This window comes from Mastigoproctus giganteus, chromosome 4 (genome assembly GCF_048544385.1).
Source record: "Mastigoproctus giganteus isolate SK-2022 chromosome 4, ASM4854438v1, whole genome shotgun sequence".
NCBI lineage: Eukaryota > Metazoa > Arthropoda > Arachnida > Uropygi > Thelyphonidae > Mastigoproctus > Mastigoproctus giganteus.
In genome coordinates, this window is record NC_143578.1 from 227416469 (window position 1) to 227538364 (window position 121896).

General features: G+C 37.0%; 2 protein-coding genes across 2 annotated transcripts in view; one reads left to right on the forward strand and one right to left on the reverse strand.

Moving 5' to 3' along the window:
* The window catches only part of LOC150087456 (solute carrier family 2, facilitated glucose transporter member 10-like), a 54598-nt gene extending 30956 nt beyond the window's left edge, over positions 1 to 23642 (forward strand). Inside the window, exons 7-13 of the mRNA XM_090372494.1 lie at positions 5406 to 5514; positions 9054 to 9140; positions 12522 to 12608; positions 15844 to 15954; positions 16092 to 16584; positions 19467 to 19589; positions 23506 to 23642. Of these exons, the coding sequence (XP_090228620.1) occupies positions 5406 to 5514; positions 9054 to 9140; positions 12522 to 12608; positions 15844 to 15954; positions 16092 to 16584; positions 19467 to 19589; positions 23506 to 23642 (1147 nt within the window). The remainder of the gene's footprint in view (positions 1 to 5405; positions 5515 to 9053; positions 9141 to 12521; positions 12609 to 15843; positions 15955 to 16091; positions 16585 to 19466; positions 19590 to 23505) is intronic.
* Positions 23643 to 42251: 18609 nt separating this feature from the next.
* LOC150087457 (SRA stem-loop-interacting RNA-binding protein, mitochondrial-like) lies at positions 42252 to 117230 on the reverse strand. Its single transcript, XM_090372080.1, has 4 exons — positions 117102 to 117230; positions 100041 to 100099; positions 76996 to 77103; positions 42252 to 42380 (listed from the first exon to the last, which is right to left on the reverse strand). Exons 1-4 carry the CDS (start codon positions 117160 to 117162, stop codon positions 42321 to 42323), a joined length of 288 nt encoding a protein of 95 aa, XP_090228206.1. The 5' UTR covers positions 117163 to 117230; the 3' UTR covers positions 42252 to 42320.
* Between the last annotated feature and the right edge of the window lie 4666 nt (positions 117231 to 121896).

Below are 121896 nucleotides of genomic sequence, written 5' to 3' on the forward strand. Positions count from 1 at the left end.
TTATATATATATATATATATATATATCTGATAATTCAAAATAAAACAAAATAAAATACAACATAAGCCAGTAGTATGGCAAAAACTGTAGACCGAATTAACATAAAAATAACGTAAAATAAAATAAACCAACAGAGAGGGGGAAGTAAAGGTAATACAACATAGACAAAGGCACAAGGAATAAATAACTACTCAGTACTGACTCACTGACTGAATGCAATATTTATTTATTTATTTATTTATTTATTTTCTTATTTTATGTTAAACTTTTAAGCCATTATTTAAATATATATATATATACAGGGTGATTCACTACCAGTGCGACAAACTTGCAGGAGGTGTAGGGGGCTCAAAGACGAATCAGAATCACATAGCATTGCAGGGTCCGAAATGCCTTAGTCATGCAGTAGAGGACGTTGAACAGGAGGTCGCGTAAACAGCGATCCCGCTGGAAGTCAGCATTCGCAAACTGGTTCCCGAGGCAGTAGGATGAACGAGTATTCAAACGTTGAACTGACTGACGTGCACCTCGCATATGGAGCTGCGGATTGTAATGGGCGCGCCACTCTGCACTTGTACCAGGAACGTTTCCCGCACAGGCGTGCTCCTCATCATACAATTTTTGCACGTGTGCACAGAAGGTTATGTGAGACTGGTTGTTTCACGAGAGGTACAATGAATCGAGAGCGAATGATGAGGACGTCAGACAATGAGAATGTTGTACATCTTGCAGAAGGCAATCCGAGTAAGAGTACTCAAGCGATAGGCCAACGATTGGGTATTTCCCAATCCACTGTATGGAGGATACTGTCAACAAACCAAATGAGTTCATACCATCTGCAACGCGTCCAATCATTGGAGCCTGTGGATTATCCACTCCGGAGGACTTTTGCTACTTGGTTTCTTCAACAGAAACGGTTCGCAAATGCTGACTTCCAGCGGGATTGCTGTTCACGCGACCACACGTTCAACGTCCTCTGCCGCATGATGAAGGCATTTCGGACCCTGCAATGCTATTTGATTCCGATTCATCTTTGTGCCCCCCTACACCTCCTGCAAGTTTGTTGCACTGGTAGTGAATCACCCTGTGTGTGTGTGTGTGTGTGTGTGTGTGTGTGTGTGTGTGTGTGTGTGTGTGTGTGTGTGTGTGTGTGTGTGTATGTGCATATATATATATATATATATATATATATATATATATATATATATAGGCCAACTGGGCTAGCCGAGTGGGTAAAGTACCTGACCGGCAACCCAAAGGTCGCGGGTTCGATTCCCGCCTCGGGCTTGGATCAAAGTACTGCAAAAATCTTGGGAGGTGCAAATATGGCCACAGACACCGATGCGCCAACAACTACCAAATCAATATATTTTTGAGACACCGTGTATATATATATATATATATATATATATATATATATTTGAGACACCGTGTATATATATATATATATATATATATATTTGAGACACCGTGTATATATATATATATATATATATACACACACACACAGGGTGTCTCAAAAATATTGGTACAAACGTTTATGGGAGGTAGGTAACATCTAAAGGAATGTGAATTGCATAGGAACCCATAACCAGAAACGTCACAGGAAAGTAGTAGCAGAGGCACAAGAAGCAGAAATGACACAAGACAGTAATTAGTGGCAAACATTTATTTGACTAATATTAACAATGGAGTACGAGATGGATGCATTTCATGATGTTACAACAGATGCTCGAAGGTTCCACCATGAGACACAATGCATGCGTGACACCGACGCAGCATGGATTGGCGGACACGGTCGAACACGCCTGTAGTTTCTTTGACAGTAGCAGCAGCGCAGACGAGTCTCGCCACGAGACCCATTTCCGTCTCCACAGGCAATTCATACATGATAGATTTGAGGGCCCCCCACAGAAAGAAATCAAGGCTTGATAAATCAGGTGAGCGTGGGGGCCAGGCAACGGGTCCACCACGGCCAATCCATCGATGCCCAAAACGCCTGTTCAAATGGTCACGAACACACTTTCCATAATGGGCAGACGCCCCATTGTGTTGAAACCAAATGTTGCGTCTCCCATTTGCTGGAACATCATCAAGTAACCCTGGTAGCACTTGTTCAAGAAAGATCTGATATTTAGCGGAGTTAATTTTTTTTTATGTGGGATGGTAACAGTTATGCGTCGACTAAGCAGTCACCGACCATACCTGCTCACACATTTATTGCAAAGCGATGTTGTGCTGCATGGGGGGGGCGCACACCGTGTGGGCTTTCTGCTAATCCATACACTAGGTGCATGTCTGCCAGCTCACAGTTCGTATATTGATGCATGCTCTTCGTGCAGCAACTACTGCTTGAATGAGTAAACCAGAAATTTTTTCTCGCACGAACTGATGAACATCTAAAGGAATTCACATTCCTTTAGATGTTACCTACCTCCCCTAAACGTTTGTACCAATATTTTTGAGACACCGTGTATATATTATATATATATATATATATATAAACATATTAAATGTATGTATATGTGTGTATATATGTATATATATATATATATATATAAGCAAAGACCTGATCATGAAGGCCAGAACTTTAATATTTTCTTTCATTGATACATTCATAAAGAGTAATTGAAAGTATATTTGGACAGAATAATGCAAGAAATAATGAAGAAATAAAATCAAAAATATAAATAGTTAAACTCTTAAAATATAAGGAACTATTAAAATTTATTATTAATTTGAAAGAGATTAATAAAACATTATTTAGTTTGCTTTTAATATGTGAGTGCAGTACCATTTTAAAAGAAAATAAAGACATTTAGAAGTAAAGAAGGGAACAATTTTTTTTAAGATAAAGTGAATAAAAAAAAAAACTCATAAAAAAAAGTGCAGGGAATGAAAGAAGAGGTTCAAGTTTGTTACATAAATAAATAAAATTAAGGTATGCAGACCGTATCATGAGAGATACTGCAGGATCTGAAGTTCTGTCAAGCCTATTCAGTCCAATCGATGAAACAAAATTCTGTGAAATGAGTTGGTTATTAAAGCAGAGGAAAAAAATATAAGAGAAAGATTCAGAATAGAAATCTATGGTAGTGCCTTCATATTGGAGAAGGCTGATTTATTATTAGAGAATAAATTTGAATTGGAAATTTAATCTTTATTTTAATGCTATCACTCAGTTCATACTGTGATGAGATTTTTTTCTGATTTTGACACATTATAAAACTGAATGTTTGCTAATTAAGCTTAGTGGCTATCTTATTAGGACATTTATGCTTATTGCAGTCTCTTTGCAACACTTCACAAGGTTTCTGGAAATGCCCACAAAACATGCTGTTGTTGTTGTTATTTGGTTTTTTAGGAGCATTAGCAACGAAGGCCATATTGCTCCGGGGATATGCGGTGGTCATTCCCTGACCTTTCCGCATCCGCCGTATTTGGTGGTCATTGGCTCGAACCCCAGTCTAATCAAGAAGTGTGCGCTATGCACTGCTACTCCTGCCCACCTGGCTACGGAGGTGCCCACAAAACACACACACACACACACACACACACACACACACACACACACACACACACACACACACACACACACACTTGTATAGACATAATACACTGGTGCAGTATGGGGATAATGTGCTATCCCATAAAACTATGCAACATAAAACTAATAGCAACAATGAAACCACTATACTCTCATTGAGGATATCACAGGGTCTCCTCCATGACAGTATAGTTGTTTCATTGCTTGTTACTCATTTCAAGCTGTCTAGGTTCAAGTCCCATCATAGACTGAAGGAATTTTTAAAGGCATTTTCAGCTGAGTAGTAGTTAGGTAATCTCAGGCAGAAGAAGTAGGATTTTTTTTTTTTCATAAGTTAATCTGACTTTTTCAGGCCCCATATGCAAATCTGCCTATGAGCACACACTGTACATGATGCATATTAGTGCAATGTGGCCAATGTGCCTGAAAACCAATGACACAACAATGCATTTAGTGACTGTTTCCCATAAAGATCCCCCAATTTTTTTAACTGGCCAGTTAACTGCTATCCCTCATAGCAGTTAACTGGCCAGATCAATATATATAAAGTTATCCAGGAATTACTTATAATTAATATTTGGAAACTAATCTCATGGTATTCATCTTTGAACTACCTGGATCTTAAAAGCAGGTTGATTCAATTTTGTAGTGCTATTGGATTAATGTCTGGTCCAGTAATCATATACTTTTATGCCTTTTAACCCACTTTTGGTTTATTTTCTGTTTACATCCTTCTGTTTGAGCAGTGAATTTTTTTTTTTTTCCATGATAGGAAAGCAATACAGACTTTAGATCTCTGGTATATAACAGTCAATTAACTTTTTATTGTACTTTTTCATTCACTTTCATCATAATTCGACTTAATATAAGAGTGACTGAGTTTAAAAAAAAAACAAAAAAAACAGTACTTTTCATATACAGTGGATTCTGGTTATTTGGGGCAGCCGTTTATTTGGGGCAAATCTTAAAAACAATAAAAACAATTAGCAGTTACCTGTTTATTGGGCTTTTCAGTCAGTGCAATCTATCATAAACGAATAGTAAACTCAATCTTACTGAATTTTCGATAATACGGACAGCTGGAATTCTGTGGGTTATTGTGCTGAAATGTGTTTACACTTTCATGGAATCTTCAATCATATAAAAAAATTAATTTTCAGAATCTTCTCTTCATTCCTATTTTTAAAGCTTCGTAACTCGTTACTCACTCCGTTCTCACTTGCACGTATCGTGTAACTTGCAATTTGTGTGTGCCGTGTTCTTTGTTATTGATTGCTTATCTTTTTACTGTTTTAAATTTTAACCCCTTTCCACAAATGTCAGTGAACAGAAATATCAACTAGTTAGTATGTACATATTACAGTACGTATTAATTATTCCGATTATCACGTATATTCTTCCGATTTTCATGTATCATTTAATTTTTTAATTGGTAAGGTAATAAAAGGTAAATTTGTGCTTAATATATCTTTACTTTTATAGCCTGTGGATAAATTTCCTATTTTTGCTGATTAGAATTGCCATTTTAAGAGAATTAAAATTCAATTCACAAACGTGATCACAATTATGGCGCTTACTACACATCGTATAGTGAACGGTACTTTACTATGGTGAGTCCATCGTAACATGATTTGATTGTACAGTGAATCAAATGTAAAGCGGGGATCCATTGTATTTTTAACTATTTACGTGAAACTTCAGATAATTGGGGCAGCCGCTTAATCGGGCCAAAATGCACTAGTCCCAAATAACTGGAATCGACTGTATTTCTTATAGTTTTATTTATAGCATGCGTATATAAATGGTTAGTTTTTGAAATTATTTTATCATTCCTGAAAAACTGTTTGTCTATTTTCAGGCGGTACATGTTTGGAATAGCAGTAATACCTGCATTTTTACAATTGCTGGCATCACCTTTCCTTCCACCCAGTCCACATCATTTGATCCTCAAAAAGAAGACAGCAAGAGTAAGATGGCAAATGATAATCCAGCTTTTATTTGGGATTGAATATAATAATTATTTTCTGCTTAATTTAATATTAAACCCAGCCTGAATTAATTTACTTTCTATCCATAACTTGTTATTGAGGCAATTTAAATTTAAAAATTGCACGATGAAGTATTAATAGCTTTTTAGTTTTTTCTATAAAAAAATCAAGCTAAAAGATAACTGAAACTGTTTATATTCAAAATATTCTTTCTGAAGTCTAGTTATGTCTTTGTTAGCACTTGTTATGTCTCTTCTCACTTTTTTTGTTTTATAAAGTTTCCATCTCTTACTGACTATAATGATATCATTACCAGTTTTCAGTTTGGCTTCTTTCAAATATTTTCTTTAATTTTTCCATCATTGTGTAAGCCTTGTGAGTCAGTGCATTTCTCTGAAAGAATATATCTTTTCTGCATTTTCCTCTTATTTCTTCTTTCAATTTTTTTTTTTTTTTTCTTTTTTTCAAACAATCCACTAAAGGGCAGCAATAATCCACAGTAATAGATTTATCTTTAACCAAGTATTCTATCATGATTTTCCTTGTGTTATTCCAGAAAAAACAATGTGGAGAACTTTTCAGATGATATTCCTAATGTTGCTACTCCTGTGCGCTCTGTTGTTCATTTCGGAGTTGCAATAAAGGAACCAAGTTTCATCCATAATTACAATTTTTTTTAATTCAAGAATTTACACTGCATCTCCATCAAAATTAGCTAGAATATATCTTTGGGAGCTTCAATCCTGGAATGCTTTTGATAGGTGTTTAAATATATAAATAGAGACCCATTTTGCAGAGAATTTTCTAGTGTCTAAATTACTATAAATGGTAATGAGAGCACATTCATGTGAAATATAGAGAATCTTACCTGTCTTTTTCAGTTCTGATTTGACAATTGAAAAGTATTGTCTTGCGCATGTTATCAATATTTTCTCGAATAATAATGGAAATGTGACTTCCTAGCATTTCATTGTTTATAAAATCAAAAACTCTCCATTTTGAAATGGGCATATTTTTTTTTTTTTTTTTTTAAACAATAGATCTCAAACAACACAACTAGTTGTTTTGGATCTGTATCTGTTGTTATAAAATTATATAGTCTTTCTGTTGCCGACTGGGCTAGCCGGGTGGGTAAAGTGCCTGCCTGGCAACCCAAAGGTCGCGGGTTCGAATCCCACCTCGGGCTTGGATCAGAGTAGAAAATGCAAAAACGTTGGGAGGTGCATTATGGCCACAGAAGCCGATGCGCCAACAACTAACAAAAAAAAAAGTCTTTCTGTTTGGTGCAACCTTAGCATCCCAGAGGCTCATATCTGGTGAGTATGGGCTTGGCACACCCAGGGACCTGAGCTGGATATTATTATTTTTCTCTTTCTTGGTGATTCCCTTCTACTTCTCTCTCTCTTAGGGTAATTCATAATTTTTTTTTTTTGGCTGGTTCAGCATATGCCTCAGACTTCTTTGCACCACATGGCTAATACAATACAATACAATACAATACAATTTTATTTATCAAGAGAATAATAATAATAATAAGTATGGATGTAACCTCAAAGAAGGAAGAAAGAACCTGTACACCCTCACCCACCTGATGTACATGGATGACATCAAGCTCTACATGGCAACCGAGAAGCAACTCCAGCAACTACTCTGGATCACCAAAGAATTCAGCAAGGACATCAGGATGGAATTTGGTCTAGAAAAATGCAAGACCCACACACTACACCAAGGAAAATTAGTTGGCTGAAACTACCAGCTGCTGACTGGTAAAGAGATCGAAGCTAGGACAGAAGGAGTGACCTACAAATACCTAGAGATGATGCAGGCTGAGCAGTTAGAACACAAGAAAATCAAGAAGTGCCTAACCGAAAAATATCATCAGAGACTAAGAAGCCTACTGAAAGCAAAATTGAACGGAGGGAATACAGTTAAAGCCATAAACACCTACGCAGCTCCAGTACTAACATACACCTTCGGGGTCATAGATTGGACTAACACTGAGCTAGAATATATCATGCAAAAGACAAGGACAATGATGACCAAGAGTCGCCAACACCACCCGAAGTCAGCAGTGGAGAGAATAACAATACCTTGGAAAGAGGGAGGAAGGGGTCTGATAGAACAACAGAAAACAGCGATAGTTAACCTGATGGATTACTTCGAGAACAACACAGCTCCGCTCCACCAGGCCATAAGGAAGATAGATAAGTGGTATGCCCCACTCAACCTAAGCGAGGAAACCCTTCCTGCCCAGACGGTACAAGAAACAAAGTTATTAAGATGGGCAAAGAAGACACTCCATGGCAGACACTACAATGACTTCCATCAAGATCACATCGATAACATTGGCTCACAAGCAGGACGCTCTTCCTGGAGACTGAAGGATTCACGCTGGCCATCCAAGACCAGGTAATCAACACCAGAAACTATAGAAAATACATCTCAAAGGAGCCCAGAATGTCAGATGACACATGTCGATGATGCCACCTGGCCTCAGAAACAATCCAACACATCACTGCGGGGTGCAAGGTGATCACCCAGACTGAGTAGTCTCATAGACACGACCAGGTAGCCAGGATAATGCATCAGAAACTAGTGAGGAATTACCAAATGACCAAAGAAAGTGTACCATACTTAAAGTACGAACCCCATGCACTACTAGAGACCCGAACCCACAAGCTGTACTGGGACCACGCCATACTAACGGATAACACCATCTCGCACAACAGACCGGACATAATCCTTGTTGACAAGGTGAATGGAAAAGGCTACCTACCTGATTGACATAGCTGTGCCGAACACTAGCAATGTCCAGAAAACCCATGAGAAAAAAATTAGGAAGTACACGAACCTGAGACATGAGATCAAGGAGATGTGGCATATGCAAGAAGTATCAACCATCCCAATCATCGTATCAACCATCGGTATGGTACCAAAGTACATAGCAGCCTAGCAGCAATAGGTCTCCCAGAGACCACCTACAAGGAACTCCAGAAAATCACAATCCTGAACACCTGTAGGATAGTCAGAGATTTCCTCGACTGACAGTAACACCAGACATTACAATCACCCTGTGTACTTGGTAGCAGTACCCATCATGGAGTGGAATTCCCCAATCAAAGAGAAATAATAGAAGAGCAACAACAATAATAATAACTGCCTTTCACTTACATAGTGTTCCAGATAGGAATCTTAAGAATGTTGAGAGGCCCCAAAATTTGCCATGTCCTATCCTTTGGCATCCCAATATATATACATGCCCACTAGCAAAGAAAGGCAAAACTCTCTCTTTTGGGAAATAACTTATTACCATAGTGCAATGGTTCATTTAAATTTCTAGATTATAGAACAAGAATATGAAGTAAATATTCTTTTAGGACATATGTTTTCATCATGATCCATTTATATTTCTTTTAAAAAGAATAAGATATATCATAAATTAAAAGGCTTGACTTTTAAAATAATTATTGAAAATATATTTGACTTTGAAAATAAGAATCTGCTTTATTCATTTTTAGGCAAAAAAAGTAATGATTCTTCTCAGGAATAACACAGACGTTGATGAAGAAATATCAGCAATAACTGTGGATTTGGAAAATGAGAAGGTAGTAATATTTTTATCTATCAATAGAAATTTTTTCCTTTTTTTTTGAAATCACAAAAAGAAATCACAAAAAAAAAAGAAATCACATTTAATAAATAATACAGGGATTTACCTTTATCTCTTTATAGGAAGACTTCTTATCCAATTCTCCTAGTCTATCATGTAAAACAATTAAAATACAGTGATAAAATTTATAAACTACATTTTAATGTGTTCCACAACGACAGCACGATATCAATTTAATAGCCCAGAATCACTGTTGAGGCCCCAACCCAACTCAAATTATTAACTGCAATGCTACTATCGGTATGGGAAAACATTTTGTCAAAAAAAACAAATAGTTTAAGAACGAAAATAAAATACATGAAGACAGATTTCTTCCTCCTTAAGTTAGATGAAAACTTTTCGATACTACATGTTCACAGAATGTAATGAAACTAAAAAATGCGCTGGTGCGTCTGTATTTAAAAGAAATTTAGTCCTCATCATGCATGTATTCATAGGACCAGTCATCATCTGATATTAAAAAAGGTCTGTGAACATTGATTGAATTTTTACATAATTTCATTTCAAGAGTTTCTGCAATAAGTAGCTTACTATAATTATGCTGAATATTGATTATTTTAGCTTTATTAAAAAGAAACAAATGAACCTCATTTACAGCATGAAATGCTAACTCCAAAGCATTTGATCTCGTCATGCGTACTGAAGCCTCGTGTTGTTTAACATGAAAATCCAACACCCCCCCCAGTAGATCCAATGCAAGCTATCACAGTCTTTGCAAGAAATGCTATAAACAAGATCATGTGTTTTGAAAGGAAGATTTTGTTGAACATTTTCTTAATAATGTATGTAATTTATTAGTGGGTTTAGCTATTATGTTCATATCCGTGCCCTTACACAAATCATTCAGTTTGTTACACCAGTATTCTACATATGGAACTGTAATAAAATGCTTTTTATCAGTATTTGTTTTCTGATTGTTATTAGTTATCTTTTCTTGGGCAATCAATTTAACTTTATTAATAGAGGTGATTGGATAACTTTTATTGAGGAATCTCCTTATTAGTTCATTCATTTCTGCCTGTAACCCTCTCTGTGTGGTAGAATATTTAAAAGCATTTAAAAACTGGTTGAGCATGAAAGATTTCTTATATGTATATGGATGATAGCTATTGTAGTGTAATAACATAACCACATTAGTGGGTTTCTTATAAATACTAAAATTTAGTTTTTCCCCCACACTCTGTAATGTGAAATTAAGAAAGTCGATAGATTTAGTGTCTTCCTTCTCAATTTCTTATATCAGATTCGGAGCTGGGAATGGATTATTCCAATTTTAGTTAATTCGTATGGAAAAAATCGATTCTATATTCGTCCGATTCAGTACTCGTCCGTTCCTCAGGAACGGATTAATGATGAATATAGAGGTTCCACTGTAATACCAGGCTCCCCAAAGATAAGATCTTTTAACTTACCAAGTTATTAGTTTCTGCCAACTATATTTTATTCCAAAACAAAATATACAGACAAACAGAACTTTGGCTTACCAATGGACCTTAGCATTAGTGGACTCATTGCTGAATTATATTTAGATAAAATTGAGAATATATATTTGAATCCATTTATATCAGAAATCTCATGTTATGGCAGATATCTAGACAACGTTCTCATTATAACCAATCAGACTACCATAAATTCTGTTTTACAAGTATTAAATAATATCCATACTAGACTGAAGTTCACATTAGAAATTGAGAGGAAGACACTAAATCTATCAACTTTCTTAATTTCACATTACAGAGGGTGGGGGAAAAACTAAATTTTAGTATTTATAGGAAACCCACTATGCTCAACCAGTTTTTAAATGCTTTTAAATATTCTACCACACAGAGTGGGTTACAGGCAGGAATTAATGAACTAATAAGGAGATTCCTCAATAGAAGTTATCCAATCACCTCTATTAATAAAGTTAAATTGATTGCCCAAGAAAAGATAACTAATAACAATCAGAAATCAAATATTGATAAAAAGCATTTTATTACAGTTCCATCTGTAGGATACTGGTATAACAAAATGAATGATTTGTGTAAGGGCATGGATATGAACGTAATAGCTAAACCCACTAATAAATTACATACATTATTAAGAAAATGTTCGACAAATTCTTCCTTTCAACAAACACATGATCTTGTTTATAGTGTTTCTTGCAAAGACCGTGACTCGGCTTACATCGGATCTACCGAGGAGTGTTGGATTTTCGTGTTAAACAACACGAGGCGGCTTCAGTATGCGAGAGAAAATACTTTGGAGTTAGCATTTCATTCTGTAAATGAGGTTCATTCGTTTCTTTTTAAGGAAACTAAAATAATCAATATTCAGCATAATTTTAGTAAGCTACTTATTGCAGAAACTCAACATTTGCAGACCTTTTTTAATATCAGATGATTGGTCCTATGAATGCATGCATGATGAGGACTAAATTTCTTTTAAATACAGATGCACTGGCACATTTTTTAGTTTCATTCCATCCTGTGAACACATAGTATCAAAGTTTTCGTCTAACTTAAGGAGAAGAAATCTGTCGTCACATATTTTATTTTTGTTCTTAAACTATTTGCTTTTTGACAAAATGGTTTCCTATACCGATAGTTGCGTTATGGTTAATAATTTTGGAATCAGGTTGGGGCCTCAACGGTGATTCCTGGCTATTAAATCACTATCGTGCTGTCATTGTGGAACACATTAAAATGTAGATTATAAATTTTATCATTGTATTTTAATTTTTTATGTGATGGACTAGGAGAGTTGGATAAGAAGCCTTCCTATAAAGAGATCAAGGTAAATCCCTGTATTATTATTTATTAAATATTACAAAATATAGAAAATATTGAGCATATAAAGCTCTTATTGCACTAAAAGAACAATAGAATAGAATAGAATTTGAAAAAAATTCTTATACCTTCCAGATTACAAAACTTTTTTTTCTTTTGATTTTTTAAAAAACTGAACTAACTTTACCAAAGAGGACTTTACATATATGGCATTGCATTTATAAAGAATTGGTTTGCCAGTTTTTTAAAACAAAAACTTATTGAACAAGATTATTTATTTTGATCAAAAAAATCATTGTGAAATGGGAAAGTTACATACATAAAAGTAAAGTATAAAAAAATAAATTAAATTGATAATAATCATACTATATATAAGATAGCTGCTTTTAATGATGCGACCATGTTTCTTGTATTTTTTCTCTATCTTGTGAACTCCTCCGACCATGTGGTCATCCTAGAGCATAAACAGAAAATTTATTTATGTCTTTCATTACTTTATATTAAAAATGAAGCTTGCACATTTAAAGTATTGGTTTTCTTTTATACAGAACCGAAGTTATTGTGATTTGTTTGGAACAGCAAATAATATGAGAGGACGAATGGCTGTTGGAATGGCACTTGTGTTTTTACAGCAGGTAACTAGATTCTTGGTATATAATACATAGTTGTTTATCATTTTTACACGTAAGTTTCTGAACAGAATTATGTCACCATTTATTTTATTATTTTTAAAAATTTTTTTGAGGAATTTGGAAGTAAAAATTGGAAAACTATGTAGAGAAAAGCTTTAAATGTTTTTAAATGTTAATTTTTATCCTGTTTTGACTTTAGCTGAACAGAGAGCAGTATTATTGTTAAAATAAAAATCAAATTCAAAATTTTGTAAAAAAAAAAAAATGTAAAAAATCATTATTAAACCTTTTTTAAAAAGTCATAAAAAAAATAAAACTCTGCCATTACTTGTTTCAGTAGAGTCAAATTCTCTATGTTTATATATGTATTATTTGATTCATTTTCATCAGCTTCTGGCTCTGAGTTCCAGAGAATTTCTTCACTTTTAGCATATGTAAGCCTACAAATTAAATGTCAATTTTTGAAGCTATTGTAAATACAAAAATGGCTGCTATTACTTCTAAACGCAATTAATAGATAACAGCATATCCCTTAGAGTTTAAAGACAATCTGTACACAGATACAGACATAATTTGTTGGTACTGCATTTTAAATAACCTTCACATGTATATTCATATATACCCCTTTGTCTCATTGTATGAAACACCTGTATATATACATGCAATTGTATGAAATATATGCATACTTATGAAAGGATTATTGGTCCAAAATTATTGCCAAATATCATTATTTGTAATTGGCCTGGTTAAAAAAAAAAAAAAAAAAAATCTGAACACAGTTCAGATCACTTCCTGATGAAACTTTGGAAATGCCAAACCTAGACAGTAGGGCCATTGTTATGAACAAAACTTCAACCTCAACGTTTCTGCAAAGGGAAGTTGTAAAAAGATTTCTTCAAGAAGAGATTCTTCTTGAAGAAGTTATAATCAGAATTCCACAGAAGAATTCTACATAAGCTAATGTTTGAAAATATTTGTTTACTGTACTAGTAAACAGTCCTACTGCTGTATTTTAATATAAAATTCCTATGTTGTCAATGATTTCTAGTGCAGTGTAGACTTTTAGAAATTTCCCCCGATTTTGAAAAAAAAAATCTATTTCCTCGCTTGCTTACAATTAGCTGTCTCCAGCTTTTCAAAACTCCACAGATTTTATTGTGATGTTAAAAATATTGAAGTTAAATAATTAGAATTTATGAAAAATCGAACAAGCTTTAAAACCACCTCAAAATTTTTCATTTACAATACTATTAGGAATTAAAGAAAAACTCTGCAGTCAGAATTTCCTATCCTTGATATTCTTATATTTAGTGGTAAATCAAAATAAATAAATTATACAATACTTTAAAAATTGCTCAGCCAAGCATCTTTATTTATTGTAATAAGTAGTTATGTTTAGTTTTAGCATTAGCATTGAAAAAACCTCCCATTTTCGCCTATTCATTCTCTACAATAGTTTGTACAGTTCTTCCTTGAATTTATAAAAACCATAAACTTCCACAATGACAGATGGAAGTTTTGTTTCCAGGAATCAACTACCAGCTGGAAAAAGGCAAAAATGACACATCTATTCTGCAACCATCATTTCTCAATTTAAAAATTTGTTCCCATCCATTACTGTGGTCTGAGCACATCTATTCTGCAACTGTCATTTCTCAATTTGAATATGTTCCTGTCCATTAGTGTAGTAGTAGTAGTAGTAGTAGTGGCATGTGATGCAAGAAAGCAAATGTATGAGCTTATGCAGCATCAGCCAAAAAAAAAAAAAAAATCACACCATTCCCTCCAAATGCCTGTCCAGTTCCTCCTTAAATTTATTCAACCTATCAACTTCCACAACGACAGATGGAAGTTTGTTCCAGCAATTAACCACCCGCTGGCTAAAGGCAAATTCCCGCACATCTATTCTACATCTGTCTTTTCTTAATTTGAATTTATGCCCCCTTAGGTTCGTAATCTGAACAAGTGGAAGGATCCCATCAGAATTCAGCGTGCTCAACCCATTCAAGGCCTTATATACCTCAATCAGATCACCGCGCAGGTGCCTAGTCTCCAGCCACTGCAATTTGCAGAAATTAAGCCTCTCTTGGTAAGAGGATCCCTTCATTCCCCTCACCAATCAATCAATTGAGCAAGAGAAAGAATTCCATCAGCATTGAGCTTGTTCAATCCATTCAACCATTCAAAGCCTTACACACTTCATTCAGATTGCCTCACATGTGTGTAGTCTGCAGACACTGTAATTTGTGGAACCGAATCCTTTTTTGGTAAGAGTAACCCTTTGTTCCACTTACCAGTCTCATTTCCCTACTCTGTACTTGTTCCAGCCGCTCCACATTTTTCCTAAAATTAGGCCTCCAGCCCTGTATTCAGTACTCAAGATGTGGCGTGACCATTACTTTATACAATGGGGACAATCACCTCCTTATTCCTGCTATAAAAATTCTTGTATATCATTGACAAATCCCATGAGCTCATCTGGCAGCCTGTCTGAATTGCTCAAAAAACTTTATATCTGACTGCACAATTACCCCCAGGTCTTTTTCATTCTCCATTACCCTGCATGTAGTACCACACAGTTGGTAAGTTACTCGGGGGTTACTGCTACCCATATGCAGTACTTTATACACTGAGTGATCACTGAATTGTGACCACCGCATACGCCGGAGCAATATGGCCTTAGTTGCTAATGCTCCTAAAAAAAAAAAAAAAAAAATAACAAATAACCACCTCTATGAAAACCGAATGTGACCCATTGACCACGTGAGGTACGAGAGTGCGCAGTTAGTCGACCTACGTAGCATAGGTAAGGTGTCAGTGGTTCAATAGGTAGTAAAATTCTGAGTGTGATAGGTAAAAGGAAGGATTTATCAGACTTTGATGAAGGACAGATTGTGGATGCTTGATGAGCTGGTGCCTCAATTTCCCAAACAGCTGAACTGGTGGGGTGTTCGAGAGCCGCCGTAGTTAAAGTGTACCAGGACCGGCATCAAAATGGTCAAAAAACAACCTGACGGCAAAATTGCAAAGGTCAGCAAAAGGTTTTTTCCAGTCATTGCTTGTTAAAGAGAATTAATTAAAATAAAGTGCTACTTTCAGTGGAATAGGGCTTTAGATGTTTTTTGACAATTTATATATTTCAAAATTTATTTAATTTAAGTGCCATTGTAAACATCAGTAATACTTAAAATTACTTGTCCAGTTTATCCTTAACTGATAAAGATCTTTTCTGTTTCAGTTCACAGGCCAGTCAAATGTTCTGTTTTATGCCCCAACTATTTTTCAGTATTTTGGCTTCTGCTCTGATACTTCAGCAACCCTGGCTTCTGTAGGCCTTGGGATAATAAAGGTAAACTCTTATCTCAGTTGCAAAAGTTTGTTAATGAGCAGCTTATTCTGTAATGTCTCTTATGATTTTTGATAGTGAGCAGTAGATTAATATTTAATATGGAATTTTCTTTAACTAAATGATTATATTAATTTCAGGTTATTGCTGCCTTTGGAGCCCTTCTTACTGTGGATAAAATTGGAAGACGTTTCTTACTTCTCATTGGAGCTTTGTTAATGGCTGTTTGCATTCTTACTCTTGGTATTACAACTATGTTATCTCCAGTTAGTGTTATTGTTCACCCATGTTATGGTCCAGAAGACTTACCACTTCTTGAATATAGCAGTGCTAACAAGACCAGTTTAGTAACAAAAGAGATCATTGTAATACATGGTATCCACGTAAATGAGTCACTCTCAAATCTGGTTAGCTATGATATCAGTAATGAGGTAGCAAATATTTCACGGGTATGTTACACTTGTTCTGAAGAAAAACTAAAAAATTTAACCAATCAAAATCACCTCAACTATACTAATACAACTCAGTTTGACAAATGCCCAAACTTCAGTGATGTGCCTCTGTTCTTGAAAGTTGTTTCATTGGCATCATTAATGATGTTCATATTTGCATATAATATCAGTTTTGGACCAGGTATGTATATGTGGCAATGTAATGTTATGTTATTAGTTTAATTTAAATTCAAGAAACTAAAAAGAATAAAAATGTATATTCTTTCCAGAGCTCTTTATTAGATAATACAATTAAATTATCTGGTATGCTGCAAATGAAGTAGCAGAAATCTTCAATTTTTTTTTTTTTTATACATTTTAAATATTAAATGGTATGTATATGTACGTGTTGCACTTGGCAAAGTGTTTTATGGAAAGGCATTCCTTATTTATGCAATCTTAAAGGTAAATTACTTTTCTGTTTCTTTGATATTCTCACAGATATTCTCTATGGCAGACTTTTCATGTTGAAAAACTTTTCATGTCTTGTGGTATTCCTTTCTTTCTGTTCCTGCAAACATATTTTTAGTTTATTCTTTCATCATTCAACTTTGGACCTCAACAGGGAAGTGAAATTGCTCTTCAGGATCATCAGAGGCAATTCCGTTAGATGTATAATGTAATGTTATTAACTTTACTGTTGTCCATAATATCATAAAGAATAATCTTAAAAATATAAGAAAGTATCTTAGCTTTTGTTTATATCAAGGTACTGCTCATATTTTGAAACTAAACAATTAATTTAAAACACAATATCATGAATTTTAGAGTTCTTAGAATCAAATACTACAAGACATGACCTAAATGAAAAACAATTGGGAACTTTTTCACTCCACATACTAAACATGAAAGGCATCAATAGTAGAAAGCATTTTGTTATTGAGCCACCAAAAGACAAATCTGATGTAATAAAAAAACCAATGCTTGGCCCAAGCTAGATATGCACTTTTCAGCTAAGGTGAAAAGTGCATATCTAGGTGATTTTCAACTTTTGCCTAAATATGCTAACGTGCTGGAACAAGTGGAAATATTTAAACAGTTTGTGTAGTAGTGGGTGAGGGATTATCCTTTTCCATGTGCTCAAACACCTGCTGCCCTTATATTTATAGAATAGCAGTGTAATCTCATCTGTAATGTTTCCAAATGGATCATAACTATTATAATGTAACAATAATCCTGTTTGTGGTTTTGCAATAAATTTTGAAGGCTGTGGAACTTTCTGCTCAATTGAATTAAGGATTCCCTGTATTTCCTCCTCTAATGTAAATATCACACAGGTATGTATATTATTAAACATCTATAGTTTTTTTTTTTATAAACCTAATTCCAATATACGTGTATCAGGAAGTTTAGTTCTAGAACTGTGATGTGAAGTCCTTACATAATAAAGACCAGAGGACATCAATGGTAAAACGTACCTTTTTTTTTTTTCTAAATACCTGAACGTTAGCATACAAAGAGGTAGTGCCTAATGAAAATAATCAATTACTGTAAGATTTATATTTTAATACTGTTACTTCCCACAATTAAATAAATGTTCTATGTTTTTTATGATATAGTGACTCTGTCACAGTATGGTTTTATTATTTTATAAATATGCAAAGCTAATGAAGAAAGTGCTGTGTTTCTGTAAGAAATGACCAGTCTCATTAGATGGCTACTTTATGTAATTTTACTTTTCCAAATAGCAATAAGATATTTTAAGTTCTAGTTAATTTCCTTCAGAAGGGCTATGGTTATGTAATCAGTCTTATAGAGAACAAAATATCAGAAATGTGCTACAGGGGATGCTGGTCCTATTGGCTCATTTACTTCCCACAGCTATTGCAAATTGGAATTGCCGGGTGGAATTCATTAATGTTTTTGGAACCAGTTACGTTAATGAATCTGGACACAATTCTGGCCTTGTGACATGGTGCATTATCATATTGGAAGCACAAGCCATAGGCTTCCTTGCACCATGTGGCCATCGTTAATACTAAGAACCTATTTGATGGAGCCATAAAGGAAAGGGAAAAATGGAGTATTACAGGGCAATACCCTAGCATGCTTTTGACACCTCGTTATGTATGGCTAGTAGAAAAAATTTCCAGATAACCCATGGCATGAGATTTGGCTCCACTGATGCCAGTGGGCTTAGTGTGCACCATGAACCTACTCCTCGTACTATTACACCATTGTCACCAGCCTCATTGACACCTGGGATGTCAATGCAGACTGGTGGTGATCCATGGACTTATGCTATTTTTACTATATTCTGGTTTTTCCATCAGCGTAAAACAACAGGAAATGGATTTTTCAGACCAAGCAGCATTTTTTTTCCAATTATTTACTGTTCAGTTTTGGTGCTCCTGAGCCATACTATGCCTTCTTGTTTTTTGCTGACAGGGCTAGAACCTGGTTTGGTCATTGGCTGTAATACCCCCATCCATTACCAAGATGATGCCTGGGAGTTGTGCATTCTGAAATTCCATTTTGGTTACCACTGTTGTACTGGGTGTAACTTTTCTCTTACGTTGGACAGTTCATGTTAGCCATCATTCACCTCTTGCATCAAAAAGCTGTTTTTGATGCGAGAGGCAAATGACCCATAGAATCACTGTTGTCTATATGTTATTTGATTATTAGACTAATTTTGATACACAGATACATGGAAAAATCAGTTTTTGAGATTCTCATACTGGCTATATGTTATTATACTTAATTATTTTTATAGAGTTAGCTAGTTTTCTCTGTCAAATTTTCATCCTAGTAAATGTGAAAATTAACAATGTACTGCTTAAAATATAAAGAATGCTTATTCAGAATTGATATCTTGATTTAAAAATCATGTATAAAGTTATATTGATTTAAAAAGCATATAGAATGCTGGTATATTATGATGTGTATTAAACTGAATTCTTAAAAATCCATGATAAAATATAATTTATATATTGAATATATGGCTAGGTCAGAATGATATAAAAATTACATGAATAAATTCCAAATATTTCTGAATCTACTAGTACTTTCTTTCTTCTGTAGTAACCTGGCTAGTATTAGGCGAAATTTTTCCAACTTCCCTTCGAGGACGAGCCATTTCTATAGCCACTTGTGTGAACTGGGGTTCAAACATCGTAGTATCCATGTGCTTCCTTGATCTGATAAGTATGTAATTTGTCCATTACATCTTCAAACATTTTCATTCGTTATTAGCATATAAAATGAATAATAGAAGATTATTCGAAAGAAGAATAGGGATTTTTTTGAGGTTATATTTTCCAAAATGTTAATGAAAAGCATTTTTATTTTTTGCTTCAGAATAATGAATGAGGATCAGAATTTATGAGTTACAGGTGGATAATCCAACAGCCTTCACTGATTGTTTGGTTTAATTCGTAATTAGATGTACCATCACTGAAGTCCAGTATGTATAGTCACAATTTCATTTTAATGCTGCTGCTGAAAATGTCACCTGTGGATATGTTTTAAAGTTAGTAATAAACTATATTCAAGTAGACTGTACTTGAGAAGAACATAAGGAAAAATATTGGGTGTGCACTAGTGTTTCAGAAATATGCCCAGGTTATCCATAAAGTATATCTCTTACAAGAAATCTGGCCAACCAGATGTGAACCTTTTCTCAAAATGCATTTTAAAGAGATTCAACAAAATAGAAGTTCTACCTAACATCTCTTGGTTGATTTCTATGTTGATGTCTCATAACATTAGCATGCGTACATTTTCTTGCATTCTTCAAGAGCATGGCCTACCTGAATGCAATTTACCACCCACCCTTCTATCTTTCAGTAATCACATCAGGTAGGCCATACTCTGTTATTACTATTCCAGGAGCAACAGGTTCAGAAGGAACATCATTTAACAGCTCATAATGATATGCTTTTTTTGGTTTTGGGCTGCAATAAAGGAAATTGTTTTTGAAGTAAAACTGAAAAATGGTGTTGGATTACCAATTTGATTATACTTAACTGTTTATCATGGAAATTCTAATTCCTACATGTTCATTCTGAGGAATAAATAAAATCTTTACTTTAGCACCTTGGAAAATGACCTCATAAAGTTTGATGGACTTTATATTATTGTTATACTATTATATTATAGTTAGACAGATGCAATATTTAAAGGGCTGCCCATTTGCAACTAACTTGCAAATTGGCAGCCTTTAACTATCTTCAGCTTTTAATCTTCATATTCCAGATTCAGCCCTGCTAAACTTGTGAAAAAAATAAAATAAAAAAAGAGAAATAATATAAACAAACAAATGGTAGAACACAATTAAATAAAACACTAACAGTACATACCCATTGCGAAAATTTTGCAATTGGTAGCAGAGTTTTTCTCTAGCTGTCCTAAAGAAACGTAATCCGTGTTTGGTTGTGAGCAGATAAGCCAGTACCATCGAATCCTTTCTTATTTCTGTAAAATAAAACTATTCTTTCCTTTAAGGTAGGCAGCACTAGTAGAGAAAATTAGCCCATTCTGTAAAATAAAACTATTCGGAATTTTTATATTTTTCCACATTTCTGCACACCTAGGAAGAAATATCTTCAGTTTGAGACCAAATCAGTTAGGCCTATCATAAGCAATGGCTACAGCTGGCTATACCCATTGCAAAAATTTTGCAATTGATAGCAGAGTTTTTCTGTAGCTGTCTTAAAGAAATGTAGTATCAATATATACGTATAAATGTATTCAGGATCGGTCTTTCAAAATGATCGTGAATACATTTGCAGAAACTGTATGAAAGGCGTGTTTCTCTTTTGCTGCAAGGAACATTCAACATGACCAGTCAGAGTAGCATTTTGACTATGACATACTTCTAAATCCTTAAATTACTTACCTTAAATAAAACCTCTAAACAAAAAAACAAATAAACTCTTAAGTTGATAACAATAAAATGATGAGTTCTGAATGTATTAAACATAACGAATGGCAATGAGTGTATGAGCTCGCGTGCATAACGTGGAGACGTGTAGTGAGCTGTGATGGAATCCTAACAATTAGTTCTTTCTTTTAAGGTACAGTGCTAGTAGAGAATTTCACAATTGGTAGCAGAGTATTATTATTTTTTTATTTATTTATTTTTAATTTTTTTTTTTTTTCGGAACAAAGGACATGATTGTGAAAACATGCAAATTATTGAATAGTTAAATTGCAAATTGTTGATCAGAAAAAGATGTCTTATCAACTTAGACAACTGTTGGTTTAATGGTTAACATATTCCTGTGGCTCCACCTATGAAGTGAATGTTGAACTATTCTTGTTTGTAATACAAAACTATTCAGAATTTTTAAATTTTAACAACTTTTTGCACACCTGGGAAGAAATATCTTCAATTTGAGACCACTTCCAGCCCGAACAGTTAAGCCTATTGTTCACACTGACGGAGTAAAGAAACCAGCTTCTGTATTAAATATCTAGATAATGGAATAAAAGATTTTGTCTGCCAGGACCCCATTGCATAGCATTTCAGTAACATTGTAGGCACTGGGATTTAAAATTTGCAAAACATAGAGGTGGGCATAATGGAGAGGTCATAATTGATTATTTCATTTGAATGATATCAGTGAATGATTAGTAGTTAGTACCTATTAATTATTATTTTGATTGTATGTCTCATCATAGCAAAAAAGTGGAGTTAAAAGAAAACATTAGAACTACGTAAGTGTGGTTCTTAATGAAAAATTAATTGGAAATGGAACTGGAAGACCAGATAATCTATGGGAAAATGTAAAATGAATACAGTATATAATAATGACAATTGAATTAAATATTCAAGTCTGTAATAAGACTGTAACTTGATTATAATTGCTAGATTAGTAGCATCTGGGTGGTGGGTAGGAACATATGCATGTACACTAGATAAATCAATAAAATGAAATAGTCTTGAGAAGAAAGAAACCTGGGTATTCCAAAAATAACTAGCACAAAGGAAGACACTAATAAAAATCAAGCTTTATGGACAAGGGAAAAAAAATTGAACCAAGCAAAGGAAGAGTAGTTACCACTGGCAGACATACTAAATTGGTTCTACTAAAAACAAAGTAAAAATTTTTACTATAGATATTTTCTGAAATGAAATAATTTCTGACTTGATGTAACGTTTGGTAAATCTTTTAGTGGTCCAGATTTTGTAGTTACCTATAGGAAGAAACAAAAAAAAAAATAATAATAAATAAAACTAGACCTAATCTAAGAAAGGACTGTTCTTAGCTTGCTGCTACATCTCTACTCAGTTATGCCTTCAGTTTCTTCCAAGAGGTTTCTAATTTGCATATCTATGCATACCTTTTACTTTGTTGCATTACCAATTAAATTTTTATGCCTTTTCTTATATCCAGCCATCAGTGCTTTTTCTACTTGGAGCAGAAACTGCTTAGCTTCTCCTTATAAATATTCCAATTCTGTATTTCACACTTAAATCAGAACTCACTTAGTAGAGAGTGTTAGCTGACTCACTAAAAATTTGAGAAAAAGATCACAGACCAGTTTGTGTGTTGTGCTAACTCGTGAAAAACTCATATGGGTTTTTACCCAGCAAAAAAATTCATACTCTGTATAACATATCCAAACATAAACCATGTTCCGTAATGACCATTTTTTTTTTAGGATGGTATATTAAAACCAGCAGCACTAAATGCAGATGCCAATCGGTAGGCACATGCTCTTGCTTGTGAATAACGAAAATTATTCACAAGCTTTCACTATACTTGCTTGTGAATAACGAAAATACACAACTGTAAGTTGTGTATTTTCATTATTCACAAGCAAGAGCAGTTGTATTTTCATTATTTTATTTTCTGTTTCCTGGTTAAAAACATATATGCTGCTATGTAATATAAGCTGCTATTTGGAATTTCTCTTTTCTTTTATCCCAAAAACCAAACAAACCAGCCCCCAAAATACAAACAGTGCTTCAGAGCCTGATTAATACAAACCAAGCCAACACTGTAGTTATTATAAAACGCATTCAATAGTCAAATATCAAATATAAAAATTTTATTTATTTTTTCCCTGTAGTTTCATGTAGAATATATACTGATAATAAGAGATATTTTTACAGGTGCTATGGGTATAGGAGAGACATTTATTATGTATGCTTTCATATGCTTTGGAGCATTTCTGTTTGTGTTCTTCTTTGTGCCAGAAACCAAAAATAAGACTTTAGAAGCAATCTCAACTGAAATGAAAAACAGGTGAGTTATCTTTTTGGGAAGTCAGTTCTTATAGTAAAGCTGCAATTGTACAAGGTGTGATACATGCTATTGACAAATGTTTTAGCTCGGTGTTCTTATAAGCATCTTTAAATATAAATATTTGTTTAAAATTGCATCATTCTCTTATTATGAACTAGAAACTCTAGAGACAGGAAAAAAGTATATAAATTAAAATGTGCTTTATAAAAGAAGTTACTTTATTAGATTCAAAATATATCACAGTAAACTCTAAAATCTAGGTTTTTAAAATTATCTGGATTTTTCTGAGTATGCCTAGTTTTGGAAAAACACATTTCCATGAATATTAACATGTTCACTGCCAAGACTTATTTGGGTAAACAGGTCTCCAAAGCCAATTTGAGTTAGGCACGTTAAATTATCCAAAACCCAAATTATAATTTATATTCATCACCAAAACTCATAAAAAAAAGCTTCGTGAATTATCTTGTAGTTGGCATATGTAATAGAAAATTCTTCGCAGCAGCCAACTAAGAGTTAGTTTCATTAACTCAGATGTATTGTAACTTGCAGAATTTGCTATATATGAGTTGGCGCTGTGTGTAAATATACGCAGTAGTGACACAGACTTTGTCATGTACATTGTATTTAGTACTTTGTTATGTGTTTTTTTTTTTTTTTAAAACAGAACCTAAAACATGGATAAGAAGAGACCACTGACCAAAGAAGAGCTTGAGCTCTATGCTAATATGAGTGACTCAGAATTTGAAGAGCTTTTTGATGAGCTGTACAGTTCTGGTTTTGACAGTGACAATTATGAACCTTCTGACAATTCAAGTGAGGGTAGTGAAGATGAAGCCAGCTTCCAGCCTGAAGATAATCCTAATTCTCCACAGGCAAGTACGTCAAATAATTTGTGGAATGAAATAGCACAAGATCCTCCACAATTTATTTTTGAAGAGAACATTGGTTTGAAAATGGATACAGCAGAATTTAGGTAGACCTGAATTTGTATTTGTATATAGGTCTACCAATTACCTAAATTGGTAGACCTATATTTTTCGGAAGAGTTTCTTATATTATTAGTTGAACAAACTAATTTATTTGCTTTGCAAGAAACTGAAAAATGTGGACAATCGCAAAAATCTGGCAGGCCATCAAGATGTAAGGACACTGACATCTCAGAAATGAAAGTGTTTCTTGGCCTTTTGTTACAAATGGGTCCTTGTTCTTTTCCTTCAATAGAGCATTACTGGAATACAAGTGCATTCTATGTGTTGGCAATCATTTATGAGTCAAAATAGATTCCAGTTGATATTACAATATTTTCACTTTGCAGATAATTCATTACAATCTGCTGACAGGCTATACAAAGTAAGATCAATTTTAAATCATTTCAATAATGTTATGCACAACAATTACGTACCGAATAAAAACATCTGTATCGATGAGTCAATGATGTTGTGCCGTGGAAGACTGAATTTCCGCCAGTACACAAAAAATAAAAAAGCACAAATACAGAATCAAACTTTACGAACTGTGCGAGTCCGACGGCCTTGTTATGAAAATAAAAATTTACTCCGGTAAATCAGAAGAAACCGAACAAAACATAGGCTATGCTTGCTTGATAACTACTTAGACGAGGGATATGTATTGTATATATGGACAATTTTTATAATTCTGTTGCTCTGACGAGCAACAGAATTATAATCTTTGTTGCCTGCTTGAAAAACTTATGTACGTGGAACATTACGCACCAACAGAAAAGAAAATCCAAAAGATTTGGTGATCCGAAAATTGAAGAAAGGGGAAGTTGCATGGCAATAAAATGGCCCTGTTGTAGTATATAAGTGGAGAGATAAAAAAGTTCTCACTATTTCTAACATACATGTTGTTGAAATGGTCAAGGTACTCAACAGGAATGGAAAAATTTCGATAAAACCAAACATAATTTAAGATTACAATAGCAGAATGTCTGGCATAGATTGACCGGATCAAATGCTCTCATATTATTTGGCACTAAGAAAAACCATCAGATGGCTGAAAAAAAATTGCATTACATATTATAGAAATATATATATATATACACACACACACATCCTTTTCCGTCAAGTTACGAGTTCCACCATAAAATGTTTTAAATTCAGAGAAACATTCATTGAATCTTTGATTGGAGAAAAAATTCTAAATGTTCCAAATATTAGGTCTGAATGTGAAATTCATTATTTAGAGGCTATATCACCAACTGAAAAAAAAAACCACACCCGACTAAGCCATGTCGAGTATGTACAAGAAATGAAAAACACTGTGAAACACCATCTCTTTGTGTAGAAGAATGTTTCAAGAAATATCACAAATAAACAATATTATTTTCATGAGTTTTAGTAATACACTTTTCTTTATGTATTTGGGAAATTAAAATATTTTTTTTGTGAATAAATTTTCTGTTTTCTGATGCCGTGGTTGATTTTTAATTCTTATCCCAGAAGCCCACTATCCATCAGTTGCACATATTTGCTACGAATATACTTGTAGTTGCGCCTGAAAGGCAAGTCGTACCAGTCCGAGTTAACTCATATGCGGCATCCTGGGCCAGATCAGCAAATACGAGTTAACTCGTATTTAGCAGTCAATGTGTTAAGCACATTGACTTATATATTTATACGACTACAAGATGTTAAAATTTACATTAACAATCCACTTTGTTAAATATGAACAAATGAATGTAAACATAGTCACATCAAATGCTGTCAGAATATTAACTAGAACTTCTGTGATAGCCACTTTGACCATTTGCTTCTTTAAATTGTTGCAGTTTTGCAGCCCATGTGAGCATTTCTTAACTTTCCATTAACTTACAGCATGCACAATTGCAAATAAGTTTGCACACATTTTTCTTTTAAATTTTAGCTCTGTACTTAAAACAACCAAAGCTGTCGATTTGACTGTTTGTAAAATTTTGATAAAATTAGCTAATTTTTATACAGTTAACAAAGTTTTTGTATTTATTTACTTGTGACAAACATTTGTGATTTGAATCACCTTATGTTTTGTGCAATTACATACCCAGGTACATATGTCTGCATGTTTGTGCATGCCACTTCAGGTCTGAGCGTACATAGCAAAATAATGCTTCTGTTACATAAAGTGATACTATACATGGCATTATAATTGTAAAAGCTATATGTGTCTATCAGTTGGTAGCAAACATACTTCAAAATCTGGGCACATATGGGAAGTTATAAAATCTGGTGGTGCTTCAGCTGGATGTGCACTTTAAAGGAACATAATTCATGATAACCCGGGGCCAACTCCTTATGCAAGATGAAATGTTTGTATGGATTCTGTGGCAAGTGATTTTGTTTATTTGTAGACACTTCATAAACACATGCAGACCTCCACTCAAATCAAAGTATGAAGACAGTCAGGATAATAATTGGTCTGCATCCATTCAAGGACTTGATGCTTTTATCGCTTTACTTTCAGCTTGCGAATCATATGGTGCTAGAAATTTAGAACTGGATAGTTGTATAATATATCAGATCTTTCGATAATCAACGCTTGGATTATTATAAAGAAGTGACAGTGAAAGTTATGAAGAGAAGAGATTTTATACTGAATCCAGTTGAAGGACTCGGAAAAGAATATATAGATTCACAGAAAGCAGCAGCCAAAACCAATAACTAGCAGCCATATCCAACCTCTCAAAAGGCATCAATGCCAAATTAGGCAATGCAAGGCAAACAAAACTACAGAAATGTGTGTGGAAAATTACAGGAAATGTTGAAAACTTGTCATTTGTTTAAATTATGCAGATTAATTTTTAAACTTCAGTTACTTCCTAGACAAAACAAATTCTGTGTTAAAATTTTTGCTATCAGAAATATTACTTTTATGTACATTACCATAAGCACAACACTACATACCGTTGCCAATTATTTATATCATTGCTTATAATAAAATGTTTAAAATACAACTAAGTCAATTTTATGCATAGCAGTCAAAATGACTGTCAAATGGTGATTTCAGGTATTTTTCTAGCTAGCAGCTAGAAATTTCAGGTATTTTTCTAGCTAGCTCTAGTATTAATGGATATGCTTCAGAGAAAAAAATACTTTGACAATAGAGAATAAGAAAAAATAATTATTCGTCTTGAGGAATACTTATTATAATGAGGCAATCTTTATCATTTTACATGACAAGTTTCTTTCAGTAATGTACTATGGAGATATTTAATTTTCTCACATTTAATAACAAAGATTGCTAAGTTGTTTTTGCTGCCAATACAATTATGGCAGAGAGAAAAGCAAGAGGTAGCCAAGTGAGTGTCCTTGAGCAATTTTTAATCCTCTGTTAGTCATGCACTGAGAGGCTATGATTAATTACTAATGAGAGAGAAAAAAAAAAAAGGAAAAAAGTTTTTAGCTGTCCTCAAGTGATGTTAGCCACCAGCTTATGCAAGCACCTGTATGACCAGCCACAAATAATTTGCAATAGCAGTTTACAATAATTTGCAAAGTTTACTGAATAAGAGATAGCACTAAACTCAAATTCAAAGCTATAATATAGATAGTTATGTGGCCTCCGAGAAATTATAACATTCTTGCAACACTATCTTGTCCCTTCATCTGCTTTTACGGCCTACAACCATCTTGTAAAGAGAAAATTTTCATCCCTTCTCTGCATGGATTCTTAAAGACAAATGCGATCATTGATACAAGTGCCAGATTGCTTTCTTAATATTTCCAGATTTAAAATTTTTCTTTTCTTTTTTTTGCAAAATGTGATAGTTTAAAAAATTGTTTCTCGAAGTGAATTATTTAAGCCTTAGAAGAAAATTTTGACTACAGTAACCAGTCAAGAGTTTATTCCATTTTTTCATAGGTCTTAGAATACTAAACAAGCACAGTTAACAGAGAATTACATCTGGAGGCTCTAAACCTTAGATGTACATTAGTAATTACTGTGCAACAATTGCAAAATTCTAAGCAGCTGTCACTTAATCAAGAAAACACAAGAATATGTACAATATGTTATATACATCTGACATGGTGACTACTTGTTAAGATTTTGGTTCAGTCTGTTCGGTGTGTGGTTAGCTTTGGTTTGACGTGAAGATTGTAGCAGCTCAAGATCTTCAATCTTGGAGACAATATTAATAGATGCTCTTAATCTGTGATGATGCTCACACTCTCTTGTTCGTGTTAATCAATAGTGGGATCAGGGAACCAAGGGGGTATGCCAAGAAAATATGGCTATATTGTTATTCCTCCACCAGTAGTCTCTGCTGACAGCAGGCAGAGGCAATTACTTCATGGTGTTTCTCCCATACATGAATTCTTTCATCATGAATAGTGTAAAGTAGGGCCATCACAAGTGAGTAGGTGAGGTTGGCATTAACTACAGGTAAAGAAGTTCAGGAGGGTGGTAATATTTTTTTTTTTTGACATTTCTTTCTGATTGGTTGATGTTTATCACTATTCAACATTTAGGTTGGCAGATTTCACTTCACCTACTAGTGGCACGTACGGTCTCAGAACTACTGATGTAAAGTGCAATTCATCAGACCACACAACCTTCATCCTCTATGATTTATTTATCACCTACCCATCAAAAGTGGGTAGGCATCATCTATAGGTAAAGAAGTTCAGGAGAATGGCAATTTTTTTTTTTTTTTTTTTTTTATATTACTTTCTGATTTGTTGACGTTTATCACTATTCAGAATTTATGTTGGTAGATTTTACTTCACCTACTAGCAGCGCATACGGTTGCAGAACTACTGGTGTAAAGTGTGATTTGTCGGACTACACAATCTTCATCCTATATGATTTATTACATACAGCTCATTGCCAACACTACCGGAACCCTCTCGCTTTACTTCTGAGCTTAACAGTGCACAGTGGTTACCAACATCCACAGTCCATTCCTAGAGAGCATAACTAAAAATTTGGCATGAATCTAAAATTTTACTTCAAGTGAAACCCAGACCTCTGAAAGATGTTTTCATTTATATATAGAAATGTAAATGAACAGTTTGAGTTTGGGAGCATTGGGTGTACAGGGTGTCTCAAAAATATTGGTACAAACGTTTAGGGGAGGTAGGTAACACCTAAAGGAATGTGAATCGCATAGGAACACATAACCGGAAACGTCACAGGAAAGTAGTAGCAGAAATGACACAAGACAGTAATTAATGGTAAACATTTATTTCACATAATATTAACAATGGAGTACGAGATGAATGGATTTCATGATGTTACAACAGCTGCTCGAAGGTTCCACCATGAGACGCGATGCATGCGTGACACCGACGCAGCATGGATTGGCGGACACGGTCGAACACACCTGGAGTTTCTTTGACAGTAGCAGCAGCGGAAACGAGTCTCGCCACGAGATCCATTTATGTCTCCACAGGTGATTCATACACGATAGATTTGAGGGACCCCCCCACAGAAAGAAATCAAGGCTCAATAAATCAGGTGAGCGTGGGGGCCAGGCAATGGGTCCACCACGGCCAATCCATCGACGCCCAAAATGCCTGTTCAAATGATCACGAATACACCTTTCATAATGGGCAGGTGCCCCGTCATGTTAAAACCAAATGTTGCATCTCATTTGCTGGAACATCAAGTAACCCTGATAGAACTTGTTCAAGAAAGATCCGATATTTAACGGAGTTCATGCGGGATGGTAACAGGTATGGGATGACTAAGCAGTCACTGACCATACCTGCTCACACATTTATTGCGAAGCGATGTTGTGCCGCATGGGGGCGAACACCGTGTGGGTTGTCGTGAGCCCACACATCAGCATTGTGCTGATTGAATAAGCCTTCCAGAGTGAAATAAGCCTCATCCGTGAACAAAACATAGGCTGGAAAATTCAAGTCTTGAACACTTTCTTGGAGAAACTACTGCGCAAAAGCCACACGAGCAGGATGATCTTGGGGGAGCAGTAACTGAACCCTTTGGAGATGAAAGGGGTGTAAGGAATCGTCGTGCCAGACATGCTGTACACTGCAATGAGACACTCCTAAGGCAGAGGCAACAGCATGTGTGCTGGTAGTAGGATTATTCTAGATGGCATTCAACACATTTTCTTCCAGGCACCTCCGTAGCCAGGTGGGAAGGAGCAGCAGTGCATAGCACACGCTTCTTGATTAGATCAGGGTTCGAGCCAGTCACCACCAAATACGGAGGATGCGGAAAGGTCAGGGAATGACCACTGCATATCCCGGAGCAATATGGCCTTAGTTGCTAATGCTCCTAAAAACCAAAACATTTTCTTCCATGGCGGGAGTTCGCGTCAAACGTGGTCTGCCTGCACTACTCCTGTTACCTCTAATTACCCATAATCGCACAAATTTTGATGCACATGCGCAAACAATCGGTGGTCCGGTACATGCCTGTCTGGGAAGCGTTCTCCATAAATTTGTTGAGCGGCTCGTCCATTGCCCTCTGCTAATCCATACACTAGGTGCATGTCTGCCAGCTCACAGTTCGTATGTCGATGCATGCTCTTCGTGCGGCGACTACTGCTTGAATAAGTAAATCAGAAATTTTCCCTCTCGCGAACTGATGAACAGCGCCGTGTACCGACTTACGGTGACGTTTCTGGTTATGGGTTCCTATGCGATTCACATTCCTTTAGATGTTACCTACGTCCCCTAAATGTTTGTACCAATATTTTTGAGACACCCTGTATACAGTAAACCTTTGATTTAACGGACTAATAGGGGAGAAGGGGTGTCCGTTAATGCTGAAAGTCCATTAAATCAAATGTAACCTGCATGGGGGGGGTATTTTTTATTGTTCTTAATGTAAAAAAAAAAAAAAAGCTTTAATACAATATACAGTATTGCACAATATAAAATTATAATAAAGAATAGGTAATATTTTGTTGTAAATATAAAATGTTGCAATTTGGCCTTTGATTTACAGATATCAGAAACTGTTTGTTTTTTTACGCCATAAATTTCACAAACACGTGCCACTGAGATGCCTTGTTCTAATTTCTCAATTAGCCCTAATTTCTGTGCCACATTTAAGTTCACAAGCTTTCTTTTAACTCCTCTATCGCTTGATGCCATTTTAAATTGTAAGGATTGCAAAATTATTTAATAAATAAAGTCACAATTAAGAAATTGCAGAAACACTCTGTATTAGCATTAGTAGAGATATACGATGCAAGAAAGCAAGCTTCATGCAGCATCAGCCAAAAAAAACCCCTCCCATTTCACCCATCCGTTCGTTCCAAATGCCTGTCCAGCTCACCCTGAAATTTATTTAGGCTATTAGTTTTCACAACAAAAGATGGAAGCTTGTTCCACCAATCAACTACTCGCTGGCTAAAGGCAAATTTCTGCACATGTATTCTACAACTATCTTTCCTCAATTTGAAACATGCCCCCTCAGGTCTGCGCAAGAGGAAGAATCCCATCAGCATTCAGCTTGCTCAACCCATTCAAGGCCTTATACACCTCAATGAGATCACCTCACAGGTGCCTACTCTCCAGGTGCTGCAATTTGCAGAACTTAAGCCTTTCGTGGTAAGAGGATCCCTTCATTCCCCTCACCAATCTTGTTTCCCTTCTTTGTACTCGTTCTAGCAACTCTACATCCTTCCTAAAATGAGGCCTCCTGACCTGTACACAGTACTCTAGGTGTGACCTGACCATTGCCTTGTATAATGGGATAATCACCTCCCTGTCCCTGCTAGCAAAATTCCTATATATATAATTGACATAACTCCATGACCTGCCCTGGCAGCCCGTCTGCACTGCTCAGCAAATTTCATATTTGATTGCACAATTATCCCCAGGTCTTTTTCACTTTCCACTTCCCTGAGTGTAGTACCACACACTTGATACGTTTCTCTTCGGTTACTGCTACCCATATGCAGTACATTGCATTTATCAATGTTAAACTTCAGTTGTCACTTCGCAGCCCATTTTCCCAACTTATCTAGATCCAGTTGGAGTAGCATACTGTCTTTACTGTCGTTAACAACCCTGCCAACCTTTGTATCATCTGCAAACTTGGACATTAACCCTGATTTCATCAATATCATTGATAAATATACAAAACAACAATGGGCCCAACACCAAACTCTGGGGAACTCCACTAATAACATTTGTCCACGAAGAGAAGTGTCCATTGATTACCACTCTCTGTCGTCTCCCACTGAACCATCCCTTTATCCATTGTAGCAACTTACCCTTAATGCCATGCCTCTCCAATTTGTACAGCAGTCTTTCATGTGCAACAGTATCAAAAGCTTTCCTTATACAAGCTGACTGCACAATAACTTGAGGTAGACTGAGACCGAAACAAAGCGAGTTGATAGACCTGCAGTTTAGTGTCCCAAGTCATGTTCAGCGCGCAAGTCACCACCTCCTGTTATCTGGGAAAACAGCTATTTGAACATGTTTTCAGAAAGAATAAAAAACAATTTCCTGAATTTGATTATAAAAATAAAAGTATGTAATTATCAAAACAATAATGGAAATGGATAATTATTATTAATTTTTAATTAATAACAACACTGAAGTTTTGTATAACCTAAAAAAAATAATGTGACAGAGATTAATATGTACATTACTGTATTATTATTTGTCCGGTTCATGAAATCTGTTATATTTGGGTCTGTTAAATCGAGGGTTTAATGTACCTTTTTATATCTAGTGAAAAATTTGCCACTGACAGTTCATTCTGATATTTATGCTGAAATGGGTTGTCCATTCAGAACCTCAAAAAATTTTTAAAATTAAATAACTGCTGCAATTATGAATATATTTTATTTCTGCCATCTATAGTATTGTTGATGAGTAAAAATTTAAATCTGAATAAAGGGCTCCACTATAAATATTTAAAAAAATGGGACCCTGTAAGAATGTCAACCAATTTGACCACTGCCCAACAGACCAGAGATCACCAGCGGGGGAGGGGATCTTTATTTTGTAAATAAGACAAAGAATATATGAAATTTAAAGAAGTGAATTTTCAAAATAAGCTTTATCCATTATATTTAAATATAATAATTGTGTATACACATTCACACATAGCTATTAACATATTTTTTTTTATATCTAAGTACAGTTTCCCATTAAAGAATTAACATGTCAAAAAAATATAATTCAGCACATTTAACTATATCTGTTTATATTTTCAGGTTACAACAGAAAAACAGAATAACATCTGCCTTATAGGGTATCGTACAGACTTTCAGAAGCTCAGTATTTCATTTTTGGGGCAATAACACTTATTTACATAAAATAATTATTGTAAAACATTTATGTTATTGTAAAATATTTGTATATTTTTCTATGTATATATATATTTTTTATATGCAAATTCTTTTATGCTCAATTTGCTTATGGTGTTGGTTTAGATAGTTTAATGTTTTAATTAATTATGAAAATCTTAAAAAAAAAAAAAAAAAAAAACCTAACCATAACTGAATTCAAGGTGAAAGACTCAAATAGGTTTTATCAACATAAATGGCACCAATGTCTTCTATTTTAATTCAGAGATACCTTTATAGTAATATAGTTTTAGTTTTTATACCATGATTTACCAACTCTGAAAAGCTATATTTTTATGGGTTTTTTTCAATATAATTGAATTTAATACTATTCAATTCTGAAATTTGCACTGAATGTTCCAATTTATTTTAAAATTTGCTATTGCTATGTTAATATAGTAATAACAAATTTAAGTCCATTTCTTTGAGGAAAATTAGAATGACAGTAAAGCATGTCATAGAATGACATATGATCCAAGGCATAACTTAGGTCTAAGAATTGTTGGCAAGATTAAAGAAACGTGAATCTTTATTATAGGTCATAAATTTTATATAAATAACAAAAAGTGATGAGGTAAAATGATTTGCATAGAGATGTCATTTGAAATTGTCCTCTATTATGATGAATAGTAAAAGGTGCAATCTCAAAAAAAGATAATGACCTTGTTATACTTGCATTCCTCTTTCTAATATTCTTTTTCTTTTCTAAATATGCATGCAAATTTTTAACTTTTGTCTTCATTTATCCTAGTTGACTAACAAATAATTACTAAATTTATATATAAGCTAGAGTAGGAGTTGGGGATAACAGAAATCTGGATTTTAAGATTGCACGAGCATAAGATTCCCAATTTTGAGGCTATTTTTTTCCCACCCCTTTAAAAAAACATTTTTATATAAATATATGTTTTTCAATAAATACAAAAAAAAACTACACACACATACATACATATATATATATATATATATACAGTCGAACTTCCCTATAACGAATTCAATAAATCCAGCAAAAAAATTCGTTGTAGAGAATATCTTTTTTATTAGAAATTATTTAATTAGAAAAAGAAAATGAATCTACATTTATTTTTAATGTATTTTATTTCAAAAACACTTATTTAAATTACATTTACACAATTTTCGCCAGTAAGTATCACAAATTAAAAAAAATGTGTAATTTTCGTTTGCACAGTACAATTAAAAAATGTCCGATTCTCAAAGAAAACCTCACATTTGTTCAGAGCATTAAAAAACATTATCAGGAACATTTTCACAAAACCCATATGAACCGTTTTAAAAGCGTGAATAATTTTTTCGCGAGTCGGCTTTTCTACGGGTTGTTCTGATGCGTCTTCAGCTTCATCGTTAATTTCTTCGTGATCATGGTCGCGTCTAACACTGTTCAGCAGTATTTCATCTTCATTTGGATGTTCTGTTGTAGTCAGATCTTGATCTACATAAACATAACTATCCAGTGTTATTTCATTTTCGATGTTTCCGGACGATTCTAATAATATCCAAAAGTTTTTCAGTTGTGAAAGGGGCAATTCATCTTGTTTGTCCAGTTGTTGTTCAATTTCTGTATTCAATGCAAATCCTACTTTCGAAAAACAATTTTGAATAGTGTATTCATTGACATTGTTTGTCCAAACTTTTGCCAGTTCAGAGATGCAATCTCTAAGGTTAATTGTAACCTCCAAGTTTCTATTTTCTGATAACGCATTGACAATCTTCATTATTATTCTCTTTCGATAATGAAATTAAAAATTTTTAATAATGCCTTGGTCCATTGGCTGGAGTTTTGATGTCACGTTTGGTGGTAAAAACAACTTCATTGGCAGAAATACTGGCAGGATGTGCCGGACAGTTATCAGTTACCAACATGATTTTCATTTTTTCTTTTGTTATACGCTTGTCCAGTTTTAATCTCCAGTCTTGAAAGATATCACTTGTCATCCATGCGTTTTTATTTAAAGGTATAGTCAACTTTCAAAGATTTTGTACCTCTAAAACATCTTGGGTTTTTTGATTTTCCGATGACTAAAAGTCTTAATTTTTCACTTCCTGTCATATTTGCTCCAACTAGCACAGTGATTCTTTCGTTGCTTTGTTTTCCGCCAAAACATTTATCATCCTTAAAAGCAAGTGTTCTATTCGGTAAACATTTAATTTAAAGAATAAACCCATTTCGTCAGCATTAAAAACATCCTTAGGTTCATATTCTTCCAAAATATTCTTTAAGGTATTATTCCTCCAAATGTTGCAATTTTCTTCGCTTACATTAACACTTTCTCCACAAATAACCTTTTCCACAATTCTGTGGCGCTTCTTAAATTTATCTAGCCACCCAGTGCTCGCATTAAATTCTGTATGTCCAAGGGACTGTGCAAATGTCAGTGTTGTTGTTTAATTATTGGACCCTATATTGGTATATTCTTTTCACGTATCATTTGCACCCATTTTAGAACAGCTTTATCAACATCTTCGTATATACACAACTTAATTTGCTTCTTGTCTGCTCCTCCTTCAATTGCATTTAAAATTGATTCTCGATTTTTTAAAATCATAGATAAGCTGCTTGCAGGTATATCATATTTCTCCACAACATCTTTTTTCTTAAAACCCTGGTCAATATCATGAAGAATCTTTACTTTATCATTAATACTTAAATACTTTCTCTTCGACATTGTTTCCACAACTGTAAAAATTACTCGAATGCAGCTCTTGCCGATACACACACCGTAAACTTCGCTGGCCATATAATGAATTGTTAGTACCACCTACTCAATGACGTTCACTTGCCAATTCAACAGTATCACGTGACCTTTCCTATCAATCACTTTGAAATATACGACTTTGTGAATTTCTTTTATTCTGCTTTTATTCATATATACACAAAAGAAAATTTATGATTAATGTATGCTGTATGTTACTTTTCAGAAAAAAAATAATAAATAAATACAAGAGGATATAGCCTATGTGATTGATGACAAATTGTTCTAAAGGAACAAAATTAAGAAAAAAAAAAAAAAATCATGAAACCCATCTACCGGAAGTCCAGTTAGATGAGAACGGACATATATAATGATTGACAGGAAGGTCGCATGGTATGGTTGAGGTGAGAAGCGAATGTTACTAAAATCTGACTACCATAGTCAGATTTTAGTAACGCCTACTCAGTAGGCGTTACTAAAGTCTGACTATGGTAGCATTCTATGTATTGCCACTGCAGCATGCTTTTTCGTTTTCCCCTGAGCCAACATCAATTTACAAATCTACCCTATTTATTGTAGTTTATGACCCCCGTTTGGTTTTATAACTGTAACAAAAACGAAACAAAGACTATCCTACGGGTGTCAATGGCCATAAGTATTCACTAAAAGGATGATTAATTCCAGATGCTAATGCGCAATTCGGAGGGAAGGGGGCCGTATATTTGAGCAGCTGTTTAGCAGTAAATGCTTGAAAATCTTCAAAAATGCTTTTAATTTTTTTAAAAATTCATTATAGAGAGAGACTAACACTTTGCTAATTGGGTTAATTTTACATGTAATTTCGTTTCAAGGTGCAATGTTTTGCAAAAAAAATTCGTAATATAGAGAAATTAGTTACATAGAAGTTGCACTGTATATATATATATATAAAGACCATGATCAGTCATATGTAATTTAATACACCTAGAAGGCAGCTCATGATAATCCTGTGACATATGATAAGAAAAATTAGTGCCTTATTCAAAATAAACTACTATTCAAATGCACTCAGTTTAACAAGTCCATTATAACAAATGAATAAAGGAAATAAGACTAATCTCTCTCCTGTTTTGTGCTATCTAGTTGCGCATATATTTGCTTTTTTTTTTGCATATTTAGTATCTTAAAACTTTTCTATGGCTGACAAAAGAGTTGGCTCTTTGAAACTCTGGGAACAAAAATATAGAAAGAACAAAGACTAACACAAATGTTTTTTTACCAGATGTATTTTGGAGTTGTTTTATAATACTTATAAATTACTGTGGTCTTCCATATCAAATGAAGGTGCAACCTAAGAGGATTGTCAAAATTTTGTGTGAATATATATATATATATATATATATATATATATCTCTTGTTGCATCATGTTATTCTTATATTTTTTGATACTGTTATCAACCTTATTGTTTTTATGTTGTATAAATGTAAAGGTTTTTTTTTTTATTATATACTTGATTGGCATATTTGTCTCTTCTCTATTTTCTGTGGACCCTTGGTCTTGTCAACTGCAGTTTTGGCAAACAGGGCACTTATTAGGAAAATTTCCCCTCATTTGGTAAGGGATTGTGCTTTAACAAATATTATGCGTAATAAATTTGAGTCATAAAAACCATTTTGTCATTGTTGTCTTTAGCCAACAATATAACAATTCAATAATTAAGTGTAATACAGTAAACTCCCGCTATTCGCGGGGGTTACTTTCCTGAGAAATGCTGCGAATACTGAGTTATGGCTCCCATAGTAATAAAGGGGTTCTGTTCCAAAGTATGAAATATATAAGAAAAACTAGTCTAAAATTTTGTCTATGTATGTATTATATGTACCTTCATGATATGACTATGTACATAGACAGTACATAGTGAAATGAAAATAAGAAACAATTTAATATTAAATGTAATATTTATTAGAAATTTCAAACAAATCTTTCAAACCAGCGCCTTTGCTAGCTAAAAAACTTATCCTGCCAGTGCTATCACCAGTTTCGCTAAAGTGTTGATAAAGGAGTTTTGCCTTTTCACGAATGATGAGTGAACTTAACTGAATTTTATTTTGAGTTCAGTCTTCTATCCACAGATTTAAAGCCTTTTCCATTTTTTCTAATTTAAAATCACGAGTTACAGAGCAAATTTTTGAAGCAATTAGCACGTTTTCATGGACACTACGGCGGATTTTTCTTACGATTTCTTGATTGATCGTACCGTTGACTTATTGATTTTATAATGTTTTGCCACTGACGAGACACTTTCACCATTAGAAATTTTGTCTAATAACTCAATTTTATTCGCTAATGTCATCACCTTCTTTGATATTTTCACATTTCCCTTGTTATTCGTAGCCATATTTTTGTACAGGTTAGAAAGAACTTGTTCACAATAAAGTCACTTTCTTCCGTTAACACACTCGAAAAAGTCTGTTTTACACTGCAAAACGGTAGATTTATCACTTTTGTAAGCATATCAATTTACAAAATGATAAATTTATTCAATTTATAAGCATATAAATTAAAAGCAAACGACGAAACCTTCCATGACAAGCACATAACACATACTGAACAAGGATTAGCGAGAAACATCCACGCTCGCGATTTTGTCACCCCTCTCCCCCCACCCACTGAGCACTGTTTTGACCGGGAAAGATAATTTTAGCCACGCCCATGTTTTTTTTATGGCGGAAAATGTTTACAGCGCTTTAAAATTCACATTTTTTTAGGTTTCATTTTATACTAAATCAGCGACCACGAATAGCGGGGGTTTACTGTATTTCAGTTTTGTAATATCTTTGGTTGGAATTTCCATCGGAATATTTATTAAAATAATTTGTATATATATTCATCAAAATGTAATTAGTAAGTCACTATTGTTGGAATAACTGTACAGATAACCTTGCTGAGCAAGTTTTTCCTTTTACTACTCTGTTTTGTTTATCAATAGTGAGTTGATATTCATAAAATTCTGATAAGTTGGGGAGGGGAGGGGTATTTAAAACAATTCAAATACCCATATATTTTTTATTACCTTTAATATACTAAACATGCAAGGTACTGCATATGGGTAGCAGTAACCCCAGAGTAACTTATCAACAGTGTAGTACTACACTCAGGGTAGTGGAGAATTGAAGACCTTGGGGGTAATGGTGCAGTCAGGTCAGACATGAAATTCTCTGAGCAGTATGTTCATACAGTAAAACATCAGTTATCTGGAATAATTTGAAAGACTGATTTTTCTTTTTTTTTTATTATTGGTAGTATTTGAGACAAATGTTTATTATGTTACGAGAATATTTCTATCTGTTTTTTTTTGCTTCTGGTCAAATGTTGGATTACGAAACCACGAGTGATAGTTGTCATTCGCTTCCGTGAACCAAATTTTCCATGGCACATTTTAATTTCTTCATTTCATGTATGCTTAGTTTAGCTCTAGATTTGGTAAGAATGATATCAGCCCAAAACTGCAATTTATTATTTTTCAGTTTTTTACAGTAAAATGTCAAAAGGGAAAGGAACAGCACTAAAATGGACAGAAAAACAGGAAGGATGTGATATAATCAGAGTGATATTGTCAGGGAACTTGAGATTTAGTAGGAAAAAAAAAACGATCAAAGATTATTTCAAAATATTACTTTAAATTTTTTCTACATAAAATTTGCAGTAAAATACCTATCCAAATATACATACATATGTAAATAGGCAAATTTATTTTTATTTACAAGTTATTATTTTTAATTAAATAAATTTGGTTTCTTATCATATTTTTTCTTTTACCTTAATACATTATAACAGAATTTATTTAATCTTACCTTACATTCAATTATCTGGAACATTTGGCTATCCAAAAGAGGTCTGACATTAATTATTCCAGATAACTGACACTCTACTGTACTACCAAGACAAATTGTAAGGGTCAATGATATACAGAAACTTTGTTAGCAAGGATAAGGAGGTGACTAATTATCCCTTTATACAAGACCATGGTTAGGCTGCATCTTGAGTACTGTACAGAGGTCTGGAGGCCTCACTTAGGATGTAGATCTGCTGGAATGGGTGCAGAGAAGGGCAACCAGACTAGTGAACGAAACAAAAGGGTGTTCTTACCTAGAAAGGTTTCAGTTCTGCAAATTGAAGGATGGTTGTAGGATAGATGTGCAGAAGCTTGCCCTCAGGCAGCAGGTGGTTGATTGTCGGAAAAGGCTTTCATCTGTTATTGTGGAAGTGGATGGGTTGAATAAACTCAAAGAACTAGACAAATTCTCAGAGGGTGAATTATGTAGAGGTGTTTTTGTTTTTTTTTTTTTTTTTGACAGATGCTATATAAGCTTGCTTTTTTTGTATCATCTGCTATTACTACTACTTGCTATTAAAAAAATCCACTGCCACGCTCCAAGTATCCCTCCAGTTCCATGATTAATGCCTTTCTGTAAATTGTTGTGCAAAGCAAAAAAAATATAGCTCAGGGTTTTTTTTACATTCTGGATCAGACTGACTGTTATGTAAATCATTTATTATATGCTCTGTATATATTAATAACCTTGAATTGCCTATATGTGCACTGCACATTTCAATCTTTTGGATCAGATATTCACTAAGCTATAGAGCATTATGATTTGCCACTAAAATTTTGTTTTTTTCCTATAATAATTTGGCCACTGTACATAATGGCTCTACTTTCATCAATTCAATATCAAAATGCTTTTTTTTTTTTTTTTTTTTTTGTGAATGGGCAGGTGAAGATTTCTTTAAATAGCATCAATGTGTTTGCTTTTGTCATTCTGTAATTGCCAAATAAACATGTTTAAACTTCTCTTCATCAGAGTAATTAAAAGGGTCATCAATCAGGTTACAGTTAATTTAGCAAAGACCCTAAATATATTCATTAAAATTTAAAAGAAATAAACATGAAAAAAATTTTGGTGAAATCTGGTTCCTAAATATTTCATAAGCAATTAAAGGCTAAACATTTTGAAAAACTCCAGAAGAATCTTCCTGCATGATAAAACTCCCAATCACAAGGATAACATTTGATTGCATCATTAACTAATGAGGCCATCAAAGATTTACGTTACAAACTGTTGTGTATATACTTATTACACTGTTTTTAAAAATTTATATTTATGTCATGATTTTACCTTCCAATAACAGCTACCCTTAAAAGTTTAAGTTTAAACAAAGCTCAATTTTCCAAAAGATGTATGGTGACACAATTTATGTGGCTACTATGTATTTCTGTTTAAAAATTATCTATTTGTATTTTCCAGTTTGTTGGAACAAACCCCCTTTTCCCATTAACTAGTTACATTTGGTAATTTTACTGATTGCAGGAATTACCAGCACTCATCCCCCCCCCCACCACAATTGACAAGGTGCATCTGTATATAAATTTATGTATATTAATTTTGTATATGATTGGAACCGTGTATTTCTAAAAGTATTAAAGATATCCTGATATGGAATTGCTCAGTTTCTTGTTCATTTCTTAACTAGATGAAAGAATCGATTCTCTGTCTTCTTAAACACATATAATATTGGGTACATCTATAAAAAGAAATGCTTTCATATGAAAGACTAGTTATCCATCATCCAGGCAAAAAATTTTTAACAGATATTTATTAATACTACAGCTGCATTTTTAATATTCCTATACACACATGCCATTCTCTAATTTTCCTCCACTGATTCTTGTGAAGCCCTTGATCCATCTTGAGGGACAACTGATATCTGGAAAAAAAATATGGCAATGAAATTTTAAAATTTAAATTTTATCTGTATTTCATAATTTTAGTAATTAATGATACTAGAAGTGAAAACAAAGTTTTACATTACTGAATAGTGCATATGATTGGGGAAAGGGGATTTTTGAGACATGACCAAACCTGGCTTGACACTTGAAATGAAGCTCCCGGGAAAATATGGATTGAAAAAATTCATGTCTCAATACCCTGATTAACAGGAACTTACACAGGGTGAATCCAAAACTTTTTGTAATAGATGCTAAATAAAATAAATAGTACCATTAAAATAAACATTCTTTATTTATCCTCAATACCAAGTTTCATCAAAATCCTTCAAACATCCTTGCCACTGGAGGGTGTACTTTTGCTGACAAGGTGCCCCCCCCCCCCCCACTTTTTACAGATTGCATAAGCCAAAATGGAGATAAATCGTCAAAGGTTGCACACCACATTTAAATCTGGCTGCTAAAGAATTCCATGGAAGACTAGTAAATGCTTTAAGTTATCAAGCACCATCACAGTTTTTAATGGGTTCAATGAATTCAAATTTGGAAACACCAATTTTGAAGATGAACCTCGCTCAGGAGCCACCACCAACTGCCTGAAAACATTGAGCTGTAAGATTTTTACTGAGACAAGACCAAAGAATTACATATCGGCAGTTAGAGAAAGATGTGGGCATTGGATCAGAGATTGGTACCTCACAGCCTTAATGATGATCAAAAAGTTGTTACTTGTGTCAAATGGTGCCGTTTCATGCTTAAAAAGTTTGAAGGCAAATCCAAGGTTGTTGTTGATATTGTTAGAGGTGATGATACTTGTGTATACTTGGTGATGATAGCATTCAGGAAATATAGTCACATACTGAAGAGCAATATCCCAGTTTGTCTGAAACGTAAAATAATGAACCAATGTATACTCCCCACCATGACTTATGGAAGTGAAACTTGGGCACTCACCAAAAGAATGGAAGAGAAGCTGAGAACTACACAGCGAAGAATGGAACAAATTATATTGGGAATCAGACTGTTAGATAAGAAGAGAAACACATGGATTAGGTAGCAAACTCAAGGAAAGGACATTCTTATCAAAACTAAAGAACTAAAATGGTCTTGGGCAGGACACATAGCTCGAAGACATGATGACAGATGGACTAAGAAAATAACAGAATGGTATCCAAGAGCTAGAAAAAACCCGGAAGACAAAGGCAGAGATGGATAGATGAAATTCATGAGTTTGTGAGTAGTAAATGGATGGCCAGTGCTCTAAACAGAAGGAACTGGAAAGTTGCTGGAGAGGCCTTCATCCTGCAGTGGATTGAAAATGGCTGATGATGATGATGATACTTGGACATACAATTTTGATCCAGAAACAAAGGAACAATCAACTGTTTGGTGTCCTCCACCCAAGAAAGTTTGCAGAGCCAGAAGTGCTGGAAAACAAGTGGTCCCTTGTTTCTTCAGAAAAGTGTATTTTTAGAAATAGTAAAGCTAGATCAGAAGACTGTCAACAGACAGCCATGTTTTATGAAAATACTAAAAATTCCCAGAAAAAAAAAACTGTTATTCATGCACTATTCACTATTGGGAAAGACAGTTTTTCTTCCAAAACATATGTTAACCTACTTTTTAAATAGTATACTACTAAATATCTTCCTAAAGTCTTTGGAACATAAACCCATTCAAAACAGACCCAAAAAACAACTTAAAGGGATCTTGCTTCACCATGAAATGCAAAGGCTCACACTTCAGCTATGACATTGGATGATTGTTTTCTGCAGCAGCTGCATGTTCGAGAGGCAACCAGAGAGGGTAATACCCTTGATCTGGTTATCAGCAGTGATCATTCGTGTATTAAGAATTTGCAGATAAAGAAACCACTAGGTGGCAGTAATCACAGTGTACTGACGTGGGATTTACTTAAAGATATAATTACCATCAGGGGTAAAGGAAAGGGTTTTTGCTTCCATAAAGGTGAGCACAGTGGTCTCAGACAGTTTTTAAATTCTATACAGTGGGATCAACTGTTGATGTTACCAACAACAAATTCTAAGTGGGAAGCTGCTGTTGTTGTTATTTGATTTTTAGGAGCATTAGCAACTAAGGCCATATTGCCCCGGGGATATGCGGTGATCATTCCCTGACCTTTCCGCATCCTCTGTATTTGGTGGTCACAGACTCGAACCCCGGTTTAATCAAGAAGCGTGTGCTACACACTGCTGCTCCTGCCCACCTGGCTACAGAGACATCAAAGTGGGAATTATTCAAGGAATTAATTGTGGAAGCTAATAAAAGTTTCATACTTATCAAGAAATATTGTTCAAGGTTTAGGCCTAAATGGTTATCAAATGAGACTCGTGACAGAGAATAAAAATGCATGGGATGCATATAAATTGTCAGGTGACACAGAAGCCTATGGCAGATATAAGCTAGTCTGTAATCAAGTCACAAAGGAGGTTAGGCAAGCAAAGGCAGATTACGAGAAATCTTTGGCAAAGGTTGCTAAGAAAAACAGCAAGGATTTCTTTACTTATATAAACTCTAAAAGGAAGAGGATGAATCTGATTGGTCCACTTGATATCGATGGTTCGACTTTTGATAATCCTGCTCAGATAGCAAACAAACTGAATGAGTATTTTGCATCTACATTCACACAAGAGGAGTTATTAAGGTTTTAAAATGCCAGAAGGTTATCAAATTGTAGCAGGGTGCCTAATGATTTTGAAATAACTGAGAGCAAAGTGGAGGAGAAATTGTTGAAGTTAAACATAAGAAAGGCACCTGGCTTCGATGGGATCTATCCAGTTATGTTAAAGGAGGCAGCAAAGGAAGTAAGCAAACCCTTAGCCATAATTATGAGAGCATCCTTGGACTCAGGGAGGTCCCCACAGACTAGAGATGTGCAAATGTATCCCCAATTCACAAAGGGGGATAGAAGGGTGACACAAGTAATTACAGACCAGTTAGTTTAACTTCTGTTCTGAGTAAAATAATGGAGTCACTGGTTCAAGATGCATCGCAGGATCATCTAGACAAGACTGCAGCAATAATTCAGACACAGCATGGGTTTGTTAAGGGAAAGTCTTGTCTAACAAATTTGATTGATTATTATGATGTGGTTACAAAGGAACTGGATGAAAAAATAATTTTGATATCATATGCTTGGATTTCAGGAAATCTTTTGACACTGTTGCGCATGGAAGAGTACTGTACAAATTGGAGCAGAATGGTATTAAGGGTAAGTTGCTACAATGGATAAAAGGGTGGTTGAGTGGGAGAAGACAAGAGGGTAGTAATCAATGGGTGCTGCTCTTCGTGAACTAATGTTATTAGTGGAGTCCCACAGGGTTCGGTGTTAGGTCCACTGTTGTTTTGTATATTTATCAATGATATTGATGAAGATATACCAGGCTTAGCATTGAAGTTTGCAGATGATAAAGGTTGGCAGGGTTGTTAATGACAGTAATGGCAGTGCGCTACTGCAACAGGATCTAGAAAATTTGGGCAGATGGGCTGAAGTTTAACCTTGACAAATGCAAAGTACTGCATATGGGTAAAAGTAATTGCAGAGAAATGTACCAAATGTGTGGTACTACACTTAAGGTGGTAGAAAATGAAAAAGACCTGGGAGTAATTGTGCAGTCAGATATGAAGTTTTCTTAGCAATGCAGACAGGCTGCCAGGGCAGGTCATGGGGTTTTGTCAATGATATATAGGAATTTTGCTAGCAGGGAAAAGGAGGTGATTGTCCCTCTGTATAAGGCAATGGTCAGGCCACAACGTGAGTACTGCATACAGGTATGGAGGCCTCATTTTAGGAAGGATGTAGATTTGTTTGAGTGTGTACAGAGAAGGGCAACAAGATTGGTGAGGGGAATGAAGGGATCGTCTTACCAAGAGAGGCTTAAGTTTTGTAAATTACAGCAGCTGGAGACTAGGCACCTGCGAGGTGATATGATTGAGGTGTATAAGGCCTTGAATGGGTTGAGCATACTGAATTCTGATGGGATTCTTCCGCTTGTTAAGATTACGAACCTAAATTCAAATAAATTCAAATTGAGAATAGATGTGTGGAAATTTGCCTTTAATCAGCGGGTGATTAATTGCTGGAACAAACTTCCATCTGTCATTGTGGAAGTTGATAGGTTAAATAAATTTAAGGAAGAACTGGACAAACATTGAGGGATGTTTACTTATTTTTTTTGGCTGATGCTGCATAAGCTCATACACTTGCTTTCTTGCATCACATGCCACTACTACTACATCACTTTTTAGCCCCTTCAATCACTGACATCACTTTTTTAGTCTTGCAATCAGATTGTCTCTTCCAGCAGTCTATTTCTTCTTTTGGCTTTTTGGTAGTCCCTTCAGGCCATTCTTGTGGTATTTCTCAGTTGAGTTAGTTGCCGGGTCCACCAAGAGACATGGTTCTTTCTTCTTTTTGAAGGTGTCTTTGCATACGGAAGCGATAAGATTTTGGACCACTTCGGCTTGGATATTTGCAGGACATGAGGCATCCATGTTTTCCAGTGTGACCCTTTCTTTGAGGTTCACATGAAATCTTTCCCAGTTGCCATTATTCATCTTAAACCTGGGGAAGTCATGTGACAGTCTGGCGGGAGCTGTAGTTTGTGAGGGCTGGTATTCAAAAGTGATCAGGTTGTGATCACTCCCAGTCCATGAAGTTCTGATCTGCCAGTATTTGATGCTGTCTCTTGCTGATTGGTTTGTTAAGGTCAGGTCTATGAATGATTGCCCTGTTGCTGAGACAAAGTTAGGTGGGTGTCCAGGTGTATTACATACTGTTGATCTGTTTTCCTGTATAAGTTCTTCTAGACATTCACCTTTCAAGTCTGTTTCGGGTTATTCCAAAGGGTGGAGGAGGCACTGGCATCTGTCATGATAATTACCTTCCTCCCCACCATTCTGTGCAGGACCTCCTCCAGGTAGTTTCGGTATGGTTCAATGGGCTGTTTTTGTTGACTGCGTTGCATATAAACGGATATGGCATACAGTTGGCCAAAGGGACCTTCCAGGGCTGCACAGACAAGCATGCATTGTGCATAAGCTATTTATTTTTGTGACTGTTATGTTGGGGTCTGCTATGACCAAGGCGGCACATATTCTGGCTTCTGCACTGCCGCCAGTGGCTTTTGGTGTTAAATTTCACTATTTTTGTTCCCAAGGGAAGGCCCTTAACAAGCCCTTTGTAGGAATAGGGCTTCTGCAGCCCCAGGACCTGAATTCCATTCTCTGCTATAATTTTGGCAACATCATTAATCACAGAGATTGAACGTTGACAGTTGAGTTGCATAAATTTTAATTTTCATCTGTTATTGTTGTCTTGTGCAAGAACTGATTATATCCATAATCAGTTCTTGCTTTTATTAGCTCTTGTGCTCTAACATACTCAGGGCAGGGTGGATCTCTGTAAGAACGGTTGTGGTTTCTTTTCTTACTTCTGCAGTTTGGACAACTCAGCGGTTCATCTCTCTTTGGACATTCTTTATATTGATGGCCCTGGGAGCCACAGTGGCCGCATGTTGTTTCCTTCTGGATACAGTTTTTTGTGGATTGTTGTTTCTTATTTGGTTTTTAGGAGCATTAGCAACTAAGGCCATATTGCTCGGGGGATATGCGGGGATCATTCCCTGACCTTTCCGCATCCTCCGTATTTGGTGGTCATGGGCCTGAACCCCGATCTAATCAAGAAGTGTGTGCTATGCACTGCTGCTCCTGCCCTTGTTACTGGCTACAGAGGCGCCAAGTTTTTTGTGGAATGTCTGTAGTTTAGGCATTTGTAGCATCTAGATGTGACCACAAAGTCTCTAGCCCCCATGCACTGACCTGCCAATATAGACTTTGTTACTGGCCCTCCGGGTGATACTGAGGAATTCTATAACCTATTGCATAGCATACTTGGACTTAGATTTTATTTTTAGCTGTATTTTTACTGAGCTCTTAAATTCTTCCTCTTGTATATCTGCCTCTCTCAGGTTTTCTCAAAGAGGTATCGGGAACTCCTCCTCAGTGGTGTCCTTATTTATGTCTTACACAATTAGTGTTGGGTTCAGTTTCTTTGGTCTTTCCAATACCAGTTTTAGTTCCCGTAGCCTATTATTGTTCTTTAATTTTTCTATGTCCCTGTTGGTCACTGTCTCAATCAAGATGCCTTTGTTCCTAATCCTTCCCCATTGCCTTGATTTTAATACTTTTTAAGTCGGATTTCAGATCTTGTGGTACATGCTGTTTTACTTTGCTCGTCTTTAGGTTGGAGTCTTCTGTTGCTTGTACGATTAGGATGTGTTTGGACTTGTCTGAGTCGGGGGAGGTGGTTACTGACTCGGTAGGATTTTGGTTGCTGTTTGCAGTGATCTGGGCGTGGCTTGCCACAGATGTTGGGAATGTTATGTTAATCTGGATCTCTCTTCCAGTTTGGATTTTAACTTCTCCTTTTCCAATGTGGTTTCCACAAGCAACCGCTCCAACTGGTTCCATGATTTCAAGAACCATACGTGGTGTCACTTTAGCCACTTGCTTCAAGCTATGAAGTAGGTTGGCTTTTAGGGCAAATACGCAGCCTAATGTGCTTGTTCCCATCTGGTCTTGGTTTATCATTTCATTTGCTTCTTGCAGGCTTTGGGTATCATCCTCTGCTTCCTGTTGGGGGAATTCCTTGCCAGCAAAATCAACTATCTAATGAATGGCTCCTGAAGGTTAGCTAAGTCTGCACTATCTTGTCTTGCCATTTGGGAAGATTGTCTCTCCCTGGCTGAGGTGTTTATCCCTTTAGACATGATGTTCTTTAGACGTTCTTGTGGGAATTCATAAACTTATTGTCCATACATAGTTATTGCAGTGAACTAATGTAAGGGAGTGGATATACTATCCACAAAACAATTTAGGTAATTTCAGTTTAACAATATATAGTTATTAAGAATTATTAATATGTATAATTAAACACTCTTTTACCACGTGGAGTTTTTAATATATATTTTATTAAGCATAGCCTAAACTAATATATACAATAGCTACAATAGTGCAATATATAGTTATGCCAAGCAGATAGGAAAAGGGGTTAAGTAATTTTTGCTGTCCATAACCTTAAAACAAATTAATAAAATTTTAAATTTTTTGGAGAATTGGAGAAGAGGAAGGTCCCCTCTGTTTTGCAGTGCAGTTATTTTTGCTGCCAAATTAGAAATTTGGTTGGGGGAGGGGGGCGAAAGCTGTCCTCCGATTTGTCCTGCCAGGACAAATCGGACCAAGTGATGGTGGAATTCAGAAACATTTCTAATAAAATAAGTATCTAAAATTGCATTAAAGTGTCCTGGATAAGCGGGGAAGGATCCCTCTATGTGGCAATATGGTTTTTAATCATGAACTCTGCGTGAATATAGAAAATTATCACGTCGAAAAACACACAAAGTGCTATATGCATGACAGGAACATTCATATACACTTGTCACGTGACACGATGAAAAATTAATGACCGCACGAGAAATGCATGGTTTAAGAACAAAATCTGCTATGTGATAATAGATAAATATCAATAGAAGGGGGTGGTAATCCCCTTCTATTGACATTTATCTATGTCAAAGAAACCTGCCCCTGGTTAACAAAATTACAGTCGATAATCCTAAACCAATATTGGTTCCAAGATGGCGGCTTCCTTGTTGCCGATTGTGAAAACTGACCTTGCGATAGGAAAAACAGAGATACAACATATTTATACAGTAATAATTAGAAATAAGTGCAAAAATGCCAATTTATACATCAGGATGCAAGGCACAACCAATTATAGACATATATAATGCATAAATTAGGAGCAAATCAGGATGAACGGCAACTATATTATCACCATGGTGGTGATAGAAAAAATTACATAAAAAAAATTTTAAAACACTAATATATTTAAGAATGATGTTCCAAAATTCACAAAAGGTCACTTGGTGATACTTCTCCATTAGTTCTTCAAAATGAAACCACCAGCGACGATCAATTCCACATTAATCCAATATAAAACATTAAACTGAGGAGGATAATAAAGCACAGCCACAAAGCATCCATATTAAAAGTATAGTCCAGTAGAATGTATACTGAAAGGACAAACAATATAGGAGGAGTTATGCTCTTAGTTAAGAAGCACATAAAATCTAAGACAATTCATCCAGTTGAAATGGGTGGCCAGTGCAATTTTGAGTCAGTTTGGTGTGACAAGCACTGAGAGCAAAAATGAGAATAGAAGTTTGTTATAGGTCTAATGACTGATGAGTATACTAAACAGCTATACAGAGAAATAGAGTAGAAGAATAAGAGAAATTTATTTCAATATATGTAGAACACTTCCGCATGATACACTCCTGAAATTAAAATGAATAAAAGATTAATGCAAAATGATTACAGTAAAAAATCAACTGAAAATAATTCAAAAGTTAATTAAAATTTAAAAAAACAATTTAAAAAATTAAAGTTAAACATAATTACAGGAAGTATTTAGATGATGTTCTGATTATTACTGATAGTAGCACTATTCAAAATGTTTTACGTTCGTTTAATATTCATCCTAGATTCAATTTTACATTGGAAAGGGAAAATACGGATATTAACCATTAAATTTTCTAAATACACGAATAAAATCTGATTTAACATCTATCATAAGCCAACAAACACCAGTATGCTTCTACATTATAACAGCTATCACCCATTCACCTACAAAATGGCTATTATCTTTAATCGGTTTCTCAATGTCTATAAATATTCAACGACAGAATCTGCTTTAGACTGAGAAATACAGAGGGGTTACCTCCTTGCTACAATAAACTGAATTAGGGTACAAACTAAGGATAGGATACAAAAAACTACACCAACCAATATGGAAATTACAATCTATTTACAAGCTATATTGAATTTACAAGCTATAAATTACAAGCTATATTGAACAATCGCTCAGTCCTTTCCTCTTTCATGACACAAAAAAATTACTTGGTGTACATTTCTTGCAGTGATTTCAACTCATCTTACCAAGAATCTACACAATTCCCACTGACTGTGCACACATCATCAAGTTTGTGCTTCTCGTTCGGCAGCATCAGAATTAGCCTTTCGTGCCGTTAACGAAAAACATGCATTTTTATTTAATGAGGCCAAAATACTTAAGTGTCCAACGTAATTATACGACACTAACTGCAGAAACCATTGAAATTAAATTACACGAGAATTCTATTAATGTTCGCTGTCCATATCTAATCTCCAATTCATGGTCTTTTGCACACATGCACGAAGACAAATAACTGCAGCCTTTCATGCACATGGACAAATAATCTCTATTTAAGATTCAAGCTCACACACTCCATAATTTCCATTTCTGTGATCACGACACTTTGTTGAAAAGCAGTCTGCTTCAGGAGGAAAATTCGTTTTTCAAATTTACTTTTAACTTAATTTTTTTAAATTGTTTTCAATCGATATTTTACTGTAATAATTTTGCGTTAATCTTTTATTTGTTTTAATTTCTGGAGAGTATCATATGAAAGTGTTCTATGTATCATACTGAGGTAAATTTCTCTTATTCTTCTACAAATATTGATTTCAACGTAGAACATATTGAACACCACAGCTCTGTTATATACTATCAAATAGAGAAAGAGTGGAGTGGACCAGTAAATAAGAATGTCTTATTATGGCGGATTTTAACTTTCCAGATATTGACTGGAACTTATGGGTTGGTCACTCACACTGTGAATTTATTGGATGATTGTTTTCTTCAGCAGCATGTTACGAGGCAACAAGAGGGAATAATACTCTTGGTCTAATCAATAGCAGTGATCACAGTGCCTCATTTTAGAAAGGAAGGAAATAGAGCTGATGGAATGATTACAGAAGGACAATGAGATTTGTGAGAGGAATAAATAGGTGTTCTTACCAAGAAAGGTTTCAGTTCTGCAAATTGCAGTTTCTGGAGACTAGGCACCTGCAAGGTAATCTGGCTGAGATGTTTAATGCTTTCTTCCTTATGCTGATGGCATTTTTCCTCTTGCTCAGACTACACATATGAGGGGGCATAAAATCAAATTGAGAAAGGACAGTTTCAGAACAGATGTGCTGAAGCTTGCCTTTAAGCCAGCAGGTGGTTGATTGCTGGAACAAACTTCCATCTGTTTTGTTGTGGAAGTTTAAAACATAAATTCAAGGAAGAACTAGACAAACTATTGGAGGGAATGGATAGTTGAAATGGGAGATGTCTTCCCTCTTTTTTTATTTTTTGGCTGATGCTGTATATAAGTTTGCTTTCTTGCATCATTTGCTACTACTAATGCTAATTAATGAATTTATTAAATGTAGTTAAAACAAACCTATTAACCAATGTTGAAAGGGCTCAATATAAAGAGTAAATTTTTAATCCTATATTAATTTTATTTATTAAAAATCACCTACACACTTTGAAGACTAACATTTCTGAAATGTTCGAAAGTTATCTTGTGTGGCTCTTGAGCCTTTAAGCATTAGCAAAGGCACATGATTATGCAAGAAAGCAAGCTTACATAGCATCAGCCAAAAGCAAGAAAAAAAAAAAAAAAAACCTCATTTCACCCATCTACTCGCTCCAAATGTTTGTCTAGTTCTGCCTTGAAACTGTTTAAGCCATCAACTTCTACAACTACAGATGGAAGTTTGTTCCAGCACTCAACCACCCGCTGACTAATGGCAAACTTCCGCACATCTATTATTATTTGTTTGAGAAGGAATTATTCATCATTTTTATTTCAACTTTGAATAAATTAGCATTAGCATTAGTAGAGGTATATGTGCATCTATCAAAAAAAAAAAAAAAAAAAAAACGCTCCAATTTCACCCCTCTGTTCGTTCCAAATACCTGTCCAGCTCAGCCTTACCTTTGTTTAGGCTATCAACTTCCACAACAAAAGATGGAAGTCTGTTCCACCAATCAACGACCTGCTGACTAAAGGCAAACTTCCGCACATATATCCTACAACTGTCTTTCCTCAATCTGAATTTATGCCCTCTCAGGTGACTATTCTGAGCAAGAGGAAGGATCCCATCAGCATTGAGGATATAGGCTTTATACATCTCAATCAGATCATCTCGCAGGTGCCTAGTCTCCAAACACCGTAATCTGCAAAACTTAAAGCCTTTCTTCGTAAGAGCAACCCTTTGTTCCATTCACTAATCTTGTTGCCCTTCTTTGTACTCGTTCCAGCAGCTCTACATCATTCTTAAAACGAGGCCTCCAGACCTGTATACAGTACTCAAGGTGTGGCCTGACCACTCCTTATATAAGGGAATAATCACCTCCTTATCCCTACTAGAAAAATTCCTGTATATCATTGACAAGACACCATGAGCTACTCTTGCATACCATCTGCACTACTCAGAAAACTTCATATCTGCTTGCACAATTACCCCCAGGTAATTTTCATTCTCTACAAATCTCAGTGTAGTACCACACAGTTGATACGTTATTTTGGGGTTACTGCTTCCCATATGCAGTACTTTACATTTGTCAATATTAAACTTCAGTTGCCACCTCTCAGCCCATCTGCTCAACTTTTCTAGATCCTGTTGCAGAAGCGTACTGTTGTTAGTGTCCTTAACAACCCTGCCTACCTTCGTATCGTCTGCAAACATGGATATTAAGCCTGATATACCATCATCAATATCATTAATAAATACAGAAAACAACAATGGACCCAACACTGAACCCTGGGGGACTCCACTAATAACATTAGCATTAGTCCACGAAGAGCAGTGTCCATTGATTACCACTCTATCTTCTCCCACTCAACCATCCCTTTATCCATAGCAGCAATTTGCCTTCAATGCCACACTGCTCCAATTTGTTCAGCAGTCTTCCATGTGCAACGGTATCAAAAGCCTTTCTAAGAGCGCCTCCGTAGCCAGGTGGGAAGGAGCAGCAGTGCGTAGCACATGCTTCTTGATTAGACCGGGGTTCGAGCCCGTCACCACCAAATACGGAGTATGCGGAAAGGTCGAGGAATGACCACCGCATATCCCGGAGCAATATGGCCTTAGTTGCTAATGCTCCTTAAAACCAAAAAACAAACAAACAAACAAACCTTTCTAAGATCCAAATATATGATATCAAAATTATTCTTTGCATCCAGTTCCTTTGTGACCACATCACAGTATCCAAATTGGTTAGACAAGACTTCCCCTTAACAAACCCATGCTATGTCTGAGCTATAATTGAAGTCTTTTCTAGATGATCCTGCAGTGTTTTTTTAACCAGTGCCTCCATTAATTTCCCTGTAACAGAAGTTAAACTAACAGGTCTGTAATTACTTGTGTCGCCCTTTGATCCTCCTTTGTGAATTGGGGTCACATTTCTTTGCACATATCCAGTCCATGGGTACCTCCCCAGAGTCCAAGGAAGCTCTCATAATTTTGGCTAATGGTTTGCTCACTTCCTTTGCTGCCTCCTTTAATATAACTGTATAGATTCCATCCACCCAAGGTGTCTTTCTTATGTTTATCTTCAAACAATTTCTCCTCCACTTTGCTCTCAGTTATTACAAAATCATCTAGCTCACTGCTAGAGTTGAATACACCTCTGGCATTCCTCTCGTTGAATAACTCCTCATGTGTGAATGCGATGCAAAATACTCGTTTAGTTTGTTAGCTACCTGAGCAGGATCATTAACAGTTGAACCAATCTGATTCATCCCCTTCCTTCTTAGAGTTTACATTAAGTAAAGAACTCTTTGCTGTTTGCATCATTTGCCTTTGCCTGCCTAACCTCCTTTGTAACTTGGTTATAGACCAGTTTATATCTATCATAGGCTTCCATGTCACCTGTTAATTTATATGATAGCATGCATTTTTCTTCTCTGCCACGTCTTATTAGTTCATCTGACATCCATTTAGACCTAAACAATATTTCTTAGTTGGTATGAAAAGCCTAGTAGCTTCCAAGATTAATTCTTTGAATTTTTCCCATTTTGAATTTGCTGTTGGTAACATCATCAGTTGGTCCCATTGTATAGGATTTAAAAACTGTCTGAGACCCCTGTAGTCACCTTTACAAAAGCAAAAGCCCTTCCCTTTGGCCTTGATGGCAGTTACATCTTTAAGTAATTCACACATCAGTGATCACTGTCACCTAGTGGTTCCTTTATCTGCAGATTCTTAATGCATGAAAAATCACTACTGATAATCAGATCAAAGGTATTACTCGCTCTAGTTGCTTCACTAACATGCTGCTCTAGAAAACAATCATCCAATAAAACCACAAAAGCCTTTCTAGTGTGCGAGTGACCAACCCACGAATTCCAGTCAATATCTGAAAAATTAAAATCCCCATTATAAGACACTCTGATATACTGGCCCACTCTATTTCTCTGTACAGTTGTTTATTATACTCATCAGAGTCATTCGGCCCATAACACACTCCTACTCTCAATTTTGCTTTCCCAGTACTTTCACACCAAACTGACTTGACTGCACTGTTCACCCATGCTGTCTGGCTGTACTTCCTTGGATTTTGTTTTTTCTTATCTGATAGCATAACTCCTCCTCCCTTCCTGTGCTGTCTATCCTTCCTGTACACATTGTACCCCCCAAATTCCATTTCTGCATTCCTTATATATGTATGAGACCATGTCTCTGATATCCCAACAATACCTGCCTTTGATGTTTTGACCTCAAATTCATCAAATTTATTTACCAAACTCTTAGCATTATACATGCACATGTTCCTAAACACGCAAGTATACATGCACTGTTCCTATTCTTAGCTACCCCAACACAGCCCATGTGTTTACTTGTACCGCAATGACTCCCAGCAGTATCTGAAAACTCACTGCATCTTGTTTTCCAGGCTGCTGCTCATTCCAATAGAAGTGGTGCAAGAATCACTTTCACCTCTGCCAGCAGTTAGTCTGTGTACCCCCCCCCCCCGTAAGCAGTTTTCCGACCCATCTAACACTGCCTCAATAGCATCAGCAAATATTCTTGCATCCTTTCTATTTAAGTGTATCACATCCCTGTAGAAGCAGTCTCTCCTGTTAATAAGCACAGACCATGCTGAGAAAAATTCTACCCCTTGAACCTTGTACAATCTCTCAAGAGCCAAACTGATTGACAAGGCTCTCATCATATACTCCCTCCTATCGTGTCTGGGCAGAATTGCAGACACTTTCAAATTCAACCCCCAACTCTCGGCTTTTTTTCAACATTGACCTGTACTTGTTAAGTAATTCCGCCGGTCTCCTACTCTTAATATTAGTGCTAACGTGTACAAGATATCACCTTTTGTGCCCTTAAAAGATGATATGTCAACATCATCAATCTTTGCCCCTGGCAGACATACCCTGGTTCTTTTCACCTAACCCTTTTGCACAATATGTTCCCCGTTTCCCTGACAACAGTCACCAACAACTAGTTCCTGTGGTATCAGCACATTCTGCCTTGGGGGTTGCCACTGTGTTGAGTGATGTTTAAGCACAAGCTCTGGCTTTGATGTAGGCAGCTGAGAGCTTAATGGGCCTCTCAATTTAAATCCTTTTAGGGCATCAAACCCTCTACTTCAAGTTCTCATATAGGTCCATAACAATGCTGAGTTAGTGCCTGATTTCCTAATGCTCCTTACATCGTGCACACACACACACACAAAACATTCCCCTTGGCAATATCATGTCCCATTCCTGATTTATCCACAAACATCAAACAAGCAGTACATTTCAAAAGGCTGTGATCCAGAGGACAACTGCCCCTCCTCAGTTCTCCCCTGAGCCACAGCACTCCTTTGAAGACTATCTAGTACAGCTCCCACGGGGTAAGCTTTTGTGAGCATGATATATTTAGGCAAACTTAGACACTCCAAGATATATAAAAAAAAGTCTCAGTGTTGACTATAAGATCTGTCTCTGCTAACTTTATAGTCAGCAGAGACATATCACAGGAAACATTTATTTTAATTACCCCATTTCATAAAGGGATGCAACATAAATGGTCCCATGGGAGGAAGATAAAAAATGTATACTGTATTTACCAGATTTAAAATGAGGCTTTTTTTTTATCCTAATTCTAATAAATGAAAATCGAATGGTTGTCTTATACTTAATATGAAGTAGACAATGCATCACAATTTGATTCTCTGACCTCGTTTAATATTATTATGAATATTCTCGAATTTTGATTATTTCAATAATCAAGCCTACAGACACTGTCCAGCAAAAACAGAATCTTAAAAACAGAAAACTAAGTAGGCACAATGCACCAAAAGTTAAGTTACAACCATGGTTTTTTTTTTCTTTCTTTTTAAACTTAATTGGGTAAATATGGATAAGACTGCAGTTATAGTTCAGACACAGCATGGGTTTCTTAAGGGGAAGTCTTGTCTGACCAATTTGATTGAATACTATGATGTGGTCGCAAAGGAATTGGATGCAGAAAACAATTTTGATATCATACTTGGATTTTAGGAAAGCCTTTGATACTGTTGCACATGGAAAACTATTGTACAAATTGGAGCAGCAGTATGGCATTAAGGGCAAATTGCTGCTATTGATAAAAGGATGGTTAGGTAGGAGAAGACAGAGTGGTAATCAATGGACACTGCTCTTCGTGGACTAATATCATTAGTGGAGTCCCCAGGGTTCAGTGTTGGGCCCATTGTTGTTTTCTGCATTTATTAATGATACTGATAATGGTATATCAGGCATAATGTTTAAGTTTGTAGATGATACAAAGGTTGGCAGGGTTGTTAATGACAGTACACTACTGCAAACAGCATTTGGAAAAGTTGAGTAGATGGGTTGAGAGGTGGTAGCTGAAGTTTAACATTGACAAATGTAAAGTACTATGGGTGTATCCCCAGTACAGCATCATCTTGTTTGGGGGCTTGCTTGTTTGCTTGTCTTCACGGTGCCATCTTGTTTCCACTCCCTCCTTCGGGGGCGACGGCCTTTTTCGTCTATGTTGCTCTAACTTTCAATCTCTTAGTACAAAATCCATGCCCTCGGCACTCAGGGGCTGTAATAACACCTGGAGCTGCAGCATTGGATTCACGCTGTGATTAAGATTGGACAATCACAGTGTCAACCCAATCCCCGCTCTAACCTCTACTGGTTTGTACTTGTTTCTACTGGTGTATTAGAATATGGGCAGAGAGAATGAGACATGATGTAACATGTAACAACATTTATTATAACAAAGGAAACAATTACACAACACTTGAATTCTGTGTGGGTAATTTGTATAAATGTGACATACATGCGTCAATTCCATATATCAGGTTACAACAATATCAAAGGTGTGATTCAAGTGGTAAAATTAGTAGGTACATTTAACCCTTTATAAAATTCTGTATTCCATCTTATGAACAAACTCTTCATTTCTTACCTTTTTTCGTTCACTAGATTGTTCTAGGCCAAATATCTATAATGCTCATAAACACCGTTTGTATTTTACATTTTTCAGATAAAAAAAAAACATGGGAGGAAGGTGGCTAAATTTTATGCTCTTTTGTCTCTCAATACTTTTCCCATCATCATTAGAAAACCAGCACTTGACCATACTTCATTATACCACTCTATTATGGGTATTCGACTTTCTAGGAAAATTTTCGGGTACTTGTGAAAGCATTATAGTCATTTCACCTATAACTGTGTTAATAAATAGTTCATGAGAATCAGGAAAGAAGCATTGAAATGTTATCTGTTGATGTTGTTTTTCGAGGTTTACATTCACACGAATAAAATAATGGCTTACCAGTTAAATCACTTGCTCCTGAAATTCAGTTAAGAGGCTTCCTTCTCTCCAGCGAAATCTGGGTGTGGTCCTCTGTCATTTCAGATCTTTTCCTTCTGGTAGTCGTTTTTCTTCTCCTTCTCTTTCAGTCAGCAACATTTTCTGCGAACTCTTTGGAGTGCGATTAGAAAGAACCTTTTCTGCTGGATAGCTCTAACTCTTAGCTCTCTTGAGGTCTCTATCTCTCTGCTCCTCTCTGATCTTGCCTGTCTCTAACTGCCTCACTGACTAACTCTCTAATTGCTGACTGCTCAACTCGCATCTGCCCCCTTTTTGGGCCCCCAATACTCTTATATACCTCGCACCTTTGCTCTACTTTTCCCCAAAAGATTCTCCTTTCATTGGCTATACTAAAATAAAAAAAACGATTATTCACTTCCTGCCGGTGGTAATAAAGAAAGTCGTAAATATGGAAGGAAACTTTGTTCTTTTGGCTATCTGAACTTACTTCATAGTGACAAAGTGACCCAAGAAGGAACATATTCCCTCTGATGTGACATTTTTGGTAACTGTCCCACGGCGGTCATGTGGGCTTCGCTATGACCTTAAGTCTTTTATTTGCTGTTGTTGACATGGGAACCAAGGACCTTATTTTCCTTCCACCCACGTTATTAATCCTTATTAAAAGCGAATGCAAGTTTCTGGTAGTTATTGCAATCCTTGCTTTCTCATTGGCTCTTTCATGTTTTCTCCTAAGTAATTCTGATTTTGCCTTCTCCCGTCGGATGCATGGCAGCATGTGTCCGCAACTGAGAGGTAGGAATTTCCGCTGAAGCTGGAGCATTTGTACTCAACCATAGGTTTCTCTTTTCTCTTGCTTAATTATCGTGGGTTCCAATCAAATACAGTTTTTGACAATTTAGCCTAAATATTCCAAGATATGGCTTTATTGATAGAATAGCTAACTAGATCGTCGAGAGCTGAGAATTTCTCAGTCTCACAGTACTGCACATGAGTATTCCTTAAAAAATAGCTGAAGCTGCACAGTATATCCCAAAAGAAGATATAAAAGAAACAATTTAGTGTGAACAAAACTAAGTACAATACGGGTATCAGGCAATATAAACAGAGATATAGCCACACTGGAAAGGGAGACAAAGTAGTTGATTGTGAAGAAGTCAATATTACAAATTAGATTAGATCATTTCTGATAGATATCTATCAAAGTTAAACAAAGCTCCATCAATAATATTAATTAACATTCTCAGAGGTTAAAAAAAAAAAAAAAAAAACCCACAAGGCAATATTAGAAAAACATTAGTCTCAAACAAATCACAGTACATAATACAAGTTACCAGGATTTTTGGTGCAGCCAATTTGTATGGGGGGGGGGAGGACATCTCCTCTGATCCATAGTCTATTTCAAAAATTCTTGCCAAATTTCCTTGAACAAACATGTACTTCACATCAAAAGTCAATTATTGCAAGAGCTTTAACTATAAAATCAAAAGTCTAATCACTTCATTTTGCTGATATCATTGGAAATATTCAGCTAAATGGGATTATAAAATGTTTTCTTTTCAGGATAAATCATTATATAGGGTGTTACAAAATTCTGCTCCCATGGGAAAACTTAATAATAAATCCCATTTGTAAAAATTCTATTGCCATGAGAATTCTATACTTGCTCTTTTTGGGATTGCCATTAATAAAGTATTTTTAATTCCATAGGTCCATCAAGTGCCAAAAGACTGAGAATCACTGCACATTAAATAGCCATCGGCAACTCAGTATTTATTCCAGGACCAGAATAATGGTGAAAATGACAATGGAATTTGTTGATTTTCTTACAGCAATAATTGTAATTTTCAAAGATACTTGTCAACAGAAATATGATATACCAATGGGAAGTACCACAGTATAGATCTGCTAGAAGAAATATATTTACACCTGACAAAATAAGGATTTTAGCATTAGCATTAGTAGAGGCATATGATGCAAGAAAGCAAACTTATTCAGCATCAGCCAAGAAAACCCCTCCCATTTCACTCCTCCATTTGTTCCAAATGCCTGTCCAGCTCAGCCTTATATTTATTTAGGCTATCAACTTCCACAACAAAAGATCGAAGTCTGTTCCACCAATCAACCACCCACTGGCTAAAGGCAAATTTCTGCACATCTATTCTACAACTGTCTTTCCAGTGTAGATGCACACAGTTTGTACATTTCTCTTGGGTTACTGCTATACACTTTATCTGGCCCAGGTGCCAAATGATTTGTTGCTTAGTTGGTCAAAACTTTATCATTGCGACTTGTTTGGTCTTCTGATAGTGCGGCTGGTTGTTTAGATCCCTGAACAACAAATTGTTTGAAGAGGCTCTTCCTCCTAGTGGTCTGGGCTGGGCAGCTGGGGTGATTGTTCCCTCAGCTGGCAGATAGAGCTTGTTTTGGATTGGTTCTTTTTGTAATTTCGTGTAATCAAAATTTTGATTTTGTGAGTGTTCTAGAAAGTCCTAGAGCATCATGCCAAGAACTAGGAAAAAGATTCTGGCTCCTCCAGTGGAAGAATCAGAAGAATCTTCGGAGGAAAGTTCGGAGTCGTCAATTGAAGTTACAGGAGAGGTCTCGAGTAGACCACCTGCAAGGAAAAGAATTCCAGATGGGAAGAGTTCAAGACAGAAGACACCTTTGGATTCACAGGAGAGTTCCTCGGAATTTGTACGGTGTATGTTAGAACCTACCACCTTGGAGAATTTAGATCATTATAGAAGTAAATTAAGGTCTTTTGTATCAACTTTAAGAGAGCCAAGTATACACGATCTAGATATTGTAATGGGATACTGGGACAAGATGGCTGAGCTGGTGCAGTCCTTAACTGTTCGAAATGTGTTCCTTGAGACTAAGTTGAACACCTTGACGGAGCAGAAAGAACAAGATGCGGCTGTTCAAAGATCATATGCAGAAGCTGTCAGTTCTAGTGAGGTAAAGTCCAAGAATAAAATGATTATAGTGAAGGCAAAGGCGGACAACTATAGTACTAGTGACCAAGTTAAGAGTGAGTTGATGGGACGAGTTGCCCCTGTCTTAACTGACGTCAAGATAGTATCAGTTCGACCTATAAGAAATAAAAGGGTAATGATCGAAACTGCTTCTGAAGTCGATGCCAAGAAAATTGAAGAGTGTACGGAGGTACAAAAGCTTGGGATGGAGGTTGAAAGGCCCCTTCGTCGATTACCAAGATTAGTAATTTTCGATGTTGATTCAGATGTAGATCGAGAGTCCCTAATAAAGGAATTGTGGGAAAGAAATTTGGTTGACGGATTTGTTAATAAAGACCAAGTTCTCTCCGAAATAAAAATACTTGCTAAAAATAAGGCAAGGAATTCTCCTGGGTATAATGTTGTGGTGGAGGTTTCCCCACGTGTAAGGAGATACCTTTTAAAATATTCAAGAGTGTTTTTGAATTGGAGCTCACACCGTGTTCGGGAGTTGTGGACACCGACACAATGTTACAAATGTATGGCGTATGGCCATGTGGCCCGGTACTGTGATGCGGGCGAGTTCTGCAGTCACTGTGCCGGGAGTGGTCATACCTTTAAGTCTTGTACGCAAAGAGCGGATGCTCCAAAATGTGTAAATTGCTGGAGGAGGAAGGTGCCTTCTGCACATGGTGCTAATGATCGAACTTGTCCAGAATATTTAAAGGCGGTAGATACTTTAAAGAGAAGAACTGAACAAGATTAGTTGGTATCATGTCGGGGTACCCCTTTTCCAGTAATTGAAGGAAGACTTCTCCCGGTTGGTGGCTGGGGGTCGTCGGTCACAGTAATGTCAGTGTTGGTGTTCATGGGGACTGGACCGGTGTGAGTAATGTATGATCAATTGTTAAAATGAAATTGAAAGATCAATTGTTATTATTATTTAGTCTGACAGATACCAGACTGTGTTTCACTAGATAGGGCAACCTACCTCCTCGTGGTGGGGACGGAAACTCGTGGTGGGGGCGGAGATGCCGACTCCACCGCGAGGCTAAAGGTTGTGCTATTTTTGATTTTTGTCATTAGTCAAGTTAGACTTTTGTAATTGTTTGATGTTTTTGTTAAATTGATTGACCAAGGTTGTTAACAAATAAAACAGTTATGATTGTAAGTGGCAGATGAGCTACGGCTCAGGTGGCCAATTGATTAGCTTGATTAATGATTATACACTTTATCTATCCATATGCAGTACTTTGCATTTATCAATGTTAAACTTCAGTTGCCACTTCTCAGCCCATTTGCCCAACTTGTCTAGATCCAGTTGGAGTAGCATACTGTCTTTACTGTCATTAACAACCCTGCCAACTTTTGTATCATCTGCAAACTTAGACATTAATCCTGATATACCTTCATCAGTATCCTTGATGAATACACAAAACAACAATGGGTCCAGCATCGAACCCTGGGGAACTCCACTAATAATATTTGTCCATGATTTGTCAACTATCCCTTTATCCAATCTAGCAACTTACCCTTAATACCATACCTCTCCAATTTATGCAGCAGTTTTCAATGTGCAACAATATCAAAAGATTTCCTGATATTCAAGTATATGATATCAAAATTATTTTTGAGATTCAGTTCCTTTGTGACCACATAATAGTATCCGATCAAATTGGTCAGACAAGACCTCCCTTTAACAAACCTATACTGTGTCTTAACTGTTACTGCAGTCTTGTCTACATGATCCTGTAATGCTTCTTTAACCAGTGACTCCATTATTTTCCATGGAACACAAGTTAAACTAACAGGTCTATAGTTACTTGTGTCACTTTTTGAACTCCTTTGTGAATTGGAGATACATTTGCACACCTCCAGTCCATGGGGACCTCCTCTGAGCCCAAGGAAGCTGTTATAATTATGGATAAGGTTTGCTTACTTCCTTTGCTGCCTCATTTAATAAAACTGGATAGATCCCATCCATTCCAGGTGCCTTCCTTATGTTTAACTTCAACAATTTCTCCTCTACTTGTGCTCTCAGTTATTGCAAAATCACTTAGCTCTCTGTTAGAGTTTGATAACCTTCTGGCATTTTAAAACCTTAATAACTCCTCATGTGTGAATATAGATGCAAAATACTCATTCAGTTTGTTTGCTATCTGAGCAGGATCATCAAAAGTCGAACCATCAATATCAAGTGGACCAATCAGATTCATCCTCTTCCTTTTAGAGTTTATATAAGTAAAGAAATCCTTGCTGTTTTTTTTAGCATCCTTTGCCAAAGATTTCTCGTAATCTGCCTTTGCTTGCCTAACCTCCTTTGTGACTTGATTACAGACTAGCTTATATCTGCCATAGGCTTCTGTGTCACCTGACAATTTATATGCATCCCATGCATTTTTCTTCTCTGTCATGAGTCTCATTTGATAACCATTTAGGCTTAAACCTTGAACAATATTTCTTGATAGGTATGAAACTTTTATTAGCTTCCACAATTAATTCCTTGAATACTTCCCACTTTGATGTCTCTGTAGCCAGGTGGGCAGGAGCAGCAGTGCGTAGCACACGCTTCTTGATTAAACTGGGGTTTGAGTCCGTGACCACCAAATACCGAGGATGCGGAAAGGTCAGGGAATGATCACTGCATATCCCCGGAGAAATATGGCCTTAGTTGCTAATGCTCCTAAAGTTGCTAATGCATATAAATTATCAGGTGACACAGAAGCTAGACTTCTGTGTCACCTGATAATTTATATGCATCCCATACATTTTTCTTCTCTGCCATGAGCCTCATTAATTCATCTGGCCTGAACCTTGAACAGTATTTCTTAGTTGGACTGAAAAAGCCTAGTAGCCTCCGAGATTAAAGTTCCTGAAGGCTTCCCATTTAGAATTCAACATTGGTAACATCATCGGTTGATCCCACTGTACAGAATTTAAAAACAAAACTGTCTGAGAGCCCTGTAGTCACCTTTATGAAAGCAAAAGCCCTTCCCTTTAGCCTGGATTGTAGTTACATCTTTAAGTAATTCCCATATCAGTACATTGTGACCACTGTCACCCAGTGGTTCCCCTATCTGCAAATTCTTAATGCATGAATAATCACTGCTGATAATCAAATCAAGAGTATTACTTCCTCTGGTTGCCTCTCGAACATGCTGCTGTAGAAAACAGCCATCCAATAAATCCAAAAAAGTCTTGCTAGTGTGTGAATGACCAACCCACAAGTTCCAGTCAATATCTGGAAAGTTAAAATCTCCCATTATAAGACATTCTGATTTACTGCCCCACTCTGTTTCTCTGCACAATTGCTCATTATACTTATCAGATTAATTTGACCTATAACACATACCCACTCTCATTTTTCCTTTCCCAGTGCTTATGTCACACCAAACACTCAACATTAAATTGTCCACCAACATCAATTGGATGTACTTCCTTAAATTTTATGTTTCTTAATTAACAGCATAACCCCTCCTCCCTTCCTGTCCTGTCTATCCTTTCTGTACACATTGTATTCCCCAAATTCCAATTTCGCACTGCTTACATCTGTGTGACACATCTCTGATATCCCAACAATATCTGCCTTTGATGTCTTGAATAGCACTTCAAGCTCATCAAATTTATTAACTATACTACTAGCATTGATGTACATGCAAGTATACATACACCTGTTTCTATTCTTAGCTATCCTAACACAGCCCATGTATTTAATTCTTCCACTATGACTCCCAACAGTCCTGGAAATCTCCATTGCCTTGCTTTCCATGCTGCTGCCCATTCCAATAGAAGCAGTGCAAGGATCACTTTTGCCTCTGCCTGCGGCCACTGTTAACCTTTTAGTCTGTGTATCCACCCCAAGCTAGCAATAAAACCCAACCAACCAAGCTAGCATTTTTCTGATCCACCTAACACTACCTCGATAGCATCAGCAAATATTCTTGCACCCTTTCTATTAAAGTGTACCCCATCCCTGTAGAAGCAGTCTCTCCTGTCAACAAGATGACAGGAATACATTGTAAGATCATTGTCTAGATGATCTTATGATGCTTCTTTAACGAGTGACTCCATTATTTTCTCTGGAACAGAATTTAAACTAACAGGTATGTAATTATTCATGTCACCCTTCGTGTCCCCCTTTGTGAAGTGGGGATACATTTGCACATCTCCAGTTCGTCGGGACTTCCCCTGAGTCCAAGGATGCTCTCATACTTATGGCTAAGGGTTTGCTTACTTCCTTTGCTGCCTCCTTTAACATAACTGGATAGATCCCATCCACGCCAGGTGCCTTTCTTATGTTTAACTTCAACAGTTTCTTCTCCACTTTGCTCTCAGTTACTACAAAATCATTTAGCTCCCTGTCAGAGTTTAATAAACTTCTGCCCTCCCTTTCCTTACAGATTTCCTCATGTGTGAATGTAGATGCAAAATACTCATTCATTTTGTCAAATACCTGAGCAGGATCATGAACAGTTAAACCATCAATATCAAGTGGAGCAATCTGATTCATCCCCTTCCTACTAGAGTTTATATAAGTAAAGAAGTTGTCTGTTTTTATTTGCATCGTTTGCCAAAGATGTCTCATAATCTGCTTTCATTTGCCTAACCTCCTTTGTGACTTGATTGCAGACTAGCTTATATCTACCATAGGTTTCTGTGTAGCTTGATAATTTATATGTATTCCATGCATTTTTTTCTCTTCCACATGTCTCATTAGTTCATCTGACATCCATTTAAGCCTAAACCTTGAACAATATTTCTTAGCTGGTAAGAAAAGCCCAGTATCTTCCAAGATTAATTCCTTGAATGCTTCCCATTTAGAATTTGCTGTTGGTAACATCATCAGTTGGTCCCACTGTATAGAATTTAAAAAATCTCTCAAACCACTGTAGTCACCTCTATGAAAGCAAAAACACTTCTCTTTACTACTAATGGTAGTTAGATCTTTAAGTAAATCCTACATCAGTACACTCTGATCACTGCCACCTAGTGGTTCTTTTATCTGTAAAATCTTAATGCATGAATAATCACTGCTGATAATCAGATTAAGAGTATTACTCCATCTGGTTGCCTGTCGAACATATTGGTGTAGAAAATTCTAAATCCACAAAAGTCTTGCTAGTTGCAAGTGACCAAACCACAAGTTCCAGTCAATATCTGGGAAGTTAAACCCCCCATTATAAGACATTCAGATTTACTGGCCCACTCTAATTCTCTGTATAGTTGTTCATTGTACTCAGCAGAGTCATTCATCCTGCAGCACACTGCTACACTCATTTTTGCTTTCCCAGTGCTTATTTCAAAAAACTGACTCAATATTGCACTGTCCACCCATGTCAACTGGATGCACTGCCTTAGGTTTTATGCATTTCTTAACTAACAGCATAACCCCTCCTCCCTTCCTATACTGTCTACTGTTAGACCGAGAGTTTCGGGATCGCCCAATGATCGGGCTGACTCTATTAACTGATAAATAGCTAATACTGCATCTTGGGATATTTTAAATGTATTAAAACGATGCTTCTTTAAAACTCTTCGGTCTATTCAAAATCAACTATTTTATTGTTAATATTATATCTCGGGGAATCTGTAGGATAAAATTATAAAACTATATTCATTCGGAACCAATGTTTTAATACAATAACAGAAGAGAAACTTATTTTCAAAGGAGAGAGAGTGTATGGCCAGTTCTTGCGTGATCCTGCGCCCTAGTCCATGGGCCTCTCACCAACAAAGCGTATCATCCCAGTTCTCACACCCACAATGATACTAAAAACGGCTTTTATTGCTACAGCATGGGCAGGACGCTCAGACGTCTCCCCGAGATGCCTACCAAAAATGTGGTAGCGTCCCTGCAAAATGAACATTCTTGGATGATGCCATCACTGTGACGTAGAGCGAGCTAACGTTTGTATATAAGGGGTTCTGGGAAGCACACAAAGGGGCAGACAGAGCACACAGAGAAAGCAGAGGGCATAGAGCAGAGAGAAGGAGTGGAAGGAGAGACCTTTGAGTTTTTCCAACAGTTTTTCCAGAGACTGGTGGCAGGAGAAGGGAACGTCTCATTTTCGAATGTCGAGAGTCCTAACGATGTGAAGGAAAGGTTCTGCAGTCGTTTATCGCCCCATCCTTAAGAACAGCCGAGGAGAAACCGAGACAAAAGGAAACATGGCTCAGAAGACTATACCCTAGTTTCTACCGGAGGGAAGGAGGTCCCACCATCTGTCCTGAAGCAAGAGATTTAACTGGTAAGTCCTAATCTCATTTGTGCAAATGTAAGCCTAGAATATGACACAAACAGATACCATTTCTAATGCTTCCTTTCTAAATATTTAGTCTTTGTTAATTTAATAATAAGAACCGGGAGAGAGTGAGCCTGTTCACATCAGAAGATGTAAGATGGTCTAAAGTGATGAGCACTTCAGAAGCACTTTGCCTAAGGTTCTTCTGTCCACAACCATTCTATTCTATGTTAAAGTGTTTTTGTGAATTAAATTGTTGTGTGAATGTCGTAGCTTGTAAATCTAGAATCAAACAATAAGTCTAGTGAAGGAATAAGCCCAGTGATACCAGAATCCAGTATGTTGTAAAGATATATTTTTGCCAATACAATAGCCTTGTTGTGAACAGAAACCTAGAAGAAAAATACACATAATGTTACTTCTACACAAACCCACTAGATGGAATGTAAACCTGTATGCATGTTTTTCTTTGTTGTGTAAATGTTATATGTTACATAATGTCTGACTCTCTCTGCCGGTAATCAAATACACCAGCGCAAACCAGTTCGAACCCAGGAGGGGGTCATTGCGGGGGATCGAGTTGACATCCTGTGCTCACTCGATCTTTTAAACACAATGCGAATCCAGTTGCTGCAGTCCCAGAGGTTATACCGCCCCTGAGGACCGAGGGCAGGGATTTTGTCCTAAGAGAGAGTAAGTTAGAGCGATCAGGTAAAAAAGGGCATTGTCCCACAAGAATGAGTGGAAACAAGATGGCACCACGAAGTGCGCAAGCCTAAACAAGAAGGTGCCACAGTGACTAGAATACCACTGCCCCCACTACCCTTTCTATACACATTGTATTCCCCAAATTCTAATTCTGCATTCTTTTATATCTGTGTGAGACCACGTCTCTGATATCCCAACAATATCCACCTTTGATGTCTTTATCAGCACTTCGAATTCAGCAAATTTATTTACTATACTCCTAGCATTGGTGTACATGTACTGTTCTTACTCTTAGTTACCCTAACGCAGCCCATGTATTTACTTGTTTCACGATAACTCCCAGCAGTTCCCGAAATCCCCAGCAACTTGCTTTCCAGACTACTGCACATTCCAATAGAAGCAGTGCAAGGCTCACTTCACCTCTGCCTGTGGCTACTGTTAACCTATTAGTCTGCAAATTCCCCCAAGCTAGCAGTTTTTTAACCCATCTAACATTGCCTTGATAGCATCAGCAAATATTCTTGAACCCTTTCCATTTAAGTCTTTCCCATCCCTGTAGAAGCAATCTCTCCTGTTAACAAGCATAGATCACGCTGAGAAAAATTCTACCCCACGAGCCTTGCACAATCTCTCCAGGGTCGAACTGAGTGACAAGGCTCTCATCATATACTCCCTCCTATCGTGTCTGAGCAGAATTGTAGACACTTCCACATTCAACCCTAACTCGAGACTTTTTTTCAACATTGACCTGTACTTGTTAAGTCCGCAAATCTCCAACATTTAATGTTATTAGTGCCAATGTGTACAATAATATCACCTTTTGTGCTTTTAAAAGATGATACCTGGTCTACAACATCATCGACTTTTGCCCCATGGTCCTATTCCACCTATCCTTTTGATACAATATATTTCCCCGTTTTTCTGACAGTTGAGTCACCAACAATAAAAAGCTCCTGTGGGACCAGCGCATTCTGCCCTGAAGATTACTGCTGTATTGCCTGATGCACAAGAATGAGCTCTTTGGTGTTGAGTTTGGAAAGCTTGATGGGCTCCCCATTTTAATTCCTTCGTGGACATCTATCCCACACCTCAAACTCTCATAGATGCCTGTGCACATGCTCATATATTTCTGCTAACTGTTTGCATAACTAACTTCAGAACACTGAGTTGCTGCCTAATTTCTTGACACACTCTGCACCTAGTACACATAAAGACATCCTCCTTGGCTAGATCATGTTCTGTTCCAGAAAGGTCTGCAAACATTTCACAATTTGCACATTTTTTAGACTGTGATGCATTGGAGAATCACCCCACTCAGTTCTCCCCCAAGCCACAGCACTCCCGCTACTCTGTGCATGTTGATTTGCTGCTCTAGTCTGGGGCAAGGTTTCCGCTTAAATAAAATTTAATTAACAGTGAAAATTAATAAGATTTATAAATTTATTTAATTGATAATAATATACTAAGCTAACAGATTCCTAATACAGTGCTACATATTAAGCTGTCTAGTTTTACATTATACCTTAAGCTCCAACCTATGGCACCCATGAATAATTTTTTTATGGTCTACGCAAAAAGTGAACTAAAACAGCATTTTAAATTTTGTTAATTATTTAAAGAACTGCGTACATTCGACGCTAAAATAAGTGGAAATAAACAAATTTAAAACACTGTGGCACTCGTTGCAGCAAATATGTGAGAGTGTTGAAGTTACGAATCCACGTGTTGGTGTCATAAATACTGTTTCTTTTATCTATGTTTTGTATCAAATATGCGCATGCTTGACCGGAAGCTGTACATATACAAGGTGCTATCAAAATGTTATGGGATTCCAATTATAGTGTGCCTTCTGCTTGACCTTGGTGGCTGCACAAAACTGTATGCACAGTACACTTCATTGTAAATGTAACACACTAATTTTTCTCGAATCACCCAGCATGCCTGCGAAACAAATCTAACTTTGAACATGGTCCCTGTATGGGAAAAGGTTGGACACCACTGCCTCACACTATCAAGTTCGAGATATATGTTACGCTATTTTATATCGATCTAATATACTACAACAATGGCGACAAGTTTGGAAAGGTACAAGGTTCTATGGATACTAATTGCCCGCACATGGTTTCACTACATAAAAGCTAAGCTCTCATACACAACGCTTTTTTAGCTGCATTCATGCATATATATATAATAATGATAAAGATGAGATGTAATGAAATTACTGAACGTCTTAGCAAACAAGAAAGGTATTAAAAATGAAAAATTAAAAATATTAAACTGGATTATGGATCCAGGATACTACAGAAATGGTAGAAAAACACCAACAACCGTAATGATATATAGACAAAAATGTTATTATCGGTGTATTAGGTAGGCGAGCTGAACTGTCAGGTGTAATTACCATGGAATAATTGAGAGCACCTGTATACCAAAAAACAAATTACCTGAAATAAAATGCAATTAACATAAGCATAAATAATGAAAGTACCTAAAGTACCTAAACTGTAGGAACCACTGCAATAAGCCGGGTCTCTGTTTGTTATGATGTACACATAACAGAAACAGATATCCTGTGTACATCATAACAGAAACAGAAACCTGGCTTATTGCAGTGGTTCCTACAATTTTTGCTGCCAACCTTTGGAAGTAGTAGTTAAAGTCCTAGGACCCACGACTTTAGGTACTTTCATTATTTATGCTTATATTAATTGCATTTTATTTCAGGTAATTTGTTTTTTGGTATACAGGTGCTCTCAATTATTCCATGGTAATTACACCTGACAGTTCAGCTCCCCTACCTAATACACTGATAATAACATTTTTGTCTATATAAATATATATATATATTGTGCTTTTTTTTTTTTTTTTTTTGTAAAAAAATAGGTGGCAGTACCCATTCTTTGCTATCAGGAAAAATTGAAAATTAAAAAGATATGAAAAGTACTCTAAAAATTTTTTTTCTCCTGATATTTTTACTTTAGTAGTAACGTTTTTGGAATAAGAACAACAAATTTAGTATATTAACAGTTTATTAAGCATAAATTTATTCAAGTATATAAAAAAAATAAGTAAAATGTGAGTAAAATAAGTAAATAAATCGATCAACTACTAAGTGCCGGGCACTCGGGATGAAGGGTCCGTAATCACAAATGGTCGTTAGTGTAGTATCTCAAATAGAGGGCTTTATGGTTAACTGAAAAAAAATTTCTAGTACCCCGGCTTGGCCCAAAACTGAGAAACTAAAAAAAACGTCTATTTGAGTCTTTCCAGTGGTTGTGATTGACAAGGGTGGGAGAAGCGACTCCAACCTCTTCCCGGGGAGCAATTAAAGTCTTGGAGGAGAAGCAACTGGCAGGTGAGGGCCATGCAAGACTCCGCACAAGTACCCCCCCACCTTAACACTGGCTCTCTGAGTACCTCCTTGCCGGGAAAACTCCAGCTTTGAATTTATAAATGACCTTTATATAATTATTAACTAACTATTTAGCAACCTTTTTGTCACCAAAAGGAGAGTTACTTAGTACAAAAGAAGCGGTCTATCGAAGTGCAATAAAAAATTGTTGTTTTTTTAATTTTAACACAAAAAGTAAATGATAGATTTCAATCGGAATAGTTTTCCCTTGATAAGCATCGAATAACATATAGCTAATGTGATTTTTAAATTTTTAGTTCCATTAGCAATGGAAATAGAGGGGGGACATGAAAATTATTCACATTTTCCTGTCTGGCACCACCATTTTTAATTTTAAAAATATTTTAAAATTATATTTTAAACCTACTCGTTGAGCTCTTTCCAGTGGTGTATAATAAGCTATAGATTGTTGACAGAATATTTGTCCCCCCCTCCCACATTTTACTCTCTCCATTTCTGAGACAAATTTTTGTCAACAACAATCAATATGGCATTATGTTGGCCTACACGATGTACAAACCTGTGCAAAATTTCTAATGAATAGGTTGAGTGGTTCCAGAGATACAATGCTGTGACAGACAGACGGAATTAAGATAAATGAATTAACATAAAAGGATGGACAGACAAACAACCGAGTGACATTATAAGGGTCCTTTGTTAGATTACTGACCCTAAAAATAATAAGTAAAAATAAATAACATAAGTAAAAATAACTTCATAATAAAGTTTTTGTAGAATATTCCAAATTTTTATTAAGTTCTCATTCAAGCACCCTATGCCGATTTCTTTTCTTCCTCTTTGTGTGTCCCTTGCTAAATGGCGTTTCCGAAGCAGCCACAAATCGACATATTTTGCTGGATTGCAGTGGGTCAGCAGTGGGCCTGCAATTTTAAGAAACAGTAGTGAAGAAACTGTTTTTGTCATCAACGAAGCTCTGGTTGGACTGGCAATCAAATTCATTTGTGAAAATTCTTGTTCACATTCACTCAATGAAACATTTCAACATAATAATGCAAAAACCAACACAATTCCAGCTATCGGTATAATCGCAAATGCAATTAGATCGAGTTTACTACCAGTTGATAACAGATTACACTAGTAGAAACGCAACTGGAAATTGTTTTTATTGTTTTATGGTAGTAACCCCTAGAAATGTGCATTTAGTAAAATGTGAGGTGTTAATAGTGTATCTCTGCCTTTACGGTATTGTTTATTTAGTTGCTACACATGCGCAGCTTTGTTTATGTGTATCAAGCGTGCCTCCTCGTTTTGTAATTTTGCTTTATTCCCTAAAAATGAGTAAAATACTTAAAAAGTGTGAAAAGGAAGCATCCTGGTGAAGACACTGCAGGTTCAGAGAGAAAAAGAAAAGCAATATCGATAAACAGAGGCGGACTGGGTCAAAAATTCTTACCCGGGAAAATTTAGTGGCCTCATACTATGATATATAGCCAAAATCACACCGGCCCCTGGCCCACAGGGGTTTTCCCAGTAATGCTTTGAGCGAAATGAAAGACCATGTGCTATAGACCTAAATGAGGCAACACCGAGAATTACAAAGAATGCAGAGAAAATAAAAACAACTTTTATAGCAGGAACAACTCAAAGTGTAATTAAAATCCATTAGATTAAGACACAAAGAATTGGAAGAGATGGAACGGCTGTCATCTGTTTGGATAGAAAATCAAACAAAAAACAAGTTTGCTTATGATAGAAGCAAAAGCATTAGCAATATTTTATTACGTAATAAAATACTCATGTATTTTATTATTTATTGTTTGGTAATGTTTTGATTACAAATGTGTGTTCAATCTTGGGTGGTCGGCACATAACCCTATTTTTCCCATAGGGCCTGTTGTTTATATTGCACGATTTTGCATTGCACGAGGGTTTCTAGGAACACAACTATCGTGCTATACGAGGACTGACTGTACTGTGACCATGTAAACGGAGATAGGGAAAATTTGCAGAAAAATGTGGATAACGCAGTTCACAAAACAACAGATAATTATTTGTCAGGGTAAAAGAAAATTACTCTCTCCTAATTCTCGAACTTACAATTGATTCACACAATTGATTACAATTAGGCACTTACAATTGATTCACAGTGGTGTCCAACCTACGGCCCACCTGGAAAGTGAACTAAAACAGCATTTTAAATTTTGTTAATTATCAAAAAAATTTTCTCATTAAATGTTTTGTTCAGTAAATGTAATTGTGTATTGTACTTCATAAAATTTTCAAATATTTTCAATTTTACTTTTACATGCAACAAAATATGGAAAAGGTAACACACTAAAGAAATCTAACTTTGAATTTTTTTTTTTTTAATATGGCCCCTGTACGGGAAAAGTATGGACACCACTACAGTAGAAGGTGGACCAGAACCCGTTGGGAATATTCCTTGATCTGCTCACTGTTGACCAGCACAACTTCTCCATATGTGGGACAAGTGGTCGGATAGGTTTTATCAGGTACCACTAAGTTGTAGAATGGCAATCCCTTTAGCTCTCTTAATTCGTGCAGCAGCACTAATTGCCTAAATTGCCTGAAGGCCAGAAATGCAAACAGTGCGTACCGAGTTAATTCTCTCCGAATCCGTTTGCTATATGAAAAATTTCTTGGCTCAATGGAAAGTGTATTTTAAACATTACTTCCAAGTGGAATTCAAAATGATTCGCTATAAAAGGACTTCGTTAAACAGAAGTCCGACTGAGTAATTTAGAATTATAAAAATGGTTATGGTTTTATATAGAAATTATCTTAACAGACAGTTAAAAATGCAAATTTAGTTAAATAATTTTAAGCTTATTTGAACAGTAGGTAAACATGTGAAAAAAATTTACGGAATATTACAAATTTCAAAGTGCACTCCATCCAAATGTCACATGTCACTGTTAATAAAGGTGCCGGTACGGCATACCGTTGCGTACCATCCCAAAAAAAGCACTGTGTGTGTGTGTGTGTGTGTGTGTGTGTGTGTGTGTGTGTGTGTGTGTGTGTGTGTGTGTGTGTGTGTGTGTGTGTGTGTGTATATGTTGAATAGAATAATAAGAAAGTGGAAACAAGGAAGCAGAAAAATGGGGAAGTAGTCTAGTGCAGCAAATGCATTTATTGTCCATGCACTGCATGGACAATAAAGCAGATTAAAAAAATATGAGGGAGACAGAGTGATGGAAGGGGGATAGAAAGTAACAAATAAAATATTTATAATAAGAGATAAATAATTACAAAATTGACAAAATTTCCACACAACTTACTAAATGCCTCTCGTCGGGTGTCAATGGCCAGGATTGCAAGCAAAATATGATGTAAATCACAAACCAGAGGGTAAAAAGCATGGAATAAAATTGAGAATAAAAATTTTGTTACCAAAATAAATAGAAATTAAATTAAAATTTTTTTATACAGGTTAAAAGGGGTTGAAAATGGCGTGTGAACTTTACAGCTGAAAATATATTTATATGCATATATATATGCAAGTGCACCTAGTGTCTTCACCACACCCATCTGTTTGTCTGTCCATCCATCAGTCCGCAAGTAACAACTAACTCCCAGCAGATGGATCTCCATGAAATTTTACATTTGGGCCTTTAAAAATATTTGTTAAGCCATTCCAAATTTCATTAAAATTGGGCAAGTAAAACTTTTGCAAATATTATTTCTTTTTTCCATACAATTTCTATGTTAAAAAGACATTCACAGATTAGATATAGTTTTAATGCAGTGTTGTTAGCTTTAGTTCATCCTTGCACGCTCTGTGTATTGTTACATAAGACTCGCAAAAATGGTATTGCTTGTGAAGAGAGAGAGAGAAGAGACTTAAAAAAAAAAGCATAAAGTAAAGTGCAGCCATTATCAACCCACTGCAGGATGGAAGCCTCCTCAACAATTCATGCTGAGGGAAATGGACCATAATCTGCCACGCTGGTCCAGTGCGGGTTGGTAGATCGACCGTATTCAGCAGTCAGGGGTTTGAACCCAGGTCTATTCAAAGAGCGTGTGTTACTGTACTTCCATTCCTGACCACTCGGCTACGGAGGCATATAGGGGGAATAATAAATATTATACAGCTGTAATTAAACTGAACTACTAAGTTTAGAGAAGGCAAAACTATACAGTTTTATTAAATGCAAAGTTATAATATCAATAATTAATTGATAAAGGTATATTTATTTTTCACTTCTATTAATCACAGAAAAAATAAAAACCAAACACACCTGAAATGTAACGCACTGATCAGATAAACTAACATACATATATATCTGGATATATACTACATCCATTTATTTAACCTTAACATAGAGAATATATTTGCTATAGCAAGCATTCCTTATGTTATTTATGGCACAGGACGGGTATATTTCTGTTAATGCTGTGATTTGTAACCTTGACTCTTAATTTATCTTTACCTACGAACCTGCCTATTAAAAAAATTAAATTACAAAATGGATGTAGTGTATCATTTACTGTACATCTGTGATATACAGTAAATACACTTAAAATTAAATATAAGCACAAACTAACTTACATAATTCCCTTCAAGAAAATGACTACTTTCTCTGGTAGCATTGACATAACCATCCTTTGTTCCAAAGCTAATAAAACCATAGCCTTTTGACATCCCAGTTTCCATATCCTAAAAATAAACAACAATAATATCATTTATAACATCATTCTAATCCATGATTCCCATTTAACAAAACTACAAGCATTCGCTGTTTAGTGCTTTTAAGTGGGACCATAAAAAAAGAGTGCTAAGTGAATCCATGTTAAGTGGGAGAGATCCATAGGAAATAATGTAAATAATGTTTAATTAGTTGATAACCAGTGCTTCTAACTGATTTGAATGCACCATTTTTCTCTCTCTGTATAATAATATTAAATGCAGCAGAAACAATTAAACCTTTAAATATAAATACAGTATGTATTTGTATATATTAGACTCTGGGGAAATAGGATGTCTTAATTAGCATAAGCTGATCACCAATGCTCATTTTATTTATATGCAGCATGTGCATAAATTAAAAAAATAATAATAAGAAAAAAGGCAGAATCAGTAACCTATGGTAAATTACCACATCAAAAAATGATGTGGTAATTTTGAGTGTCACCCGAATTTCAGTTCCATTGCTGATGGAACTGATATTCGGGTGACAATCATATCAAGTGGACCCAATTTCGACGAAGTCCGGAAGGGCTGTGACAGCCAAATCCTCTGCTTGCACCTTCACGATGGTGGGCCTGTTAGTAATCCTGGGTATAACCTCCATGCACAAGTATATGGTGGGTGACCACCCAGATGTGAACCAACGTAAGCAGGGGTCAAGGTGTGGTGCCCACACCACATAGAGGAATGAAGTCCCTCTATGTTACCAAGCAATACTAGGTGGTAGATTATGCTCATCAACCGGTGCAATACCACCACTTTGCTTATTGGATGCTTGAAGTGGTGGAACCCATGTTTAGTCTCTAGAGCTAAGTTCCGGTCAACCCTTCCCTATTTCTTCCATCATGCAGTATGATTAATGACTTTTGAGGTTATGATGAAAATCGTGGCGAGATCCAGTATTCCTTACATTTCGAGGGTACAGCTCTAAAACGGTGTTTGCAAGCCGGCCGCTAGTTAGTACACTGGACCGAACCTATTGGTAACTCTCTAGGAGGCTTCTGGATCAGCTAGTGTATGATCTTGCTACCTCTACTCTGCTAGATAGTGACTGGAGGGAGTCCCAGTAGTGTGTATGCGGGGAGCATTGTCGAGGCCACGTTATGTCAAGTATCTGGGTATATTCTTACCATGTGCACCCCGTATCCAAAAATTTCATTACTTCATACAGCATGTCCCACTTTTTCTTACTATTGAATATGCCATGAATTGTCAAACTAATAGAGCAAGCTTATCTGCAAAAGGATCTAAACCTCCCAAGCACTTACTAATTCATTTCACAAATATACCAAAGGAATCAAACAGCGAATAATTTGGGCATCTCAACGATGTCCATTTCCACTTGCAATCTGCCAAACCCCATATACTTTTTCTGAGAGAATTTCAGTTATCAGTTGATTCAACTACTGCTCATCTCAGATGCCCAAATTATTCGCTGTTTGATTCCTTTCACCACAAAGGTGGTATTTGTGCATACGTCCATTCTGGTATTCCTGTCAGAGATTTGGCAATTTGGAATCTCCTCTCTTTGAGCTTCTCTGGCTTAAAATCTCTCTACCTCATTGTGTCAAATTCATCTGTTGTCTCTAACCTTCACCCAACTCCACTAATCACTTGGAGCTCTTTGACTTCCTCTCTTTGCAACTTGATCTTCTCCAGTCCAACTTTCCAAACAGTGAGGTAATTTTCCTTGATGATTTTAATGTTCACAACTCCAGCTGGGTCGGTGTGACTAGAAAATTCCATTTTCTAGTCACACCGACCCAGCTTGTCAAGATGCTGAGGCTTTTGCAATTACTAATGACCTTGCACAGATTGTTCATTTACCTACAAGAATATCGGACAATCCTAATCATACAGCTTTGATCTTTTTCTTGATCTTCTGGGTGATGATCAATTTCTTGATCATCACCCAGAAGATCTGACACACCTCGATCTTTTTCTCACAAACAACCCTTCTAAGTACACGGTCGAAGTGAGAGCTCCTTTAGGCACTTCAGATCACAACTTGGTGATTGTCTCTTCTCCAATGGAGCCTTTATCTTATGGCTATTCCCAACCTAGTGTTGTTTGGCACTACAAGAATGCAAAATGGGATGACCTGCGAGATTTCTTTTCTTATTTTCCTTGGTCAGATTACTGTTTCAAAACTTCTGATGTCAACGTTTGCTCAGATCGTGTCAGTGAAATTATTCTTGAAGGAATGGAATCCTTTATTCCACACTCCACTTTAAAATCTCGTCCTTTATCTAAACCTTAGACAGCCTTTATCTAAACCTTAGACAGCCTTTATCTAAAGGCTGTTCAAGAGAAGAATGTTGCATATCGTAATTGGCTTGTTTCTAATTCTTCAGTTTCATTTTCTGACTACACCAAAGCTCAAAACAATTGTAAAGCAATTATTAATCAGTCCAAACTAGAGTTTGAACAGGCTAAGAGTAGAAAACTTGCTTCTTGCTCTAATGGTAGCCGAGCATTCTGGTCTCTTGCCAAAGCTATTGGCCGCAACTTTTGCCCATCTCTGCTCCCACCTCTGTCCAAACCAGATGGTTCTGTTGTCACTTCAGCCAAGGATAAACTGACCTGCTAGCATCCCATTTTTCTTCCAACTCATGTATTAATGAACTTGGTAAAACACCTCCCACCATTCCCAACATGCCCACATTCAATGTGGTCTTCCGTCAAAAGGATGTCAGAAGGATTTTGACGAATCTTGATGCTAAGAAAGCTCCAGGTCCCGATGGTATTTCTCTACTTGTTCTCAAAACCTGTGCTCCCGAACTTACTCCTATTCTTTGCCACCTTTTTTCACTTTCTTATTCCAAAGGTGTTTTTCCTTTTGCTTGGAAATTTGCTCATATCCAGCCAGTTCCTAAAAAGGGTGACAAATCCCTCCCATCCAATTATCATCCCATTGCAATTACTTCTACTCTTTCTAAAGTAATGGAGAAATCAATTAACTGCCAACTCTTAAGCTACCTAGAAACCTTCCATCTGATCAACGATCGCCAGTATGGGTTCCGCCAGTGTCGATCCACTGGTGATATTCTGTCTTATGTTACCCATTTATGGACTAATTCAATGGAAAGGTTCGGTGAAACACAAGTAGTTGCTCTTGATATCTCAAAGGCTTTCGATCGTGTTTGGCATAAAGGTCTTCTAAAAAGCTTCCATCTTATGGTTTACCAACTGTTTTTCGTAATTAGTTACCCAGTTTTCTCTCTGATTGCTCACTGAGGTGTCCCCCCAAGGTTTAGTTCTTTCCCCCACTCTTTTCCTCTTGTATATTAATGACCTTCTTCCATTGACTGGAAATCCTATCCATAGTTTTGCCGATGATAGGTATCTATGTATGTTAAAATGGAGAAAAATTGGCCAAAATTAAAGTCCCATTTTACATATACCTAAAATCACATTGGACTGGAGGAAATCTCAAGAGCTCTTCGATCAGGCTATAGCTATCCGATCTCAGGAAGGGAGTAGAGGGTTTACCCCATGAATTTTTTGAGATTTTCAGCTCACACAATACACAACTTAAAAGTTTTGTTAATCACGAGAGAGCCATTTACTTTGCAGGTTATTTCCACTGAGTTACCTAAAAATTATTTGGCTATTACATTGCAATTATTACTTTTCTTAACAACATTGTGTTCTGGAACTTCAGCCATTTCTTTGATTACATGAATAACTAATCTCAATGACACTGGATATTTAGGAAAGAGAGGGTATATGATGTAACAGGGGAGCAGTTGATCCTTATTTGTCAGTTGTTCTCTTACTTACATCTGGGTACGAGAGTAGCCTGTGCGGACGAAGCTCTTTGACGCTCTTGGAACAGAGAAGTTTTTCCTGATTTATTTTCTGATTTATTAGCTTAAATTGTCAGATTAACTTATTTCTAGAGTAGCTTTATATTCCTAGTTACGATACTTAGTTTAAAGTTTAACTTAGACAGAGATTTTGTAGGTATTACTTAGTATCGGTAACGGTATCAAATCCACATGTTACAAATTGAACGAGAGGTCTTTTTTTTAAACCAAATTTAGTCGATTTATTAACCAATTGTTATATTAAATTATCTTCTATAAGTAGATTATAGACCTAGTCAGGATCCTTAGTTTATTCTAAATTGAGATAGCGAGATTTGGAAGCTAATCAATACTTACGAGTCCGTAGAAGTACCGTTCGTGAATTCCCGCCATTTTTACACGATAGCATAAGCTTAGTGTAGTATAGTGCATAATATAATATTGTCAATTAATCAGTAAATCTATTAATCTTGATAAACTTTATTGTCAATTAAATTGTACTTTTAACTCCATATATATATATATATATATAAAACGACTTAATCGTAACAAATAATTAATACATAAGTATAGTGGTACACGTGATACGGAAGTTATATAAAGGTAACTCGTAGAAAACACTAGATACCGAAAAAATAAATATAGCGTTATAACTGTTTTGGGATATATCTTAAGGATTTAATTTTGTTTTGAAATTTTATTGAATTAAATCGGAATCATGACACAGACCAGAGCAGCAAAGCAAAAGGCTCAAGCTAATGGGAGTGCTGTGGTTCAGGGGAGAACTAAGGGGGGCAGTTGCCCTCTGAATCACAGTCTTTTAAAATGCACTGTTTGCTTGATGTTTGCGGAGCAGTCGGGTACGGAACATGATAATGCCAAGGGGGATGTCTTTGTGTGTGCACGACAACTCAGCGTTGTTATGGGCCTTTATGAGAGCTTGAAGGACAGGGTGGATGCCCTCGAAGGAAATAAATTGAGGGGCCCATCAAGCTCTCAGCCGCCCACATCAACGCCAGAGCTTGCACTTGGTCATCAGGCAAAACAGAGGCAGCCCCCTAGGCAGAATGTGCTGGACCCACAGGAACTAATAGTTGTTGGTGACTCTATTGTCAGGGAAGCGGGGAACATGCTTTGTAAAAAGGATAGGTGGAACAGGACCAGGGTAGGTATGTCTGCCAGGGGCAAAGGTTGATGACGTTGTAGAGCGGATATCATCTTTTAAGGGCACAAAAGGTGATATAGTTGTACACGTTGGCACTAATGATATTAAGGGTAGGAGACCGGCGGAATTACTTAGCAAGTACAGGTCACTGTTGAAAAAAAGCAGTGAATTAGGGTTGAATTTGAAAGTGTCTGCAATTCTGCCCAGACACGATAGGAGGGAGTATATGATGAGAGCCTTGTCGATCAATTCGACCCTGGAGGGATTGTGCAAGGCTCAAGGGGTAGAATTTTTTTCAGCCTGGACTGTACTTGTTAACAAGAGAGATTGCTTCTACAGGGATGGGATACACTTAAATAGAAAGGGTGCAAGAATTTTTGCTGATGCTGTTGAGGCAGAGTTAGGTGGGTCGGAAAACTGCTAGTTGGGGGGGGATACAAGGACTAATAGATTAACAGTAGCCACTGGCAGAGGTGGAAGTGATTCTTGCACTGCTTCTATTGAAATGAGCAGAAGCCTGAAAAACAAGATGCAGGATATTTCAGAGACTGCTGGGAGTCATTGCGGTACAAGTAAACACATGGGTTGTGTGGGTAGCCAAGAATAGAAACAGGTGCATGTATACCTGCGTGTACACCAATGCTAGGAGTACCTCAATACCTCAAATTCATCAAATAAATTTGATGAATTTGAGGTATTGCTCAAAACATCAAAGGCAGATATTGTTGGGATATCAGAGACGTGGTGTCACACAGATATAAGGAATGCGGAACTGGAATTTGGGGAATACAATGTGTATAGAAAGGATAGACAGGACAGGAGGGGAGGAGGGGTTATGCTATTAGTTAAGAAACACATAAAGTCCAAGGAAGTGAAGCCAGTCGACATCGATCGACAGGGCAGTGTCGAGTCAGTTTGGTGTGACATAAGCATAGGGAAATCAAAATTGAGAGTTGGAGTGTGCTATAGGCCTAATGACTCTGATGAGTATAATAAGATATTGTACAGGGAAATAGAGTGGGCCAGTAAATCAGAGAGTCTTATAATGGGGGATTTTAATTTTCCAGATATTGACTAGAATTTGTAGATTGGTCACTCGCACACTAGCAAGGCTTTTGTGGATTTATTGGATGATTGTTTTCTACATCAGCATGTTCGTGAGGCAACAAGAGGGAGCAATACTCTTGATCTGATTATCAGTAGTGATTCTTCATGCATTAAGAATCTGCAGATAAATGAACCAGTAGGTGGCAGTGATCACAGTGTGCTGAAGTGGGATTTACTCAAAGAGGTAACTACCATTAGGGGTAAAGGGAAGGGTTATTGCTTCCGTAAAGGCGACTACGATGGACTGAGACAGTATTTAAATTCTATACAGTGGGACCAACTGATGATGTTACCAACAGCAAATTCAAAATGGGAAGCATTCAAAGAACTTATCTTGGAAGCTACTAGGCTTTACATACCAACTAAGAAATATTGTTCAAGGTTTAGGCCAAAATGGTTGTCAGATGAACTAATGAGACATGTGGCAGAGAAGAAAAATGCATGGGATACATACAAATTAATGGGTGACATGGAAGCCTATGATAGATATAAGTTGGTCTGTAACCAAGTCACAAAGGAGATTAGGCAGGCAAAGGCAGACTACGAAAAATCCTTGGCAAAGGATGCAAAGAAAAACAGAAAAGAGTTCTTTACCTATTTACACTCAAGAAGGAAAGGGATGAATCAGATTGGTCCACTGGATATTGATGGTTCAACAGTTGAGGATCCTGCTCAGGTGGCTAACAATCTAAACGAGTATTTTGCATCTACATTCACGCATGAGGAGTTATTCAGGAAGGAGAATGATGTAGGTAAAGTAAACATTGGCAGTGAGCTGGATGATTTTGTAATAACTGAGAGGAAAGTGGAGGAGAGATTGTTGAGGATAAACATAAAAAAGGCACCTGGGGTGGATGGGATCTATCCAGTTATATTAAAGGAGGCAGCAAAGGAAGCAAGCAAACCCCTAGCCATAATTATGAGAGCTTCTTTGGACTCAGGGGAGGTACCCATAGACTGGAGATGTGCAAATGTAACCCCAATTCACAAAGGAGGATCAAAGGCTGACACAAGTAATTATAGACCTGTTAGTTTAACTTCTGTTCCAGGTAAATTAATGGAGGCACTGGTTAAAGAAGCACTGCAGGATCATCTAGACAAGAATTCAGTTATAGCTCAGACGCAGCATGGTTTTGTTAAGGGCAGGTCTTCCCTGACCAATTTGATTGGATACTATGATGTAGTCACAAAAGAACTGGATGCAGGGAATAACTTTGATGTTATATATTTGGATCTTAGAAAGGCTTTTGATACTGTTGCACATGGAAGACTGCTGCACAAATTGGAGCAGTGTGGCATTGGAGGCAAATTGCTGCTATGGATAAGGGGATGGTTGAGTGGCAGAAGACAGAGAGTGGTAATCAATGGACACTGCTCAACATGGACTAATGTTATTAGTGGAGTTCCTCAGGGTTCAGTGTTGGGTCCGTTGTTGTTTTCGGTGTTTATGAATGATATTGATGATGGGATATCAAGTTTAATGTCCAGGTTTGCAGATGATACAAAGGTTGGCAGGGTTGTTAAGGACACCACTGACGCTATGCTGCTGCAACAGGATCTGTAAAGGTTGAACAGATGGGCTGAGAGGTGGCAAATGAAGTTTAACATTGACAAATGTAAAGTACTACATATGGGAAACAGTAACCCAAGAGCAACGTATCAACTCTGCGGTACTACACTGACAGTGGTGGAGAATGAAAAGGACCTGGGGGTAATTGTGCAGGCAGATATGAAGTTCTCTGAGCAGTGCAGACGAGCTGCAAGAGTAGCTCATGGTGTCTTGTCAATGATATACAGGAATTTTTCTAGCAGGGATAAGGAGGTGATTATTCCCTTGCATAAGGCAATGGTTAGGCCACATCTTGAGTACTGTATACATGTCTGGAGGCCTCATTTCAAGAAGGATGTAGAGCTGCTGGAACGGGTACAGAGAAGGGCAACAAGATTAGTGAATTGAACAAAGGCTTAAGTTTTGCAAATTACAGTCTTGAGACTAGGCACCGGCGAGGTGATCTGATAGAGGTGTATAAGGCTTTGAATGGTTTGAGCATGCTCAATGCCAATGGGATTCTTCATCTTGATCAGAATAATCAGCTCAGAGGGCATAAATTCAAATTGAGGAAGGACGGATGTTGGATAGATGTGCGGAAATTTGCCTTTGGCCAGCAGGTGGTTGGTTGGTGGAACCGACTTCCATCACTTTTTGTTGAAGTTGATAGCCTAAACAAATTTAAGGCTCAACTGGACAGGCATTTTGAGCGAACGGAGAGGTGAAATGGGAGTGGTGTGTGTTTTTTTTTTTTTTTGGCTGATGCTGAATAAGCTTGCTTTCTTGCATCATATGTCTCTACTAATGCTAATACTAATGCTAATGCTACTTTCTTAAATATCTTGATCGTTGACATCAGCTGTACATATCACCAAGGAACTGACACAAGTTCCAGAATGTGCTAACAAATGTAACAATTGAAGTCTGATAGCACTGCAGTTATTACCTACAGTTATCACTCTTAATGAAAGTTTTTTATGAACTCAAGCTTGTACAGATTAAAAATACCATAGGAACTAGCATACCATATGAGCTGGCACACTACGGCTGAAGTAGTACCAAAAACCCTCCAAAACAATAACAATATGGTTGTTGTTGTTATTAATTGGTTTTTAGGAGCATTAGCAACTAAGGCCATATTGCTCCAGGGATATGCGGTGGTCATTCCCTGACCTTTCCGCATCCTCCATATTTGGTGGTCACAGGCTCGAACCTCGATCTAATCAAGAAGTGTGTGCTACGGACTGCTGCTCCTGCCCACCTGGCTATGGAGTAGGAGACCGGCAGAATTACTTAGCAAGTACAGGTCACTGTTGAAAAAAAGCCGTGAATTAGGGTTGAACTTGAAAGTGTCTGCAATTCTGCCCAGACACGATAGGAGGGAGTATATGATGAGAGCCTTGTCGATCAATTCGGCCCTGGAGGGATTGTGCAAGGCTCAAGGGGTAGAATTTTTTTCAGCCTGGACTGTACTTGTTAACAGGAGAGATTGCTTCTACAGGGATGGGATACACTTAAATAGAAAGGGTGCAAGAATTTTTGCTGATGCTGTCAAGGCAGTGTTAGGTGGGTCGGAAAACTGCTAGTTGGGGGGGATACAAGGACTAATAGATTAACAGTAGCCACTGGCAGAGGTGGATGTGATTCTTGCACTGCTTCTATTCAAATGAGCAGAAGTCTGAAAAACAAGATGCAGGATATTTCAGAGACTGCTGGTAGTCATTGCGTTACAAGTAAACACATGGGTTGTGTTAGGGTAGCTAAGAATAGAAACAGGTGCATGTATACCTGCGTGTACACCAATGCTAGGAGTTTGGTAAATAAATTTGATGAATTTGAGGTATTGCTCAAAACATCAAAGGCAGATATTGTTGGGATATCAGAGACGTGGTGTCACACAGATATAAGTAATGCGGAACTGGAATTTGGGGAATACAATGTATATAGAAAGGATAGACAGGACAGGAGGGGAGGAGGGGTTATGCTATTAATTAAGAAACACATAAAGTCAAAGGAAGTGAAGCCAGTTGACATCGATGGACAGGGCAGTGTCGAGTCAGTTTGGTGTGACATAAGCATAGGGAAATCAAAATTGAGAGTAGGAGTGTGCTATAGGCCTAATGACTCTGATGAGTATAATAATATATTGTACAGGGAAATAGAGTGGGCCAGTAAATCAGAGAGTCTTATAATGGGGGATTTTAATTTCCCAGATATTGACTGGAATTTGTGGGTTGGTCACTCGCACACTAGCAAGGCTTTTGTGGATTTATTGGATGATTGTTTTCTACATCAGCATGTTCGTGAGGCAACAAGAGGGAGCAATACTCTTGATCTGATTATCAGTAGTGATTCTTCATGCATTAAGAACCTGCAGATAAATGAACCACTAGGTGGCAGTGATCACAGTGTGTTGAAGTGGGATTTACTCAAGGAGGTAACTACCATCAGAGGTAAAGGGAAGGGTTTTTGTTTTCGTCAAGGCGACTATGATGGTCTGAGACAGTATTTAAATTCTATACAGTGGGACCAACTGATGATGTTACCAACAGCAAACTCAAAATGGGAAGTATTCAAGGAACTAATCTTGGTGGCTACCAGGCTTTACATACCAACTAAGAAATATTGTTCAAGGTTTAGGCCTAAATGGTTGTCAGATGGACTAATGAGACATGTGGCAGAGAAGAAAAATGCATGGGATACATACAAATTAATGGGTGACATGGAAGCCTATGATAGATATAAGTTGGTCTGTAACCAAGTCACAAAGGAGATTAGGCAGGCAAAGGCAGACTACGAAAAATCCTTGGCAAAGGATGCAAAGAAAAACAGAAAGGAGTTCTTTACCTACTTGAACTCGAGAAGGAAAGGGATGAATCAGATTGGTCCACTGGATATTGATGGTTCAACAGTTGAGGATCCTGCTCAGGTGGCTAACAATCTAAACGAGTATTTTGCATCTACATTCACGCATGAGGAGTTATTCAGGAAGGAGAATGATGTAGGTAAAGTAAACATTGGCAGTGAGCTGGATGATTTTGTAATAACTGAGAGGAAAGTGGAGGAGAGATTGTTGAGGATAAACATAAAAAAGGCACCTGGGGTGGATGGGATCTATCCAGTTATATTAAAGGAGGCAGCAAAGGAAGTATGCAAACCCCTAGCCATAATTATGAGAGCTTCTTTGGACTCAGGGGAGGTACCCATAGACTGGAGATGTGCAAATGTAACCCCAATTCACAAAGGAGGATCAAAGGCTGACACAAGTAATTATAGACCTGTTAGTTTAACTTCTGTTCCAGGTAAATTAATGGAGGCACTGGTTAAAGATGCACTGCAGGATCATCTAGACAAGAATTCAGTTATAGCTCAGACGCAGCATGGTTTTGTTAAGGGCAGGTCTTGCCTGACCAATTTGATTGGATACTATGATGTAGTTACAAAAGAACTGGATGCAGGGAATAACTTTGATATTATATATTTGGATCTTAGAAAGGCTTTTGATACTGTTGCACATGGAAGACTGCTGCACAAATTGGAGCAGTGTGGCATTGGAGGCAAATTGCTGCTATGGATAAGGGGATGGTTGAGTGGCAGAAGACAGAGAGTGGTAATCAATGGACACTGCTCAACGTGGACTAATGTTATTAGTGGAGTTCCTCAAGGTTCGGTGTTGGGTCCATTGTTGTTTTCGGTGTTTATGAATGATATTGATGATGGGATATCAAGTTTAATGTCTAAGTTTGCAGATGATACAAAGGTTGGCAGGGTCGTTAAGGACACTACTGACGCTATGCTGCTGCAACAGGATCTGGAAAGGTTGAACAGATGGGCTGAGAGGTGGCAAATGAAGTTTAACATTGACAAATGTAAAGTACTACATATGGGTAACAGTAACCCCAGAGCAATGTATCAACTCTGCGGTACTACACTGACAGTGGTGGAGAATGAAAAGGACCTGGGGGTAATTGTGCAGGCAGATATGAAGTTCTCTGAGCAGTGCAGACGAGCTGCAAGAGTAGCTCATGGTGTCTTGTCAATGATATACAGGAATTTTTCTAGCAGGGATAAGGAGGTGATTATTCCCTTGTATAAGGCAATGGTTAGGCCACATCTTGAGTACTGTATACAGGTCTGGAGGCCTCATTTCAAGAAGGATGTAGAGCTGCTGGAACGGGTACAGAGAAGGGCAACAAGATTAGTAAATGGAACAAAGGGTTGCTCTTACGAAGAAAGGCTTAAGTTTTGCAAATTACAGAGTCTGGAGACTAGGCACCGGCGAGGTGATCTGATAGAGGTGTATAAGGCTTTGAATGGTTTGAGCATGCTCAATGCCAATGGGATTCTTCATCTTTCTCAGAATAATCACCTCAGAGGGCATAAATTCAAATTGAGGAAGGACGGATGTCGGATAGATGTGCGGAAATTTGCCTTTGGCCAGCGGGTGGTTGGTTGGTGGAACCGACTTCCATCACTTGTTGTTGAAGTTGATAGCCTAAACAAATTTAAAGCTCAACTGGACAGGTATTTCGAACGAACGGAGGGGTGAAATGGGAGAAGGTTTTTTTTTTTTTTTTTTTTGGCTGATGCTGAATAAGCTTGCTTTCTTGCATCATATGCCTCTACTAATGCTAATGGAGGTGCCAACAATATGGTAATCTCAAATTTAAACTTTGCAAGGTGAGGGCAACATGTGACTTTCTCATTAGTTTTTTCCTCTCCTAGTCAATAATACAACTTATTCGAAAAATAAAATACCATAGTCATAATGTACAGATAAGTTAAGAACATTGCCGTAAATAGATATTTTTCTTATTTTTTTTTTCCCCAAAGAAAAATTTAAGGAAAGTATAGTTGTCTCGAAACTGGCAGTTTTCTGTTTATACTCCAGCACAACCAATAAGCCGGAGGAGTTTACAACTAATCATTTTGATAACATAATCATTACAGTATTTAGCAGACGCACTGGCTCAAATTAATCAACTTAAATGTGTATGCTATTGCACTCCTGCTTTAACCACTCAGCTACATCAATAACTTCATCCATAATCTCTTCAAATTTTTTTTCCCCCTTAGCTGAGTTAGCTTTCAAAGAATCGCAACCTTTTTTTTAAATATTAAACATCTTCAGAAAAAATTATTTTCCAGGACGGAAATCCATTAGAAGAGAATAGACTTTGCTCATACACACTGGGCTGCCAGAATCAGATAACACCTCAAGGACATTCATTTGTCTCTGAATGATAATCCTGCCATGCAAGCAAGACTAAAATATTAAGTGAAAGATCAACTACTAGGATCTAATTTTTTTTAGACTGTAACTAATTTTAATCCAATGGCCTCTGATGATGATGAGACTTCAAGCACTTTTAACAAAGCAATACTTGGTAACACCCATATATGAGAAATGTCAAAGTCTTAACATGGGGCTCTTTAACAATTTTAAAGATCATCCAGCTTACAAGTTAAGAAATATCATTTAAGTAAATACTCATATAGTAAAAACTAAATATATCATGTAAAGCCAAGAGAAATGATGCACCTTCCAGAAAAGTAAATAGGATGGCATATAGTACAAGTCTGGCGGACATTCTTTATACAGGTGAAACCCATTATAACGCGATGCTCATGGTCCAAAGAATCACATTGCAATATAAGCAAGATTGCATTAGAAAATTTTAGCCATTTTTCGGTAATCAAACTTTATGCACACTATTAATTTTGCATGTCTCTTTTCTGTGCAATAATTGCATTACTATTATGTCTAAGAAGTATCGTGCAAATAATAATGGAAATAATATGCAATTGCATTGTTTCAATCTTTTATTGAGTATTTAAAATTCATATTGTTAAATATACAATATTCATATTGTTAAATATACATAAAAATGATAAACACATCTTTTGTCACAAAGGCAAATCAATACTCACAAAACTGCTTTTCCACATAGTTGTATTGACTGTTTTAAAAATAGTGTTTTGAAATTAACAAAAAGTCGAAAATTTGGGAGAAAAAAGAAAACATAATGCACTCTGTGTTCTTTCAACTACTGTACTAAGTGGAATTTAGCAAACGAACTTTTTACACAATTCAGTCATTACTTTCAAGTCTTTCATTTTTAAAAAAAACTGTAAAGGGTTGCCTGTTTCACTGCATCTCTTTGTTTCTTTTTAACAATTTCAATAAGGCATTTTAATTGTAAAATTGAAAGGGAATCTACCTTTTCTGTTTCAAGAAATTTAAGTCCAATTTGAAAACCAGCGAGTGCCTCAACGATCTTAGGTGGTGGCTCTGGCTCCATATTTTCGGTTACCTCTGGACCATGACTTTCGCCAGTAACATTTTCGATTATTTCTAAATCAGTCATGTGTTCATATGTAGGACAGTTGTTGTCCCCATTTACCCAACATTTTATTGTGGCCCCTCTTTCACTATCAATGAATTGTGCCAGTACTCACTCAGCAATGGCCACATCATCTTGTCAGGCCTTCATTAGTGTACCTTTCCAAGAACTGGCCAGCAGCAGCAGCAACATCTTCCTCTATAAAGCGCTCAAATTCATTCTCTTCATCACTGTCACCAGCTACTTGGAAGTTACCCGGGATCAGACTTGCACATAAGTTTCTCCAACATTTTGAAATACACCTTTTCATCACTGTTTCCCATGCTTCGCCACCAATGTAAAAAACTTCAAGTTCACCTTCTTTAAAAATGAGGTAACAGAATCCTCACTAGTGATTATTCACCGTATCAGAGTCTTGCAGAAGTTCATTTTAAATGTAAATGTTGAGATAATCCCTTGATCCAGAGGCTGTATTTTTGATGTGGTTTTTTCGGTAAGAAGATCACTCAGATTTTACCATCTCTACTTATTAGGTTATCGGCAGGAGATAGATGGGTAGGGCAGTCATCCAGCAGCAAGAACTTTGGTTTAATACCTGATGTTTATGTACGAACTTTGGTGCGTAAACGTTTACAGCAGCCTTGTTGCCATAAAACAGTCAGTGGATTTTTTGCTACTGTAAGGGGATAAGTATTTTTAATTTTTATCGTATTCTTCATTAATTAACATACAACATTATGTTTTACAGCGATATTAAATAGGTTTAGTAGCATTCGTTAGCTTCTTATTTTGAATTTAACTAGCAATTTTTGGAAGATACGACTCCTGGTGTTGGTGCCAATATTGTTGAACTAACTGCCATATTGTAGTCAATAAGAAATAGTGTAAGGTATATATATTTCGAACTGATAGCGTAAGGTATAAAGTAAAACTAGATAGCATAATATGAAGCAGTCAATTAGGAATCTGTTAGCTTATTAAAGTATTATCAATTAATCAAAAATATTATTAATCTTATTAAATTGTATTTAAACAAATCATGACCAAGACTAGAGCTGTGAAGCAAAGATCACAGACTAGCGAGAGTGCTGTGACTCGGGGAAGAAACGAAGGGGGGTGATTCTCCAAATCGTCGCAGTCACAAAAAATGTGCGAAATGTGAAATGTTTGCCAACCTTTCTAAAACAGGACACGTTCTAGCCAAGGAGGCTGCCTTTGTGTGTGCTAGGTGTCTAGAGTGTCAATAAATTAGGCACCAACTCAGCATTCTGAAGGGTATTTATGAGAGCTTGAGGTGTAGGATAATGCCCTCAAAGAAATAGATAAGGGACCCATCAAGCTCTCAGCTGCCCAGCTCAATGGCAGAGTTCACTCCTGTGCATCAGGCAACACAGAGGCAATCTCCAAGGCAGAATGTGCTGGTCCCAAAGGAATTAGTTATTGTTGTGACTCTATTGTCAGGGAGACGGGTAATATACTAGGCAAGAAGGATAGGTGGAACAGGACCAGGATATGTCTGCCAGGGGCAAAAGTTGTTGTTGTTGTTGTAGAGCAGAGCAGATATCATCTTTTAAGGGCACAAAAGGTGATATGTTGTACATGTTGGAACTAATGACATTAAGAGTAAGAGATCTGCAGATTTACTCAACAAATACAGATCAATGTTGAAAAAACGTTGCGAGTTAGTGTTGAAGGTGGAAGTGTCTGCAATTCTGCACAGATACGATAGGAGGGAGTATATGATTAGAGCCCTGTCGATCAATTCGGCCCTGGAGAGATTGTGCAAGGTTAAAGGGGTAGAATTTTTTTCAGCCTGGTCTGTCCTTGTTGACAGGAGAGACTGCTTCTATAGGGATGGAGTACACTTAAATAGAAAGGGTGCAAGAATATTTGCTGATGCTATTGAGGCAGTGTTAGGTGGGTTGGAAAACTGCTAGCTAAAAGGTTAACAGTGGCAACAGGCAGAGGCAAAAGTGATTCTTGCACTGCTTCTATTAGAATGAGCAGCAGCCTGGAAAGCAAGGCAATGGAAATTTCCAGAACTGCTGGGAGTCATTTTTTCTTTTTAGTTGTTGGCACATCGGCTTCTGTGGCCATAATGCACCTCCCAAAGTTATTTTACTCTGATCAAAGCCCCGAGGCGGGATTCGAACCTGCGACCTTTGGATTGCCAAGAAGGCACTTTACCCACCTGGCTAGCCCGGTCGGCCCTGGGAGTCAGTGGAACAAATAAATACATGGGCTGTGTTAGGGTAACTAAGAGTAGAAACAGGTGCATGTACACCAATGCTAGGAGTAAAGTTAATAAATTTGATGATCTTCATGTGCTAGTTAAGACATCAGGCAGATATTGTTGGGATATCAGAGACATGGTGTCACACAGACATAAGCAATGCAGGATTGAAATTTGGGAAGTTAAATGTGTACAGAAACACAAAATATATGGAAGTGCATCCAATTGATGTTGGTGGACAACACAATGTTGAGTCTGTTTGGTGTGACATAGGCACTAGGAAAGGAAAAATGAGAGTAGGTGTGTGTGTTATAGGCCGAATGAATCCGATGAGTATAATGAATAATTATGCAGAGAAATAGTGGGCCAGTAAATCAGAATGTCTTATAATGGGGGATTTTAACTTTCCAGATGCAACCTGTGGGTTTGTCACTCGCACACTAGCAAGACTTTTTTGGATTTATTGGATGACTGTTTTCAACAGCAACATGTTCGAGAGGCAACCAGAGAGAGTAATACTCTTGATCTGATTATCAGCAGTGATTATTTATGCATTAAGAATTTGCAGATAAAGGAACCTCTGGGTGACAGTGATCACAATGTACTGATGTGGGACTTACTTAAAGATGTAACTACCATCAGAGCTAAAGGGAAGGGCTTTTGCTTTGGTAAAAGTGACTACAGGGATCTCCGACAGTTTTTAAATTCTGTACAATGTGATCAACTGATGTTACTAACATTGAATTCTAAATTGAAAGTCTTCAGGGACTGAATTTTGGAGGCTACCAGGCTTTTCATTCCAACTAAGAAATATTAGGCCTAAATGGATGTCAGATGAACTAATAAGGCTCATGGCAGAGAAGAAATATGTATGGGATGCATATAAAGTATTAGGTGACACAGAATCCTATGGCAGATATAAACTAGTCTGTAAACAAGTCACAAAGGAAGCTAGGCAGGCAACAGCAGATTACGAGAAATCATTGGCAAAGGATGCAAAGAAAAACAGCAAAGAGTTCTCTACTTATGTAAACTCTAGAAGGAAAGGGATGAATCAGATTGGACCACTTAACATTGATGGGTTGACTATTGATGATCATGCTAAGGTAGCTGATAAACTGAATGAGTATTTTGCATCTACATTCACACGAGTTATTCAATGAGGGGAATGCCAGAAGTTTATCAAACTCTAACTGGGAACTAAGTGATTTTGTAAGCAAAGCGGAGGAGAAATTGTTGAAGTTAAACATAAAAAAGGAACCTGGAGTGGACAGGATCTATCCAGTTATATTAAAGGAGGCAGCAAAGGAAGTAAGCAAACCTTTAGCCATAATTATAACAGCTTCCTTGGACTCATCGGAGGTCCCCATGGACTGTAGGTGTGCAAAGAAGTAAAAAAAAAAAGTAAAGTGCAGCCATTATCAACCCACTGCAGGATGGAAGCCTCCTCAACAATTCATGCTGAGGGAAATGGACCATAATCTGCCATGCTGGTCCAGTGCGGGTTGGCAGATCGACCGTATTCAGCAGTCAGGGGCTTGAACCCCGGTCTACTCAAAGAGCGTGTGCTACTGCACGCCCGCTCCTGACCACTCGGCTACGCAAAGGAATGTGACCCCAATTCACAAAGGAGGATCAAAGGGCGACACGAGTAATTACAGACCTGTTAGTTTAACTTCTGTTCCAGGGAAATTAATGGAGGCACTGGTTAAAGAAACACTGCAGGATCATCTAGAAAAGACTGCAGTAATAGTTCAGACACAGCATGGGTTTGTTAAAGGGAGGTCTTGTCTGACCAATTTGATTGGATACTATGATGTGGTCACAAAGGAACTGAATGCCACAAATAATTTTGATATCATATACTTGGCTTTCAGGAAAGCTTTTGATACTGTTGCACATGGAAGATTGCTGAACAAATTGGAGAGTATGGCATTGAAGGCAAATTGATGCTATGGACAAAGGGATGGTTGAGTGGGAGAAGACAGAGAGTGGTAATCAATGGACACTGCTCTTCGTGGACTAATGTTATTAGTGGAGTCCTCCAGGGTTCAGTGTTGGATCCATTGTTGTTTTCTGTATTTATTAATGATATTGATGATGGTAAATCAGGTTTAATATCCAAGTTTGCAGTAAAGACAGTATGTTACTCCAACTGGATCAAGATAAGTTGGGCAAATGGGCTGAGAAGTGGAAACTGAAGTTTAACATTGACAAATGCAAAGTACGGCATATGGGTAGCAATAACCGAAGAGAAATGTATCAACTGTGTGGTACTACACTCAGGGAAGTGGAAAAGACCTGGGGGTAATTGTGCAGTCAAATTTTGCTGACTTCATTTTGCAGTGAAGTTTGCTGACCAGTGCAGGTCATGGAGTCTTGTCAATGATATACAAGAATTTTGCTAGCAGGGACAGGGAGGTGATTATCCTGTTATACAAGGCAATGGTCAGGCCCAGGGCAGGGCCAGATTTCCCATTAGGCACCACAGGCACAGTGCCTAGGGCCTACGAGGGGAGAAAAAAAAAAAAAAAACACTTCACTCTTTTCACTGTGACTAACGAAAAACGAGCTCAGAAAACATATGCGCGATCGACTCTAGGAGCTTCAATTCAATATGCATACGCTATCTAGTTACTGTTCTCGAAACTAGAAGAATCGAAGTGATAGTCGCTCTGTCAATTGATGTGGTTTATCAATTATTATAGTTGAAACTTGAGTCACATTAACTGACGTGATTTGCAGTCAGTGTTAAAATAGAAGAAAAATCCGCCCCCCCCTTTTTAGCAAATTTCGGAATAAAAGTGCCTAGGGCCTACAAACACCAAAATCCTGGTCATGCCACACCTAGAGTCTGGGTACAAGTCCTGAGGCCTCATTTTAGGAAGGATGTAGAGTTGCTAGAACGAGTACAAAGAAGGGCAACAAGATTGGTGAGGGGAACAAAGGGGAAGGGGCGCTCTTACCAAGAAAGGCTTAAGTTTTGCAAATTGCGGCGCCTGGAGAGTAGGCACCTGCGAGGTGATCTGATTGAGGTGTGTAAGGCCTTGAATGGGTTGAGCAAGCTGAATGCTGATGCGATTTTACTTCTTGCTCAGATTAAGAACCTGAGGGGGGGGCACAGATTCAAACTGAGGAAAGACAGTTGTAGAATAGATGTGCAGAAATTTGCCTTTAGCCAGCAGGTAGTTGATTGGTGGAACAAACTTCCATCTTTTGTTGTGGAAGTTGATAGCCTAAATAAATTTAAGGCTAAGCTGGACAGGCATCTGGAATGAATGGAGGGATGAAATGGTTTTTTTCTGGCTGATGCTATATAAACTTGCTTTCTTGCATCATATGTCTCTCTACTAATGCTAATGCTAAATGTTTATGTATATCAATGACACCAGTTTTCAAATATGCTGGAAGTCACCATTCATTTTGGCTAAAGTCATAGAGGCAACGTTCACATGATGGAAGCACCGTTATGATTTAAACTTTCCTACACAAAGTGGCTTCAGTTTGTGATTTCCTGTTTGATTTACACAAAAAAGTAGAGTCACTCTGTCTTTCACTTGCTTGTAGCATTGTGCTCCGTTCTTACAAGCCAGAGTGGAATTGGGTAACGCTTAATAACAAATTCCAGTTTCATCACAGTTATATACTTGTTCTGAAGTATAGCCACCATCTTCAATTATTTTCTGAAGCTGGGCAAGGTAAGAGCATGTAGCTTCATCACAGGCTGAATGTAGCTTCATCACAGGCTGAATGTATCTCCCCTGATATAGCCATTTTGGTTATTCCATGCCACTTTTTAAAACGTGTTAGTCATTCATTACATTCATTACTTTCATAAATGCTGTGGACTCATTTCCATGAAGATCGTTTTTAACTTAAATTTTTTAGCTTTGGTTTGCAGATGAGGTCCAGACAGAGGGGTGCCTTCAGCCCGTTCTTGAACAAACCACTGAAACACAGTTTTATCAAACTGTTCGTCTTGAGGATGCCACAAGCATTTCCATTCCAGTCCATCACTTGTTTCCATAGACTTGGCTACATCACAGTTTCTCCTCTTCTTTCTTCCATCCACACACTGTAGATTCATTCACTCCAAGGTCTCTAGCCACTTGAGTTTGCTGGACTCCAGATTTGATTCAGTCAAGAGCAGAAACTTTTTCTTCTATAGTAACATCTTCCATTTTTTTGAAGTTTCAGACATTTCTTTAAATTACTACTAAACCACTTGAATTGTTGCTCAATGAATAGCCTGTTGTGTATGAATGCATTAAGTAAAACAAGACAACTTGCCAGTTTGTTTATTTGAAATACAAATCAAACAGATCATTACCAGCATGAAACAATAAAAGGATTATGCCTTGTATGCAAATGACATCTGTGAGTTTCCATGCATCCAGTGAACTTTTTTAAAAAAATATTCTAATATGTTCAAACACTTTGCAGTAAAGTTACTAATCGTTTCTTATTGCTCTTATGGGAATCAAAGGATAATGCATATTGCAGATTCACGTTAAACTGAAAATGTCGGCACATGTTGGGACAAGGAATCCAAAATGTTGATCTTCAATGACTAAAAACACGTTTCAAATGAAAAATGGGGGCTATGCTTAATCACATTATAAGCAGAATTACATTTTAATCGTGCTGTATGTCCATGAGAGAGAGATGTACTCTATTGAATTTTTGTAACGTTCGCTTAGTTTTAATGGAGTTAAGATGGAACTAGGTTATGGCACATAACTTATTTGTGGTGTGGCGCAACTTCTTTCCTATCAAAGTGAAACAGATGCAACAGTGAAAGTGTAAGCAAGGAGCGACAGTTTTCCATAAAGGAGGATCAAAGAGTGACACAAGTAATTATAGACCTGTTAGTTTAACTTCTGTCCCAGGAAAATTAAAGGAGGCACTGGTTAAAGAAGCACAGCAGGATCATCTAGACAAGACTTCAGTTATAGCTCGGACACAGCATGGGTTTGCTAAAGGGAAGTCTTGCCTGGCCAATTTGATTGGATACTATGATGTGGTCACAAAGGAACTGGATGAAGGGAATAACTTTGATATTATATCTTTGGATCTTAAAAAGGCTTTTGATACTGTTGCACATGGAAGACTGCTGAACAAATTGAAGCAGTGTGGCATTGGAGGAAAATTGCTGCTATGGATAAAGGGATGGTTGAGTGGGAGAAGACAGAGTGGTAATCAATGGACACTGCACTTTGTGGACTAATGTTATTAGTGGAGTCCCCCAGGGTTCAGTGTTGGGTCCATTGTTGTTTTCTGTATTTATTAATGATATTGATGATGGTATATCAGGCTTAATATCCAAGTTTGCAGATGATACATAGGTTGGCAGGGTTGTTAACGACACTAATGACAGTACGTTGCTGCAACAAGATCTAGAAAAGTTGAGCAGATGGGCTGAGAGGTGGCAAATGAAGTTTAACATTGACAAATGTAAAGTACTATGTATAGGAAACAGTAACCCCAGAGTAACATATCAACTCTGTGGTACTACACTGACAGTGGTAGAAAACAAAAAGGACCTGGGGGTAATTGTGCAGGCAGATGGTCTGCAAGAGTAGCTCATGGTGTCTTGTCAATGATATACAGGAATTTTTCTAGCAGGGATAAGGAGGTGATTATCCCCTTATATAAGGAAATGGTCAGGCCACACCTTGAGTACTGTATACAGGTCTGGAGGCCTCATTTCAAGGAGGATGTAGAGCTGTTGGAAAGAGTACAGAGAAGGGCAACAAGATTAGTGAAGGGAACAAAGGGTTGCTCTTACGAAGAAAGGCTTAAGTTTTGCAAATTACAGTGTCTGGAGATTAGGCACCTGCGAGGTGATCTGATTGAGGTGTATAAAGCCTTGAATGGTTTAAGCATGCTCAATGCTGATGGGATTCTTCCTCTTGCTCAGAATAATCAACTGAGAGGGCATAAATTCAAATTGAGGAAAGACAGATGTAGGATAGATGTGCGGAAGTTTGCCTTTAGCCAGCGGGTAGTTGGTTGGTAGAACAGACTTCCATCCCTTGTTGTGGGAGTTGATAGTCTAAATACATTTAAGGCATTTGAAATGAATGGAGGGGTGAAATGGGAGTGTTTTTTTTTTTTTTTTTTGACTGATGCTGCATAAGCTTGCTTTCTTGCATCATATGCCTCTACTAATGCTAATGACAATAATGTAGAAAAAATTCTGCAAAATAAAAAAATTGTAAAAACTGCTTTAATGCTTTAAGTTCCTAAAATGTTGTGTTTGTGGCCAGAAAACTAGAAAAGAAAGGAAAGGAAAGGGGAAAAAAAAAGGTTTGGAGAAATGAAGTAATAGGTTTTGTGTTTGTTAGCTGGTGCTGTATGAGCTTAGCTTCCTTTCAATCAAGATGCTAATACTAAATGTCAGAACTTAAATTTTGTATTTTAGGTTACATCTATAAATTCCATAATCCATTTTGCCCACCATGAGCCATCTTACTCATGTGTAAGGAACAGATGACTAAAAATTCGATTTTTTTCTAAATTTAAATTTTGAATATCTTCAGTAAATGCTGTAACTTTGATAATCCCAGTATTGATGCACAAAACATTTAACAATTGTATTTGTCCTATTTCTATGAACAATATTCTCCTAAAATTTTAGAATAATCTGAAAATGTGTGCCATGTGTCCTGGCTTTGCTATAAATAAGCAAAATACTTACGAACTTCACCTGTGCTTGTGTTACATGTCCAAATTTACTGAAGTACTCTTTAAGTTCTTCTGTAAGAAAAAAAAATAATAATAAAAAAGAAAAGCTTAAAAGAAATTATTTGTGCTAACATCATAAAATTACAGATTAACAGCCCTATCTTTTTAGTTTTACGTACACTAGCTCAGAATCAGCAATAGTCACTAAATACCCACAAGAGCTATAACAGCATTTTGATTTTTGGAGTTCTGTATCTAAATCTGTCCCCCCCTCATCTCCCAACATCCTTTTTTTTTTAAGTCTGGCTTTTAACTCACACAGATTGCAACGTTGCTAATTTCGCTATAACATAAAAACTAAATACAGATTTTTATAATTACATTGCATACAACCTTGTGGGTGAAGAAGGGTTAGAATGGATGGGCAAATAAAAGTGGGTATTATTATTTTTATTTTTTTTTGGCTGATGTATAAGCTTGCTACCTGGCATTACTTTTCCAATGCTAGTAGTATTAAATGTACTGTGCACCTGCTGTATTTCTTACCTGTACATTACCATGAGGTAAACTGTTCCCTTCACAGTAAATCAATGTAAATATGTTATAACATGAAACACAACTAGAAGTATAAAATAAACATTAATTACAGACTGAAAATGCCATAGCAAAACGTTCTAATTCTTAATTCCACCAGTGCTGATTCAAATTTTATTTCCATAAAATAATATTCATACCTACAATGTGGCAAAAATATAAAAAGTTTTAAAAACTATAAACCTTGGCTAAATATTTTTGTTTCTATGAACTCCAGCTCTATAATTTTTGTTTGTACAAACTCCAAATATACTGTTTTCTTCACAGTAATCAATGTAAATACGTTGTAACATGAAAAACAACTAGAGGTATAAAATAAACATTAATTACAGGCTGAAAATGCCATAGCAAAACATTCTAATTCTAAATTTCACCATAGTGCTGATATATAAGTTGATCTAATCTAATCTAGCAAACTGCCGGCTAAAATTTAAAATACTACCTTGCACAGATTTTTTATGAAGGATACTAAACTTATAACTATAGTACTAACTACAAGCATTTAGTATTAGTAGTGGGAAATTATACAAGAAAGAAAACTTATACAGCATCAGCCAAAAAAAAAAAAAAAAAAAAAAAAACTTCCCATTTCACCTATCCATCCCCTCCAAAAGTTTGTTCCAGCAATCAACAACCTGTTGGTAAAAGGCAAACTTCTGCACATCTATTCTGCAACCATCCTTCCTCCATTTGAATTTTTACCCCCTCGTGCACATAGTCTGAGCAAGAAGAAGAATCCCATCAGCATTCAGCTTGTTCAATCCATTCAAAACCTTAAATGCTTCAATGAGATCACTGATTTATCAACATAGATCAAATATTTTTCAATAAAGTCATATTTACAAAAATATTTTATTGCCAAAGTAAAGACATGAGTAATATAAAGGTCAAAAATAAGGTTCCATTTTAACATTCAAGGGTTAGTTTATTTAACTATAAATTCCCTTCCTGATTATACATTTTTTAAATTTATCTTTTTCATTTATATCACATTATTAAATTTTCCTATCAAAAGAATGAAGAAATTGTGAGGGGAAAAAAACAAAACAAAACTACATCTGGATTTAATCATGTATGTCTCAAGTAATAAAAACATGCATCACACTGTTTTACCTATTACACTACTCATTCCAGTGTTGTCATGGTGACTATAATATCCTAATTTACAATGTCAGTTGGTCATTTGCATCAATTACTTAATTTCATATTTAAAATTTAGCTCATTAAATTCTAGTTAATATCATAAACTTCATTCCTAGTTCAGACTTTTCAAATGATATATGATTTATCTTTGTAGACAGAATAAGAAAATATCATAAAGAAACATATCACCCATGAAAAAAGTGACAAAAGTCAAAAACTGTCATTTTTCAGGAAGGGAAGCATGCTTTAGGAATATAAATTTATATCTGCCATCTATATTCGAAACAAACTGATTTTATGATCTGTTTTTTGTAGAACGTAATGATATTAGTTGAGTCATGCAACCTCTGCAGGACTCCTATTTCCACTTATGCCATTTTAGAATCATATCATAGGAAAATATTTTTTGGGTAGTGACATAGCATTATGGAAAAAAAAAAAAAAAAAGTACATTATGAAAATGCCTTTTATTATATATGTAAAAAATACATACCACTGTAAAGCGTATATGAGAGGATATCAAAACGTTTGAACCGTTACCTAGAAATAATAGCCCTAGAAATGTCTATTATTTCTTCACAGGAACTTCAATCCTTTTCTATGTACTCTCCATGTATAGTAACACATTTCTCCCATCTGTGGATCAGTTGTTTAATGCCTTGATCATAGAAGTCTGCACTTTTTTTGCCTGAATTGCCTGAAACCAAGATTCCACTTCACTGATGACTTCCTGAGACGAATCAAAGCGGCGTCCAAGCAATGGTTTCTTCATTTCTCGAAACAAGAAATCTGATGGTTCTAGGTCAAATAAAAGTAGCACAAAACCAACAGTTGGCAAGAACATTGCATTCAACATTGCTTCTGTAAAGGTGTCAGCAATCTTGGAACCCATCGTGCGGAGACCTTAGACATGTGCAGATGGTCATGTAAAATGCTGTGGGCAGACTCATAACTGATTCCACTGCATTTGCAATGAAATGAATTGTCACAAATGAGTCACTCAGCACCAGCAGCTCAACCTTTGCAACTGTCTCTGTCTGTGGATGTTGATGAGCTTTTTTTTTTTTTTTTTTTTGTAGTTGTTGGCGCATCGGCTTCTGTGGCCATAATGCACCTCCCATGGTTTTTGCAGTACTCTGATCCAAGCCCGAGGCAAGATTCAAACCCGCGACCTTTGAGTTGACAGGCAGACACTTTACCCACCCGGCTAGTCCGGTCGGCGTTGATAAGCTTCTCTTGGCTTGTCAAAAACACTTTTGACCACACTTTAACTCTCATTTCCACTTTTTTACAGCGTCATGGGATGGACAATTCTGCCCATACACAGCTTTCATTTCTTCATCAATTTCCTGCCCTGCAAATGCAGGAACTTGATCACTGCTTGATACTCCACTTTGTTAACCATAGCATCTGTCGTCAGATTACGCTGGTGTACGATCACCTATGGGAATGAAATTTCACATGTTAGTTATTGAATATGTAGACAACTTATATTAGTAGTACTAGTAGTGACAAATGATGCAAAAAAGCAAGCTTATACAGCATCAGCCAAAAAAAATGCCAACACTTACCATTTCACCTGTACATCTGCTCTAACAGTTTATCTAGTAATACTGATCTGAATTATTATCTAGTAATAGTTTATCTAGTAATTATCTAGTAATTCTAACTCCCACTAGCTGACGAGGCTAGTGGGAGTCAGAAGTGTTCAAAGCCGCTAAGTGGATTTTCTTATTTATTGATTTGAAATTATTGTTTTTCTAAAACTTTTGATTTAAATTTAGTAGTATAGCATTATTTTGTGATTTTTCTGATGTATTTATTCTTTACTCGGCCTTGTAATTGCATAAAAGTATCGGTAAGGGTATCAAATCCACGTGTTACAAGTTGCAGCTCCGCTGAACGAGAAGTTTTTAGACATATTTAGCTCCTTTATTGACCAATTGTTACATCAAATTATTTTCTATAAGTAGCTTATAGAGACATCAAATCTTGAGACATCAAAATTTCGAAGTTAATTACTGCTTAAGTGTCCATAGATTTACCATTCGTAAATCTATGGACAACTTGCTGCCATTGTTATACGACACGTTATATCCCGAACTAGATAGCGTAAGCTTAATATAGTATAGTATATAATATAATATTGTCAATGAATCAGTAAAATCTATTAATCTTGTTAAACTTCATTGTCAATTAAAAAACTAAATACATATAACGACTTAGATTACAAACGTAACATAATTAATTAATACACAACTTGATACGGAAGTTATATAAATGGAACTCGTAGATAATACTCGATACTGAAAAATATATATAGCGTTATAACTGTGTTGGGATACAAGTTTAGGATTATAATTTTGTACTGAAATTGAAATTAAATCAAAATCACGACTCAGACCAGAGCAGCAAAGCAAAAGGCTCAAGCTAATGGGAGTGCTGTGGTTCAGGGGAGAACTGAGGGGGCAGTTGCCCTCTGAATCACAGCCTTTTAAAATGCACTGCTTGCATGATGTTTGTGGAGCAATTGGGTACGGAACATGATATTGCCATGGGGGGATGTCTTTGTGTGTGTGCATGATGTAAGGAGTGTAGGGAAATCAGGCGACAACTCAGCGTTATGGGCCTATATGAGAGCTTGAAGGACAGGGTAGATGCTCTTGAAGGATCTAAATTGAGGGGCCCATCAAGCTCTCAGCTGCCCACATCAACGCAGAGCTTGCACTTGGTCATCACGCAACACAGTGGCAACCCCCAAGGCAGAATGCGCTGGTCCCACAGGAACTAGTAGTTGTTGGTGACTCTATTGTCAGGGAAACAGGGAACATGCTTTGTAAAAAGGATAGGTGGAACAGGACCAGGATATGTCTGCCAGGGGCAAAGGCTGATGACGTTGTAGAGCGGATATCATCTTTTAAGGGCACAAAGGGTGATATAGTTGTACACGTTGAAAAAAAAGCCATGAATTAGGGTTGAATTTGAAAGTGTCTGCAATTCTGCTAAGACAATAGGAGGAAGTATATGATGAGAGCCTTATCGATCAATTCGGCCCTGGAAAGATTGTGCAAGGCTCAAGGGATAAAATTTTTTTCAGTCTGGTCTGTACTTGTTAACAAGAGAGACTGCTTCTACAGGGATGGGATAAACTTAAATAGAAAGGGTGCAAGAATATTTGCTGATGCTATCGAGGCAGTGTTAGGTGGGTCGGAAAACTGCTAACTTGGTGGGATACAAAGATTAATAGATTAACAGTAGCCAATGGCAAAGGTGAAAGTGATTCTTGCACTGCTTTTATTGGAATGAGCAGCAGCCTGGAAAACAAGATGCAGGATATTTCAGAGACTGCTGGGAGTCATTGCAGTACAAGTAAACACAGGGGTTGTGTTAGTGTAGCTAAGAATAAGGGCATGTATACTTGCATGTACACCAATTCTAGGATATCATAGATGTGGTGTCACACAGATATAAGGAATGCAGAACTGGAATTTGGGGAGTACAATGTGTGCAGAAAGGATAGACAGGATAGGAAGGGAGGAGGGGTTATGCTATTAGTTGACAAACACATAAAATCCAAGGAGGTGAAGCCAGTCGACATTGCTGGACAGTGCATGTCGAGTCAGTTTGGTGTGACATAAGCATTGGGAGTTCAAAATTGAGAGTAGGAGTATGCTATAGGCCTAATGACTCTGATGAGTATAATAAGAAACTGTACAAGGAAATAGTGGGCCAGTAAATCAGAAAGTCTTATAATGGGGGATTTTAATTTCCCAGGTATTGACTGGATTTTTGTGGGTCACACACTAGCAAGGCTTTTGTGGATTTATTGGATGATTGTTTTCTACATCAGCATGTTCAGGAGGCAACTAGAGGGAGTAGTACTCTTGATCTGATTATCAGTTATGATTCTTCATGCATGAAGAATCTGCAGATAAAGGAACCACTAGGTGGCAGTGATCACAGTGTGCTGAAGTGGGATTTATTCAAAGAGGTAACTACCATCAGGGGTAAAGGAAAAGGTTTTTGCTTTCGTAAAGGCAACTACGATGGTCTGAGACAGTATTTAAATTCTATACAGTGGGACCAACTGATGATGTTACCAAAAGCAAATTCAAAATGGGAAGCATTCAAAGAATTTATCTTGGAAGTTACTAGGCTTTACATGCCAACTAAGAACTATTGTTCAAGGTTTAGGCCTAAATGGATGTCAGATGAACTAATGAGACATATGGCAGAGAAGAAAAATGCATGGGATACATATAAATTAACATGTGACACAGAAGCCTATGATAGATATAAGCTGGTCTATAACCAAGTTACAAAGGAGGTTAGGCAGGCAATGCAGATTACGAGAAATCTTTGGCAAAGGATGCAAAGAATAACAGCAAAGAGTTCTTCACTTGTGTAAACTCTAGAAGGAAGGGGATGAATCAGATTGGTCCACTTGATATCGATGGTGCAACTGTTGATGATCCTGCTCAGGTAGCTAACAAACTAAATGAATATTTTGCATCGACATTCACACATGAGGAGTTATTCAGCTAGGGGAATGCCAGAGGTGTATTCAACTCTGGCAGTAAGCTAGATAATCTTATAATAACTGAGAGTAAAGTGGAGGAGAAATTGTTGAAGGTAAACACAAGAAAGGCACCTGGGGCGGATGGGATCTATCCAGTTATATTAAAGGGGGCAGCAAAGGAAGTAAGCAAACCCTTAGCCATAATTATGAAAGCTTCCTTGGACTCAGGGGAGGTACCCATATACTGGAGATATGCAAATGTGACCCCAATTCACAAAGTAGGATCAAAGGCTGACACAAGTAATTATAGACCTGTGAGTTTAACTTCTGTTCCAAAAAAATTAATGGAGGCACTGATTAAAGAAGCACTACAGGATCATCTAGACAAGACTTCAGTTATAGCTTGAACACAGCATGGTTTTGTTAAGGGAAAGTCTTGCCTGACGAATTTGATTGGATACTATGATGCAGTCACAAAAGAACTCGATACAGGGAATAACTTTGATATTATATATTTGGATTTTAGAAAGGCTTTTGATACTGTTGCACATAAAAGAGTGCTGCACAAATAGGAGCAGTGTGGCATTGGAGGCAAACTGCTGCTATGGATAAAGGGGTGGTTGAGGGGGGAGAAGACAGAGTAGTAATCAATGGACACTGCTCATCGTGGACTAATGTTATTAGTGGAGTCCCTCAAGGTTCAGTGTTGGGTCCATTATTGTTTTCTGTATTTATAAATGATATTGATGATGGTATATCAAGCTTAATGTCCAAGTTTGCAGACGATACTAAGGTTGGCAGGGTTGTTAAGAACACTACTGACACTATGCTGCTGTCACAGGATCTGGAAAGGTTGAGCAGATGGGCTGAGAGGTGGCAAATGAAGTTTAACATTGACAAATGTAACGTACTACATATGGGAAACAGCAACGTATCAACTCTGTGGTACTACACTGACAGTGGTAGAGAATGTAAAGGACCTGGGGGTAATTTTGCAGGCAGATATGAAGTTCTCTGAGCAGTGCAGACGGGCTGCAAGAGTAGCTCATGGTGTCTTGTCATTGATATACAGGAATTTTTCTAGCATGGATAAGGTGATGATTCCCTTGTATAAGGCAATGGTCAGGCCACACTTTCAGTACTGTATGCAGGTCTGGTAGCCTCATTTCAAGAAGGATATAGAGCTGCTGGAACGAGTATAGAGAAAGGCAACAAGATTCGTGAATGGAACAAAGGGTTGCTCTTACGAAGAAAGGCTTAAATTTTGTATATTACAGTGTATGGAGACTAGGCACCGGCGAGGTGATCTGATAGAGGTGTATAAAGCCTTGAATGGTTTGAGCATGCTCAATGCCAATGGGATTTTTCCTCTTGCTCAGAATAATCACCTGAGAAGGCATAAATTCAGATTGAGGAAAGACAGATGTAGGATAGATGTGCGGAAATTTGCCTTCAGCCAGCAGGTAGTTACAGACTTCCATCCCTTGTTGTGGAAGTTGATATCCTAAATATATTTAAGGCTCAACTGGACAGGTATTTCGAACGAACGGAGGGGTGAAATGGAAGTGTTTTTTTTTTTTGTTTTTTTTTGGCTGATGCTGCATAAGCTTGCTTTCTTGCATCATATGCCTCTACTAATACTAATGCCTAACAATTTATCTAACAAAATTCCTAACAGTTTATCTAGTAATTTCTTCAATTTATTCAAACTAGCCACTTTCATGACAATAGATGGGAGTTCGTTAAACAATCGACCACCCTCTGGCTGAAGCAAATTTCCAACCTCATATCCAACCTGCAACCATTCTTTCTCAACTTGAATTTATGACCCCTCATGAGTAATCTGAGTAAGAGTAAGGATTCCATCATTATTGAGCTTACTCAATTCATTCAAAGCCTTACGCACCTCAATTAGATTTCCTTGTAGGTGCCTAGTCCCAAATGCTGCAATTTACAAAATTGAAACCTTTCCAAAAAGGGTCAGTAAGTAGACCGTTTTGCTCTACTCACTGATCTTGTTGTGCTCTGTACCCAATCCAACAGATCCACATCCTTCCACAAATGAAGCTTCCAGACCTGTATGCAATATTTAAAATGTGGCCTAACCATTACCTTATACAAAGAGGAATACCATCACTTTATCCCTGTTGGCAAAACTTAATGAGCTGTCCTGACAGCCTGTCTGTACTGCTCACAGAACTTCATATCTGACTGCACATTTTCCCCCCAGGTCTTCATTTTCACCACCTTGAGTGTGGTGCCACACAGATGGACATCAATCTTGGATTACTGCTTCCCCAAAATGCCTTGCATTTTTCAATATTAAACTTCAATTGCCACTTTTCAGTTCATCTGCCTAATTTTTCTAGATCTTGTTGCAGCTGCATATCCTGATTACTGTGAATTACCCTGTCAAACTTACCAGTCTTCATATCATCTGCAAAGTTAGAGATTAAGTGTGATATGCCTTCATATCACACTTAATCATCAATATCATTAACAAATAGAGAAAACAACAATGGGTACAGCACTGAACCCTGAGGGACTTTGCTAATATCATTAGTCCAAGAAGAGCAGTTTCCCCATTGATAATCACTTTTGACTTCTCACCCTCAACCCTGTTTATCCACAGCAGCAACTTGCCCTTCGTGCACTGCTCCAATTTGCATAGCAGTCTCTTACGTGCAACAATATCATTTGCTTTTCTGAAATCGAAGTACAGTTGAAGCTCTATATAATGATCCCGTAGGGGAATGAGAAAAACAGTCATTATATCAAATTGTTCATAAAATCAGCAACAAAACAATAAAAGCTCAAACATTTAATGTAATTCTACTAATATAATATCATATAATCTGTTTATAATACATACTACAGTATTAAACAAGAAAATTATGATTGTAGGGTGAAGTAAGATTACAATTAAATTGTAAATTGCACTGCATAGGTTATATATACATATCAAGGTCTAACAAGAGAATTGTTTCATACTTTAAAACAATATGTCAAAACATGATGTTTCAATGGTAGAGCATGTTTTAAAAGACAATTATAAAGGTGCACAATAGCAGTTATTTCACCTTCGCAGTTAGGCTGCGCTTGAAAAAACTCAACGTACAAGTTCTAATCCTTGATAAGCATCTTTCACTGAAATTTCTTGTTCAACCACAGTAGGTTTCTCATCTTGTTCACTACAAATTTCAGAAGATTCCATTATGTCTGCAATGAGTTCCTCTTCGTTTGAGCATATAGTGAAACATTCAATGTCCGCATCCACTTCTGCATGATCTTTGAAGCTTAAGTTTTCCTGTAAGTTTAGGTGTGATGCACATACTCAAATATGTCTTCCCTATTATCGGACTGTTCCTCACAATTAATAGAAGCACCTCTGTAGCCAGGTGGGCAGGAGCAGCAGCAGTGCGTGCACACGCTTCTTGATTAGACCGGGGTTCGAGCCCATAACCACCAAATACGGAAGATGCGGAAAGGTAAGGGAATGACCACCGCATATCCCCGGAGCAATATGGCCTTTGTTGCTAATGCTCCTAAAAACCAAATAACAAAAAAAAAAAAAAAAACAATTAATAGAGGAAGAAGCATGTGAAACTTCACATGCTGCATCATTCAAGGCAGTAAATCCAGAATGTTTGAAGCAATTGCCAATCACTTTTTTATCAACTTCATCACATGCCGAAACACATAAACACACTGCCTGCAGGATGTCAATTTTACATTGACATTTACTTTTAAGACATAGCACAATTTTGTTCAATAGCATTCTTCAGTAGTTTTTCTTAAATGATTTTCCTTCCATTCATTTTTAGTATCAACGTCCCTGGCTGCATTTTTACCACACTTTTTTGAAAGACATGCCATGACGAGTATTAAATTTCTGGAACCATCCATCTGAACTTTTAAATTCTTTAACAGATGGGCAAAAGATTCAGCCTTAGCTTTTAAAAGATTACCATCTACAGGAACATTTTCTGCATGCATCATCATTAGCCATTCCAAATGTACCTTTTCAAGATCTGGATACTTCACCTTTCATGCTCTAATCCTACCCACTGCAGAAGATTTCTCTAAACTTTCAATCTTTCAGAATAGTGAAAAGAGTACTCTTAGGAATGCCAAACCGTTTGGCAATGTTAGTCTTAGAATGCCCACCACATCCATAGCTTGCAACATCCTAATTTTATCTGCAATTGGCAAAGCTATCCACTTCCTTGGAGCAAATAACCAATAAATATACAGTCTAATTAATGAAATGAACTTCTACCTGATGTTCATTTCATTACTGTACTGCGAGAAAAGAGAATGGGAAATCTTAAATTATTTTTCACTGTCAGGCTACAATTGCTTCAATATATTTAAAGTGTTCTGTCATTTTTAAACACAAATATTGTAATAAAAAAGTAAAAATTCAGATTAAGAGGTAGAATTTATGGTTGTTATAGAGAAATTCTTTTATTCTCAAGGTCATCAAAACCCACTACACTATTATTATGGGGGCCTTCAATGCTAAGGTTGGAAAAAGGCAAAACAGCGCAGAAAGAGGAACTATAGGAAACTTTGGAATTGGTGAAAGAAATAAAAGAGGTGAAAGACTTGTGGAATTTGCAGAATCTCAAGGACTGTCAGTAATGAACACTTTTTTCAAGAAAAGGTGAACAGAAAGTGGACATGGAAGAGTCCAAATGGATTAACAACTAATGAAATCGACTTCATCCTCACTAACAGAAGATATATTGTGAATGATGTTACCGTCCTGAAGAATGTAAAATAGCATTAGGTTAATAAGAAATTGGCCGAGACCAACCACATAGGATGTTATAACGTGTTGGGACATTTAAAAGAGGGTCAGGTCACTATAAAGAGCTTCAACTGTATTATGATGTCAAAATTTTCTGTAACCAGTTCCTTTTTTACTGCATCATGGCATCCAGTCAGGTTGGTCAGACAAGATTGCTCCTTGCTATGACTCCAATATAACTGCATTCCTGTCCTGCATTACTTCTCTAACCAGTGACCCCCATTATTTTCCCTGGAAAAGAACTTGCAGGTCCGTAACTACCTCATGTTTCCTTTTATGAGTTTGGGATACATTTGCACATCTCCAGTCATAGGGACCTTCCCCTAAAACAGAATACTCTTATAATTATTGCTAAGGGTTTGCTTACCTATTTTGATGCCTCCTTTAATATAACCAAATTGATCCCATCCACCCCTGGTTCCTTGTTTTACATACATTTAGCTTCAAGAATTTCTCCTTCACTTTCCTCGATTATCACAAAATTATTCAACTCCTTACCAGAATGTCCCACTTCTGCCATTCCCTTCCCTAAAATTTTCTCATGTGTGAATGTAGATGCAAAATACCCATTCATTTGAGTAACCTACAGGTACTTTCACAGTTAGTAAATTCAGAGTGAACCAATGTGATTCAAACGATTCTACTGTTTACAAAAGTAGTCTTTGCTGCTTTTCTTTGGCAGAGACTTCTTGAAATCTGCCTTGGCTTGCCTGTCCTCCTTTGTGACTTAATTGCAGACCACTTTATATCTACTGCAGGCATCCATATCACCTGATAATTTATATGCAACCCACACATTTTTCTTCTCTGCCACAAGTCTCATGAGTTCATCTGATATCCATTTCAGTATAAACCTTGATCAGTATCTCAGTCCGTATAAAAAGCATAGTAGCTTCTACAGTTGCATCCCTGAACGTTTCCCATTTAGAATTTGCTGTTGGTAACATCACCAGTTGGTCCCACTGCATAGAATTTAAAAAATGTCTGAGAGACTGCAGTAGTCACCTTTATGAAAGCAAAAGCCCTTTCTCTTACCTTTTGATAGTAGTTACATCTTTAAGTAAATCCTACATCAATACATTGTGATCACTGCTACCTAGTGGGTCTTTTATCTGCAGATTCTTAATGCAAGACGGGTCACTGCTGATAAAATCAAATCAAGAGCATTGCTTTCTTTTGTTGTCTCTCTAACATGCTGGTGTAGGAAACAATCATCCAATTAATCCACAAAAGTCATGCTAGTCTGTGAGTGACCAACCCACAAGATCCAGTCGATATCTGGAAAGTTCAAGTCCCCCATTGTAAGATGTTCTAATTTACTGGCCACTCAATACATCTGTACAGTTGTTCATTACACTCATCGCAGTCATTAGGCCTATGACACATTCCTATTCTCATTTTTGTTTTCCCAGTGCTTATACTGCACCAAACTGACTCAACATTCCCCCAGGGGCTCACATCTGGTGAATATGGGCTTGGCACACCCAGGGTCCTGAGCTGGATATCTTCATTCTTCTCTTTCTCGGTGATTCCTTTCTACTTTTCTCTCTCTCTCTCTCTCTCTCAGGGTAACTCTAGAAATTTTTTTTTTGGCTGGTGCAGCATAAGCCTGAGGCTTATGCTGCACCATATGCCTTCCTTGCACCATATGTCTAATGATAATAATAATAACATTGCACTGGCAACCCATGTCCACTGGATGCACTGCCTCACATTTTATGTGTTTCTTAACTAACAACATAACCCCCAACTGCTCTCCTGTCTGTCCCTTCTGCACAGATTGTACTTGCCACATTCAAATTCTGCATCCCTTATATCTGAGTAACACCATGTGTCTGAGATCCCAACAAAGTCTGCATTTGATGATTTTATCAGCTCTTCTAATTCATCAAATTTATTTATTATGCTCTTAGAATTAGTGTACATACAAGTTTTTACTCTTAGTAACTAACCCTAACACAGCCCACATATTTGCTTGTTGTATGAGGACCCTCCCCCAAGAGGCCTTGAAATGCCGGGCACTTTGCTTTCCACGCTGCTAGTCCGTGAACCTTTCCAGGTTGTTAGCCTTCTGCTTGTTCAAATAGAAACATGCAAGAATCACTATCAGTCTGTATCTCCCAAAAAGTTAGCAGTTTCCTGACTACCTAACACTACCTCAATAGCATCAGCAAATATCCTTACACCGCTTCTACTTAGGTGTATCCCATTCCTGTAAAAACAGTCTCCTATTAACAAGTACAGACCAAGTTCAGAAAAATTCTACCCCATGAGTCTTACACACTCTCCCCCTTCCCTAGGGCCAAATTGATCAACAAGCCTCTTATGTGCAGAATTGCAGACACTTTCAGTTTCTATCCTAATTCACAGAATATGATCTGATGTGGTTAAGTTCAAGAGATCCGAAAAGAAGTGTAATTATGTTTGATCTTTTGACTGCTCTTTGGTTTGCAAAATCTCTTTATATTTCACATCTAGGCAAGATATTTTGAACAAAAATTTGAATTCCCCCCCCCCTATTCTCGTAATCTCTGTTATCTGTTTTGTCTTTGTTCATAAATTTTGAGTTGCATAAATCCTTACAATCAAAGAAATCTCAGTACCCCATTTCTGTCATTTCATAAGGTTTTTCTGTTTTCTTTGCATCTAATTTAAGTGATATATACAGTGTAATCTTGTTTTTAGTGATTTCTTTTCTATTCTTAAATTCTTTTCCATAACAGAAGCATGCTGTTGCCTTAATTTTTAGTGTAGTTACTGAATGCATGGTACAACACAAGAAAAAAAAAAAATCATAATAGGAAAAATATAATAAAAGGAGTACAGTGTATAAAACTGAGACTGATTCAAGAGACTTGAATCCACGTTGCTTTTCTTGTGTGACTTCTCCATTTTCAGCATAAACAGTAACACGCATGCCTGCATACTTACAAAATTTGTAACACCTTTTCTGATTAAAAGACATTCCTTTTACACTACCATCTTTGAATAACTCAAAAATAACAATTTTTAACTATGTCACTTTTCTTGCATTGGTGCAATATATTCAAACAGTTTTGATAACGTATAATAGATTGTTCTGATAATATATACAGGCGCATCCCAACTTACGTAAGGGTTGCATTCCACGGAATTCTACATGTCAGAATTTCCCTAACTGCTTATGCAACACTCACAACTATGCGTGCTGAATTTGACTGAAGCAAAAAATAAATGTTTGACGAACATGTAAATAGAATTATTTATTCCATTTTTTTATCTCGTGCGCAGGAAAAATGACAAAAGTGTACAAAATTACAAAAAGAGAGAAGAGACAGGCATAACATCAGCAAGTTTTACCTTTCGAGCATCATTGCCAGAATTAACTCTCCAGCTGATAAGCATGCCGCTGCAGAAGTTGAGGGCTGTGGAGGTTTAGAAAGGGTTTTTTCAACATATCACAAAATTTCTCTGCAGCTGCAAAATCAGAACTGGCAACTTCACCGCATACTTTAATGTTTTGGAAACCAGCGCAATGCTCGAACCTATTAAACTACCTGTTGCTTGTCACAAACTTGGCTCGGGCTTCATCATAGTTATCCTTAACGTCTTCATAAATACTTCTTGCTTTTGCTTGAATGTCATTAGACCCAGGGGCACTCACTTCTGAATCTGATTTTCCACCCAAATTATTAATAGTTTTTCCATCTTCGACATAGCACCTGAATGCTGTTTTGTGATCACTGTTGATCTTAAATGCATTGATCCTTTAATGTGTTCTTTTATACGTGCACTGTCCTTTAAAATAGTATTCACTGTTGAAGCAGCAAGGCCTAATTCCAGTGCAATAGATGACAAACTTTGTCCATAATCATTTTCGTACTTAATCGTTTTCATCTTCATTTCTAAATCAATTTTGTTTTGTTTCCTAGCCCTGCCACTGATGGTCGCTTTCCCTTCACCATTGTAATAAGTAAATAGGAATGAAGAGAAGATTCTGAAAATTTATTTGTTTTTTATATTTTGTATGAACACATTTCACCATAATACCATAATGTAAAAACCAACACAATTCCAATTATCACAAATAAAATAAGATCGAGTTTACTACCCGTTTATAATAGATTGCACTAACAGAAAAGCCCAATAAACTGGAAAGTGCAAATTGTTTTATGGTCGTGACCTCCAGAAATGTTCTTTAGAAAAATATCACAAAGCCATTCAAAACTTATTCTTATAACAGAAGATATGATAACAATGAAAGTGTAGTGCAATTTCCATTATAAAAATGACCTTTTAGAGAGATAAATAGCTTAGTCATATAGCGAAAATTTCAACTTCTGAGGTCTTGGAACAAATTACCAAAAAAAAAATGTGTTATTGGGTTCACATTACGATATTACGTTCACATTACAATATTATGTTCACATTATGGGCTCCTCTTGACGGCTGCTATCCACCCATTCCTGTGCCAGCAAATGGAATTTATCAGTTATGCAGACAATTTAAAGCTATTCTATCAGATCCATGGGACCACCCAAGCTGATTCTGCTTCAAAAAACCATCATTAACAGCCTTAAGAATCTTATTACATACCTAGCTCAGTTTTCTCTTGAGATAAATCCTAATAAATCAGCACAAAACCAGCGAGGTGATCTGATAGAGGTGTATAAAGCCTTGAATGGTTTAAGCATGCTCAATGCTGATGGGATTCTTCCTCTAGCTCAGAAAAATCACCTGAGAGGGCATAAATTCAAATTGAGGAAAGACAGATGTAGGATAGACATGCGGAAATTTGCCTTTAGCCAGCAGGTGGTTGGTTGGTGGAACAGACTTCCATCCCTGGTGGTGGAGGTTGATAGCCTAAATAAGTTTAAGGCTCAGCTGGACAGGTATTTTGAACGAACAGAGGGGTGAAGTGGAAGTGGGTTTTTTTTTTTTTTTTGGCTGATGCTGCATAAGCTTGCTTTCTTGCATCAAATGCCTCTACTAATGCTAATGCTAACCAAGCAGAGAGATCTCGGCGTTATCTTTGTCCCCAAACTCAGCTTTAAAACACCACATTGCACACATTCACAACAAAGTCTACAGATCCAGATGGCTCACCAAGCAACACCTCCATTCACAGAGCCCGAGTACATGCTCCAATACATATACTGGTTTCCGCAGGCAGTCATCATCTACGGATCCGAAATCTGGGCTTCAGCAGCAAAAACCACACAAAAAACCATTGCATCTGATGAGTACTGGCTTCTTTGGTGGGTCCTCTACAAGCATAAACTGCCACCCCTCACACACGCTTCAGATATTACCAAACTTTTAAAATACAGAATAGTCTCTGAACAGATATTCACCATCCGCTTACTCGTGTCAATTAAAATGATAGCGGGTGAAATCAATACAACAAATGCTCGGCAGATGTGCAATTGGAGGATCAATTGCACATCGTGAGGCTCAGGATAGGCAACAGATTCCTGCCCATGGAGATGCTCCACAACGTCCAGGAATGGATGTGGACTACAAAAAGTTCATAGAGGCCAATCCTACAGAAGACACATGAGGGAACAGCTTTTGTCTTCAGCTGAGTGACTGCCATAATTTTTTTCATTCTGCTGTGTGTAGCATGAAAAAAAAAAAGTTCTTTCACTTCCCGTATTTATATATAATTTTAATATATGTAATTATTCGTTTTATGTTTTTACATATAGTTTTTGTAATTTTTCCTGTATTGGTCAATTTTATATTAAACCCCTAGCATTGTCGCCGTTATGGGCATTGCATCAGGCATCCATATAACTAGTCACTGAATGCAATAAAGATATTTTCACGACACCTCCATTTATTCCTACAGGTTGCAAAATACGTTCCCACGATTTTTTTAAGTTTGCACCCGCCGGCAAAACATACGTAAAGTCCAATTTCCGTAAGTCGAGTATTACGTAAGCCGGGGAATGCCTGTACAGTACTGTAATAATCTAATTACATTGGTGTTCTTCGCAACACTAAAATATCTAATTAATACTCACGTCTCCCTATTGTCCAAGGAAGGTTTCCTACAAACAACCTATTCAACTGTCGCGATGCCATTACCTTCACGAGAGTTAACTTGATTGTATTAGTAATAAGTTAATTAATTTTAATAATTCTTACTCTTCAAACACAAATAACTTAAATGTTCGCGGACTCACTAGGTGGCAAACCTTACTTCGAAATGAACGTTCTTAAGCATGGAAAAAAAAAAATTATAACTGATTTTTACTGTAAATACAAACTACGGATATAAATGATTATAGAGCAGCACTTCTCAAACTTTTTGGTCTCAGCATCCTTTACACTCTTAAAAATTATTGAGCACCCCAAAGTCTTAGAAAATAGTTTTGACCTCGCGAACCCCCTGAAGGGGGGTCTCGAACACCCCAGGGGTATTCGGACCAAACTTTGAGAACAATTGGTATAGGGTTTTAACCTTACCACCTTCAATTTATTATATCAATAACGTTACCACGCAATTCTATCATTTCTGTTATTAAGCATTTTTTTTACAAAAAAATAAATAAATAAATAAAAATAATAATAATAGGAACATATTTTTAGGTAATAATAATTTAATAATTGTCATATTAGGTTTACCCGTGAAAAGGAGCTGACATCTTGGGAGTATGGGATTGCCATACCCAGGGTTCTGAGCTGGATATCATCATTCTTCTTTTTCTTGGTAATTCCCTCTCTCCCTCTCTCTCTCTCTCTCTCTCTCTCGGGGTAAATTCAGAATTTTTTTTCTTTTTGGCTAGTGCAGCATAAGCCTCAGGCTTTCTTGTACCACAGGGCTAATAATATTAATAATGACTAGGCGAAATATAGGCCAATCATCTGTCTCCCAACAATGTACAAGATCCTGACCAGCTGCATAACCAGGAAGATAACAAACCACTTGGAGAGCCAAAGCATAATGGCCGATCAGCAGAAAGGATGCAAGCGGCTGAGAAAAAAGGAGGCAAGGAGGAATTAATCAGAGATGCTGCAGTTAGAAGGACAACATACAAGAAGCGCCGAAACATGTACACAATCTACTTCGATTACCGCAAGGCCTTCGACTCCGTGCCTCATAGTTGGCTAATAGAGGCGCTGAAAATCTACAAAGTCAATCCAATAGTGACAAACTTCCTAGGAGAAACGATGGCGAAATGGAATACAACCATTAAGGTCAAAAACATCTCAACCAGGCCAATCCCCATCAGGAGAGGAATCTTTCTGGGAGATGCCCTGAGCCCATTGTGGTTCTGTCTAGCACTTAACTCGCTATCTACCATGCTCAACAATAGCAAATACGGAAGAACCTCAAAGAAGGAAGGAAGAACCTGTACACCCTCACCCACCTGATATATATGGATGACACCAAGCTCTACGTGACAACCGAGAAGCACCTTCAGCAACTACTCCAGCTCACCAAAGAATTCAGCAAGGATATTAGGATGGAATTTGGTCTAGACAAGTGCAAGACCCACGGTTTGCGTCAGGGAAAATTAGTCAACCTACCAGCTGCTGACTGGTAAAGAGATCGAACCCATGGCAGAGGGAGAGGCCTACAAATACTTGGGGATGATGCAGGCTCAGCAGTTACAGCACAAGGAAATTAAGGTCTCCCTGACCGAATAACACCATCAGAGACTCAGAAGCCTGCCGAAAGCAAAGCTGAACTGAGGGAACACAGTTAAAGCCATAAACATCTATGCAGTCCCAGTGCTAACATATTCGGGGTCCTAGATTAGACAACCACCGACCTGGAGGGTATCATGAGAAAGACAAGGACAATGATGATCAACAGCCGCAAACACCAACCGGGAGCTACCGTGGAGAGGCTGACAGTTACCGGGAAGAAGGAAGGGGTCTGATAGTCCTGATAGAGCAACAGAAAACGGCGATAGTTAACCTGAAGGATTACTTTGAGAACAACACAGCACCACTCCACCAGGCCATAAGGAAATAAATTTTAGTAAATAAATTTGATGAATTTGAGGTATTGCTCAAAACATCAAAGGCAGATATTGTTGGGATATCAGAGACGTAGTGTCACACAGATATAAGGGATGCAGAACTGCAATTTGGGGAGTACAACGTCTACAGAAAGGATAGACAGGATAGGAAGGGGGGAGGGGTTATGCTATTAGTTAAGAAACACATAAAATCCAAGAAAGTGAAGCCAGTCGACATCGCTGGACAGTGCAGTGTTGAGTCAGTTTGGTGTGACATAAGCATTGGGAGATCAAAATTGAGAGTAGGAGTGTGCTATAGGCCTAATGACTCTGATGAGTATAATAAGGAACTGTACAGGGAAATAGAGTGGGCCAGTAAATCAGAGAGTCTTATAATGGGAGATTTTAATTTCCCAGATATTGACTGGAATTTGGGGGTTGGTCACTCACACACTAGCAAGGCTTTTGTGGATTTATTGGATGATTGTTTTCTACATCAGCATGTTCGGGAGGCAACTAGAGGGAGTAATACTCTTGATTTGATTATCAGCAGTGATTCTTCATGCATTAAGAATCTGCAGATAAATGAACCACTAGGTGGCAGTGATCACAGTGTGCTGAAATGGGATTTACTCAAAGAGGTAACTACCATTAGGGGTAAAGGGAAGGGTTATTGCTTCCGTAAAGGCGACTACGATGGACTGAGACAGTATTTAAATTCTATACAGTGGGACCAACTGATGATGTTACCAACAGCAAATTCAAAATGGGAAGCATTCAAAGAACTTATCTTGGAAGCTACTAGGCTTTACATACCAACTAAGAAATATTGTTCAAGGTTTAGGCCAAAATGGATGTCAGATGAACTAATGAGGCATATGGCAGAGAAGAAAAATGCATGGGATAATTACAAATTAACACATGACACAGAAGCCTATGATAGATACAAGTTGATATGCAACCAGGTTACAAAGGAGGTTAGGCAGGCGAAGGCAGATTACGAGAAATCCTTGGCAAGGGATGCAAAGAAAAACAGCAAAGAGTTCTTTACTTATGTAAACTCTAGAAGGAAGGGGATGAATCAGATTGGTCCACTTGATATTGATGGGTCAGCTGTTGATGATCCTGCTCAGGTAGCTAACAAACTAAACGAATATTTTGCATCGACATTCACACATGAGGGGTTATTCAGCAAGGGGAATGCCAGAGGTGTATTCAACTCTAGCAGTAAGCTACAGAATCTTGAAATAACTGGGAGTAAAGTGGAGGAGAAACTGTTGAAGATAAACACAAGAAAGGCACCCGGGGTGGATGGGATCTATCCAGTTATATTAAAGGAGGCAGCAAAGGAGGTAAGCAAACCCTTAGCCATAATTATGAGAGCTTCCTTGGACTCAGGGGAGGTACCCATAGACTGGAAATGTGCAAATGTGACCCCAATTCACAAAGGAGGATCAAAGGCTGACACAAGTAATTATAGACCTGTTAGTTTAACTTCTGTTCCAGGTAAAGTAATGGAGGCACTGGTTAAAGAAGCACTGCAGGATCATCTAGACAAGAATTCAGTTATAGCTCAGACGCAGCATGGTTTTGTTAAGGGGAAGTCTTGCCTGACCAACTTGATTGGATACTATGATGCAGTCACAAAAGAACTGGATGCAGGGAATAACTTTGATATTATATACTTGGATCTTAGAAAGGCTTTTGATACTGTTGCACATGGAAGACTGCTACACAAATTGGAGCAGTGTGACATTGGAGGCAAATTGCTGCTATGGATAAAGGGGTGGTTGAGGGGGAGAAGACAGAGAGTGGTAATCAATGGACACTGCTCATCGTGGACTAATGTTATTAGTGGAGTCCCTCAGGGCTCAGTGTTGGGTCCATTATTGTTTTCTGTATTTATAAATGATATTGATGATGGTATATCAAGCTTAATGTCCAAGTTTGCAGATGATACAAAGGTTGGCAGGGTTGTCAAGGACACTACTGACACTATGCTGCTGCAACAGGATCTGGAAAGGTTGAGCAGATGGGCTGAGAGGTGGCAAATGAAGTTTAACATTGACAAATGTAAAGTACTACACATGGGAAACAGCAACCCCAGAGCAACGTATCAACTCTGTGGTACTACACTGACAGTGGTAGAGAATGAAAGGGACTTCGGGGTGATTGTGCAGGCAGATATGAAGTTCTCTGAGTAGTGCAGACGGGCTGCAAGAGAAGCTCATGGAGTATTGTCAATGATATACAGGAATTTTTCCAGCAGGGATAAGGAGGTGATTATTCCATTGTATAAGGCAATGGTCAGGCCACACCTAGAGTACTGTATACAGGTCTGGAGGCCTCATTTCAAGAAGGATGTAGAGCTGCTGGAACGAGTACAGAGAAGGGCAACAAGATTAGTGAATGGAACAAAGGGGTGCTCTTACGAAGAAAGGCTTAAGTTTTGCAAATTACAGTGTCTGGAGACTAGGCACCAGCGAGGTGATCTGATAGAGATGTATAAAGCCTTGAATGGTTTAAGCATGCTCAATGCTGATGGGATTCTTCCTCTAGCTCAGAAAAATCACCTGAGAGGGCATAAATTCAAATTGAGGAAAGACAGATGTAGGATAGACGTGCGGAAATTTGCCTTTAGCCAGCGGGTGGTTGGTTGGTGGAACAGACTGCCATCCCTTGTGGAGGTTGATAGCCTAAATAAGTTTAAGGCTCAGCTGGACAGGTATTTTGAACGAACAGAGGGGTGAAGTGGAAGTGGGTTTTTTTTTGTCTTTTTTTGGCTGATGCTGCATAAGCTTGCTTTCTTGCATCTAATGCCTCTACTAATGCTAATGCTAATGGAAGA

Excerpts from the sequence above, each read along its gene's own strand:
- LOC150087457 (XM_090372080.1), bottom strand. The coding sequence starts at position 117,162 with ATGGCATCGCGACAGTTGAATAGGTTGTTTGTAGGAAACCTTCCTTGG. Across the intron at positions 100,100-117,101 it reads TCCTTGGACAATAGGGAGAC|AAGAACTTAAAGAGTACTTC; the intron begins GTGAGTATTAAT and ends TTTTTCTTACAG. Across the intron at positions 77,104-100,040 it reads CACAAGCACAGGTGAAGTTC|GATATGGAAACTGGGATGTC; the intron begins GTAAGTATTTTG and ends GTTTATTTTTAG.